Source organism: Oncorhynchus keta, chromosome 9, assembly GCF_023373465.1.
Source record: "Oncorhynchus keta strain PuntledgeMale-10-30-2019 chromosome 9, Oket_V2, whole genome shotgun sequence".
Taxonomy (NCBI): Eukaryota; Metazoa; Chordata; class Actinopteri; order Salmoniformes; family Salmonidae; genus Oncorhynchus; species Oncorhynchus keta.
In genome coordinates this window covers 30,012,314-30,156,492 of record NC_068429.1, presented here as the reverse complement: position 1 = coordinate 30,156,492, position 144,179 = coordinate 30,012,314, and the positions used below count along the sequence as shown (strand labels likewise).

At 45.3% G+C, this 144,179-nt stretch overlaps 1 protein-coding gene and 1 long non-coding RNA gene across 2 annotated transcripts; one reads left to right on the top strand and one right to left on the bottom strand.

The window, feature by feature from the left end:
* Positions 1-31,918: 31,918 nt before the first annotated feature.
* On the top strand, positions 31,919-136,301 carry LOC118387482 (matrix metalloproteinase-17). Its single transcript, XM_035775885.1, has 10 exons — positions 31,919-32,517; positions 91,312-91,444; positions 98,794-98,929; positions 112,793-113,079; positions 117,578-117,754; positions 121,776-121,878; positions 123,703-123,785; positions 126,859-127,011; positions 130,878-131,135; positions 134,632-136,301. Exons 1-10 carry the CDS (start codon positions 32,281-32,283, stop codon positions 134,958-134,960), a joined length of 1,896 nt encoding a protein of 631 aa, XP_035631778.1. The 5' UTR covers positions 31,919-32,280; the 3' UTR covers positions 134,961-136,301.
* LOC127931832 (uncharacterized) lies at positions 54,376-61,932 on the bottom strand. Its single transcript, XR_008143222.1, has 4 exons — positions 61,487-61,932; positions 60,114-60,461; positions 58,562-58,706; positions 54,376-56,895 (listed from the first exon to the last, which is right to left on the bottom strand). It is a non-coding gene; the product is annotated as an uncharacterized LOC127931832 (long non-coding RNA).
* Positions 136,302-144,179: the final 7,878 nt, after the last annotated feature.

The following is a 144,179-nucleotide window of genomic DNA, read 5'->3' as shown; positions in this document are numbered from 1 at the left end:
AGGTTTTTAATGCTTTCAGTATCGCCACGGTTAACTACCCTCTGTAGCCCTTGAGATGTTTACTGTATTTGTATTTGGCCATGGTGAAAAAGCCTGCCACCATTTGAAAGCTTTTAAATACAGAGAAGGCTTTTAACCTTGTGGCTCGGCGGGGCTGCTAGGAATGCATCAGTATGTTGTACATTGTGCAGAGCCTTGAGAGTGTTCAATGGAAGGGCTAAATTAAGGACTACAGGGACGGTAACAGGGGACTGGTCACGCACACAGACGTAGGAACGTTTCATGGCTGTATTACCAGTAGGGGCTAGACCCTTCTTTGTGCGATGGTAATAGTTGTGTTATTTCTGGTCCAGTCTCTAAATCGTGTGTGTGGGCATGATTTTAAAAAGTGTGTCTGATTTGTAGTGCCTTATTTATCACTCCCTAAGTGAGGAAGGGAAGGGAAGGGAGGAGAGGATGGATGCTAAAAGCCAGGGTTTGGGTCTGCCATGAATCTGCCCCATGCACTCCTGTTCCTACTTAGCCTGGGACATCATTCCCATTATAAAAATGAATGGACAGGCGATACCATAATCTTAGGAGGAATAGTGTGGGCTTCTTAACAACCCCAAACCCAGATAAATGACTTGGGCAGCCACATGACTTTGAGACACTGCTCGGCTCCTGTGGCTCCTTACAGTAGAGAGGAGAGCATCCAGCACAGTATGTGAGGGGGAAGGTTTCAACGAAACTCCACTCTAGACAGGTTCCCTGATATCTCTCCACAATGTGTGTGTTTTATGTGGATTGGAAGGATCAAACGTATGGATATTATACTGAACTTATATGGGATGACAACCCTCCACGAGATTATCCCGTACCGAATATGTTTGAAGACTGGCATTTAGAAAATCTGGCCCCTTTAAAAGAGTCAATTTTTGTTTAAGGCAGGACTGAGTCCATTCTTTCAACTCAGACGTCCTCTCAGACCTCTTATTAATATGCCGTGTATGCAAATGGAAACTTTTATAGCATTTTGCTTTTAGGTGATTTTCAATCAGACATTTGATATGTAATATTGGAGGCGGTCCTTATGGTTATGTAAGAAGCTATAATGCAATACCTTCCGTTTCCAAGTAGCCGTGTGACAAAGATGGCTTCTCATTACTATTCATATGAGTAGAATCTATAGATCATAGATAACCAGGCTGATATCTCTACCATCAGTGTAAAGGGTTCACTAGTAATACTACAGTAATGGCCACCTGGAGGATTTCATCACCAGTCACATAGGTCTATTACAGTACATGGATCTCAGATAACCAGGCAGATATCTTTACAGGGCGGCAGGTGTTTAGAGCATTCGGCCAGTAACTGAAAGGTTGCTAGTTCCAATCCCGGAGTCGACAAGGTGAAAAATCTGTCTGTGCCCTTGAGCAAGGAACTTTACCCTAATTACTCCATGGTTGCCTCCCCGAGGGTGTCTCAGGAAGATAAGTTTAAAAAACACATTTCCAATTCACACATGCATATTACTACATACTTGTATGTGTGAAATAGGACAAATATAAGAATCCACCAAATGATTATTAAACATTTGTGACTGGATAGAAAGTCTTTCATCACCAGTCACATGGGTACCCTCCACACTGTACATCTCCATACCTCAGGCCCAGCCATACATCACCAGTCACATGGGTACCCTCCACACTGTACATCTCCATACCTCAGGCCCAGCCATACATCACCAGTCACATGGGTACCCTCCACACTGTACATCTCCATACCTCAGGCCCAGCCATACATCACCAGTCACATGGGTACCCTCCACACTGTACATCTCCATACCTCAGGCCCAGCCATACATCACCAGTCACATGGGTACCCTCCACACTGTACATCTCCATACCTCAGGCCCAGCCATACATCACCAGTCACATGGGTACCCTCCACACTGTACATCTCCATACCTCAGGCCCAGCCATACATCACCAGTCACATGGGTACCCTCCACACTGTACATCTCCATACCTCAGGCCCAGCCATACATCACCAATCACATGGGTACCCTCCACACTGTACATCTCCATACCTCAGGCCCAGCCATACATCACCAGTCACATGGGTACCCTCCACACTGTACATCTCCATACCTCAGGCCCAGCCATACATCACCAGTCACATGGGTACCCTCCACACTGTACATCTCCATACCTCAGGCCCAGCCATACATCACCAGTCACATGGGTACCCTCCACACTGTACATCTCCATACCTCAGGCCCAGCCATACATCACCAGTCACATGGGTACCCTCCACACTGTACATCTCCATACCTCAGGCCCAGCCATACATCACCAGTCACATGGGTACCCTCCACACTGTACATCTCCATACCTCAGGCCCAGCCATACATCACCAGTCACATGGGTACCCTCCACACTGTACATCTCCATACCTCAGGCCCAGCCATACATCACCAGTCACATGGGTACCTCCACACTGTACATCTCCATACCTCAGGCCCAGCCATACATCACCAGTCACATGGGTACCCTCCACACTGTACATCTCCATACCTCAGGCCCAGCCATACATCACCAGTCACATGGGTACCCTCCACACTGTACATCTCCATACCTCAGGCCCAGCCATACATCACCAGTCACATGGGTACCCTCCACACTGTACATCTCCATACCTCAGGCCCAGCCATACATCACCAGTCACATGGGTACCCTCCACACTGTACATCTCCATACCTCAGGCCCAGCCATACATCACCAGTCACATGGGTACCCTCCACACTGTACATCCCCATACCTCAGGCCCAGCCATACATCACCAGTCACATGGGTACCCTCCACACTGTACATCCCCATACCTCAGGCCCAGCCATACATCACCAGTCACATGGGTACCCTCCACACTGTACATCCCCATACCTCAGGCCCAGCCATACATCACCAGTCACATGGGTACCCTCCACACTGTACATCCCCATACCTCAGGCCCAGCCATACATCACCAGTCACATGGGTACCCTCCACACTGTACATCCCCATACCTCAGGCCCAGCCATACATCACCAGTCACATGGGTACCCTCCACACTGTACATCTCCATACCTCAGGCCCAGCCATACATCACCAGTCACATGGGTACCCTCCACACTGTACATCTCCATACCTCAGGCCCAGCCATACATCACCAGTCACATGGGTACCCTCCACACTGTACATCCCCATACCTCAGGCCCAGCCATACATCACCAGTCACATGGGTACCTCCACACTGTACATCCCCATACCTCAGGCCCAGCCATACATCACCAGTCACATGGGTACCCTCCACACTGTACATCCCCATACCTCAGGCCCAGCCATACATCACCAGTCACATGGGTACCCTCCACACATCCTCAGGCCCAGCCATACATCACCAGTCACATGGGTACCTCCACACTGTACATCTCCATACCTCAGGCCCAGCCATACATCACCAGTCACATGGGTACCCTCCACACTGTACATCTCCATACCTCAGGCCCAGCCATACATCACCAGTCACATGGGTACCCTCCACACTGTACACTGTAGTCACATGGGTACCCTCCACACTGTACCCATACCTCAGGCCCAGCCATACATCACCAGTCACATGGGTACCCTCCACACTGTACATCCCCATACCTCAGGCCCAGCCATACATCACCAGTCACATGGGTTCCCTCCACACTGTACATCCCCATACTTCAGGCCCAGCCATACATCACCAGTCACATGGGTACCCTCCACACTGTACATCTCCATACCTCAGGCCCAGCCATACATCACCAGTCACATGGGTACCCTCCACACTGTACATCTCCATACCTCAGGCCCAGCCATACATCACCAGTCACATGGGTACCCTCCACACTGTACATCTCCATACCTCAGGCCCAGCCATACATCACCAGTCACATGGGTACCCTCCACACTGTACATCCCCATACCTCAGGCCCAGCCATACATCACCAGTCACATGGGTACCCTCCACACTGTACATCCCCATACCTCAGGCCCAGCCATACATCACCAGTCACATGGGTACCCTCCACACTGTACATCCCCATACCTCAGGCCCAGCCATACATCACCAGTCACATGGGTACCCTCCACACTGTACATCCCCATACCTCAGGCCCAGCCATACATCACCAGTCACATGGGTATCCCCCCTCAGGCCCAGCCACTGTCACATCCCCATACCTCAGGCCCAGCCATACATCACCAGTCACATGGGTACCCTCCACACTGTACATCCCCATACTTCAGGCCCAGCCATACATCACCAGTCACATGGGTACCCTCCACACTGTACATCCCCATACCTCAGGCCCAGCCATACATCACCAGTCACATGGGTACCCTCCACACTGTACATCTCCATACCTCAGGCCCAGCCATACATCACCAGTCACATGGGTACCCTCCACACTGTACATCTCCATACCTCAGGCCCAGCCATACATCACCAGTCACATGGGTACCTCCACACTGTACATCCCCATACCTCAGGCCCAGCCATACATCACCAGTCACATGGGTACCCTCCACACTGTACATCCCCACTAGGCCCAGGCCCAGCCCAGCCATACATCACCAGTCACATGGGTTCCCTCCACACTGTACATCCCCATACTTCAGGCCCAGCCATACATCACCAGTCACATGGGTACCCTCCACACTGTACATCTCCATACCTCAGGCCCAGCCATACATCACCAGTCACATGGGTACCCTCCACACTGTACATCTCCATACCTCAGGCCCAGCCATACATCACCAGTCACATGGGTACCCTCCACACTGTACATCCCCATACCTCAGGCCCAGTCATACATCAGGCCCAGCCATACATCACCAGTCACATGGGTACCCTCCACACTGTACATCTCCATACCTCAGGCCCAGCCACACATCACCAGTCACATGGGTACCCTCCACACTGTACATCCCCATACCTCAGGCCCAGCCATACATCACCAGTCACATGGGTACCCTCCACACTGTACATCCCCATACCTCAGGCCCAGCCATACATCACCAGTCACATGGGTACCCTCCACACTGTACATCTCCATACCTCAGGCCCAGCCATACATCACCAGTCACATGGGTACCCTCCACACTGTACATCTCCATACCTCAGGCCCAGCCATACATCACCAGTCACATGGGTACCCTCCACACTGTACATCCCCATACCTCAGGCCCAGCCATACATCACCAGTCACATGGGTACCCTCCACACTGTACATCCCCATACCTCAGGCCCAGCCATACATCACCAGTCACATGGGTACCCTCCACACTGTACATCTCCATACCTCAGGCCCAGCCATACATCACCAGTCACATGGGTACCCTCCACACTGTACATCTCCATACCTCAGGCCCAGCCATACATCACCAGTCACATGGGTACCCTCCACACTGTACATCCCCATACCTCAGGCCCAGCCATACATCACCAGTCACATGGGTACCCTCCACACTGTACATCCCCATACCTCAGGCCCAGTCATACATCAGGCCCAGCCATACATCACCAGTCACATGGGTACCCTCCACACTGTACATCCCATACCTCAGGCCCAGTCATACATCAGGCCCAGCCATACATCACCAGTCACATGGGTACCCTCCACACTGTACATCCCCATACCTCAGGCCCAGCCATACATCACCAGTTACATGGGTACCTCCACACTGTACATCCCCATACCTCAGGCCCAGCCATACATCACCAGTCACATGGGTACCCTCCACACTGTACATCCCCATACCTCAGGCCCAGCCATACATCACCAGTCACATGGGTACCCTCCACACTGTACATCTCCATACCTCAGGCCCAGCCATACATCACCAGTCACATGGGTACCCTCCACACTGTACATCTCCATACCTCAGGCCCAGCCATACATCACCAGTCACATGGGTACCCTCCACACTGTACATCCCCATACCTCAGGCCCAGCCATACATCACCAGTCACATGGGTACCCTCCACACTGTACATCCCCATACCTCAGGCCCAGCCATACATCACCAGTCACATGGGTACCCTCCACACTGTACATCCCCATACTTCAGGCCCAGCCATACATCACCAGTCACATGGGTACCCTCCACACTGTACATCTCCATACCTCAGGCCCAGCCATACATCACCAGTCACATGGGTACCCTCCACACTGTACATCTCCATACCTCAGGCCCAGCCATACATCAGGCCCAGCCATACATCACCAGTCACATGGGTACCCTCCACACTGTACATCCCCATACCTCAGGCCCAGTCATACATCAGGCCCAGCCATACATCACCAGTCACATGGGTACCCTCCACACTGTACATCTCCATACCTCAGGCCCAGCCATACATCACCAGTCACATGGGTACCCTCCACACTGTACATCCCCATACCTCAGGCCCAGTCATACATCAGGCCCAGCCATACATCACCAGTCACATGGGTACCCTCCACACTGTACATCCCCATACCTCAGGCCCAGCCATACATCACCAGTCACATGGGTACCCTCCACACTGTACATCCCCATACCTCAGGCCCAGCCATACATCACCAGTCACATGGGTACCCTCCACACTGTACATCCCCATACCTCAGGCCCAGCCATACATCACCAGTCACATGGGTACCCTCCACACTGTACATCTCCATACCTCAGGCCCAGCCATACATCACCAGTCACATGGGTACCCTCCACACTGTACATCTCCATACCTCAGGCCCAGCCATACATCACCAGTCACATGGGTACCCTCCACACTGTACATCCCCATACCTCAGGCCCAGCCATACATCACCAGTCACATGGGTACCCTCCACACTGTACATCCCCATACCTCAGGCCCAGCCATACATCACCAGTCACATGGGTACCCTCCACACTGTACATCCTCCATACCTCAGGCCCAGCCATACATCACCAGTCACATGGGTACCCTCCACACTGTACATCTCCATACCTCAGGCCCAGCCATACATCACCAGTCACATGGGTACCCTCCCACTACATCTCCATACCTCAGGCCCAGCCATACATCACCAGTCACATGGGTACCCTCCACACTGTACATCCCCATACCTCAGGCCCAGTCATACATCAGGCCCAGCCATACATCACCAGTCACATGGGTACCCTCCACACTGTACATCTCCATACCTCAGGCCCAGCCATACATCACCAGTCACATGGGTACCCTCCACACTGTACATCCCCATCACCTCAGGCCCAGTACATCCCATACATCAGGCCCAGCCATACATCACCAGTCACATGGGTACCCTCCACACTGTACATCTCCATACCTCAGGCCCAGCCACACATCACCAGTCACATGGGTACCCTCCACACTGTACATCTCCATACCTCAGGCCCAGCCATACATCACCAGTCACATGGTACCCTCCACACTGTACATCCCCATACCTCAGGCCCAGCCATACATCACCAGTCACATGGGTACCCTTCACACTGTACATCCCCATACCTCAGGCCCAGCCATACATCACCAGTCACATGGGTACCCTTCACACTGTACATCCCCATACCTCAGGCCCAGCCATACATCACCAGTCACATGGGTACCCTTCACACTGTACATCCCCATACCTCAGGCCCAGCCATACATCACCAGTCACATGGGTACCCTTCACACTGTACATCCCCATACCTCAGGCCCAGCCATACATCACCAGTCACATGGGTACCCTTCACACTGTACATCCCCATACCTCAGGCCCAGCCATACATCACCAGTTACATGGGTACCCTCCACACTGTACATCTCCATACCTCAGGCCCAGCCATACATCACCAGTCACATGGGTACCCTCCACACTGTACATCCCCATACCTCAGGCCCAGCCATACATCAGGCCCAGCCATACATCACCAGTCACATGGGTACCCTCCACACTGTACATCTCCATACCTCAGGCCCAGCCATACATCACCAGTCACATGGGTACCCTCCACACTGTACATCCCCATACCTCAGGCCCAGCCATACATCACCAGTTACATGGGTACCCTCCACACTGTACATCCCCATACCTCAGGCCCAGCCATACATCACCAGTCACATGGGTACCCTCCACACTGTACATCTCCATACCTCAGGCCCAGCCATACATCACCAGTCACATGGGTACCCTCCACACTGTACATCTCCATACCTCAGGCCCAGCCATACATCAGGCCCAGCCATACATCACCAGTCACATGGGTACCCTCCACACTGTACATCCCCATACCTCAGGCCCAGCCATACATCACCAGTCACATGGGTACCCTCCACACTGTACATCCCCATACCTCAGGCCCAGCCATACATCACCAGTCACATGGGTACCCTCCACACTGTACATCCCCATACCTTAGGCCCAGCCATACATCACCAGTCACATGGGTACCCTCCACACTGTACATCTCCATACCTCAGGCCCAGCCATACATCACCAGTCACATGGGTACCCTCCACACTGTACATCCCCATACCTCAGGCCCAGCCATACATCACCAATCACATGGGTACCCTCCACACTGTACATCCCCATACCTCAGGCCCAGCCATACATCACCAGTCACATGGGTACCCTCCACACTGTACATCTCCATACCTCAGGCCCAGCCATACATCACCAGTCACATGGGTACCCTCCACACTGTACATCCCCATACCTCAGGCCCAGCCATACATCACCAATCACATGGGTACCCTCCACACTGTACATCCCCATACCTCAGGCCCAGCCATACATCACCAGTCACATGGGTACCCTCCACACTGTACATCCCCATACCTCAGGCCCAGCCATACATCACCAGTCACATGGGTACCCTCCACACTGTACATCCCCATACCTCAGGCCCAGTCATACATCACCAGTCACATGGGTTCCCTCCACACTGTACATCCCCATACCTCAGGCCCAGTCATACATCACCAGTCACATGGGTACCCTCCACACTGTACATCCCCATACCTCAGGCCCAGCCATACATCACCAGTCACATGGGTACCCTTCACACTGTACATCCCCATACCTCAGGCCCAGCCATACATCACCAGTCACATGGGTACCCTCCACACTGTACATCCCCATACCTCAGGCCCAGCCATACATCACCAGTTACATGGGTACCCTCCACACTGTACATCTCCATACCTCAGGCCCAGCCATACATCACCAGTCACATGGGTACCCTCCACACTGTACATCCCCATACCTCAGGCCCAGCCATGGGTACCATCAGGCCCAGCCATACATCACCAGTCACATGGGTACCCTCCACACTGTACATCTCCATACCTCAGGCCCAGCCATACATCACCAGTCACATGGGTACCCTCCACACTGTACATCCCCATACCTCAGGCCCAGCCATACATCACCAGTCACATGGGTACCCTCCACACTGTACATCCCCATACCTCAGGCCCAGCCATACATCACCAGTCACATGGGTACCCTCCACACTGTACATCTCCATACCTCAGGCCCAGCCATACATCACCAGTCACATGGGTACCCTCCACACTGTACATCTCCATACCTCAGGCCCAGCCATACATCAGGCCCAGCCATACATCACCAGTCACATGGGTACCCTCCACACTGTACATCCCCATACCTCAGGCCCAGCCATACATCACCAGTCACATGGGTACCCTCCACACTGTACATCCCCATACCTCAGGCCCAGCCATACATCACCAGTCACATGGGTACCCTCCACACTGTACATCCCCATACCTCAGGCCCAGCCATACATCACCAGTCACATGGGTACCCTCCACACTGTACATCTCCATACCTCAGGCCCAGCCATACATCACCAGTCACATGGGTACCCTCCACACTGTACATCCCCATACCTCAGGCCCAGCCATACATCACCAATCACATGGGTACCCTCCACACTGTACATCCCCATACCTCAGGCCCAGCCATACATCACCAGTCACATGGGTACCCTCCACACTGTACATCTCCATACCTCAGGCCCAGCCATACATCACCAGTCACATGGGTACCCTCCACACTGTACATCCCCATACCTCAGGCCCAGCCATACATCACCAATCACATGGGTACCCTCCACACTGTACATCCCCATACCTCAGGCCCAGCCATACATCACCAATCACATGGGTACCCTCCACACTGTACATCCCCATACCTCAGGCCCAGCCATACATCACCAGTCACATGGGTACCCTCCACACTGTACATCCCCATACCTCAGGCCCAGCCATACATCACCAGTCACATGGGTACCCTCCACACTGTACATCTCCATACCTCAGGCCCAGCCATACATCACCAGTCACATGGGTACCCTCCACACTGTACATCCCCATACCTCAGGCCCAGTCATACATCAGGCCCAGCCATACATCACCAGTCACATGGGTACCCTCCACACTGTACATCCCCATACCTCAGGCCCAGCCATACATCACCAGTCACATGGGTACCCTCCACACTGTACATCCCCATACCTCAGGCCCAGCCATACATCACCAGTCACATGGGTCCACACCCTCCACACTGTACATCCCCATACCTCAGGCCCAGTCATACATCACCAGTCACATGGGTACCCTCCACACTGTACATCTCCATACCTCAGGCCCAGCCATACATCACCAGTCACATGGGTACCCTCCACACTGTACATCCCCATACCTCAGGCCCAGCCATACATCACCAGTCACATGGGTACCCTCCACACTGTACATCCCCATACCTCAGGCCCAGCCATACATCACCAGTCACATGGGTACCCTCCACACTGTACATCCCCATACCTCAGGCCCAGCCATACATCACCAGTCACATGGGTACCCTCCACACTGTACATCCCCATACTTCAGGCCCAGCCATACATCACCAGTCACATGGGTACCCTCCACACTGTACATCTCCATACCTCAGGCCCAGCCATACATCACCAGTCACATGGGTACCTCCACACTGTACATCCCCATACCTCAGGCCCAGCCATCCATCAGGCCCACACTGTACATCCCCATACATCACCAGTCACATGGGTACCCTCCACACTGTACATCTCCATACCTCAGGCCCAGCCATACATCACCAGTCACATGGGTACCCTCCACACTGTACATCCCCATACCTCAGGCCCAGTCATACATCAGGCCCATCTCCATACCTCAGGCCATACATCACCAGTCACATGGGTACCCTCCACACTGTACATCTCCATACCTCAGGCCCAGCCACACATCACCAGTCACATGGGTACCCTCCACACTGTACATCTCCATACCTCAGGCCCAGCCATACATCACCAGTCACATGATTACCCTCCACACTGTACATCCCCATACCTCAGGCCCAGCCATACATCACCAGTCACATGGGTACCCTTCACACTGTACATCCCCATACCTCAGGCCCAGCCATACATCACCAGTCACATGGGTACCCTTCACACTGTACATCCCCATACCTCAGGCCCAGCCATACATCACCAGTCACATGGGTACCCTCCACACTGTACATCCCCATACCTCAGGCCCAGCCATACATCACCAGTCACATGGGTACCCTCCACACTGTACATCCCCATACCTCAGGCCCAGCCATACATCACCAGTCACATGGGTACCCTTCACACTGTACATCCCCATACCTCAGGCCCAGCCATACATCACCAGTTACATGGGTACCCTCCACACTGTACATCTCCATACCTCAGGCCCAGCCATACATCACCAGTCACATGGGTACCCTCCACACTGTACATCCCCATATCCCATACATACCTCAGGCCCAGCCCATCAGGCCCAGCCATACATCACCAGTCACATGGGTACCCTCCACACTGTACATCTCCATACCTCAGGCCCAGCCATACATCACCAGTCACATGGGTACCCTCCACACTGTACATCCCCATACCTCAGGCCCAGCCATACATCACCAGTTACATGGTTACCCTCCACACTGTACATCCCCATACCTCAGGCCCAGCCATACATCACCAGTCACATGGGTACCCTCCACACTGTACATCTCCATACCTCAGGCCCAGCCATACATCACCAGTCACATGGGTACCCTCCACACTGTACATCTCCATACCTCAGGCCCAGCCATACATCAGGCCCAGCCATACATCACCAGTCACATGGGTACCCTCCACACTGTACATCCCCATACCTCAGGCCCCCATCACCTCACAGGCCCAGCCATACATCACCAGTCACATGGGTACCCTCCACACTGTACATCCCCATACCTCAGGCCCAGCCATACATCACCAGTCACATGGGTACCCTCCACACTGTACATCCCCATACCTCAGGCCCAGCCATACATCACCAGTCACATGGGTACCCTCCACACTGTACATCTCCATACCTCAGGCCCAGCCATACATCACCAGTCACATGGTACCCTCCACACTGTACATCCCCATACCTCAGGCCCAGCCATACATCACCAATCACATGGGTACCCTCCACACTGTACATCCCCATACCTCAGGCCCAGCCATACATCACCAGTCACATGGGTACCCTCCACACTGTACATCTCCATACCTCAGGCCCAGCCATACATCACCAGTCACATGGGTACCCTCCACACTGTACATCCCCATACCTCAGGCCCAGCCATACATCACCAATCACATGGGTACCCTCCACACTGTACATCCCCATACCTCAGGCCCAGCCACACATCACCAGTCACATGGGTACCCTCCACACTGTACATCCCCATACCTCAGGCCCAGCCATACATCACCAGTCACATGGGTACCCTCCACACTGTACATCCCCATACCTCAGGCCCAGCCATACATCACCAGTCACATGGGTACCCTCCACACTGTACATCCCCATACCTCAGGCCCAGCCATACATCACCAGTCACATGGGTACCCTCCACACTGTACATCCCCATACCTCAGGCCCAGCCATACATCACCAGTCACATGGGTACCCTTCACACTGTACATCCCCATACCTCAGGCCCAGCCATACATCACCAGTCACATGGGTACCCTTCACACTGTACATCCCCATACCTCAGGCCCAGCCATACATCACCAGTTACATGGGTACCCTCCACACTGTACATCTCCATACCTCAGGCCCAGCCATACATCACCAGTCACATGGGTACCCTCCACACTGTACATCCCCATACCTCAGGCCCAGCCATACAGGCCCAGCCATACATCACCAGTCACATGGGTACCCTCCACACTGTACATCTCCATACCTCAGGCCCAGCCATACATCACCAGTCACATGGGTACCCTCCACACTGTACATCCCCATACCTCAGGCCCAGCCATACATCACCAGTTACATGGGTACCCTCCACACTGTACATCCCCATACCTCAGGCCCAGCCATACATCACCAGTCACATGGGTACCCTCCACACTGTACATCTCCATACCTCAGGCCCAGCCATACATCACCAGTCACATGGGTACCCTCCACACTGTACATCCCCATACCTCAGGCCCAGCCATACATCAGGCCCAGCCATACATCACCAGTCACATGGGTACCCTCCACACTGTACATCCCCATACCTCAGGCCCAGCCATACATCACCAGTCACATGGGTACCCTCCACACTGTACATCCCCATACCTCAGGCCCAGCCATACATCACCAGTCACATGGGTACCCTCCACACTGTACATCCCCATACCTCAGGCCCAGCCATACATCACCAGTCACATGGGTACCCTCCACACTGTACATCTCCATACCTCAGGCCCAGCCATACATCACCAGTCACATGGGTACCCTCCACACTGTACATCCCCATACCTCAGGCCCAGCCATACATCACCAATCACATGGGTACCCTCCACACTGTACATCCCCATACCTCAGGCCCAGCCATACATCACCAGTCACATGGGTACCCTCCACACTGTACATCCCCATACCTCAGGCCCAGCCATACATCACCAGTCACATGGGTACCCTCCACACTGTACATCCCCATACCTCAGGCCCAGCCATACATCACCAGTCACATGGGTACCCTCCACACTGTACATCCCCATACCTCAGGCCCAGCCATACATCACCAGTCACATGGGTACCCTCCACACTGTACATCCCCATACCTCAGGCCCAGTCATACATCACCAGTCACATGGGTTCCCTCCACACTGTACATCCCCATACCTCAGGCCCAGTCATACATCACCAGTCACATGGGTACCCTCCACACTGTACATCCCCATACCTCAGGCCCAGCCATACATCACCAGTCACATGGGTACCCTCCACACTGTACATCCCCATACCTCAGGCCCAGTCATACATCACCAGTCACATGGGTACCCTCCACACTGTACATCCCCATACCTCAGGCCCAGCCATACATCACTGATAACCAGTCAGCTTCAGAGGCTCTGTACAAAGGGTTAACTGGTAATACTATGGCTCATGGTCATCTGGAGATTCTCATCAGTCTTGTGGGTAACATTGTACATTCTTATCGTATATATCACACAGTTATCCCAGGTGACCAAGAATCTGTAGCGCTTGAGGAAAGAGTTAACTGGTAATACCACGGCTCATGGCCACCACGAGATTGCCTGCTACTTTCAAATGCAGTCATTTTAGGCTCAGGAAGGATTCCTCACGCTCTGGTTGAGTTAAACCATCAATCAATTTATTTCTCTCTGCTTTGTCCATTTCCCCTTATCGATATTCCCCCTCCGCTTCACATACACATGCACAGTCTCATATATACACTACATCACCAAAAGAATGTGGAGACCTGCTTGTATGTGGACACCACTCCAAAATCATGGGTATTAATATGGAGTTGGTTCCCCCTTTGCTGCAATAACAGCCTCCACTCTTCTGGGAAGGCTTTCCACTAGATGATGAAACATTGCTGCGGAGACGCGCTTCCATTCAGCCACAAGAGCATTAGTGAGGTCTGGCATGTTGGGCAATTAGGCCTGGCTCGCAGTCAGCGTTCCAATTCATCCCAAAGGTGTTTGATAGGGTTGAGGTCAGGGCTCTGTGCAGGCTATTCAAGTTCTTCCACAAGGATCGTGACAGACTATTTATGTATGGACCTCGCTCTGTGCATGGGGGCATTGTCATGCTGAAATAGGAAAGAGCCTTCCCCAATCTGTTGCCACAAAGTTGGTAGCACAGAATCGTCTAGAACTGGAACTAAGGGGCCTAGTCCGAACCATGAAAAACAGCCCCAGACCATCGTTCCTTCTCCACCAAACTTTACAATTTGCACCATGCATTTGGGAAGGTAGTGTTCTCCTGGCATCCGCCAAACCCAGATTTGTCCGTCGGACTGTCAGATGGTGAAGCGTGATTCACACCAGCGTAACACCACTTCAGCTGACGCTTGGCATTGCGCATGGTGATCTTAGGCTTGTGAGACGGCCAATGGGGCGCCACTTAGGGCCTTCTCACACTTCCATGGTATGTAGGTTTCTAACCTAAAGCCTTGCAGGATACTCTGGGCTGAAGGACCTGAGGCGGTAGACAGGCCCTGAATGAGGGATGTGTCAGCACAGGCACGGGCAGTACTTAAAATACTGTAGTAAAATGCTGTTTACTCTTACACTTAAGCATCTATTAAATATTACCTTCCTTGAAGGGGGCTCCCGAGTGGCGCAGCCGTCTAAGGCACTGCATCTCAGTGTTAGAGGTGTCACTACAGACCCTAGTTCGATTCCAGGCTGTATCACAGCCGTCCATCAGTGGGAGTCCCATAGTGCGGGGCACAATTGGCCCAGTGTCGTTTGGCTTTGGCCGAGGTAGGCCATCATTGTAAATAAGAATTTGTTCTTAACTGACTTGCCTAGTTAAATAAAAATAAATAAAGGTCACTTCAAGGGAGACTAAGCAGGTAATAATGGAATAGTTAGGGTACAGACCGGACAATAACTTTATGTTCATGTATAAATTAGCAGGAAGAAGGTGAAAACAGCACATGATAAGATATGCCACGTATCTGAAGTCTGGATTGACAAGACTTTGTTATGACCATCTTAAATGCTGTCTAATGACTTGTGCATTGACTGATGTTTTGATATAGTTTCTTACTAGGGCACTGCTGGGATAACATACTGTATCTAATTTTGTAGTTACATCGTGAATGGAGAGAGATGTCCTTAATTTGTTGTTTATTTCACTCTCTGGGGCCTTGTATTTGTATTATTAAGGATCCCAATTAGCCAAGGCAGCAGCTACTCTTCCTGGTGTCTAGCAAAATTAAGGCAGTTACATACAATAAAAAAACATGACATTACATTTAACAGATTTCACGACACATTAAGTGTGTTCCCTCAGGTCACTACTCTACAACCACATATCCACAACACAAAATCCATGTGTACCTGTGTGTATAGTGCTTATGTTTTCATGTGTGTGTGTATGCGTGTGTCTGTGCCTGTGTGTGTGCCTTTGATCATCTGTGGTATCTTGCCATCAAAGCTCTTGTCTGGCGGAACCTGTCACTGCTGGAGGAAGTCTCTGACTACATCCCAAATGGCACCCGGTTCCCTACAAAGTGCACTGCTTCTGACCAGAGCCCATCAAAGTAGTGCACTATATAGGGAATAGGGTCCTATTTTCGGGCTGAGCCTCTGTCTTATTATCCCTGTATAGCCCAGCGTTGTCAGAGCCTCCAACTACCATTCATACAGTAGCTCGATAGTATTCACATAGAGAGAGGGAGAGGTAACCACACAAAGTATTAGTAATCAGATGTCAATAATCAGATATAATTTACTTCATGTTACTGAATGTTCTCCTTGTAATTATAGCAATAAGATAAATGGTTTCTTCATGCAGTTTGGTAACGGAGCTAAAATTGTTAGATTAATGTATTTATCAATTACATGGATTTCATCTAACTTTCCTTGATCAATAGCTACATCCATTGGCAGGAAGAGTGGAAGGTGTATCTCACAATGTTACCTGTCAAAGTAAATAGGTTTTTCTGTGTGGTGTAAAAAACCAGCAACAGAGCCAGGCTTGATTGTTTGCTTTTTTAAATTAACACTCCAGACTATTGACTATGATTATTCTGAACCCATCAATTAAAAGAGAAACAGCACACTCTCCCCTGTTTCTATACACATAGCGTCATAATGTTATGGCATAGCTATACACGACTGGCGCCAATTAACACTGGGCTTTAGAGAAAGGCAGTGATGTAAAAGTGATGGCCAGTTCATTACAGGGAGTGTTTGTGTCCCTGAAAGGCAGCCCAGGCCAACGCAGACCTCGATTACCGTGACAGCACCAGCTACAGGCCTGCCACAGGGAAAACCAAACCAGGGCAGTGCCAAGGGAGGGCCAGTGCAACAATGGGCACGGCACCACACAGTCAGCAAATCACCAAGGCTTTCTCTCTCTCTGCCCTAGCCAGAGCCAGCTCTGCTAACGGCCAGCATACAAGCCAGGCCTTTTATGCAGCCAACAAAGCTGTCAAACTCAACACCTCCGGCAGAGTAAACTCTTCTTTAAGTAACTGAGGAGCTACTGTCTGCATTTTATGAGCCCTTTTAAGCACCGGCATTTCCCCCCAAAAAAGAGTTGATGGCAGAGGTATAAAAACTGCAAATGGATGTAGGTAAAACAAATTATCATAATAACAATTCCATGGGTTTTAGGCAAACCTGTCCCCAGTCTGTGCCAAAGCTGCAGTGTTGACACAATTAGGGTTCTTTTTTTTACACAGCACCATCCTCTGTGGGGCTTTGAGGAAGCTGTGGGCTGGTAATTAGTTGGAGAACTAAAAGCTATTAACCCCACTGTTTTTCACTGTTAGCGGCTAATATTAGCCTGCCTAATTGGCACTCTTCGTGCTTTCCATGGCCTAATTCCACAACGTTACCAGGAATGTGAGTAAGTATTTTGGAGTGTAACCATGCCCTAAAAACACCTCACTGAAATATAAGTAGGAGCTACTGGACAAACTGCACACATAACTCTGCAGGTCTACTGGTAAACACTGCGTGTAGAGAGAAGGCTGTGGATTCTTCTTTAACCCTAAATGTGCTGGGCTAGGGTCTATAGATGTGTTTTTTGCCTTAGCTGGGCTGTCCTGTGTTGCAACCGGCCAGGTACACAGAGCCCATCTTGTTTGGAGGGGAATAGCTTGGAGAACCAAGCTCCCCATACAGCTCTGCTCCTGGCTCCCACAGAGCATGTGAATGAGGGAAGATTGATCTCCTCTTTGAATTGCTCTGTGTGCAAAGAAAACACTGGTTGTTGATGTTTTTCATTGTCTTTGTGAAATGCAGCCGGACTTATTCAAAGGCTGCTTACATTGATAAATACTGATAATGATGAGGACTTTGGCAATGGGATGGCAGGGAATTGTTGGGAATGGAAGGGAGGTTGGGAAGGTGGACGATTGACTGGCGCATCAATTCCCAAGATGCATCTGTCAGAGCCAGAGCACCATGTTACTGCTGGAGAACTAGGGCAATGTTCACTAACTCACCCTACACATTACTCACCTTACACATGCACAAACGCAGACACTCCCCTCAATCGCAATGTAATCATACGACAATCTATGCTGTGCACGTTCTTATTTGTTTTATTTTGTGTCTGTGCTCCCACTGCAAATGGCAAGTGGGGTAAGCAATGAGATTACCTCTCTGCTGATACAGACGATCCTCTGTCACAGGCGGCAGAGCACCGGGTCCAAACTAGAAAACATCGCAGAGAGATACAACCCAGGGATTAACATCTGATTAACATGATGAGATGAAAGGTGCATATCTATGGTCCACATATCTACGTCCTCTGACCTGTCTGATTTCAATTTCACAATTTCACAATGATGCTCTTCTTCAATTAGACATCAGGGAGGAAGGTGGTGGGGAGAGATTGAAGGAGGGGGGACATGTGTATATCCACCGGCTCTAAAGCATGTATGTTTGTTATCCGCTGTCTCAAGCCATCTCTCACTGAGAATGTCAGATTTCACTATGCAGTGTCGGCTATGGGTTAAGGCTGGGGTTTTAATTGAACGATTGACTAATCATCCATTTGCCACTAATGAGGAGTCACAGAGCGTTCGGCGATCGTTTTGCATGTCACAAAGGCAAAACTGCTAACACAAAGCACTTGGTGCATAGCGTAGTGTATCTGGTATGAAATCAAAAGACAAATATCCATGGATTAAATATGGTCTCTAGTGAGTGGTACTGCTTTCCCAAAGGAGGAGAGTCAAATCTGCCACCCCCTGCTTCTATTCATCACACCTAATCCATAAACATATCTTAAACAGCTTTGGAGCTTAATTAAATTAATTAGCTAATTAATTAAAGGCAAAATGATTGAGGGAATTCCTGGGAAGTGCGTAGCGTCTGTTCCGTAGGATGCGAGCACATGGTTTTAAGACTCCCATAAATTCATCAATTTATATTTAGATACAAGATAAAGATTTTGCAGGGCACTGCTCAGGGCACAGCACAGCAATATAGGTGGAACAGATGATTGATGAAAATGGTTAGGAAGAAAAACAGAAGGAAGGGGGGTGACGTTATAAGACAGGAGGAAAGGGGTCCGTTTCCACTGTGTGATTAAAGGGTACTGTTGCTAACATTGACAGGGGGGGCTTTCTGAATAATTTAGCTACATTGAATGCATGTTGAGAATATTGTGACACCAGGTGTGACTGATTGAAGGGAGGAGAAAAGGAAGAGGAGGGCCGTCTGAACTGCCAATGTGGAAAAGCAGGGTTGATCATTTTTCAGTGATGTGTGAGAGCACGAGCTCACTAACCCACCTATGGCTCCTGTAGAGGCAGGAGGAGAAGAGAATAGTGGGCTTCTGGAGTTGATCTAAATCATTGATGGCTCACGCTGAGGACCTGCAGATCAGAGGAACAAGCTCCTAACATAGAGCGCCGTTTCACATTAAAGGAGTCGCCATAACGAGGGCAGCGCAGGTGGAGGGCTCGCTGAACTACTGCTGCTGCTGCTAAACACTATATTAACTGACACCAATGGATGTGAGAGGCCAAGGCGATAAATCTACTAGGTTCAATGGCTATATCTAAAAAAGAGACTGCAGAGAGAGTGACGAGGGTAGTTGAAATTCAGAGACTAAGAACAGGAATGGTTATTAAGTCTCTAAGGTTTTTTATGGGAATCAGTTTGAGAGGATACTTCATGGATCACAAGAAACATGAGAGACATTTCCTCCTGGGATTACAGATGACAAACATCTGAGATGGGTTACAATCACTGCATGTCGGTATGGCAATAGGTCTCTTATTAATGTTTAATGTGGATGTAGCTGAGGTGCTGCCGGATTTCTCCAAGGGTGTATTCACCTGGGAATCTCAACCTGGAACCTCTCCTCCTCCTCCTCCTCCTCCTCCTCCTCCTCCTCCACCACCTCTTCTCCCTCCTCCTCCGCCTCCCACACCTCCTCTCCCCGTCCCGCTCCCCGTCCCATTAAATTAAGACAACTAAGGTAAGGAGCACTGTACTCACAAGGTTGGGCAAATATTGATGTGGTGGTTTTCTTTTGTCTCTCAGCCTGTCACGACTTCCGCCGAAGTTGGCTCTCCTGCCTGTTCAGGCGGTGCTCGGCGGTCGTCGTCACCGTCATACTAGCCACTACCGATCCCTTTTTCATTTGTCTATTGGTTTTGTCTTATTAGTTTCACCTGTATGTATTTTAGTTTTAATTAACGTCCTTATATGTAGTAGGTTGTCCCGCCCTTGTTTTGTGCGGGATTGTTTTTGTATTCATGTCATTTGGTGTAGTGCTTGTGTTTTATTCTCCGGTCTATTTTGATCCTGTGTTGGATTATTCACCCTGTGTGTTGGGTTGACCGTGTTTTTTGTGCGCCGGAGAATAAACTGTCAAATATCTGAAACCTGCTCTCTGCGCCTGATTCCACCCACCTTGATAAAACGTGACACAGCCTTTCTCTGCATGTCAGCAATAATTTCTTGTGGGTTTCTTTGATATATGTTCATCACACATACTGCATGCTCAAACAAAAAGGAAAACAGTGATTTTATAGGTCTTGAATGACTGACAGTCTCCAAGGATCTACAACATCTCATCAGTGAAACATGTAACAGCCATCAGTGGCCTGGACCAATAGTTGTCTTTGCCATGTTTTTCCTGTTGCCCACCATATCCCTATGGAATACTGACTCTATTGATCATATTCATCAATCACTTTTCCCACGATAATTCAATGAAGATGTGTGTATGTTGACCCAATGTCTCTAAAAGAATAGCAAGGCCCTGGGCCATTATCTCATGATATGGGTAATCCATGAACAGTAGAACCTCTGTGGATTTTGTCACATAAAAAAAAAACATTCAGGTCACAGGGACAGAGGATGTGGGTGTGTGTAACAAAAGGACACTTGACAGGTTGATAACAGCACTTACTTTCTTTTAAAGTCTGGTGCTTCCATAGAGGAGAAAGAAAAAACTGCATTGAAAATACCAAAGCCAAACTCTCTCTCAGATAAGGTATCTTTCTGTTTTTTTTACAGCTGCACTGGACTGAATGTGAATGGAAGGAGAAGGCATGATCTGAATGAAAAAAGAAGACCCAGAGGTACGTTCTCAGGGGGATACAAAGAAAGAAAACAGAATAGATATGGCTTAGCATCATCTGTATGTGCCTCTTAACATTGCCAGATGGCCTTCTTATTTTCTCACAGATAGGTCTGGGGTCTTGGTCAAATCTGTCTATGAATAACATTATAGCCTGCAAAAGAGAAGACAACACAGGAATCAGATGTGATGTGAATATTCCTCATTAACCGTGAAAGCTTTACTTGTTGTGTGTATAGATCCATTTTTCATGTTCTACAGTACGCTATTGTCCTTGAGCTCTTTTGGTTACACTTCAGTACCTACACACACAAGAGTCCAGAGAGTACAAAAGCAAAGAGATTAATTAATGCCCAGTTGACATTTCTGTCTGTTTGTTTGTGAGTGTTTAAAGACTGTAGTCTTAACCTGTCCAATGGGAATGCCCATTAGGCAGAGCTGGCAGTGGAGATGCAGAATGCACCAGGTTGAGATACACAGTGTGATAAACACAATTACAGGCAGACAGAAACCGTCTCAATGCTGGCTCTCAAATAAACAACCCCCCCACCCGTTTGTATTTTTATTTTATTATTATTTATTTGTATTATTTATTTTTATTTCACCTTTATTTAACCAGGTAAGCTAGTTGAGAACAAGTTATCATTTACAACTGCGACCTGACCAAGATAAAGCATAGCAGTGTGAACAGACAACACAGAGTTACACATGCAGTAAACAATAAACAAGTCAATAACACAGTAGAAAAAAAGAAGAAAAAAATCGATATACATTGTGTGCAAGAGGCATGAGGAGGTAGGCAAATGATTACAATTTAGCAGATTAACACTGGAGTGATAAATGATCAGATGGTCATGTGCAGGAAAATATACTGGTGTGCAAAAGAGCAAAAAAGTAAATAAATAAAAACAGTATGGGGATGAGGTAGGTAAATTGGCTGGGCTATATACAGATGGACTATGTACAGCTGCAGCGATCGGTTAGCTGCTCAGATAGCAGATGTTTAATGTTTGTGAGGGAGATAAAAGTCTCCAACTTCAGCGATATTTGCAGTTCATTCCAGTCACAGGCAGCAGAGAACTGGAAGGAAATGCGGCCAAATGAGGTGTTGGCTTTAGGGATGATCAGTGAGAAACACCTGCTGGAGCGTGTGCTACGGGTGGGTGTTGCCATCGTGACCAGTGAACTGAGATAAGGCGGAGCTTTACATAGCATGGACTTGTAGATGACCTGGAGCCAGTGGGCGACGAATATGTAGCGAGGACCAGCCGACGAGAGCATACAGTTGCAGTGGTGGGTGGTATAAGGTGCTTTAGTAACAAAACAGATGGCACTGTGATAAACTGCATCCAGTTTGCTGAGTAGAGTATTGGAAGCTATTTTGTAGATGACATCGCCGAAGTCGAGCTTCGGTAGGATAGTCAGTTTTACTAGGGTAAGTTTGGCGGCGTGAGTGAAGGAGGCTTTGTTGCGGAATAGAAAGGCGACTCTAGATTTAATTTTAGATTGGAGATGTTTGATATGAGTCTGGAAGGAGAGTTTACAGTCTAGCCAGACACCTAGGTACTTATAGATGTCCACATATTCTAGGTCGGAACCATCCAGGATGGTGATGTTAGTCGGGCGTGCGGGTGCAGCCAGCGAATGGTTGAAAAGCATGCATTTGGTTTTACTAGCGTTTAAGAGCAGTTGGAGGCCACGTGTTACGAATCCCTTTTGGCCCGACGGTCTAGGGGGGATGGTAATGAGACCCGTAACATAACTCATGCAAATTATTATTGTGACAAAGTAAAAGTGTGAACGAAATAACCACGACAACAGAAATCTACCGTCAAACTCTAGGTTTATTTACACGGTAATGGGGGGGAGCAGGAAAAGGGGCTGAGCTGGACCCAAGGAAAGAAACAATAAGTATACAAAAACACACCCCTAAGCTAGACTAGCCTACTTTAACAACAGCTAACTAACTAACCAAAAATACAGTGGGTGGTCCGCCCAGTTCTAACTAGTGTATTTAACAAAGTTCACCTACGGGTAGTGTATGCCCATGGGCGACTTGTCTTGGTTTCCCCCTTTTCCCACCAGCAACAAACAAACACCATAACCAAAAACAATACTCACAGGTGATGACAAAGTGCTATGAAGTGCTTTAAACAAAAGAGAGGTTAAGACACAAAGCGAGAGTGAAACACAGAGACCTACAGACATGGCATTACAGAGAGATTGAGCTGAGCTGAGCTGAGCTCTAGAACAAACAAATGATGGGGTTTTTAAACCATGGGGAAGGAACTGTGATAGGTCAGGAAATAGGAGGAGGTGTGTCTTCTGATTGATGATTGATTGGGGAGTGAAGATTTTCACCTGTGAGGGGAGAAGGAGAGAAAAGAAACACACACACAGGATACACACAGACACAGGATAACGGTATCCGTAACACCACGGAAGGAGTGTTGTATGGCATTGAAGCTCGTTTGGAGGTTAGATAGCACAGTGTCCAAGGAAGAGCCAGAAGTATACAGAATGGTGTCGTCTGCGTAGAGGTGAATCAGGGGAATCGCCCGCAGCAAGAGCAACATCGTTGATATATACAGAGAAAAGAGTCGGCCCGAGAATTTAACCCTGTGGCACCCCCATAGACTGCCAGAGGACCGGACAACATGCCCTCCGATTTGACACACTGAACTCTGTCTGCAAAGTAGTTGGTGAACCAGGCAAGACAGTCATTAGAAAAACCGAGGCTACTGAGTCTGCCGATAAGAATATGGTGATTGACAGAGTCGAAAGCCTTGGCCAGGTCGATGAAGACGGCTGCACAGTACTGTCTTTTATCGATGGCGGTTATGATATCGTTTAGTACCTTGAGCGTGGCTGAGGTGCACCCGTGACCGGCTCGGAAACCAAATTGCACAGCGGAGAAGGTACGGTGGGATTCCAGATGGTCAGTGACCTGTTTGTTGACTTGGCTTTCGAAGACCTTAGATAGGCAGGGCAGGATGGATATAGGTCTGTAACAGTTTGGGTCCAGGGTGTCTCCCCCTTTGAAGAGGGGGATGACTGCGGCAGATTTCCAATCCTTGGGGATCTCAGACGATATGAAAGAGAGGTTGAACAGGCTGGTAATAGGGGTTGCGACAATGGCGGCAGATAGTTACAGAAATAGAGGGTCCAGATTGTCAAGACCAGCTGATTTGTACGAGTCCAGGTTTTGCAGCTCTTTCAGAACATCTGCTATCTGGATTTGGGTAAAGGAGAAGCTGGGGAGGCTTGGGCGAGTAGCTGCGGGGGGGCGGAGCTGTTGGCCGAGGTTGGAGTAGCCAGGAGGAAGGCATGGCCAGCCGTTGAGAAATGGTTGTTGAAGTTTTCGATTATCATGGATTTATCAGTGGTGACCATGTTATCTAGCCTCAGTGCAGTGAGCAGCTGGGAGGAGGTGCTCTTGTTCTCCAAGGACTTTACAGTGTCCCAGAACATTTTGGAGCTACAGGATGCAAATTTCTGCTTGAAAAAGCTAGCCTTTGCTTTCCTGACTGACTGCGTGTATTGGTTCCTGACTTCCCTGAACAGTTGCATATCGCGGGGACTATTTGATGTTAATGCAGTCCGCAACAGGATGTTTTTGTGCTGGTCAAGGGCAGTCAGGTCTGGAGTGAACCAAGGGCTATATCTGTTCTTAGTTCTGCATTTTTTGAAAGGAGCATGCTTATCTAAGATGGTGAGGAAGTTACTTTTAAAGAATGACCAGGCATCCTCAACTGACGGGATGAGGTCAATATCCTTCCAGGATACCCGGGCCAGGTCGATTAGAAAGGACTGCTCGCAGAAGTGTTTTAGGAAGCGTTTGACAGTGATGAGGGGTGGTCGTTTGATCGCTGAGATCCTGATTGAAGACAGCGGAGGTGTATTTGGAGGGCCAGTTGGTCAGGATAACGTCTATGAGGGTGCCCTTGTTTACAGATTTAGGGCTGTACCTGGTGGGTTCCTTGATGATTTGTGTGAGATTGAAGGCATCTCGCTTAGATTGTAGGACTGCCGGGGTGTTAAGCATATCCCAGTTTAGGTCACCTAACAGAACAAACTCTGAAGCTTGATGGGGGGCGATCAATTCACAAATGGTGTCCAGGGCACAGCTGGGAGCTGAGAGGGGTCGGTAGCAGGCGGCAACAGTGAGAGACTTATTTCTGGAGAGATTAATCTTTAAAATGAGTAGTTCGAACTGTTTGGGTATGGACCTGGAAAGTATGACATTACTTTGCAGGCTATCTCTGCAGTAGACTGCAACTCCGCCCCCTTTGGCAGTTCTATCTTGACGGAAAATGTTATAGTTGGGTATGGAGATCTGAGAAGTTTTGGTGGCCTTCCTAAGCCAGGATTTAGACACGGCAAGGACATCAGGGTTGGCAGAGTGTGCTAAAGCAGTGAGTAAAACAAACTTAGGGAGGAGGCTTCTGATGTTGACGTGCATGAAACCAAGGCTGTTTCAATCACAGAAGTCAACAAATGAGAGTGCCTGGGGACATGCAGGGCCTGGGTTTACCTCCACATCACCCGCAGAACAAAGGAGGAGTAGTATGAGGGTGCGGCTAAAGGCTTTCAAAACTGGTCGCCTAGAGCGTTGGGGACAAAGAATAAAAGGAGCAGATTTCTGGGCATGGTAGAATATATTTAGGCCATAATGCGCAGACAGGGGTATGGTGGGGTGCGGGTACGAGAGAGGTTGTATCTCTGGGTGAGGTCACCGCATGTGTGGAAGGTGGTACAAAGGAGGTATCAGAGGTATGAAGAGTGGAACTAGGGGCTCCATTGTAAACTAAGACAATGATAACTGACCTGAACAACAGTATACAAGGCATATTGATATTTGAGAGAGACATACAGCAAGGCATAAAGTAATCGCAGGTGTTGATTGGGAGAGCTAGCTAAAACAACAGGTGAGACAACAACAGCTAATCAGCTAACACAACAACAGCAGGTAAAATGGCGATGACTAGGCAGAGAGGGTCGGATTAACTACACACAGAGCCTCAGTTCGCGGCTGGGGCCGACAGATAAAAAAAATAATAAACAGAATGGAGTACCGTGATTAATGGACAGTCTAGCAGGCATCAGCTATGTAGACAAGTGCTCATAGAATCCAGAGGGCAGCAGTAGATGGAACAGGGGAGCTGCCACTACGCTAGCGACACGGCGTTTAAAGTTAGTAGCCCTCCGACGGAGGCCGGTTGAAGGCACAGCGGATGGAGTATTCGTCGGCAGACCAGTCGTGGTGGTGCAGCGGGGGGCCGTGTCAACAGAGAATCCAAGCCAGATGGCGAAAGAGGTATTGTAGAATTTAGTTTGCTAGCCGGGAGATGCGCCTGGCTCACGGCTAATTGGTGCTAGCTTCGTGGCAGTGGCGTTAGCCACTATAGCCAATCGGTAGCAGCGGTGAACCGGTGCCAAGGTCCAGAGTTTACAGCAAGGATCTGGTGGAGTATTGGGCTCTAGCCGTGTATGAGTGGGGTTCGGGTGAACAGCTGAGTAGGCCGGGAGGTGGGCCTCAGGGATAGCTTCGGTACTGGGTGCCACGGTGAGTGTAAGCTAGCTGTGAGCTAGCTAGCTGCAAGCTAGCTGTGAAGATCAGAAGTAGTGATCCAGGGATTACGGACAGGAATCCAGCGTTGTTGTGGAGAGACAGTCCGATACTGGTAGACGGTAGGCAAGTATTATCCAGGCTAAGAACAGGGCTGGTATCTGTGCAGAAGGTAAAAGCCGCTAGCAGTGGCTAACAATGATTAAGTAGCTTGTAGCCAATTAGCTGGTTAGCTTCTGGAGGTTCTTGAATGTGTTCTAAAGTTTAAAAATAAGAATAAATAGCGATACCGTATCAAACCCTGCTCCAAAAACCTTTAGATTGTTATCAATAGACTGGTATAACATCTCTGAAACATCCAACACCTAAGACATTACATTGCTTTAGGTCATGTTTTAGGTCATGTTAATGTTATGATGAGTGACAGAGGTGTCATGCCCACAGGGGCACATGCCCCCTCAGATTTGTCATGTTTAAAAAAAAAAAAAATTATAATAATATATATTTTGTAAATCTGTAATACTACTAGCCACTTTTATGATGTTGGTTTTAGCTAGCCCAGATTCCCAATCTCCCAAGCTCCGAAATAGCTACCAAGAAGCCATTTCAGGCTATCAGTCAAATTAGAGTAGCTAGCTTGTCTAACGATCTTAGCTGGCATGCGGCTGGCAAGGTTGGTAGGCTTTAGAAAACCAAGCAATAACTAAATGTATTAACTCACATTCCTTTCAATCTTTTGCCCAGATTTTAGCAGAGATGCAGAGAAGCATATTTCATTTCTAGAAAAAAAGAACCACCAGTCAGGAGGATACAGACAGCTCAAGAGTGAGGCTTAGATATGCAGAAAAATATACATATTTTTTTACATAGAATTGAGCATAGTGATTATGGCTTTAGATTGCAGCAAAAAGCTGTTTCAAGTGTTTGAAAAATGCAAATTTTCCAACCTATGGACGGGGGGCCTAGCCCCCCTCTGGACCACCCCTCTAGCAGTCCTCACTAACTTTGTGCCCCCTCAGATTTTGGGGGTGAATTGACGCCCTGAGTGACATCATATGACATGGAAGCCAGTGTCAAGTCGTTGGTTGTAATTGTCATTCATTATTTTTGATTGTTTATATAAACTGTCACAGGGGCTTTAACTTAATATTCTAGCTTTACTATTGTACAACTAAATATCCAATTAGAAACAACAATTTAAAAACATTAACATAATGTTACTACTAGGTCTGCGACTTGAGATTGTAATGCAGGGATATTACCCCTTGGCTCTGATAACTTCATACTGCTTTTGTCGGGAACAAAGAAAACATGACTTATTTTTTGATAACTGTCTTGGTCCTCAAGGCATTAGATGAATGACAGTCAGAGACTGTTGTACCTAATGTGAATAGACAATGGGAGAGGGGAAGGTGTTTGTGTGTGTTGGCTATGCATCTCTGGATAGCTTTAGGCCTCTTTTCGCTTGTATGAACGTTCCATGAAATTGTGTTGATAATGAAGTCAAGGTTCAAACAGTGGTAGGAATTTTAACAACATCATACAGATCGCTTAACCTCTCATGTTTTCTGTTTTTCATTGAAAGGCTGTATTTGTGCATATGTTTCTGAAACATTTCTGAAACGTTTCAACAGACTATAGTTTAAGCACACATAAAATCGAATCAAATGTTATTTGTCGCAAGTTTCGTAAACAACAGGTGTAGACAAACAGCGACATGCTTATTTACGGGCCCTTCCGAAACATGGAGAGAGAAAATAGAGAAAGAGTTATGGCAGGAGGAGTAAATACACAATGAGTAACGATAACTTGCCTATACAGTGCATTTGGAAAGTATTCAGACTCCGTGTCTAACGATCGTCTGAATGAATGGACCAAGGCGCAGCGTACTTAGAGTTCCACGTGTTTAATCAATATTAAACTCACCAAAAACAATATAGAAGCAAACGAAACGTGATATACTGGACTGCTCACAGGCAGCTACACAAAAACAAGATCCCACAAACAACAGGTGGGAAAAGGCTGTCTAAATATGATCCCCAATCAGAGACAATGATAGACAGCTGCCACTGATTGGGAACCATACCAGGCCAACAAAGAAATAGAAAACATAGATTGCCCGCCCTAGTCACACCCTGACCTAACCAAATAGAGAAATAAAAGGATCTCTAAGGTCAGGGAGTGACACGGTGACCTTTTCCACATTTTGTTACAGCCATATTCTAAAATTAATCAAATGTGGAAAACGTCAAGGGGTCTGAATGAACACTTTCCGAATGCGCTGTATAGCCAAGTTATTGTTACTCATTGTGTATACACAGGGTACCAGTACTGAGTCGATGTTCAGGGATACAAGATAATTGAGGTAGATATGTACATATAGGTAGGGGTAAAGTGACTAGACAACAGGATCGATAATAAACAGTAGCAGCAGTGTATGTGATGACTCAAAAGAGAGAACAGTCTGTGGCTAGAGTCTTCAATGATCTTTAGGGCCTTCCTGTGACACCGCCTGGTATAGAGGTCCTGGATGGCAGGAAGCTCGGCCCCAGTGATATACTGGGCTGTACACATTACTCTCTGTATTGCCTTGCGGTTGGATGCCAAGCAGTTGCCATACCAAGTGGTGATGCAGCCAGTCAAGATGCTGTCAATAGCGCAGCTGTATAACTTTTTGAGGATACAGACACCCATTTACATACAAAGCCTTGTATCATAGGGCTATCACTGGATATTAATTCAACTTGTTACAGTCTCTCTCCTTACTTATGACTGAACGCCACAACACAAAGATGAAATAATTTATATCCACAACAACAAAGTGTAACTCATCTGCTAAAGAAGAATGTGGATGATGTGATTGTCTGTTTTCCATTGTGAACCCCTCTGTTTTTGTGTAATTGTGATGATCTCTACTTTTTTCCAAATTGGTTTGTGGTTTTCTATGATGTCTTTTGAAATGCCAGAGTAATGAGGGGGAGAAAATATAACCGCTTCTGTATTTCAGAGGCATACGCATTATTTTCAGTCCAAGGAGTTTGCTGCTGGCGATATATGTATATTTAATTGGGTGTCAGTTGGCTCCCTGAACACTCACTTGTACATTCTGGGGGCTCCTGGTCTCTAACAACTACAGAAAGCCGTAACATGTATCCCTGGTTTGCTAAACACCCCAACTAGTTAACAAATTATGATATATCTATTTATGGTTTTATACAGGAACCGTGTTTGAAATGCAGATCCATAGGTTCAGGAGGAATGGATACTTAACTATTCCTTAAACATTATCATAGATTCAGCCTATGGATTCCTATAGGCTACAGTTAGGTCAGGTGGGGCAGAGAATGATGGATAAATGGGGATCATTAGTGAGGCAGAAATCTGCTTTAGAGGGAAGTATATGTAGTATTCAAATAGATTGAAAACTTCTGGTGTGTGTGTGTGTGTGTGTGTGTGTGTGTGTGTGTGTGTGTGTGTGTGTGTGTGTGTGTGTGTGTGTGTGTGTGTGTGTGTGTGTGTGTGTGTGTGTGTGTGTGTGTGTGTGTGTGTGTGTGTGTGTTTGCCAGACAAAAATAGTAAATTACATCAGTTATTTGGCTCTAGAAATAATTGCAGGCCGGTGGGCCCTTATTGCGTATCATAATTTTCTAGATACTGCAAGGCCCCATTTGTCAATCATTTCACCCTGAAAACAAATGTCTGGAGAACATCTTACAAATGTCCTAACATGGTCCTCAATTATGCCCTTTTAACTTGCAGGGAACTAGACAAAGATCCAACAGAGAACGTTCCCTTGGGACCATCACGTGATGTCCTGAAGACTAGTCAAATGAAAGTCCTGAGAACATGTAAAGGTTTTCCAAAAAGCTATTGACATGGTCCTCAGTGATATCCTGGTAACTTAATATAATAATAATAATAATAATAATATATGCCATTTAGCTGACGCTTTTATCCAAAGCGACTTACAGTCCATGTGTGCATACATTCTACGTACAGGGAACTAGGCAAAGGTCCCCCAAAGAACATTTCCCAAGGTCCATCAAACCACGTCCTGAAGAGTAGTAAAATGAAAGTCCTGAGAACGTCCTAAAAAGGTCCTAACATGGTGCTCAGTGACTGACATCCTGGTAACTTACAGGGAACTAGACAACAGTCCCCCAGAGAACGTTCTCCCCATACACTTAAACTAGCACCGCCCATGCTAAGCTTAAAGCCTACCTAACCCTCTACACATCCTTGTTTCCACATCAGCTACTGTAGGCTTGCTTCATGCATAGGCCTAGGTAACTTTGCAACATCACCAGGTACTATAGACTATGGGTATGCCTATATAAAATCTCTGTGTTAGGCATGGCCATTTAACTATGGATTTCATCTCTATAATTTTATTTTGGCTAATGATATAGGCCTACATTTTAACCTGTGGACTAACATTGTTTTCATTCGAACAAATCTATTCAGAGATGCCATCTCCAAACTGTGCATGTCTTTCTGATGCACACTGTTGCACCTGTCACTCTGAAACCGAGGTCACAAAATTAAAAGGGCGTCATAGATTCAATACTATGCCCATTCTATGTGGACTGAATTAGGCGCCTTTATTCTCTCCTCCCATCCCTGGCTAAAATCCTCTCCACTCTCTCACCGTGCGTCAGTCTCAGTTTCCAATGCTCCGCGCAGGGAGCGCAAGCCTACCTCCGCTTGTCGGTGATGCAGTGTTGCAGAGGGAATATTAATTGAACGGATTCATTTTCTTTGCCCCGTGGGTATCTTGCACATTCTGAGATAAATAGCCTACATACTCCTATGCCGGGAAATATAAGTTATATGTATTTGTAAATAATTGTCGGCGTAATGTGGTCCACTGAGGAACAGCAATAGCCTATGACTGAAATGTTTTTTCAGGACGCGGATCTTGGTGGAAACTAACTGCAAAATTCCTCAATGTTTTTATTGGCATCTTCGGCTCTGTGTGATATGTGTTTCATGTGTTTACGCGCAACAGTGAGGTAGACTTCTCTTCCATTCCGGTTTGGAAACGGATGCGAGGGATCCGGACCTGGGTGATTTATTTGGTGGTGCGGGGGCAGGGACCCGTGTCTGAGCGCTGCATGAGCAGCGAGTGGCAGGGCATGATGTGTCAATTTTTTCGTAAGTGGAAGTCCGTGCGGCGCGTTTGGATTATTTCTCCAGAGATGCTCCTGCTGCCTATGTTTTGGTTTTTATCTCAGGCTCGAGCGGCACCCTCTCTGACGGCTGAGCAGATGGACATGGGGGTGGTAAGAGCCTATAGTCTTTCGACACTTTTACAATGAATCTTTGAACCTAGGCAACTGCAGTGGACACACATTTTTATGGGTTAAATACGTAGCCTACGCAGTTTTTGGAATAATATAGCTGAACTTTTATCCACATAGGCCTACATGTAGGGCTGTTGAAATAAACTACCTCATAGTTCATCATCAGCATATCAGCATGATGCCATCTCTGGTGTGTTGTAATTGTAAGCTAACTCCTGCGCATTCAGTGAACATTGAGAAATCAAATAGGTTGCTTTATAGTCCATGGCATGGCAGTGATGGAGAAACGTCGCATTTAGTTGTAACCTAGTTATTGGCTTCAATCATTTAGAAACAGAAGTAGGGAAGATAATGCATAATTGGGAGTGAGTAGACTATCGTGTGTCCTGTAGTTTCTCCGGTGCGTTTGCCTAATATATACAAAATAAATGTTCTGTGAAACCAGTCTCACTTTGGGTAAATATTTTAATGGTAGGCTTATGATAAATATTTGGGCATATTTCATGGGCTATTCTATGTGAGCGATTGCTCCCTTAATGTCTGTCAGTGGTCAATGTATAGGCTAGATGCCAAGCTCGTTTGAGAGAAAATAGCTCTGCATGGTTCTCTATAGCACTGTACAGTTTGTAATACATCTTAAAGTAAGGATAAATACAGGAATTACATATACATCCATCCCTGTATTTATCCGTGTTCACTTGCACAATGTGATGTATCCTACAATTCCTGTGTCATAATTATATGTAACCTGGTCTCAGAGCATTTCGTTTCATTCTGTATGTAATTTCGAGTATGATATGTACCTTTGTATGGGGTTTTTTCATTTGTGTATGTTCATCATCCATTTCGTATCGTATGTGAAGAATAAGAATTCGTATGATATGGTACGAATTTGCAAAACATACAATATGTTCCTATTTACAAAACATATGATATGTTACGAATTCCCATTTGTTGTGGCTAACGTTAGCTAGGTGGCTAAAGCTAAAGTTTGCTAGCTGGCTAAAGTTAGCTAGGTTAGGGGTTAGGGTTAAGGTTAGGCATTAGGATAAAGGGGAAGGGTTAGCTAAAAGGGTTAAGGTTAGGGTTAGGGAAGCTTTTCCCAAACTCATTCCTTGGGACCCCAAGGGGTGCATGTTTTGGTTTTTGCCCTAACACTACACAGCTGATTCAAATGATCAAAGCTTGATGATTAGTTGATTATTTTAATCAGCTGTATAGTGCTAGGGCAAAAACCAAATCGTGCACCGAGTTTGGGAAACCCTGGGTTAGGGGAAGGGTTAGCTAAAATGCTAAGTAGTTGCAAAGTCCCTAAAAAGTAGTAAGTTGTTGAAAAGTTGCTAAAATGCTAAAGCGGCACCCTCCTTGAGGATATTCAAACATGCAACCTTTGGGTTGCTAGACGTTCGCATTATACGCCCACACATCTATCTGTCTTATGTAACTATACCAAGCATAGCATATCATACTAATTTGAGTGTCCCGGATGTACTTTTATATGTTACGTCTAGTCTATGAGACCCTGCTGTGTGGCCACATTTATGCACATGCCACATAACCTTGTATGAATGCTTTGAAGATTTAAAGACACAAATCAGAATCATGACTGTCACATCGCCTTAGGGTGGAGAGGTGAGAGAAGAATTTGCTACCAAAATGTTAGCAGATTTCAAACACAATATCGCCCAAGTGTGTAATCATGGAACCATAGGCTTTTGGGGCTCATGGAGAAGTGACCCCTGAAGACATGTCTTACTGTGTGAAATTGCATTTTACTGAGTGGTTCAATATTTCTGCTCGCCAGAGGAGCCACGGGTGATGGTGAAACGATGGCGAGGATGCTCATGCCTCTCAGGTAGTTGACAAAAAATCACCACTAAAATAATCTGTTTATAGCTCATTAAGACGAATAATCAAAACATTGAATTAGTTGAGAAATTCTCTAAATGGCCCTCATTTACCCATTAAAGAAGTTGCCCAAAGCTATTTGATTTAGACTGTATTATCAGAGTAAAATCTATATTTTCTCATTCAGGCTTGTATTCAATAAGCACTATCCAAAAGCTTTATAATGATTTCCCATTCTATTGAGAGGATTATTATCATCCCCAAAATACTTTTGTACAGCATTACAGTCATCTGTCCTGCTCCTACCCTACCCTACCCTACCCACCCCACCCCAAACACCTCTCTCTCTCTCTCAATTAAATTCAAGGGCTTTATTGGCATGGGAAACGTGTTAACATTGCCAAAGCAAGTGAAATAGATAATAGACAAAAGTGAAATAAACAATAAAAATGAACAGTAATCTCTTTCTCTCTCTCTCTCTCTGTCTCTATCACTCTCTCCACCTCATGTAAACTCACAACACACAATATGTAGCTGTTCCTCCCTAGTTTTCAAAGTTAATTCTCTAATATGGAGACTGTAGGGGCAGCATATGATATTTTCTCAGCCCATAAACAAGGGTCACACAAAGGTTTTTTTTCTTGTGCTGACCTCCACATGACCCTCTTGGAGCCCAGTGAGTGGTGTAGGTGCTGTAAGATCGCACATTTAGCAAAGCTGCTCCATGTCTCTGTGTAGCTGACACATTAAACACAGTGGAAACTCTAATTGCTCAGGTGTTACTGTGTGGACCAGGGCCTGCTGGCACCATTGCTGGGATGTGTCAGTGCAGAAGTTGACCAGCTCAGTGGGTAATAGGTTGGCAAATGACTGAACCTTATCAGTGTGGCACAGCAAGGAAGAAGAGGGCTTAGCGAGGGGATCAATCTGCACAACCAGTCCATCCACAACACATGCTTTACAGCAGAGATGTGATCAGGTGATTACACAAACGATTTAACGTACAATACGTAGAAGTTCCCACTGCAGGAGGATGTTGGTCAATACCCTGACAGACAGTTTGAAAGACTTCTGTCCCCTGGATTGCCACCCCATCTCGCCTCCTTCATGCGGCCGGCTGGGTTTAAAGTAAGGTTTGCATGGGGCAGGTGGGTGTGTTGCTCACTGAGAGGCCTTTTCCCCTGCTCAGCAGAACCATGTCTGAGACTACAATGCACCAGGGGCTTGGGGTGAGCCCCCCTTCAGACAGCCCACCAGAGACACAGTGTCTCGATGTCGGGATTATTGTAATTGTACGTCACATGCACAGTCCAATATGCAATTTCACAACATACTTCAAATGGACACATAAAAGGTCTAAACAGCACTATATGCTTTCTGCCCATCATAACATTTTTCCAATATGGTTTTCAGTCTGCTGGTACTGAGAGCCCTAGCTCCCCAGGAGACAACTCTCACAGCTTCCAGACTTCTCTTTAGATGTCATATAGGCCAGTTGAGGAAGCACTGCATTTCTAATCAGCCATCAAATCACTATTGTATAGGACATGTATTCACAATGAATTGCAGTAGAGAGAAAACAACCTCTTTTGCAAAACTGGAGTTGTTATCACACCCTAAATTTAGTCACAGCTCTTATGAGAAACAGTGTGAAATGGTTCTGGCTGAAATGAGTGAAATGTGTGAAGATATGAAGTGATACTGTTTGACTCTTTCATCCTGTTTGGAGATAGGCAGGATGGTAACGACCATACCTCACCAGCCTGTCTCTGTCCTAAAGTGGAGAATCTCATGTTACTGAAATTTCTTTAATATGACAGCACCATCTGGTCCCATCTTCAATGGAGTGGAGAGGATAGGAGGATACCACTCCCAGAAATATCTCACACAGCCCCGCCAGGCACACCAGCACAGCCACCCTCATTAGGACACTCCCCCCTTGAGCACCACACAGTCCAGCCGTGTCACTTTCTCTCTGCTCACTCTGTCCCACCTATAGTGCTTCTCCTCTGGAACTCTATAGATAGGATGCATTCCTTCCCCAACACCTGGCTGTTCCAATTACCCAGAGATGCGTCGTCAAGAGAGGGATGGAAAATAGGGATTGATTGACGGGTAAAGGAAAATGGGTAGGAGTTAGTGTGGCTCTGAAAGGAGCAATCAAACAGAGGCACAACAAAGTGCACACCAAACAAAAAAATCTGTCTCATCACTTAGACAAGGAGCCCACATGAAATCCAAATTGTCTCTACATCTGGGAAGGAACTGTCTCTGGACTAATGCTTTGGGGAGAGATTTGCACCTGTGGAGAGGAGAGAGAAGTTTTTATTTAATTGTCCTCGTCAGCTGTAGTCGTGACCAACATCAAATCAAACTATTTGCCACCGAATACAACAAGTGTAGACTTTACCGTGAAATGCTTACTTACAAGCCCTTAACCAACAGTGCAGTTCAAGGAGAAGAAAGTATTTACCAAGTAGACTAAAATAAAAAAGTAATAATAAGAATAAACAAAATAACAATAACGAGGCTATATACAGGGGTTCGCCGGTACCAAGTCAGTGTGCGGGGGTACAGGCTAGTTGATGTAATCTGTACATGTAGGTGAGGGTGAAGTGACTATGCATAGGTAACAAACAAACAGCGAGTAGCAGCAGTGTACAAGGGGGGGGGGGTGTTGATGTAAATTGTCCGGAGGCGATTTTTATGAATTGTTCAGCTGTCTAATGGCTTGGGGGTAGAAGCTGTTGAGGAGCCTTTTGGTCTTAGACTTGGTTCTCCGGTACCGCTTGCCGTGCTGTATCAGAGAAAACAGTCATTAACTTGGGTGACTGGAGTCTCTGACAATTTTATGGGCTTTCCTATGACACCGCCTATTATATAGGTCCTGGATGGCAGGAAGCTTGGCCTCAGTGATGTACTGGGCCGTTCGCACTACCCTCTGTAACGCAGTTGTCATGCCAGGTGGTGATGCAACCGGTCAGGATGCTCTCGATGGTGCAGCTGTAGAACCTTTTGAGGATCTGGGTGCCCATGCCAAATCTTTTCAGGCTCCTGAGGGGGAAACGTTTTTGTCGTGCCCTCTTCACAACTGTCTTGGTATGTTTGGACCATGATAGTTCGTTGGTGATGTGGACACCAAGGAACTTGAAACTCTCAACCCACTCTGCTACAGCCCCATTGATGTTAATGGGGGCATGTTTGGCCCAACTTTTCCTGTAGTCCACGTACAGCACCTTTGTCTTGCTCACATTGAGGGAGAGGTTGTTGTCCTGGCACTACACTGCCAGTTCTCTGACTGTATACACAACATGTAATTAATGGGATTGGAACCAGGTGTGATGGAAGACAAGACAAAACCAATGGAAAATGAAAAATGGATCAGCGATGGCTAGAAGGTCGGTGACATCGACCGCCGAACACCGCCCGAACAAGGAGAGGGAACAACTTCGGCGGAAGTCATGACATTAACACTATTAACGTTTCCCTTTACTGTGGGAATTGTGATCAAATCAACGCAAAATTAGCCACCGAAACAAAACAAACAATGCAAGAGATTTTGTTGTATGCAGAACGCATCAGAGTAGGATTCTGTTGCATTGACACACAGTTGTCCGTGTCAATGCAATAGAATACTACTCCGATGCGTTCAGCCCATACTCTACAGACCGGTGCGGCATAACAAATCAGAGCTGCAGTAGGCCTACAGTATTTGGAAATAGACCATTGCCCAGTGTTGGAAAAATAACCTAATTGTCAAACTTGAGTAAAAGTAAAGATACCTTAATAGAAAATGACTCAAGCAAAAGTGAAAATCACCCAATACAAGTAATTGGTTTTAAATATACCTAAGTATCAAAAGTAAAAGTTTGAATAATAAAAAAATCCTTATATTAAGAAAACCAGATGGCACAATTTTCTTGTTTTTTAAATTATGGATAGCCAGGGGCACACTCCAACAATCAGACATAATTTACAAACAAAACATTTGTGTTTAGTGAGTCTGCCAGATCAGGGGCAGTGGGGATTTTTTATTTTTTTATTTTACCTTTATTTTACTATGCAAATCAGTTAAGAACAAATTCTTATTTTCAATGACGGCCTAGGAACAGAGGGTTAACTGCCTGTTCAGGGGCAGAACGACAAATTTGTACCTTGTCAGCTCGGGGATTTTAACTTGCAACCTTTCGGTTACTCGTCCAACGCTCTAACCACTAGGCTACCCTGCCGCTCCGGGTCAGGGAAAATGTATGGACTAAACATTATTTTCTTTAGGAATGTAGTGAAGTAAAAGTAAAAGTTAAAAAATATATAAATAATAAAGTAAAGTACAGACACCACCAAAACATACTTAAGTAGTACTTTAAAGTATTTTTATTTAAGTACTTTACACTACTGCCATTGTCATATATACATCTGTGCCATTCACAGTGCCATCTGGGCAAGAGAGGTCGTGAGTAGATGCACTTGTTTTGAGATAAAAGCGAGAGCTGCATGTAGCCATGTGTGCACATTTTATTCATATCCTTTACTAGTTAGTGAGTTATTAGCCCAGTTATAAATCATTTGTAGTCAGCAATGGGGGAGTGATTGTTTCATACAAGAGCACAAACATCTACGTTTGTAGACATCTTTGAAAAGTGAGTCGGGTAAAGAGCTTTTTTTCATCTTAAAGGGGCAGTGTTGTATTTTTAGACAGGCTTGAATAAGCTAAGTAGCCAATAGGCAGAGGGTAGCATAATTTGTCTGATTCTCTGTTATAATGGTATGGGAATAATAATACATTTTATTTTGCAAAGTGGTTTCTTGCATCAAACAACACAACATTTTCAGTCACCTCCTAGTCTGAAGGACAAGTGGATAAACAGGTTAATGTCAAGCCCTGCATGCTTTTTCAGAAGTCTCATGGAATGTAGGCCTACATTAAATAACACACCTTGACTACTACTGTAGGCTGAATGATAGAACAGCTATTTCCATGTTGAAATGTTATGGGATGCATTTTCTCCATCGTTTTTGATGGTAGGCCACTCTGGTAGGCCTACATTATGATCAAATAGCCACAATAGCCTACTTGGCCACTGTTAAAACTGTAACTTAAGCAGGTACAGCCTCCGTGTTCACAGTAAACTCATGCCAGAAGTTACAAAGGAATTTTCACAAGTTTGCGCTCAGCAAACCTGAAATTTGCTGTGTCAATCAGAATTTGAGGGAACATTGGTCTTGACTAAAGTGTGTTGAGTTATGTGACTAGGTCAAAATTGTGTGGCATTTTAATAATAATAGTCTGGTCTGCCTTTTCTTTCTCACAATCCTCTGGTTCCAATGCAGTCCACTTTTAGCACCTCTGTCCTACTTTCAGGAGGCACTGTGGACGCCTGTGACCTCACATTCATTGCACGGTAACGTGGAGGCTCAGATTTGGGGCAAGGAGATTATTTCAGGAACAATGTCTAGGGGGAGGAGGCCACAGTACAAGAGAGAATATTACGGTACGGAGAAAGAGGGAAAGAAAGAGAGAGAGGCACTCAGATGTGTGATATAGTATAGCCATACCCACTCAGAAAGAAAGTGAGATCTAAGACAGCCCTCCAATCCCTCCATATCCAACCTGTCATCCCTTCCTTGTTCAAGTGTATTACGGTGCCGACTGTAGGTTCTTGAGGAGATTGTCAGATTTGCTGAAGGGTTTAGGACAGCATCAAAGGCCCTATCCGTGAGGGTTTGCAGATCCTGACACCTCATTGGCAGGAATCCCAGCTCTGCCTTCTGGGATTCCTGCTTGGCAGCTGTGCTGACCTCATCCTGACCCAGTCAATCTACATGAAGACAGACATATCCAGACCCTCACACTTTGCAGTATAAGATAACAAAATCAAGAAGTTTGTTCTTGTGAAGTGACCACACGCCGAACAGCCACATAAGCATACATAAATTTACACACACCAAATTGGATTACCTCATAATATTCCGAGCAACATTGACTATGATCAGAGAAACAATACTTCACTGGACAGAAAGCTGTCCTTGCAATCTTGAATGCATCAAAAAAAGAGATGTTCAAGGAAATTACAAATTCCAGAAAGGATGGCAGACAGTAGTATTGGATCACATTGTGTGGGTGATGGAACGGGAATGACTTTTCTCTGCAACAGAGCTGCACACAATCTCCCTTTTCTCCATTCACTCACAAGGATTTTTGAAACTGAGGTTTACGAACAATGCTGCTCCACTCCAAGGCAACCATATTGAAAACCCAAAATCACCTCCATATGCTCCCCTGTCTTATGTTATCCAAAGGGGTCCCCCTCTCCCTGTCCAATCTCAGATCAAAGGAATAGTCACCATCACCATCCAAAGGACTACGGAGCTCTTGTAATTACTGTGGTTTCTGGTGTTGTGCTGGCTTGCCTGTCGCAGCTCAAAATAACCCAGAGGCCAGCCAGCCATTCTGGCAATGCAGGAAACGCCAAAGCAACAACATAGGTCCTCTTAGATTGCTTGCAGAAATGAGCAGAATAAAGAAACTGTGTGTATTTGGAGTATATGCACATGTCTGCATGTGATCGGGTGTGTATATGTGTGGTATGCATGCATAATGCTTTCATGTGAAGTGAAAACAGTCAGTAAAGCAGTCACTTCCCACTCTGAGGAAGCAGGCCAAATGAATGTAAAAGACAACCAGTTGCGGATGTGGTTGACAGCCCCCTTTGGCTTTTTTAATAAGTTTGTTCATTTTCCATGTTGTTCTGAGCCACGCAGCAGGTTATCCTGCCGTTTGGCTCTCATTAGCATTTGTCAGTTATTAACAAGATGAAGGAGAGCAGACGAGATTTTAAAAAATGGAAGCGAAAAAGCTTCTTCAGATGCAAGGAACGTCAGAGAAATCATTTTGGTGAGTGGAGGCGTTTGATGTGCAGCGTAGGATCAGCTTCAAGTCTGCCGTGTAATGTTCTCATGACGAGACCCCATTCCTCTGCTGGTCCTTACGGAAGAAGGAAGGAAGGACCAGGCTGGGTTAGCTAGCAGCTTGTTTTCAGAGGTCTGCTAGTGCTAATGGAATTATGTTTAATTTACAAACGCGAGAGGCTGATGGGATCAGGGAATGGAATTGTATTGAGTTATTAGGTGAGAGTAATCAGTCTGTGATGAAAATCATCTTAACCACACTTACAGTATTGGAGAGTAATTGTTACATTCAAGGTTGCATCTATAGGTCCTCATTAGTGCAACAATTAGTTATTGACAGGATTTTCTCTCAGCAGAGCCCGTGGGAGACAAAGAGAGGTGAGAGTCTATTCTCTGTATGAATGTCTTAATGAAAATGTAATGAATTAAAGTGCTGTGTAAAAGAAGTTCAGAAGAAAATAAGTTACTCCTTGATTGACACTGCTTCTCTAGATTTCTCACAGCCCATACAAAGTGCGAAACCACCACGTTACAAACCTGTATCAGTCTATGAGAAATGTTCTAGGAGAAGGCAGGCAGGATCCCTGTGTGGACTGGGTTGGCTCAGTAGGGAGCCAACTAAAGGTAATGCCCCTCGCTGTGTCCTTGATATGGACTCCTCACCTCACTGGCTTCAGTCAAAATGGATTTTCAATAAATGGATTACTGCCTCTGAGTAAGACAACAACATTGTAAGTCACACTGGAAAATATAATCTGCTCAGAGAATAGTGTATATCAGCAGGGATAGAAATGGGCTTATGCTTTAACCTCTTCGCTGCTTGTGGCTTTTAGGTATTCCTGTACTCACATACATTTCACTGGCTTTGTAGAAAAGAGCTCTTCCCTTCAGACGGGATGGTTAGTCCCCAAAAGCCAGAGCCGAAGCTGAAGATGAGCTTCTTCACAGCGGCAGAAGCGGCAGGATTTTTGTTTCCTGATTGGTTCATTCTCTGATCTTTATAACAGTGTTGCAGTAGATTCTAGCCCTATACAGGGGGTCGGTATAAAATGTTTGATGTAGACACTATGTTATGTTGTGATACAAGAGGTGCTCAATATCTTACTCTCATTCTCTCTTTGCCATCTCGCTCTTCTCCTACTCTTTCTCAACTCCCCATGACTTTCATTTAAATAACCTGCACCTCCCTTTTTCTTCTCTCTCCCATTTTCCCCACCCTCTTTCTCTCAATCCCCTCTATGGCTTTGGCACAGAAACTCATCCCAGGGAAGATGCATAGTGATGCAACTGGAAGCCGGTTGGCATTTAATAACCCAACAAGTCAATATGACCTCTATGGTTGGCCGCTCATTAAGTTATGTGCCGCGTCATCAGTTCCATAATTTTTTTGCGCCATTATTAATTTGATTTCAGCCTGGCGCTGATCTGAGGGGCCGTTATTGGCACATCGACCAGGAGTAATGGGCCGAGCCCAGCTAGAATGAAGCTGGTGCACTTTATAGCAGGGTCACAGTAGGGTGTCTTCTATGTTTATGTACAGCCGTGGTTCCCAAACTTTTTATAGTCCCGTACCCCTTCAAGCATTCAATCTCCAGGTGCGTACCCCCTCTAGCACCAGGGGCAGCACACTCTCTAATGTTTGTTTTTTTGCCACACGCACACTATACAATACATTTATTAAACATAAGAATGAGTGTGTTTTTGTCACAACCCGGCTCGTGGGAAGTGACAAAGAGGTCTTATAGGACCAGGACACAAATAATAATATAATAATAATCAATCATTTTGCTCTTTATTTAGCCATCTTACATATTAAACCTTATTTGTTCATAAAACAAATGGAATAACTCACCACAGGTAAATGAGAAGGGTGTGCTTGAAAGGATGCACATAACCCATAATGGGTTGTATTGGAGAGGCTCAGTCTTAAATCATTTCCCACACACAGTCTGTGCCTGTATTTATTTTTCATGCTAGTGAGGGCTGAGAATCCAATCTCACATAGGTACGTAGTTGCAAAGGGCATCAGTGTCTAAACAGTGCGATTTGCCAAGGCAGGATACTCTGAGCGCAGCCCTATCCAGAAATCTGGCAGTGGCTTCTGATGATATTACATTTTCACAGAACCGCTTGTTGCAATTTCGATGAGGTTCTCTTGTTCAGATATCGGTAAGTGAACTGGAGGCAGGGCAGGAAAGGGATAACGAATCCAGTTGTTTGTGTCGTCCATTTCGGGAAAGTACCTGCGTAATTGCGCACCCAACTCACTCAGGTGCTTCACTATATCCCATTTGACATTGTCCGTAAGCTTGAGTTGATTTGCACACAAGAAATCATACAATGATGGAAAAACCTGTGTGTTGTCCTTGTTAATGCAGATAGAGAAGAGCTCCAACTTCTATTATTATTATATTATTAACTTCTGATTCATAGCCTCAATTATGTCCCACACATTGAATATAGTTGCGGAGAGTCCCTGTAATCCTAATTTCAGATCATTCATGAAAGACAAAACATCACCCAGATAGGCCAGTCGTGTGAGAAACTCGTCATCGTGCAAACGGTCAGGCAATTGAAAATTATGGTCAGTAAAGAAAACTTTAAGCTCGTCTCTCAATTAAAAAAAACGTGTCAATACTTTGTAAAAGCGTTATGGTTGCTGCCCATATTGCATAATACAGAAAATACACGAGAGTTCAGGGGCCTTGCTTTAACAAAGATAACCATTTTCACTGTAGTGTGAAAATGTGAATGACATTTTTATTTGGCGTACCCCAGTTTGGGAATAGACCATGTACAGTATAGAAACAGAAACGTGAGCAGTACAATAATGCCCTTAAAGTGACCAAGAGTCCTTACTTACACAAAGACACCTTAAGAGCATGTTTTTATTTAGCGAGGAAAGTCAGTTCAGAACAAATTCTTATTTTTATTGATGAACTAGGAACAGTGGGTTAACTGCCTTGTCAGATTTTAGTACTTCCAACCGGCCTCACAACCACAGATCACTTGTAACCATGCCAGCTCCGGACCTCCACATCCGGCTTCTTGACCTGTGGGATCATCTGAGACCAGCCACCCGGACAGCTGATGAAACTGAGGAGTATTTCTGTCTGTAATAAAGCCCTTTCATGGGGGAAAACTGATTCTGATTGGCTGGGCCTGGGCCTGGCTTCCAAGTGGGTGGGGCTATGCCCTCCCAAGCCCACCCATGGCTGCGCTCCTGCTCAGTCGTGTAAAATTATTTCATTAAGTCTTAAGGAATTTACTTCAATTGACTTATTTCCTTATATGAACGGTAACTCAGTAAAATCATTGAAATTGTTGCATGTTGCGTTTTTGTTCAGTATAATTACCTCTGCATCTAAAAAGAAGAGTTCGGAGAAAGAGAGAGAGGTTCTGTTCTTCCGAGTCTTTTGTGGCATGACTGTTCCTTTTCCTTCCCCAGTCCAAGAATATGGGGACCCAGATGAATCCTCTACTTTTGTGTGCTTTCTCTCATTGTTCAGTAGAATCTTATGATGGACTAAGTCAGGATTTTCAGCGTAAGGTGAAGACAATAGAGAACAGGCTTACTGTGCTCTGCGTCGTGTTATTATCAATTTCTCCAGATCAATTGTCTCCTCCATGCCTGTGGTTTGCATCCCGCAGCCCTAACCACCTTTTCCACTTTACCAATACACTGCTTTAATTAAATGGTTCTGTTTCACCATGTGCCTATATGTCTGACTATAAATACATTTGACCGGGAGACAGTCCCACAAATACAATCCTCCTGATTCACACGAAAATAAACACTCAAGATTTTCCCTGTTTTTGTGGAACGATCTGAAGTCGATGAATATGGTTTGCGATAACTTATGGAAGTGTGTAAACAGGCCGTGTGAAGTGTTAAATTATATATTTATAATTTAACACATAAGCAGGCATTCTATTAATTTGCTAGTCGCATTTGTCTTAGAGCCCCGTAGCCCACTGCTGCTGCCTGGCTGCCAGACTGCCAGACTGTCACACTGCCAGACTGCCATTCATGAATGTTACATTCATGTTTCTGTCCTCTTAGATCTCCTTGCTCTGCCTAGGGGTAAGTGTCTGGGGCTGGGGTTTGACAGCAGGCCCTGCAATAAGGCGAGCCCCATGGTCCCAGTGTGGCGTCACAGACTCATATACGTGAAGACGGGATTTAGGGAGAGAGGAGACTGAATAGCTAATTAACAGTCATTAGTCTCATTAGTACTGTGATCAGTGGGTGCTGCTGTGTGGGGTGGTATCACTACCCACCCTTCCTACCATGCCAGCTAAGCTCTATATGGGCACTCCTCCTCACCATCCAGCATGGCAAATGAGATCTAATTTAGCATGAGCCAAGCAAGAGGAACTCACAGGCCACTGCATACATTGGATCACTGACGCACGCACACATACACACACGCACACATACCCACACTCACACATACACACATGCACACAGAGCTGTAATGCCACAGTATGTGGGTTATTTGAGTCCAGACCATTTTATTAATGGGAGTGTTGGTGGAGTTTGAACTTTGGCACAATTTCTAAGAACAATCCTGTCTAGGGGTGCCAGGTAGCAGCTAGTGTCCCCTCAGTCTCCAACCAAAACACAATCTCCTGCCTCACCTTATTTCTTCAGAATTGGTTGTCCATTTTCAATTTAACAGTTTTTTGCTTCAGCAGTACTTGTTTTAACTTTGTTCATTCAAAAGTCTTTGCCTCTGAAAATAGCCTTTTCTCCATCACTGGTTGACGGTGATTCACAGTGGGACATTGTTGTGCTGTTTCATGGCCATAGGTGTTGTGTTCTCTCCATTTCTCTCCATGAACAAGACACACAATATCTAGACTATGTAGACTGTCTTCGGCCCTGCCATTCTAGTGGCCCCTGGCATTCCACCCACTCTGAAAGCTGCTGGCACAGTCCCCGTACTCAGGTAACACAGGAAAACTTTATGTCACAGTAAGTCCTCGTCACCCAACACTGTGATGCACTTTTCACCACCCGGGGCAATTCTGAAATGTTGTTTTCATTGTGTTATTGTGATGTTCCACTTCCTACCTTTTCTGGGGAAACTGCTAGTGTGTCGAATGCAGTTTGTTGCAGCTAGGGGTTGTAACATCCTTGCGTGTGAAAATGGCAGTAGAAACTTTCACACTGTCTGCCTTGCAGGATGAAAAGTTTGTTTATCCTGTGGCATGATGGGGCTTGTAATATCCATTGTCAGGATTTTTTTGTATGTGGTTTAGGTGTGTGTGGGTTCAAGGCCAGTTGGTGTTGTTACTTAATGTGTTGTCAAGGAGGCTCACGGCTTAAACTAGGAGGGCAAATCTGTCTCTATGCCACTAGTCTTTACCTTCCTGGCCATGAATTATATACAGACACATACATACATACTCACACACATAGTTGTACATAGACATACACAACAAAATATAAGCACAACATGTAAAGTGTTGGTACCATGTCTCATGAGCTGAAATAAAAGATTACACAAATGTTCCATATGCACAAAAAGCTTATTTCTCTCAAATTTTGTGCACAAATTTGATTACATCCCTGTTAGTGAGCATTTCTCCTTTACCAAGATAACCCATCCACCTGACAGGTGTGACATATCAAGAAGCTGATTAAACAGCATGATTATTACACAGGTGCACCTTGTGCTGTGGAAAATAAAAGGCCACTTTAAAATGTGCAGTTTTGTCACACAACACAATGCCATAGATGTCTCAAGTTTTGAGGGAGCGTGCAATTGGTATTCTAATTGCACGAATGTCCACCAGAGCTGTTGCCAGATAATTGAATATTCATTTCTCTACCATAAGCCCCCTCCACATCCGGCTTCTTCACCTGCGGGATCATCTGAGAACCAGCCACCCGGACAGCTGATGAAACTGAGGAGTTTTTCTGTCTGTAATAAACCCCTTTTGTGGGGAAAAACTCATTCTGATTGGATGTGGGTGGGCCTATGCCCTCCCAGGCCCATCCATGGCTGCGCCCCTGCTCAGTAATGTGAAATCCATACATTAGGTCTTAAGGAATTTATTTCAATTGACTAATTTCCTTATATGAACTGTAACACAGTAAAATCATTGAAATTGTTGCATGTTGCATTTATTTTTTTGTTCAGTATATATACACATACTGACACTCAACCACATTCATTTAAATAGTACAATAACACTTAGACCTACACAAATAAATGCATATGCATACAGTCACACTAACGCACCCTGGCTAGTACACACAGTAATAACTCACAGACAAACACAAACCACTCACCTATTCAACCAGCCTGAGGATTTGCATTCTCCCCGGCACGCACACACAATTTCATAGTGTCCACACACACACACACACACACACACACTTAGGGATTCTCCATAACACTGGATGGCGTTTCACAGTTATGCAGGTGTTCCTTGGCAGGTCTGGTGGATGGCAGTCAGTCTATGTGTGTGACTGTGCATGTCTTTCTCTTCCTTCTGTGACATATGGAATAAATATCACAGTAGGGCACCAGGCCAGCTTTATTCAATCCTTTAGTGTGTGGCGTTTGGCACGGCACCATGTCAAATTGGTACCCAAAAGAGATCCAACATCAAATGGTTCTAGAGGTTTGGACCCACTTTGGCAGTTAAATAAAACTACTGTTTTAGGGGGTCTCCAAATTGGCTCCGACATCACAGTTTGTTTACTTTCTAACTTGAGCTGACTTATTTACCGTGTGTGTTCTCCCTGGTGGGGTCTAATTCAGAAGCACACATATAAACCGCTGACTAACTGAGAGCCTCTGATGTGGGATTTGGTCTTTATTTTCACTGTAAATACTTGCCAAGGGGTGATGGGGCCAGAAATGGGTACTTCCTCCACCACAGTGAAAAGGTGCCAATGATGGGATGGATAACATCTGTTATCAGAAGCTGTATTTAGGTGCGCCTTCGCCTCCATCACTGTCACGTTACCACTGTGAATCAGTCTACAGCTAGGCCTCCTTCGAAAACATAGCACGCCGGAGGAACAGCTGCCCTCCGGAACAGCTCCATCGCTCCCCCTTCACACGCAGACACACACTTGACCGGTCCAATGCAGATCGCTCTCATCGAGCTGACAACAGTTACCATTAACCGGTCGAGGTAAGCCCCACACAGAGGGCCAGTGTGAAGGATCTGCCATATTGATCCCCCCCTTCTCTCTCTCTATCCATCCCGGTAGGTTTGAATGAATCACCTGTCCTGTGTCTATGAGGGGTGACTTGCCTGTTCAATAGAGTCTGATACCCATTAGCCTTGTGTCACTGATGTGCCTGCTGGGACCATGCTGACTGTCTCTTGATTTCCCTCGGTCTCTCTCTCCCTCTCTGTGTCTTTGTCTCTCCATTTCTCTTTTTCTATCTCATTTTCTGTCTCTCCCCCTCTATTTCCTCCCTCTCCCTTCCAGCCCCCCTCTCTCTCCACCCAAACCCTCTCGCTCTCCTTCCTCCCTTTCGCCATCTCTGTCAGCAGCCAGTCCCTCATCATCAATTTAAATTAAATCAGATTATATCTGTCACGTTACCTTACAATGAAATGTTTACTTACTTACAACAATGCAATTTAAGAGTTAAGAAAATATTTACTAAATAGACTAAAGTAAATAATATAACACAATAAAATTACATAACAATTACAAGGCTATACAGGGGATACCGGTACCGAGTCAATGTGAGGGGGTACAGGTTAGTCGAGGTCATTTGTAGGTAGGGGTAAAGTGACTTTGATTGGATAATAAACATTGAGTAGCAGCAGTGTAAAAACAAAGGCTGAGTGTCAATGTAAATAGTCTGCTGAACAATTAATAAAATGGTCACCCAATCTTATAGCTTTCTAGCAGGTCAGTTCATCAAATTTCTGCCCTGCTAGAGCTGCCCCGGTCAACTGTAAGTGCTGTTATTGTGAAGTGGAAACGTCGATGAGCAACAATGGCTCAGCCTCGAAGTGGTAGGCCACACAAGCTCTCAGAATGGGGACCGCCGAATGCTGAAGAGCGTAGCATATAAAAATCGGCTATCCTCAAGTTGCAACACTCACTACCGAGTTCCAAACTGTGTCTGCAAGCAATGTCAGCACAATAACTGTTAGTTGGGAGCTTCATGAAATTAGTTCCCTTGTGGCTGAGTGGAAGCAAGAAGAGTGGAGGTTGTTATAACAGCAAAGGGGGGTCCAACTCCATATTAATTCCAATGATTTTACAATCAGATGTTCGACGAGTAGGTGTCCACATACTTTTGGTAACTTAGTGTATACTGTGAGGTACCCTGTCCTTTGTGCACTTCTACAGTAGTACTCTAATGAAGATGGCATGGATGAAGACACAAGCTACTGCAGCAGAAACATTGTATTGAAGTAGTGAGATATAGTGAAGCACTTGGGAGAAACATTATACAGTGTTTTCTTTCCTTCTTGACTCCCTGTGTAGAGAAACCCCTAGTCATATGAAAGTAGTCATTTATCATCAGGTCTCTCGCTCTCTCTCTCTCTCTCGTAGTGTGGTAGATGATATATAGTGAGGAAGCAGTGGGCTTTAATCCTCTCATTATCTACAAAGCCCATTGGAATGATTAAGTGTGTAAATATCCCCTGTACCTGTTTTTCCTCCATGTTAAAAGCTCATATAAAGAGGATGTCTCTGCTTCGTGTGCATATTACCGATGCGTCCCAAATGGCACCCTATTGCCTATATAGTGCACTACTTTTAACTAGGCACATCTCTGGTCAAAAGTAGTGCTCTAAATAGTGAATAGTGTGCCAATTGGGACGAAGCCTGTGTGTGTGCTGTGCATAAACATGCCGATGTAATGTAATGTAAGGCCTTCGTCTGGATGGGCACACATAATGGACATGTTATCGCAATTTATTATGCATCCTCTTCTAACATCCACATTATACGCACCTCCGAAGATGCATAAATTGTGTTCTCCATTATGCGCCATGCAGCAGCATACCTTTCAGTGGTGTTCTCCATTATGCACCGTGCAGCAGCATACCTTTCAGTGGTGTTCTCCATTATGCACCATGCAGCATCATACCTTTCAGTGGTGTTCTCCATTATGCACCATACAGCAGCATACCTTTCAGTGGTGTTCTCCATTATGCACCGTGCAGCAGCATACCTTTCAGTGGTGTTCTCCATTATGCGCTATACAGCATCATACCTTTCAGTGGTGTTCTCCATTATGCACCGTGCAGCAGCATACCTTTCAGTGGTGTTCTCCATTATGCGCTATACAGCATCATACCTTTCAGTGGTGTTCTCCATTATGCGCTATACAGCATCATACCTTTCAGTGGTGTTCTCCATTATGCGCCATACAGCATCATACCTTTCAGTGGTGTTCTCCATTATGCGCTATACAGCATCATACCTTTCAGTGGTGTTCTCCATTATGCACCGTGCAGCAGCATACCTTTCAGTGGTGTTCTCCATTATGCACAATGCAGCATCATACCTTTCAGTGGTGTTCTCCATTATGCGCCATGCAGCATCATACCTTTCAGTGGTGTTCTCCATTATGCACTATGCAGCATCATACCTTTCAGTGGTGTTCTCCATTATGCGCCATGCAGCATCATACCTTTCAGTGGTGTTCTCCATTATGCATCACCTTTCAGTGGTGCAGCAGCATACCTTTCAGTGGTGTTCTCCATTATGCACAATGCAGCATCATACCTTTCAGTGGTGTTCTCCATTATGCGCCATGCAGCATCATACCTTTCAGTGGTGTTCTCCATTATGCGCTATACAGCATCATACCTTTCAGTGGTGTTCTCCATTATGCACAATGCAGCATCATACCTTTCAGTGGTGTTCTCCATTATGCACAATGCAGCATCATACCTTTCAGTGGTGTTCTCCATTATGCACCATACAGCAGCATACCTTTCAGTGGTGTTCTCCATTATGCATCGTGCAGCAGCATACCTTTCAGTGGTGTTCTCCATTATGCGCTATACAGCATCATACCTTTCAGTGGTGTTCTCCATTATGCACAATGCAGCATCATACCTTTCAGTGGTGTTCTCCATTATGCACCGTGCAGCAGCATACCTTTCAGTGGTGTTCTCCATTATGCACAATGCAGCATCATACCTTTCAGTGGTGTTCTCCATTATGCGCCATGCAGCATCATACCTTTCAGTGGTGTTCTCCATTATGCGCCATACAGCATTATACCTTTCAGTGGTGTTCCCCATTATGCACCATACAGCAGCATACCTTTCAGTGGTGTTCTCCATTATGCGCCATGCAGCATCATACCTTTCAGTGGTGTTCTCCATTATGCGCCATACAGCATCATACCTTTCAGTGGTGTTCTCCATTATGCACCATACAGCATCATACCTTTCAGTGGTGTTCTCCATTATGCACAATGCAGCATCATACCTTTCAGTGGTGTTCTCCATTATGCACCATACAGCATCATACCTTTCAGTGGTGTTCTCCATTATGCACAATGCAGCATCATACCTTTCAGTGGTGTTCTCCATTATGCACCATACAGCATCATACCTTTCAGTGGTGTTCTCCATTATGCACCATACAGCATCATACCTTTCAGTGGTGTTCTCCATTATGCACAATGCAGCAGCATACCTTTCAGTGGTGTTCTCCATTATGCGCCATGCAGCATCATACCTTTCAGTGGTGTTCTCCATTATGCACCGTGCAGCAGCATACCTTTCAGTGGTGTTCTCCATTATGCACAATGCAGCAGCATACCTTTCAGTGGTGTTCTCCATTATGCACCGTGCAGCAGCATACCTTTCAGTGGTGTTCTCCATTATGCACAATGCAGCAGCATACCTTTCAGTGGTGTTCTCCATTATGCACCGTGCAGCAGCATACCTTTCAGTGGTGTTCTCCATTATGCACAATGCAGCAGCATACCTTTCAGTGGTGTTCTCCATAATGCACCTTGCAGCAGCATACCTTTCAGTGGTGTTCTCCACTATGCACCGTGCAGCAGCATACCTTTCAGTGGTGTTCTCCATTATGCACAATGCAGCAGCATACCTTTCAGTGGTGTTCTCCATAATGCACCATGCAGCAGCATACCTTTCACTGGTGTTCTCCATTATGCACCGTGCAGCAGCATACCTTTCAGTGGTGTTCTCCATTATGCACCGTGCAGCAGCATACCTTTCAGTGGTGTTCTCCATTATGCACCGTGCAGCAGCATACCTTTCAGTGGTGTTCTCCATTATGCACAATGCAGCAGCATACCTTTCAGTGGTGTTCTCCATAATGCACCATGCAGCAGCATACCTTTCAGTGGTGTTCTCCATAATGCACCATGCAGCAGCATACCTTTCAGTGGTGTTCTCCATAATGCACCATGCAGCAGCATACATTTCAGTGGTGTTCTCCATAATGCACCATGCAGCAGCATGCCTTTCAGTGGTGTTCTCCAAGTGACTGTGTTGTCTATGTGCTTGTTGTTCTACTGCATTATTAATAGATAAAAGAAAAAAGTGTGGTGGTGTAATGATTTCTATATAATCTGACTGTTTGAACATCTAAAAGCAATGTTCTTGTTCATAGCAGACAACCTTTGACTAAGCTGCCTCCCAGTGCAGAAAGTGTCCTCTGGTAATACCACATTTTGGGAGAAGTTTGACTGGGATGCCTTGGAGATCTGTTTGAACAGACATGGAAGGCAGGAGGATAAGAAAAGGTCAAAGTATTTTCACAAAGAGTTTGCATGTGGGCATGCATATGTTGAAATGCATTTGTATTTGATAAAGTGTGTGTGTGTGTGTGTGTGTGTGTGTGTGTGTGTGTGTGTGTGTGTGTGTGTGTGTGTGTGTGTGTGTGTGTGTGTGTGTGTGTGTGTGTGTGTGTGTGTGTGTGTGTGTGTGTGTGTGTGTGTGTGTGTGTGTGTGTGTGTGTGAGCGCGTGCGTACGTACGTGTGTGTGAGCGCGTGCGTACGTACGTGTCTGTGTACTCTCCAGTAGTGGATGGCTTTCGTCTGCTTGATGATCGATCCCCCTCCTGCGGTGTGTATTAATGTAATTCTGTGTTGAATGCTAAGAGGTGCCATTGTATTGATCGACCTAGACCTGTTTGTTTGTGCTGCCACCAGCTTCCTGAATATGGATGTACTGGAACAATGGAACTGTCAGCAAGGAACACCCGCTCTTCTCTTGTTCTTCCGCTCTTTCTCTCTCCCTCTGTCTTTCGGTCTCTCTCTCTTTCTGTCTCTCTCAATCTCTTCATGCGGTTTATTGTTTTCTCAGTTGAATGTTTTATGGTTAAGTTTGATAGGAACATAAAGCATAATCCTGCATCTATCTTGGCTTGTGGTCCCCTGGAGAACTTTGCTACTTTGATGGAAGTTACATATAAAGCACATCTACTTTAAGTACCCCCTCTTTATTTTAAGTACACCTATTTTATGTCACTTCTCTATCTGTCACTTTCCTCCACCCTTCACTAGTCAGTACTTTGTCCATCCTATGGTGTTAGATGGAGTTGAGCGTTTGGACTGCTCGCTAGCTGGGTTTCCATTCCCTGCTTCACTTGTTTTGGTGGTTAAATCCCCTCTTTCCCTTTATCTCCTGTGTGTGTGTGTGTGTGTGTGTGTGTGTGTGTGTGTGTGTGTGTGTGTGTGTGTGTGTGTGTGTGTGTGTGTGTGTGTGTGTGTGTGTGTGTGTGTGTGTGTGGGTGTGTGTGGGTGGGTGGGTGGGTGGGTGGGTGGGTGGGTGGGTGGGGGGTGCGTCAGTCTCGCTGGTGATTGTTATGGCCCAGGTCCAAAGTATGCCCTCCACAGACTGCACACAGCACAATATGGGAATGAACCAGCTGTCAGTCAGTTGATGTCTAGCATGCAGTGTATACGCTCCATAGCCTTAGTTAAAGCTGCAGGGTCATGTTTGGTCCTTTATTATTTATTCAGAACTTGACAGGACATGCATTTTTTTACATTAAAGCTGATCTTAGATGTGTTTTTACTGGCAACTTTTAGCCAGAGCCGACAGCTGCAGTCAGCATTTTATAAGTGTTTACTGTTTTTTCCAGTTATCAGCCTAAGAGACAATTACATCTTTCCTGGGAATTTGTGAGTTCAACTGAGCGAGTTGTGTTTGATAAGGAAACTTTTGATTAACGCCAGGATGATATGGGAACAGAGACTGTTGGAGACCTAATCTCCCCCTAACAACCCCCAGTCCCCAGAAACACAACTCCTTCTGTATTTTGAGAGAAGAGAATATAGAAAAAAGCATCAAAGACACAAGATAGGATCAAGACAGGGATTCATTTAGCTCACTCATAATCCACAGCACATCTGGTGTTGGATAAAGTGTCTGTAAGGTTCTGAAACCCTCCAAGCGTCGCCTGCACCTCTCTCCATCTACTTCTCTTATTCTCCTCCCTTGCTCCACTCGTCTATTTCCACAGGTGAGCTCATCCCTCACTAAACTCTGTTTACTCTCAAAGACAAACAGTGTTTTGCTTCTCGACTCCTCTCCTCAGCCAAGCTCAGAGGACATGAGTGTTCAGAATCCCCCCGTCGATATATCACAGACACAAAGAAAGCCACATAAATCGTTTCTCTGAGATTATAGGGCTTTTGATCGGAAATGGGGAGATCTAACTGCTTTGGCAAACGATAAGAAGTTTTTGGCTGTAATGTAAAAGGATCTTGACAGTTTTTGAAACTACCCGGCTTCATTCTTTAAAAAAAAAAGTTGATGCTGTGATGTAATCTCTCAATCAGGAACAAAGAGCTTCTGAATATTCTGAACCGGAACAGTTGTGACTATGTGTGTAAGTGTGTGTGTGTCTCCGTAGGAGAGTTTTTTGTTGTTGGCCTTTTCACAAAATATGCAAAGTAAAATCAGCCTTTCTTCGATATCAGATGTGCTACTTTTCTGTTTACACTATCCTTTAATTAGCCTTGGATGTGGTGTGGCCAAAGCCACGTTCACACTTCATTAGACTTCATATCGTGGAGGAGCATGGTATCAGCTCATCTGATCTAATCTGACCTGGCCCTGCCATGAAATAGTTGTGTAAACACTATTTGGCCAACCCGGGTACTGAGGGCTAGGAAGTACTATGAGAGACAGAGGGGTCAGGGGTTGAGTCTGGATTGATGATTCACTTCCTGTCAATAAGGCAGATGAGGGAGCCAAGGTCTGCAGCTGGTCCTGAGGGCCCCACAGAGAGGAGCATTGTGGGATGGAGAAGGTCATCAGAGGGGGACACAACAGGTCCCGCTGTTCGTGGCGGGTGTGGTGGCATGGTGAGTAGGACCAGCTGACTAGTTACAGTGGGGTGGCAGGACGGAGGAGGAAGGGGCAGGGTTGTGCACTTTGACCTCTCGGAGCTCAATGTGAGAGTCCTCCCTTGTTGTCCAATGGAATCCCCCTGCTTCATCTGACAACATGTGTTAAATGTGATCCTGTCAGTGTCCGAATCCACACCAGGAGGGACTGGAACTAAATACAAGGCTCTGTTTAAGACTTGGGTTTCTTTCTCTCTTCTCCTCCTCCCCCTTTCTATATATCTCTCTGTCTTTCCCTCTGTCTCTGTCTCTCTTTATTTATCTCTCTATTGCCTCTACCTCTCTCCCTCTTCTCTATTTACTCTCATTTCTTCTAAATGTTCCCTTCCCTCTCTCATGGGGAGCTTCACTAATTATGACATCACTCTTGTTTATCAGAGCATGCCAATATACATGAGACATCCAGCAGATGTGCAGCTGGATAGAGGGATAAAGAGGAAGAAACAAGCACTTTTCCTTTTCCTACGTCTGTTTCGGGTCCCTACTGTATCATGCTCCGCTGCATGTTTTTAGACGATTAGGATTACTGTTGGTGACTGGTGAGATTAGGGATTACACAGAGAAAAGAGGGAAAGTAGTTTTATTTTACTCTCACAGCGGAATAAAGGAAAAACCTATAACTCCAAATATTACATTCTGTGGATACTAATCTGGTGACTGAAACTCCACATGGGAGTGTGTGCGGGGATGTGTGTGTGTGTGTGTGTGTGTGTGTGTGTGTGTGTGTGTGTGTGTGTGTGTGTGTGTGTGTGTGTGTGTGTGTGTGTGTGTGTGTGTGTGTGTGTGTGTGTGTGTGTGTGTGTGTGTGTGTGTGTGTGTGTGTGTGTGTGTGTGTGTGTGTGTGTGTGTGTGTGTGTGTGAGTGTTCTCACAGCCAGGTGCTAGTCTGTGTCCCCTGCCTGCTCTGAAGCCCACTCTGACTCTGTGGTCTAAAGCATGTCCAAGGTCTCAGAACAACCCGGGGTAGCACAGTATCCACCAGTATCCTCTACAGACCTTCTTGGTGTCCCTTTAAGCCATATGCTCCCCTAATCTGACCCTGAAAGTGAAAGGGTCCAGCAGTGTCAAGCCTAGCTGGCTCTCGGGGGGATTGGGAGTTTAGAGGGAACAGGGAAGTGTTTCCTCTCCAGTGTGTGACTGGAAGTCTGAGACGTGATCAGAGAGCTAGGACAGCAAGACATGCTCTACCAGCCATGCCTCTGCCTCACTATACTGCTTCTAACCATCTGTTTTATACATACTCTACCAGTACTACCTCTTCCTCACTATACTGCTTCTCACCATCTGTTTTATACATACTCTACCAGTACTACCTCTTCCTCACTATACTGCTTCTAACCATCTGTTTTATACATACTCTACCAGTACTACCTCTTCCTCACTATACTGCTTCTCACCATCTGTTTTATACATACTCTACCAGTACTACCTCTGCCTCACTATACTGCTTCTCACCACCTGTTTTATACATACTCTACCAGTACTGCCTCTGCCTCACTATACTGCTTCTCACCATCTGTTTTATACATACTCTACCAGCACTACCTCTGCCTCACTATACTGCTTCTCACCATCTGTTTTATACATACTCTACCAGCACTGCCTCTGCCTCACTATACTGCTTCTCACCATCTGTTTTATACATACTCTACCAGTACTGCCTCTGCCTCACTATACTGCTTCTCACCATCTGTTTTATACATACTCTACCAGTACTACCTCTGCCTCACTATACTGCTTCTCACCATCTGTTTTATACATACTCTACCAGTACTGCCTCTGCCTCACTATACTACCAGCCATGCCTCTGCCTCACTATACTGCTTCTCACCATCTGTTTTATACATACTCTACCAGCACTGCCTCACTATACTGCTTCTCACCATCTGTTTTATACATACTCTACCAGCCATGCCTCTGCCTCACTATACTGCTTCTCACCATCTGTTTTATACATACTCTACCAGTACTGCCTCTGCCTCACTATACTGCTTCTCACCATCTGTTTTATACATACTCTACCAGCACTGCCTCTGCCTCACTATACTGCTTCTCACCATCTGTTTTATACATACTCTACCAGTACTGCCTCTGCCTCACTATACTGCTTCTCACCATCTGTTTTATACATACTCTACCAGCACTGCCTCTGCCTCACTATACTGCTTCTCACCATCTGTTTTATACATACTCTACCAGTACTGCCTCTGCCTCACTATACTGCTTCTCACCATCTGTTTTATACATACTCTACCAGCACTGCCTCTGCCTCACTATACTGCTTCTCACCATCTGTTTTATACATACTCTACCAGCACTGCCTCTGCCTCACTATACTGCTTCTCACCACCTGTTTTATACATACTCTACCAGCACTGCCTCTGCCTCACTATACTGCTTCTCACCATCTGTTTTATACATACTCTACCAGCACTGCCTCTGCCTCACTATACTGCTTCTCACCATCTGTTTTATACATACTCTACCAGTACTACCTCTGCCTCACTATACTGCTTCTCACCACCTGTTTTATACATACTCTACCAGCACTGCCTCTGCCTCACTATACTGCTTCTCACCATCTGTTTTATACATACTCTACCAGCACTGCCTCTGCCTCACTATACTGCTTCTCACCACCTGTTTTATACATACTCTACCAGTACTGCCTCTGCCTCACTATACTGCTTCTCACCATCTGTTTTATACATACTCTACCAGTACTGCCTCTGCCTCACTATACTGCTTCTCACCACCTGTTTTATACATACTCTACCAGTACTGCCTCTGCCTCACTATACTGCTTCTCACCATCTGTTTTATACATACTCTACCAGTACTGCCTCTGCCTCACTGTTTTATACTGCTTCTCACCATACTGCTTCTCACCATCTGTTTTATACATACTCTACCAGTACTACCTCTGCCTCACTATACTGCTTCTCACCATCTGTTTTATACATACTCTACCAGTACTGCCTCTGCCTCACTATACTGCTTCTCACCACCTGTTTTATACATACTCTACCAGCACTGCCTCTGCCTCACTATACTGCTTCTCACCACCTGTTTTATACATACTCTACCAGTACTGCCTCTGCCTCACTATACTGCTTCTCACCATCTGTTTTATACATACTCTACCAGTACTACCTCTGCCTCACTATACTGCTTCTCACCACCTGTTTTATACATACTCTACCAGTACTGCCTCTGCCTCACTATACTGCTTCTCACCAGCTGTTTTATACATACTCTACCAGTACTGCCTCTGCCTCACTATACTGCTTCTCACTATACTGCTTCTCACCACCTGTTTTATACATACTCTACCAGTACTGCCTCTGCCTCACTATACTGCTTCTCACCACCTGTTTTATACATACTCTACCAGTACTGCCTCTGCCTCACTATACTGCTTCTCACCACCTGTTTTATACATACTCTACCAGTACTGCCTCTGCCTCACTATACTGCTTCTCACCACCTGTTTTATACATACTCTACCAGTACTGCCTCTGCCTCACTATACTGCTTCTCACCACCTGTTTTATACATACTCTACCAGTACTGCCTCTGCCTCACTATACTGCTTCTCACCACCTGTTTTATACATACTCTACCAGTACTGCCTCTGCCTCACTATACTGCTTCTCACCATCTGTTTTATACATACTCTACCAGTACTGCCTCTGCCTCACTATACTGCTTCTCACCACCTGTTTTATACATACTCTACCAGTACTGCCTCTGCCTCACTATACTGCTTCTCACCATCTGTTTTATACATACTCTACCAGTACTGCCTCTGCCTCACTATACTGCTTCTCACCATCTGTTTTATACATACTCTACCAGCACTGCCTCTGCCTCACTATACTGCTTCTCACCATCTGTTTTATACATACTCTACCAGTACTGCCTCTGCCTCACTATACTGCTTCTCACCACCTGTTTTATACATACTCTACCAGCACTGCCTCTGCCTCACTATACTGCTTCTCACCATCTGTTTTATACATACTCTACCAGCACTGCCTCTGCCTCACTATACTGCTTCTCACCATCTGTTTTATACATACTCTACCAGTACTGCCTCTGCCTCACTATACTGCTTCTCACCATCTGTTTTATACATACTCTACCAGTACTGCCTCTGCCTCACTATACTGCTTCTCACCACCTGTTTTATACATACTCTACCAGTACTGCCTCTGCCTCACTATACTGCTTCTCACCACCTGTTTTATACATACTCTACCAGTACTGCCTCTGCCTCACTATACTGCTTCTCACCATCTGTTTTATACATACTCTACCAGCACTGCCTCTGCCTCACTATACTGCTTCTCACCATCTGTTTTATACATACTCTACCAGCACTACCTCTGCCTCACTATACTGCTTCTCACCATCTGTTTTATACATACTCTACCAGCACTGCCTCTGCCTCACTATACTGCTTCTCACCACCTGTTTTATACATACTCTACCAGCACTACCTCTGCCTCACTATACTGCTTCTCACCATCTGTTTTATACATACTCTACCAGTACTGCCTCTGCCTCACTATACTGCTTCTCACCACCTGTTTTATACATACTCTACCAGTACTGCCTCTGCCTCACTATACTGCTTCTCACCATCTGTTTTATACATACTCTACCAGCACTGCCTCTGCCTCACTATACTGCTTCTCACCATCTGTTTTATACATACTCTACCAGCACTACCTCTGCCTCACTATACTGCTTCTCACCATCTGTTTTATACATACTCTACCAGTACTGCCTCTGCCTCACTATACTGCTTCTCACCACCTGTTTTATACATACTCTACCAGCCACTGCCTCTGCCTCACTATACTGCTTCTCACCATCTGTTTTATACATACTTCTCACCACCTGTTTTATACATACTCTACCAGTACTGCCTCTGCCTCACTATACTGCTTCTCACCATCTGTTTTATACATACTCTACCAGCACTGCCTCTGCCTCACTATACTGCTTCTCACCACCTGTTTTATACATACTCTACCAGTACTGCCTCTGCCTCACTATACTGCTTCTCACCATCTGTTTTATACATACTCTACCAGTACTGCCTCTGCCTCACTATACTGCTTCTCACCATCTGTTTTATACATACTCTACCAGTACTGCCTCTGCCTCACTATACTGCTTCTCACCATCTGTTTTATACATACTCTACCAGTACTGCCTCTGCCTCACTATACTGCTTCTCACCATCTGTTTTATACATACTCTACCAGTACTGCCTCTGCCTCACTATACTGCTTCTCACCACCTGTTTTATACATACTCTACCAGTACTGCCTCTGCCTCACTATACTGCTTCTCACCATCTGTTTTATACATACTCTACCAGTACTACCTCTGCCTCACTATACTGCTTCTCACCATCTGTTTTATACATACTCTACCAGTACTGCCTCTGCCTCACTATACTGCTTCTCACCATCTGTTTTATACATACTCTACCAGCACTGCCTCTGCCTCACTATACTGCTTCTCACCATCTGTTTTATACATACTCTACCAGTACTGCCTCTGCCTCACTATACTGCTTCTCACCATCTGTTTTATACATACTCTACCAGCACTGCCTCTGCCTCACTATACTGCTTCTCACCATCTGTTTTATACATACTCTACCAGCACTACCTCTGCCTCACTATACTGCTTCTCACCATCTGTTTTATACATACTCTACCAGTACTACCTCTGCCTCACTATACTGCCTCACTATACTGCTTCTCACCATCTGTTTTATACATACTCTACCAGCACTGCCTCTGCCTCACTATACTGCTTCTCACCACCTGTTTTATACATACTCTACCAGCACTGCCTCTGCCTCACTATACTGCTTCTCACCATCTGTTTTATACATACTCTACCAGTACTGCCTCTGCCTCACTATACTGCTTCTCACCATCTGTTTTATACATACTCTACCAGTACTGCCTCTGCCTCACTATACTGCTTCTCACCATCTGTTTTATACATACTCTACCAGTACTGCCTCTGCCTCACTATACTGCTTCTCACCACCTGTTTTATACATACTCTACCAGCACTGCCTCTGCCTCACTATACTGCTTCTCACCATCTGTTTTATACATACTCTACCAGTACTGCCTCTGCCTCACTATACTGCTTCTCACCATCTGTTTTATACATACTCTACCAGCACTGCCTCTGCCTCACTATACTGCTTCTCACCACCTGTTTTATACATACTCTACCAGCACTGCCTCTGCCTCACTATACTGCTTCTCACCACCTGTTTTATACATACTCTACCAGTACTGCCTCTGCCTCACTATATACTGCTTCTCACCATCTGTTTTATACATACTCTACCAGTACTGCCTCTGCCTCACTATACTGCTTCTCACCACCTGTTTTATACATACTCTACCAGTACTGCCTCTGCCTCACTATACTGCTTCTCACCATCTGTTTTATACATACTCTACCAGCACTGCCTCTGCCTCACTATACTGCTTCTCACCACCTGTTTTATACATACTCTACCAGTACTGCCTCTGCCTCACTATACTGCTTCTCACCACCTGTTTTATACATACTCTACCAGTACTGCCTCTGCCTCACTATACTGCTTCTCACCACCTGTTTTATACATACTCTACCAGTACTGCCTCTGCCTCACTATACTGCTTCTCACCACCTGTTTTATACATACTCTACCAGTACTGCCTCTGCCTCACTATACTGCTTCTCACCACCTGTTTTATACATACTCTACCAGTACTGCCTCTGCCTCACTATACTGCTTCTCACCATCTGTTTTATACATACTCTACCAGTACTGCCTCTGCCTCACTATACTGCTTCTCACCACCTGTTTTATACATACTCTACCAGTACTGCCTCTGCCTCACTATACTGCTTCTCACCACCTGTTTTATACATACTCTACCAGTACTGCCTCTGCCTCACTATACTGCTTCTCACCATCTGTTTTATACATACTCTACCAGTACTGCCTCTGCCTCACTATACTGCTTCTCACCACCTGTTTTATACATACTCTACCAGTACTGCCTCTGCCTCACTATACTGCTTCTCACCACCTGTTTTATACATACTCTACCAGTACTGCCTCTGCCTCACTATACTGCTTCTCACCACCTGTTTTATACATACTCTACCAGTACTGCCTCTGCCTCACTATACTGCTTCTCACCACCTGTTTTATACATACTCTACCAGTACTGCCTCTGCCTCACTATACTGCTTCTCACCACCTGTTTTATACATACTCTACCAGTACTGCCTCTGCCTCACTATACTGCTTCTCACCACCTGTTTTATACATACTCTACCAGTACTGCCTCTGCCTCACTATACTGCTTCTCACCACCTGTTTTATACATACTCTACCAGTACTGCCTCTGCCTCACTATACTGCTTCTCACCATCTGTTTTATACATACTCTACCAGTACTACCTCTGCCTCACTATACTGCTTCTCACCACCTGTTTTATACATACTCTACCAGCACTGCCTCTGCCTCACTATACTGCTTCTCACCACCTGTTTTATACATACTCTACCAGCACTGCCTCTGCCTCACTATACTGCTTCTCACCATCTGTTTTATACATACTCTACCAGTACTGCCTCTGCCTCACTATACTGCTTCTCACCATCTGTTTTATACATACTCTACCAGTACTGCCTCTGCCTCACTATACTGCTTCTCACCATCTGTTTTATACATACTCTACCAGTACTGCCTCACTATACTGCTTCTCACCACCTGTTTTATACATACTCTACCAGTACTGCCTCTGCCTCACTATACTGCTTCTCACCACCTGTTTTATACATACTCTACCAGTACTGCCTCTGCCTCACTATACTGCTTCTCACCATCTGTTTTATACATACTCTACCAGTACTGCCTCTGCCTCACTATACTGCTTCTCACCACCTGTTTTATACATACTCTACCAGCACTGCCTCTGCCTCACTATACTGCTTCTCACCATCTGTTTTATACATACTCTACCAGTACTGCCTCTGCCTCACTATACTGCTTCTCACCATCTGTTTTATACATACTCTACCAGTACTGCCTCACTATACTGCTTCTCACCATCTGTTTTATACATACTCTACCAGTACTGCCTCTGCCTCACTATACTGCTTCTCACCATCTGTTTTATACATACTCTACCAGTACTGCCTCTGCCTCACTATACTGCTTCTCACCATCTGTTTTATACATACTCTACCAGTACTGCCTCTGCCTCACTATACTGCTTCTCACCACCTGTTTTATACATACTCTACCAGTACTGCCTCTGCCTCACTATACTGCTTCTCACCACCTGTTTTATACATACTCTACCAGTACTGCCTCTGCCTCACTATACTGCTTCTCACCATCTGTTTTATACATACTCTACCAGTACTGCCTCTGCCTCACTATACTGCTTCTCACCACCTGTTTTATACATACTCTACCAGCACTGCCTCTGCCTCACTATACTGCTTCTCACCATCTGTTTTATACATACTCTACCAGTACTGCCTCTGCCTCACTATACTGCTTCTCACCATCTGTTTTATACATACTCTACCAGTACTGCCTCTGCCTCACTATACTGCTTCTCACCACCTGTTTTATACATACTCTACCAGTACTGCCTCTGCCTCACTATACTGCTTCTCACCACCTGTTTTATACATACTCTACCAGTACTGCCTCTGCCTCACTATACTGCTTCTCACCATCTGTTTTATACATACTCTACCAGTACTGCCTCTGCCTCACTATACTGCTTCTCACCACCTGTTTTATACATACTCTACCAGCACTGCCTCTGCCTCACTATACTGCTTCTCACCATCTGTTTTATACATACTCTACCAGCACTGCCTCTGCCTCACTATACTGCTTCTCACCACCTGTTTTATACATACTCTACCAGTACTGCCTCTGCCTCACTATACTGCTTCTCACCATCTGTTTTATACATACTCTACCAGTACTGCCTCTGCCTCACTATACTGCTTCTCACCATCTGTTTTATACATACTCTACCAGCACTGCCTCTGCCTCACTATACTGCTTCTCACCATCTGTTTTATACATACTCTACCAGCACTGCCTCTGCCTCACTATACTGCTTCTCACCATCTGTTTTATACATACTCTACCAGTACTGCCTCTGCCTCACTATACTGCTTCTCACCATCTGTTTTATACATACTCTACCAGTACTGCCTCTGCCTCACTATACTGCTTCTCACCACCTGTTTTATACATACTCTACCAGTACTGCCTCTGCCTCACCTCACTATACTGCTTCTCACCACCTGTTTTATACATACTCTACCAGTACTGCCTCTGCCTCACTATACTGCTTCTCACCATCTGTTTTATACATACTCTACCAGCACTGCCTCTGCCTCACTATACTGCATTCTAACCATCTGTTTTATACATACTCTACCAGTACTACCTCTGCCTCACTATACTGCTTCTCACCACCTGTTTTATACATACTCTACCAGTACTGCCTCTGCCTCACTATACTGCTTCTCACCATCTGTTTTATACATACTCTACCAGTACTGCCTCTGCCTCACTATACTGCTTCTCACCACCTGTTTTATATATGCTCTACATTATCTGGTCTTGTATGACAAATAACATGTACAAATAGTGTGTAAAAACACACACATGTTGCCAAGGGGCTGGTAAAAGACAAACAAATAGGCAGTAGGCAGGTCCTGTACAGTTACAGTACAGCATCAGATATCTAATAATAATATATATAATAATATATGCCATTTAGCTGACGCTTTTATCCAAAGCGACTTACAGTCATGTGTGCATACATTCTACGTATGGGTGGTCCCTGGGAATCGAACCCACTACCCTGGCGTTTTATATATACATTATCTGGTCTTGTATGACCATGCTCTACCAACTGAGCCACAGAAGGACCACACTATACTATATCTCCATAGACATGGAAGACATGGACAGGTTCCCCCAGAGGGCTCAGAAAACTTCCCCATCTCACTCTCCTTTTCCCCTTCCCTCCTTTGCTCCCCATGGCTGCTAGGCATCTCTGCCAGGGAAGATGGGGGCCATCGAAGGAGGTTTCAGAGGCCATCTTTCACTGGCCATCTTTCAGTGTTTTGCCACTGGAGCTCATCACCGGGATCGGCTGAGATGCTGAGATGGGATTTTTGGAATTCTGGCCAGCGTCTCCCCTCTCTCTCTGGGTTCTTTACATTAGTGAATCATACAGACCTGAAAAAAGGAAGACTCATTGATTTTACTGCATCTTTCAGAGGTGTGTTTCTGCAGCCAGGACTTATTACTCTGAGACTGTAGCAGGGTTTGGTGTTGTTAGCACCTCTTCGCTTGCCCATCTCCTTACAGTGTCAAACCTCAGGGGTGCTCTTTCACTCCACATGCAGTAGGCTGATGGATGGATCATGCTCCCTGTGTCTCTCCCCCATATCCAATCTGCATATTAACCTTTTTCTGCATCAGGTGGCACAGACATCATGCCAGGTACAAGTGGCAGACAGAGAAGACAGTGGGAAGGGAGATATTGTAGGATAGAGAGAGAGAGAGAGAGAGAGAGAGAGAGAGAGAGAGAGAGAGAAAGGAGAGAGAAGAGAGAGAGACAAGAGATAGAGAGAAGAGAGAGAGATAGAGAAGAGAGAGAGAGAAAGAAGAGAAAGAGAAGAGAGAGAGAGAGAGAGAGAGAGAGAGAGAGAGAGAGAGAGAGAGAGAGAGAGAGAGAGAGAGAGAGAGAGAGAGAGAAAGGGAGAGAGAAGAGAGAGAGACAAGAGATAGAGAGATAGAGAAGAGAGAGAGAGAAAGAAGAGAAAGAGAAGAGAGAGAGAAGAGAGAGAGAGGAGAGAGAGGAGAGAGAGAGAGAGATGTAAGGGAATGGTAAGATAGTGGAAGACAGATGCAGAAGGTAGGATAGATCCAGGAGGATCGATTTGTCTGCTTTGTTTTGTCAATAGAGAGCCCAGAGGTCAAATGAGATTCCATAAGGCAACAGCAACAGCCAGGTCTGAATAAAATACTGTACACACTAATCACACAAGGACAAAGACACACACACATCTTTTTGTTTTGGCCTACAGCTAAACACTTTTTAAGTCCAATCAATTATAAACAACCATCAAAATTGCTGTTGGTTTTTGATGCGTTGTCTACAAGGTTGTCTGGGGGTCAGGCTCCCTCTCTCTCCACCTCTGATCTGGCTTTTGTGCCTATTAGTGAAGACATACCCATCACTTTCCTGAGATTTTGCACGCACACACACACACACACACACACACACACACACACACACACACACACACACACACACGGGTAATCACAGTCACCCATACGCCTCACTACCACCTGACAGTTAGATAGATTACATCGTTCAGGATTCCTGACACTGCACAACACTGACCTTCCTCTCTGCCCATACACACCCACACACACACACACACACACACACACACACACACACAAACACTTGGACTGCTGGTATCTTACTGTAAGTAACCCAAGGAGAGTGGTTCTTGGGCAAAGTGCCTGTCTGTCCCTTACACTGATTTGTTGGAAGATGGTTTTCTCATTGCTTGACTGATGGACTGATGATATAAGGTGAAATCATCTGTGCTGTGATTGAGTCAAATCCCATATCCAGACAGGCATTATATTCGTATTCCCTTTATCAGTCCAGTGGTGTATAACTCTGATTCTCAAGGCTGTATGCTGGTGTTTGTCCTAGCCTTTCAATCATAGGCTTTTTTAGAGCTGGATAAGCAGGTGTGAGGACTGTTGCAGGGTAGGTGGTGTGGTGTGGTGTGGTGTGGTGTGGTGTGTGTGTGTGTGTGTGTGTGTGTGTGTGTGTGTGTGTGTGTGTGTGTGTGTGTGTGTGTGTGTGTGTGTGTGTGTGTGTGTGTGTGTGTGTATGTGTGTGTATGTGTAGCTGTATTGTGTTGTAGCTGGTGAGAAGGATCTCATCTTCCACTTCTTAAAGAGCCACACTGGAGTTGATAACTGTGCCAGGGCAATGCCACGGACTGTGCTATAACTCGCCATGCATTGATTTCCAAGCCAGCGGGAGGTGGAGAGCTCACATGTACACAAGCACACACACACACGCGCAAACACATGCACCAGATTCTGCAGGTGTAAAACAGTACAGTGAAATGCTTATCTTGCGAGCTCTTTCCAAACAATGCACAATAGCAGGTAGTAATACAGATAAAAACACATTAAATAAAATGTGTGAAATAAGACATGTTAAATGCGAGAGTAGAAAATATGAAATAAAAATAAACAGGAGAATGCAGTTACTGTATGTACAGGTCTCATATGCAGTGCACTGCCAGATCCATTACTTCAATGTGCTACTGGAGTGATTGAGGAAGGAATGTACATGTCAACAGGGGTTGAAGTGGCTTGACCAGGATAAATACTTATGGTGATAATAATCGTAATAAAAATATAGCATCATCGAATGGTAATATTAATCACTATAATCAATCTAGAGTGAATTAGAATATAATCAATTACTCACATAGAAACACGAACATATGTGCACACACACAAAGAGAGTGAGCTCTCCATACAGAGACACAGCTGGAAGCTCAGTTAACACACAAACAGTGTAAGCGGAGAGTGGAGCCCAGAACAGTCAACATGAGACTGGGATGAGAGAAGAGGAGAGGAGAGTTGTCAATCTATCAGTCCTGCTGGTTTGTTAATATGTCAACATAACCAGGAAAAGTGACCTGCCATGGAAAACATCTTGACCCTAACGTGACATCCGTCCTGATATCAGTATGTCTCCACAGATGGTAACATATGTCCAGTCGTTGTTCCATCCGAGGGTCAGAACAGTGTGGTTTAACTGTTGTATGATCATGTCCTCCTCTGAGACTGTTGTGTTGATGGTCAGTGATTAAAGAGTCGTGCCTCCACTATCTATACCAGGCCTGGGCAACTCCCGTCCTCGAGGGCCTGATTGGTGTCACACTTTTCCCTCATCCCTAGCAAACACCTGATTTAAACTAATTGCATTTAACTGAAGATGTTTATTATTGGAGTCAGGTGTGTTAGCTGGGGCTGGGGCAAAAGTGTGACACCAATCAGGCCTCCGAGGACTGGAGTTGCCCAGGCCTGATCTATACTGTCCTCCTGCTGCGTCATCAAAAATGTATACACAGTGTTCTCACACACACACACACAAACCCCTGTCACGAAATCGGATACCTCCTGCACCTCAACCTGTTGCTTCCTAAGTTTTATTTTGTTCATAAGTTTTTGTGTCAAAACCTGTTGCTAGCTAGGTTGCAGTAGAGCCCATTTTGCCTGCAATAGCTCACAAAAGTTTCCAGCGCTGTATAATCTGTGTTTATTACTCTCTTGTCCGTGACAATATTGACAATCTGTAGTTCCAGTGCAGCAATTGTTTGCTTGCGTGGGATTACAGGAATGAGGTGGCTATCCTTAGCAAGCAATTTCTTTGTTCTCAACTCCTGTGGCTGGACAGCACTCGGGCTTGATGGATCTATCCCGCCCTATCATCTGTCCCTATCCGAATGGCCTGTGCTACCTGGAACTTGCCTGCCAAGGAAGTCGTCTCCATCTGCTTCTCCTCCTCCATCACGTAGTGGAGCAAGATGATTCTCTAACCAGGGCTGGTCCCATGTCACAAGTTGTGGAAACCGAAGGCAGTGGTATGTTGCTAAGTGGACTGAAGTGTCTGCGAAAGGTCCGGAGCAGATTGACATGAGGAATAGCTTTGCCACCCTGGTGGCTGATGTACCTGTGCCTTCATTGCTGGGACTGCCTCCAACTACGCTGACTCCAGCAGCGGCTTCGTCTATTTTCGGCTCCTTTCCCTCTCTCTGGATCTGACAGGGCTCTGACTGCTGTGGGAGGACTGGACCTATTGTCAGGAGCTACATGTGCACGCTATCCTGCTTCTCGTGGGCCCGTGAAAGGTTCCACAAACTGTGTGAGGGGTAGGAATGGGCGGATTTCTCCATCCCCTTCTCCGGCCATTGTATTGAGCAGATCAATGGTGAGAAATGTCTCAGTCCCTGGAGCAAAAACGTATCCAAGAGCATGAGTACAGGTCATCAATAAGCTGCTCCCAAACATTTTAAACCTTCATCAGGAAAGTGAGTCTGTCATAGTTCATGTGGTATTCAATGACATTATGAAGGTCAACTCAGAACAGTTGAAGATGGATTTTAATGAACTGATTGGGTCTCTGCTTGACACCAACAAAGGCCCATAATATCTGGCCCTGTGCCATCTCTAAATCGTGGCATTGAACGTTTCAGCAGACTTTTATCCCTCCATAACAGGCTGCGTGACTATTGCAGCTCTGTTGAGGTAACATTTGTTGACCATTTTGATACCTTCTGGAAACAAAGCTTGTATTATAAGGAGGATGGGATCCACCCAAATTATTTGAGTTCCTGGATCCTTTCACAGCATTATAAGGCTGCATTGAGACAATGACTTATCAATGACCCAAGCCCAGCTCAGTTAATCCCAACCATTGGGTTGCTGAGTTGTCATAATACTTCAGCAAATGTACATTATCACAGGGGCATTGTAAGACACAATGTAAGTAACCAAATATATGTCCCTCTAAATGCCCTAAATGCCTCTGCTGATCCTACAGCTATTGAATGCAGTAATCATGTGTATGAACCAGAGTTATGCTGTTAGCACTGAGGTGGTGTGCCCTAGTAGGAAGTCCACTGTGTGCAGCTCACCCTGCACTATCAGCTCAAACGTAAATAACACGAGAACATCTACTTCTGCTAAGCTTCCAAGTAAAGTAATGAAAACAATCAAGCATCCCAGAAAAGTGCTAAAAATAACCCACATTAACATATGTAGCAAGGTTCATGAAATCAATCATTTGCTAGTAACAGATCACATTCATATTCTGACCATCTCTGAAACTCACTTAGATAATACCTTTAAGGACACAGTGGTAGCAATACATGGTTGTAACATCTATAGAAAAGACAGAAGTGCCAATGGTGGAGGTCTTCTAGTTTATATTCCGAACCACATTCCTGTAAAATGACTACAGGTTCATCTGCCTCACCTTAAGCCCATTATTGTGTGAAGCTGCTATACACCACCAAGTGCTAACAGTATCTGGATAACGTGTGAAATGCTTGATAATGTATGTGACATCAACAGAGATCTATGTTTTCTGGGTGATGTAAATATTGACTGGCTTTCATCAAGCTTCACACTCAAGTAAACGCTTCAAACTGTCAGGTCAACCTATACGGGTAGTAATAAACAGTTATAAACAGAACCACGTCACGGACACCGACATCTTGCTTCCAGACAAACAAAACACCTTCTTTGCCCACTTTGAGGATAACACAGTGCTATCGAACCGGCCCGCTACCAAGGTCTGTGGGCTCTCCTTCTCCGTGGCCGACACGAGTAAGACATTTAAACGTGTTAACCTTCGCAAGGCTGCCAGCCCAGACTGCATCCCTAGCCGCGTCCTCGGAGCATGCACAGACCAGCTGGCTGGTGTGTTTACGGACATATTCAATCTCTACCTATCCCAGTCTGCTGTCCCCATATGCTTCAAGATGGCCACCATTGTTCCTGTACCCAAGAAGGCAAAGGTAGCTGAACTGAAAAACTATCACCCCGTAGCACTCACTTCTGTCATCATGAAGTGCTTTGAAAAACTAGTCAAGGATCATATCATCTCCACCTTACCTGTCACCTTAGACCTCAACCCCGCCCTGTGCGATTGGGTCCTGGACTTCCTGACGGGCCACCCCCAGGTGGTGAAGGTAAGAAACAACATCTCCACTTCGCTGATCCTCATCACTGGGGCCCCATAAGGGTGCGTGCTCAGCCCCCTCCTGTACTCCCTGTTCACCCATGACTGTGTGGCGACGCACGCCTCTAACTCAATCATCAGGTTTGCAGATGACACAACAGCAGTAGGCTTGATCACCAACGAAGATGAGACAGCCTATAGGGAGGAGATGAGGGCACTCGGAGTGTGGTGTCAGGAAAACAACCTCTCACTCAACGTCAACAAAACAAAGGAGATGATCATGGACTTCAGGAAACAGCAGAGGGAGTACCCCCCTATCCACATTGACGGGACACCAGTGGAGAAGGTGGAAAGTTTCAAGTTCCTCGGCATACACATCACGAACAAACTGAAATGGTCCATCCACACAGACAGTGTGGTGAAGAAGGTGCAACAGCGCCTCTTTAACCTCAGGAGGTGAAAGAAATATGGCTTGTCACCTAAAACCCTGACAAACCTCTACAGATGCACAATTGAGAGCATCCGGTCGGGCTGTATCATCGCCTGGTACGGCAACTGCACCGCCTACAACTGCAGGGCTCGCCAGAGGGTGGTGCGATCTGCAAAACACATTACCTGGGGAGACTACCTGTCCTCCAGGACACCTACAGTACCCAATGTCACAGGAAGGCCAAAAAGATCATCAAGGACAACAACCACCTGAGCCACTGCCTGTTCACCCCACAATCATCCAGAAGGTGAGGTCAGTACAGGTGCATCAAAGCTGGGACTGAGAGGCTGAAAAATATCTTCTACCTCATGGACTCTGTCTGCAAAGTAATTGGTGAACCAGGCAAGGCAGTCATCTGAAAAACCGAGGCTACTGCGTCTGCCGATAAGAATATGGTGATTGACCGAGTCGAAAGCCATGGCAAGGTCGATGAAGACGGCTGCACAGTACTGTCTTTTATCGATGGCGGTTATGATATCGTTTAGTACCTTGAGCGTGGCTGAGGTGCACCCGTGACTGGCTCGGAAACCAGTTTGCACAGCGGAGAAGGTACGGTGGGATTCGAGATGGTCAGTGACCTGTTTGTTGACTTGGCTTTCGAAGACCTTAGATAGGCAGGGCAGGATGGATATAGGTCTGTAACAGTTTGGGTCCAGGTTGTCTCCCCCTTTGAAGAGGGGGATGACTGCGGCAGCTTTCCAATCCTTGGGGATCTCAGACGATATGAAAGAGAGGTTGAACAGGCTGGTAATAGGGGTTGCGACAATGGCGGCGGATAGTTTCAGAAATAGAGGGTCCAGATTGTCAAGCCCAGCTGATTTGTACGGGTCCAGGTTTTGCAGCTCTTTCAGAACATCTGCTATCTGGATTTGGGTAAAGGGGAACCTGGAGAGGCTTGGGCGAGTAGCTGCGGGGGGGACGGAGCTGTTGGCTGAGGTTGGAGTAGCCAGGCAGAAGGCATGGCCAGCCGTTGAGAAATGCTTGTTGAAGTTTTCGATAATCATGGATTTATCGGTGGTGACCGTGTTACCTAGCCTCAGTGCAGCGGGCAGCTGGGAGGAGGTGCTCTTGTTCTCCATGGACTTCACAGTGTCCCAGAACATTTTGGAGTTGGAGCTACAGGATGCAAACTTCTGGCTGAAGAAGCTGGCCTTAGCTTTCCTGACTGACTGCGTGTATTGGTTCCTGACTTCCCTGAACAGTTGCATATCGCGGGGACTATTCGATGCTATTGCAGTCCGCCACAGGATGTTTTTGTGCTGGTCGAGGGCAGTCAGGTCTGGAGTGAACCAAGGGCTATATCTGTTCTTAGTTCTGCATTTTTTGAATGGGGCATACTTATCTAAGATGGTGAGGAAGTTACTTTTAAAGAATGACCAGGCATCCTCAACTGACGGGATGAGGTCAATGTCCTTCCAGGATACCCGGGCCAGGTCGATGAGAAAGGCCTGCTCACAGAAGTGTTTTAGGGAGCGTTTGACAGTGATGAGGGGTGGTCGTTTGACTGCGGCTCCGTAGCGGATACAGGCAATGAGGCAGTGATCGCTGAGATCCTGGTTGAAGACAGCGGAGGTGTATTTGGAGGGCCAGTTGGTCAGGATGACGTCTATGAGGGTGCCCTTGTTTACAGATTTAGGGTTGTACCTGGTGGGTTCCTTGATGATTTGTGTGAGATTGAGGGCATCTAGCTTAGATTGTAGGACTGCTGGGGTGTTAAGCATATCCCAGTTTAGGTCACCTAACAGAACAAACTCTGAAGCTAGATGGGGGGGCGATCAATTCACAAATGGTGTCCAGGACACAGCTGGGGGTGCTGAGGGGGGTCGGTAGCAGGCGGCAACAGTGAGAGACTTATTTCTGGAGAGAGTAATTTTCAAAATTAGTAGTTCTAACTGTTTGGGTATGGACCTGGAAAGTATGACATTACTTTGCAGGCTATCTCTGCAGTAGACTGCAACTCCTCCCCCTTTGGCAGTTCTATCTTGACGGGAGATGTTATAGTTGGGTATGGAAATCTCAGAATTTTTGGTGGCCTTCCTGAGCCAGGATTCAGACACGGCAAGGACATCGGGGTTAGCAGAGTGTGCTAAAGCAGTGAGTAAAACAAACTTAGGGAGGAGGCTGTTGACATGCATGCATGAAACCAAGGCTTTTTCGATCACAGAAGTCAACAAATGAGGGTGCCTGGGGACATGCAGGGCCTGGGTTTACCTCCACATCACCCGCGGAACAGAGGAGGAGTAGTTTGAGGGTGCGGCTAAAGGCTATCAAAACTGGTCGCCTAGAGCGTTGGGGACAGAGAATAAAAGGAGCAGATTTCTGGGCATGGTAGAATATATTCAGGGCATAATGCGTAGACAGGGGTATGGTGGGGTGCGGGTACAGCGGAGGTAAGCCGGGTGATGATGAGAGAGGTTGTATCTCTGGACATGCTGGTTGTAATGGGTGAGGTCACCGCATGTGTGGGAGGTGGGACAAATGAGGTATCAGGGGTATGAAGAGTGGAACTAGGGGCTCCATAGTAAACTAAAACAATGATAACTAACCTGAACAACAGTATACAAGGCATATTGACATTTGAGAGAGACATACAGCGAGGCATACAGTAATCACAGGTGTTGAATTGGGAGAGCTAGCTAAAACAGTAGCTAAAACAGTAGGTGAGACAACAACAGCTAATCAGCTAGCACAACAACAGCAGGTAAAATGGCGTTGACTAGGCAGGGAGGGTCGGATTAACTACACACAGAGCCTGAGTGCGGCTGGGGCCGACAGATAAAACATAAACAAGCAGAATGGAGTACCGTGATTAATGGACAGTCCAGCATGCATCAGCTATGTAGCCAAGTGATCAGTGTCCAGGGGGGCAGCGGTGGATTGGGCAGGGAAGCTGGACTGGCGAGTGTTATCCAGGTTTTAAAAAACTGTCTGGCTGTGCAAAAGGTAAAAGCCGCTAGCAGTGGCTAACAATGACTAAATAGCTTGTAGCTAGTTTGCTGGTTAGCTTCTGGAGGTTCTTGAGTGTGTTCTAAAAATGTAAAATAATAGTGATTCCGTATCACATTGGGTGAGGCAGGTTACCGGAAGGTATAAACAAATTAAAAATCGAAAAGAGATAGAAAGTAAATATGGGTCCAGGGAGTGTTTGGGACGCGGCGATTCGGACGGTTAGCAGGCCTGTGCTAACAAGCTAACAGTTAGTAGGCCAGGGCTAAACAAGGTAGCAGTTAGCGGACCGGGGCTAAACAAGCTAGCAGTTTGCAGGCCGAATTAGCAAGCAAGGAGATAGCAAGGGCTAGAAAGTTGGCCTTTGGGGGACGTCGCGATGGGGTGAGTCTGTTTATTCCTCTTCATGCGGTGACATCGATAGACCGGTCGTGGGTCCGGATATTGTAGCCCAGGAGTATGCTTCGGTGGTAGCACAGGAGCTCTGGCCGGGCTAGCTTCAAGTTAAGTGGGTGGAAACGCTAGCCAGGAGTAATCATCCGGGGTTGCGGTTAGCTAGATAGCTAGTTGTGAAGAATCCAGCTGAAAATGTTCCGTTTGCGGTGGGAATCCGGTGGGAATCCGGGCATAAAAAATAATAGGTCTGTTAGAGTCGCGTTGTTCGAACTGGCGAGAGCTTTCCGAGCTAAAGGTTAGCTGATGACCGGTTAGCTGAAGACCGCTAGCAATGGTTTGCTGACTGATAGCTGGTAGCTAGCTGGCTAGCTTCAGTTGAGGGGTTCTGGATCCAAAGTAGATATAAATACTTTAGAAAAAAATAGCTACATTGGGTGAGGTGGGTTGCAGGAGAGTATTTAGAAGTTGAGGTTTAGCTAAATGTTTTAAAAGATATGCGAAGAAAAATATGTAAAAAGAAAAATTAAACGATATATACAAGGGACACGACACGACAAGACGTCCGACTGCTACGCCATCTTGGAATGAGGGAGATATGAGTCTCCAGCTTCAGAGATTTTTGCAGTTCGTTCCAGTCATTGGCAGCAGAAAACTGGAAGGAAAGACAACCAAAGGAAGAATTGGCTTTGGGGGTGACCAGTGAGATATACCTGCTGGAGCGCGTGCTATGTGTGGGTGCTGCTATGGTGACCAGTGATCTGAGATAAGGCGGGGCTTTACCTAGCAAAGACTTGTAGATAACCTGTAGGCAGTGGGTTTGGCGACGGGTATGAAGCGAGGGCAAACCAACAAGAGTATACAGGTCGCAATGGTGGGTAGTGTATGGGGCTTTGGTGACAAAACGGATGGCACTGTGATAGACTGCATCCAGAGTGTTGGAGGCAATTTTATAGATGACATCACCGAAGTCGAGGATCGGTAGGATGGTCAGTTTTGTTAGGGTATGTTTGGCAGCATGAGTGAAGGATCCTTTGTTGCGATATAGGTAGCCAATTCTAGATTTATTTTTTTTATTGGAGATGCTTAAGGGTCTGGAAGGAGAGTTTACAGTCTAACCAGACACCTAGATATTTGTAGTTGTCCACGTATTCCACGTAGTCAGAGCCGTCCAGAGTAGTGATGCTGGACGGGCGAGCAGACGATACGAAAGAGAGGTTCAACGGGCTAGTAATAGGGGTGCAACAATTTCAGCAGATAATTTTAGAAAGAGAGGGTCCAGATTGTCTATCCCGGCTGATTTGTAGGGTCCCAGATTTTGTAGCTCTTTCAGAACATCAGCTATCTGGATTTGCGTAAAGGAGACATGGTGGGGGCTTTGGCGGGTGGCTGTGGAGGGTGCCGGGAAGTTGACCGGGGTAGGGGTAGCCAGGTGGAAAGCATGGCCAGCCGTCGAGAAATGCTTATTGAAATTCTCAGTTATAGTGGATTTATCGGTGGTGACAGTGTTTCTTAGCCTCAGAGCAGTGGGCAGCTGGGAGGAGGTGATCTTATTATCCATGGACTTTACAGTGTCCCAGAACTTTTTTGAGTTAGTACTCCTCAGGATGCAAATTTCTGTTTGAAAAAGCTAGCCTTAGCTTTCCTAAATGTGTCATGACGTTGGCCTGGGGGTAGGTTTATGACAGTCATAAATACCTCTTCCCCTCTTTTTCCTCTCTCTATCCTACTGATGTTACATTTGCAAACGCTTGGTTAACATAGAGATTCTGGGAACATCAGAAGGTGGGGGAAATGAACTATATTCTGGTAATGCGACCAATTGAACATATGCAGTGATACTTAATGAAAATGATATCAGTTCGGTTGTCATCTGAGACATTCTCATCAATGATAAGAGGACATAAACTCTACAGTGGAAAGTCTACACATCAGAGTTATCGGATTCACATGGAATTGTTGTTCAATTTAAATGTTTGAATATGAAATTATTCGTGATGGGATGAAATGTGATTTTAGCTTCTAAAATGTAAGATTTGGGTTTTCAGAAGATAGGACTTGGCTCAATCAGTGTTCCGCCCTGTGAAGGGACATGGGTTATAAAACTTTTCAGACACGCCCTCCTCTCCCTTCCTATATAAAGCCTTGACAACAATGTAACCTCCTGTTCCGAGGACGTGAGGACGAATGGTTTAGATAATAACTACAGAACGAAGCCAACATCATGTGAGCTTTGGTTGGCAAATGGTATGAACTTTGAACTCTTATTCACTACAGAAGTGATACCTCATAGCCGTTGAGTTAGCAACAGCCACTGCAAATGAGGGTTAGGAAGGAACAGACAGAGTATCCCGTCTACCACACAACGATGTTACTACAACGTATTCAATTTACCAGCAGAGACATTCTTCAAAGGACGAAGAACTTGTTTGGGCAACACGGCCTTCCATCTACCACAAACCTACCGAAGCGCAGCTCAGAGTAAATATTTATTGCATTTTCCTTTTCCAAATGGGTGGTAATTTAGAATGCATAAGATACTGTATTTACGATAGCACAGCTTCGCCCTTTGTTCCTCAGTCTTCCCGCTCTTTCACTCAAACCCAGCCCCTTTTCTTTTGTGTAACAAGCTGTCATATCTGTTCCGCCCGCTAGTGACGTTTTCCTTTATGACGTAATTTGTAATCAAGTTATGATTTAATTATGTGTATGTGTAATTCTGTGTGATTATTTAGGTATTTAGTAAATAAATAATTAAACCCAATTTTGTATTGCTGATTCAACTTGTTAGCCAAGGTTCGTGCAGATAACCAAGAATTTACAACTTTCAGATGAGACTGAATTAAGATGACGGTTAATATTGACTGCTATTGATGTCAAATATTACTCGTTCTTTAAGAGTTCATTCGGGAGATAACAGCTCTATAAATATTATTTTGTGGTGCCCGACTCTCTAGTTAATTACATTTACATGATTAGCTCAATCAGGTAATATTGATGACGGATAAATTATTTTATAGAATAGCATGTCATATCACTTAATCCGGCATAGCCAAAGACACGACAACTGCCTGTGTATATTTGTTCCTAACTTCCCTGAAAAGTTGCATATCACGGGGGCTATTCGATGCTAATGCAGAACGCCACATGATGTTTTTGTGCTGGTCAAGGGCAGACAGGTCTGCGAACTCAGAAGATAGTTGGGGGGCAATCAATTCACATATGGTACCGAGGGCACAGCTGGGGGCAGAGGGAGGTCTATAGCAAGTGGAAACTTGTTTCTGAAATGTGCATTTTTAGAAGTAGAAGCTTGAATTGTTTGGATACAGACTTGGATAGTAATACAGAACTCCACAGGCTATCTTTGCAGTAGATTGCAACCCCCCCCAATGAGTACATTGGAGGTAAACCTAGGCATTGAGTAATGATGAGAGAGATATAGTCTCTAGAGACGTTTAAAACAGGTGATGTCATCGCACATGTAGGAGGTGGAACAACATGGTTGATTAAGGCATATTTAGCAGGGCTAGAGGCTCTACAGAAATAAGACAGTAATCACTAACCAGGACAGTAATGGACGAGGCATATTGATATTAGAGAGAGACATGCGTAGCCAAGTGAACATATGGGTCCAGTTAGTGGTTGGGCTGACTGGGGACACGGCGATTCAGACAGTTAGCAGGCCGATGCTAACACGCTAACAGTTAGTTGGCCCGGGGCTAAACGAGCTAGCAGTTAGCAGACCGGGTTAGCAAGCAAGCAGTTAGTAGGGGCTAGCAATTAGCAGACCGGGGCAGGCAAGCTAGCAGTTAGCAGATCGAGGCAGGCAAGCTAGCAGTTAGCAGACCGGGGCAGGCTAGCCAGCAGTTAGCAGACCGGGGCAGGCAAGCTAGCAGTTAGCAGATCGAGGCAGGCAAGCTAGCAGTTAGCAGACCGGGGCAGGCTAGCCAGCAGTTAGCAGACCGGGGCTAGCAAGTTAGCCTATGGGGGACGTCGCGAAGGGGGGTAAGTGTTTTTTTGCCTCTTCGTGCGGTGACGTCGACAGACCAGTCGTGGAGTTAGTAGGGTTCCAAGTAGCTCTAAGTAGCCGGCCTAGCAGGTTAGCAGAGTGGGACGTCAAGCGGGCATCACGCCTGAGGGGCCTGTTGGAATCCTTGGGCAGATTATGTTGGTATTCCAGTCGTAGAGGATTGGTGGGGTTTCGTGCCTCGTACCGACAGTAGAAGGGGTTAAACTTGACACATTTATGAAATTGCTTATTGCAGTTACTAATAAGCATGCACCCATTAAGATGATGACTGTAAAAATGGATAAATCCCTGTGGATTGATGAGGAATTGAACAATTGTATGGTTGAGAGGGATGAGGCAAACGTAATGGCTGCACATCTGATTGGCAAACATATTGCAAATTGACAAATCATGTGACTAAAATGAATGAAAAGAATAAGAAACTTTACTTTTAAACGAAGAAAAATGGTGTAAAGTATGATAGTAATAATCTTTGGAGCACCTTAAATGATATTTTGTGCAAAAAGGCAAACTCAGCTCCATCATTAATTTAATAAGATGGCTCATTCATCACAAAGCCCACTGATATTGACAATTATGATTTTTTTTATTGGGAAGATTAGCAAACTTAGGCATGACATGCCACTAACAAGCACTGACACTACACATCCAAGTATAACTGATCTCATTATGAAATATTTTGAATTCTGTAAAGTGAGTGTGGATCAGGTGAAAAAATTATTGTTGTCTATCTAAGCCTTCTAGAAAGTGTGTGCCTTCTGGCCTGGAGTGAAGCAAAAGTAATTCCGCTACCCAAGAATAGTAAAGAGCTTCCCATGTCTGGAATACACACATAACTGCACCACATATCACACTTTCACAAAATGCTTGAAGACATGGCTAAAGGTCAATCAGATTTGTGAACATGGTCCCTAGCTGTGTGTTGCCGCTTTCCATGTTGTCTGTAGCTTGTGAGGTATGGAAACACTTTGTTGCTTTTATGAATTTTGTCTTGCTGCTTTTTGTTCTATGTTGCTCTGTCTGTATGCTATGTCTTGCTTGTCCTATGTTGCTATGTTGCTATGTCTATGGTGCTATTGTCTATATTGTAATTGTTTTTAATAAACCTGCCCAGGGACTGCGGTTGAAAATTAGCCGGCTGGCTAAAACCGGCACTTTTACTGAAACGTTGATTAATGTGCACTGTCCCTGTAAAAATAGACTAAACTAAACTAAACTAAAAACTAAACTAAAGCCCCTTTTATTGGCTCAAATAGCCGACCAATCAGCCTGGTACCAACCCTTAGTTAACTTTTGGGGAAAAAAATTTTTTTGATCTGATACAATGCTATTTTACTGTAAACAAATTGACAACAGACCTTCAGCACACTTATAGGGAAGGCCATTCAACAAGCACAGCACTTACACAAATGACTGAGAGAAATTGATGATAAAAAGGAGCTGTTTTGTTAGACTTCAGTGCTGCTTTTGTCATTATTGATCATAGTCTGCCGATGGAAAAACATATGTGTTATGGCTTTACACCCCCTGCTATATTGTAGATAAAGAGTTACCTGTCTAACAGAACACAGAGGGTGTTATTTAATGGAAACCTCTCCAACATCATCCAGGTAGAATCAGGAAGTCCCCAGGGCAGTGACATGCCATTGGCTTTGAGTAAAATAAGTGTGTCTATGTATGCAGGTGACTCAACACTATACACATAAGCTACTACAGCGATTGAAATCACTGAAACACTTAACAAAGAGCTGCAGTTAGTATTTAGGATAAAATCATTCACTAAACCATAAACCTCAACATAATCTTGTAAATAATTATGTAGAAATTGAGCAAGTTGAGGTGACTAAACTACTTGAGTAACCCTGGATTGTAAACTGTCATGGTCAAAACATATTGATGCAACAGTCGCTAAAATGGAGAGAAGTCTGTCCATAATAAAGCCCTCCTGTACCTTCTTAACAGCACTATCAAGAAGGCAGTTCCTACAAGCTCTAGTTTTCTCGCACCTGGACTACTGTTCAGTCATGTGGTCAGGTGCCACAAAGAAGAACTTTGGAAAATTACAATTGGCTCAGAACAGGGCAGCACGACTGGCCCTTAAATGTACACCGAGAGCTAACATTACTTATATGCATGTAAACCTTTCATGGCTCATCACTGCTTGTGTTGAAATGGGTGAATGCACCATTTCACCAAGGTCTACAGCAGTACTGTATCATTTTAATCATTTTATTCAATAAGATTCTTGCTACGTAAGCTTAACTTTCTGAACATTCGAGACCTGTAGTCCACTTGTCATTCCAATCTCCTTGCATTAGCGTAGCCTCTTCTGTAGCCTGTCAACTATGTGTCTGTCTATCCCTGTTCTCTCCTCTCTGCACAGACCATACAAACGCTCCACACCGCGTGGCCGCGGCCACCCTAGTCTGGTGGTCCCAGCGCGCACGACCCACGTGGAGTTCCAGGTCTCCGGTAGCCTCTGGAACTGCCGATCTGCGGCCAACAAGGCAGAGTTCATCTCAGCCTATGCCTCCCTCCAGTCCCTCGACTTCTTGGCACTGACGGAAACATGGATCACCACAGATAACACTGCTACTCCTACTGCTCTCTCTTCGTCACCCACGTGTTCTCGCACCCCCCGAGAGCTTCTGGTCAGCGGGGTGGTGGCACCGGGATCCTCATCTCTCCCAAGTGGTCATTCTCTCTTTCTCCCCTTACCCATCTGTCTATCGCCTCCTTTGAATTCCATGCTGTCACAGTTACCAGCCCTTTCAAGCTTAACATCCTTATCATTTATCGCCCTCCAGGTTCCCTCGGAGAGTTCATCAATGAGCTTAATGCCTTGATAAGCTCCTTTCCTGAGGACGGCTCACCTCTCACAGTTCTGGGCGACTTTAACCTCCCCACGTCTACCTTTGACTCATTCCTCTCTGCCTCCTTCTTTCCACTCCTCTCCTCTTTTGACCTCACCCTCTCACCTTCCCCCTACTCACAAGGCAGGCAATACGCTCAACCTCATCTTTACTAGATGCTGTTCTTCCACTAACCTCATTGCAACTCCCCTCCAAGTCTCCGACCACTACCTTGTATGCTTTTCCCTCTCGCTCTCATCCAACACTTCCCACACTGCCCCTACTCGGATGGTATCGCGCCGTCCCAACCTTCGCTCTCTCTCCCCGCTACTCTCTCCTCTTCCATCCTATCATCTCTTCCCTCTGCTCAAACCTTCTCCAACCTATCTCCTGATTCTGCCTCCTCAACCCTCCTCTCCTCCCTTTCTGCATCCTTTGACTCTCTATGTCCCCTATCCTCCAGGCCGGCTCGGTCCTCCCCTCCCGCTCCGTGGCTCGACGACTCATTGCGAGCTCACAGAACAGGGCTCCGGGCAGCCGAGCGGAAATGGAGGAAAACTCGCCTCCCTGCGGACCTGGCATCGTTTCACTCCCTCCTCTCTACATTTTCCTCCTCTGTCTCTGCTGCTAAAGCCACTTTCTACCACTCTAAATTCCAAGCATCTGCCTCTAACCCTAGGAAGCTCTTTGCCACCTTCTCCTCCCTCCTGAATCCTCCTCCCCTCCCCCTCCTCCCTCTCTGCAGATGACTTCGTCAACCATTTTGAAAACAAGGTCGACGACATCCGATCCTCGTTTGCTAAGTCAAACGACACCGCTGGTTCTGCTCACACTGCCCTACCCTGTGCTCTGACCTCTTTCTCCCCTCTCTCTCCAGATGAAATCTCGCGTCTTGTGACGGCCGGCCGCCCAACAACCTGCCCGCTTGACCCTATCCCCTCCTCTCTTCTCCAGACCATTTCCGGAGACCTTCTCCCTTACCTCACCTCGCTCATCAACTCATCCCTGACCGCTGGCTACGTCCCTTCCGTCTTCAAGAGAGCGAGAGTTGCACCCCTTCTGAAAAAACCTACACTCGATCCCTCCGATGTCAACAACTACAGACCAGTATCCCTTCTTTCTTTTCTCTCCAAAACTCTTGAACGTGCCGTCCTTGGCCAGCTCTCCCGCTATCTCTCTCAGAATGACCTTCTTGATCCAAATCAGTCAGGTTTCAAGACTAGTCATTCAATTGAGACTGCTCTTCTCTGTATCACGGAGGCGCTCCGCACTGCTAAAGCTAACTCTCTCTCCTCTGCTCTCATCCTTCTAGACCTATCGTCTGCCTTCGATACTGTGAACCATCAGATCCTCCTCTCCACCCTCTCCGAGTTGGGCATCTCCGGCGCGGCCCACGCTTGGATTGCGTCCTACCTGACAGGTCGCTCCTACCAGGTGGCGTGGCGAGAATCTGTCTCCTCACCACGCGCTCTCACCACTGGTGTCCCCAGGGCTCTGTTCTAGGCCCTCTCCTATTCTCGCTATACACCAAGTCACTTGGCTCTGTCATAACCTCACATGGTCTCTCCTATCATTGCTATGCAGACGACACACAATTAATCTTCTCCTTTCCCCCTTCTGATGACCAGGTGGCGAATCGCATCTCTGCATGTCTGGCAGACATATCAGTGTGGATGACGGATCACCACCTCAAGCTGAACCTCGGCAAGACGGAGCTGCTCTTCCTCCCGGGGAAGGACTGCCCGTTCCATGATCTCGCCATCACGGTTGACAACTCCATTGTGTCCTCCTCCCAGAGCGCTAAGAACCTTGGCGTGATCCTGGACAACACCCTGTCGTTCTCAACTAACATCAAGGCGGTGGCCCGTTCCTGTAGGTTCATGCTCTACAACATCCGCAGAGTACGACCCTGCCTCACACAGAAGCGGCGCAGGTCCTAATCCAGGCACTTGTCATCTCCCGTCTGGACTACTGCAACTCGCTGTTGGCTGGGCTCCCTGCCTGTGCCATTAAACCCCTACAACTCATCCAGAACGCCGCAGCCCGTCTGGTGTTCAACCTTCCCAAGTTCTCTCACGTCACCCCGCTCCTCCGCTCTCTCCACTGGCTTCCAGTTGAAGCTCGCATCCGCTACATGACCATGGTGCTTGCCTACGGAGCTGTGAGGGGAACGGCACCTCAGTACCTCTAGGCTCTGATCAGGCCCTACACCCAAACAAGGGCACTGCGTTCATCCACCTCTGGCCCGCTCGCCTCCCTACCACTGAGGAAGTACAGTTCCCGCTCAGCCCAGTCAAAACTGTTCGCTGCTCTGGCCCCCCATTGGTGGAACAAACTCCCTCACGACGCCAGGACAGCGGAGTCAATCACCACCTTCCGGAGACACCTGAAACCCCACCTCTTTAAGGAATACCTAGGATAGGATAAAGTAATCCTTCTCACCCCCCTTAAAAGATTTAGATGCACTATTGTAAAGTGGCCGTTCTACTGGATGTCATAAGGTGAATGCACCAATTTGTAAGTCGCTCTGGATAAGAGCGTCTGCTAAATGACTTAAATGTAATGTAATGTGTCTGTTTAAACTACTAGCACACAGCTCAGACACCCATGCATACCCCACAATACATGCCAGTCTACTGATAAAAGCAGTAGGATCAGATTTTAAAAAACAGATACAAATACACCTTATGGAACAGCGGTGACTGTGAAGAGACACACAAGTACAGACACATGTACACCTGATAAGACACACAGTCTACACACTTACACATGGATATTGTATTGTAGATATGTGATAGTAGAGCAGTGACCTGAGGGAACACACTTAGTGTTGTGAAAGTTTTATGAAATGTGATATTTTAAATTGTATATACAGTTGAAGTCGGAAGTTTACATACACTTACATTGGAGTCATTAAAACTCGTTTTTCAACCACTCCACAAATTTCTTGTTAACAAACTATAGTTCTGACTAGTCGGTTAGGACATCTACTTTGTGCATGACACAAGTCATTTTTCCAACAATTGTTAACAGACAGATTATTTCACTTATAATTCACTGTATTACAATTCCAGTGGGTCAGAAGTTTACATACACTAAGTTGACTGTGCCTTTAAACAGCTTGGAAAATTCCAGAAAATTATGTCATGGCTTTAGAAGCTTCTGATAGGCTAATTGACATAATTTGAGTCAATAGAAGGTGTAAGGAATACCTAGGATAGGATAGGAATACCTAGGATAGGATAAGTAATCCTTCTCACCCCCCCCCCTTTAAGATTTAGATGCACTATTGTAAAGTGACTGTTCTACTGGATGTCATAAGGTGAATGCACCAATTTGTAAGTCGCTCTGGATAAGAGCGTCTGCTAAATGACTTAAATGTAAATGTACCTGTGGATGTATTTCAAGGCCTACCTTCAAACTCATTACCTCTTTGCTTGACATCATGGGAAAATCAAAAGAAACCTCAGACCTCAGAAAAACAATTGTAGACCTCCACAAGTCTGGTTCATCCTTGGGAGCAATTTCCAAATGACTGAAGGTACCACGTTTATCTGTACAAACAATAGTACGCAAGTATAAACACCATGGGACCACGCAGCCGTCAAACCTGTTCAGGAAGACGCATTCTGTCTCCTAGAGATGTGAAAGGTCAAATCAATCCCAGAACAACAGCAAAGGACCTTGTGAAGATGCTGGAGGAAACAGGGACAAAAGTACCCATATCCACAGTAAAACGAGTCCTATATCGACATAACTTGAAATGCCGCTCAGCAAGGAAGAAGCCACTGCTCCAAACCTGCCACAAAAAATCCAGACTACGGTTTGCAACTGCACATGGGGACAAAGATCGTACTTTTTGGAGAAATGTCATCTGGTCTGATGAAACAAAAATAGAACTGTTTTACCATAATGACCATCGTTATGTTTGGAGGAAAAAGGGGGAGGCTTGCAAGCCGAAGAACAGCATCTCAACCGTAAAGCATGGGGGTGGCAGCATCATGTTATGGGGGTGCTTTGCTGCAGGAGGGGCTGGTGCACTTCACAAAATAGATGGCATCATGAGGTCGGAAAATTATGTGGATATATTGAAGCAACATCTCAAGACATCAGTCAGGCAGGAAGTTAAAGCTTAGTTGCAAATGGGTCTTCCAAATGGACAATGACCCCAAGCAAACTTCCAAAGTTGTAGCAAAATTGTCACGTTCTGACCTTTATTTCCTGTGTTTTGTATTTAGTTAGTATGGTCAGGGCGTGAGTTGGGTGGGCAGTCTATGTTTGTTTTTCTAGGTTTTGGGAATTTCTATGTTTCGGCCTAGTATGGTTCTCAATCAGAGGCAGGTGTCATTGGTTGTCTCTGATTGAGAATCATACTTAGGTAGCCTGGGTTTCACTGTGTGTTTGTGGGTGATTGTTCCTGTCTCTGTCTTTGCACCAGATAGGACTGTTTTGAGTTTTCACATTTTCTTGTTTTTGTTAGTTTGTTCATGTGAAGTGATTTATTAAAGCATGAATCAAAACAACCACGCTGCGCTTTGGTCCGCCTCTCGTTCAGATGAGGAAAACCATTACAAAAATGGCTTAAAGACAACAAAGTCAAGATATTGGAGTGGCCATCACAAAGCCCTGACCGTAATCCTACAGAATATTTGTGGGCAGAACTGAAAAAGCGTCTGCGTGAAAGGAGGCCTACAAACCTGACTCAATTACACCAGCTGTGTCTGGAGGAATGGGCCAAAATTCACCCAACCTATTGTGGGAAGCTTGTGGAAGTCTACCCGAAACGTTTGACCCAAGTTTAACAATTTAAACAAATACTAATTGAGTGTATGTACACTTCTGACCCATTGGGAATGTGATGAAAGAAATAAAATCTGAAATAAATAATTCTCTCTACTATTATTCTGACATTTCACATTCAGAAAATAAAGTGGTAATCCTAACTGAACTATGATAGTAAAGGTGCAGAGGAGTCAGGCGCAGGACAGCAGAGATGAGTAACGAGAGTAACTTTACTCAAATATTACAATAACATGTCGTAATACCGACCCCACAATAACGGACCGGACATACATAAAACAATCACACACAAAAACCATGGGGAAAACAGAGGGTTAAATAATAAACATGTAATTGGGGAATTGAAACCAGGTGTGTAAAACAAAGACAAAACAAATGGAAAATGAAAAGTGGATCGCCATGGCTAGAAGGCCGGTGACGTCGAACGCCGCCCGAACAAGGAGAGGGACCGACTTCAGCGGAAGTTGTGACAGGTTAAATGTCAGGATTTGTGAAAAACTGAGTTTAAATGTATTTAGCTAAGGTGCATGTAAACTTCCGACTTCAACTGTAACTGCCTTAATATTTCTGGACCTCAGCAAGAGTAGCTGCTGCCTTGGGAATCCTTAATAAATACACATTGTTGCATCTCTCTCTCACTATGCTTTCACTTTCCTTTTTCTCTCGCCCCCTCACTCTGTCTTTCCCTTTCTCTTATTACCTCTTTTCTTAATCCCTCACTCTGTTTTCTCTCTGATGACGTGTTGTCCTCCTTTAGGGTCTGTTCTCTCAGTACTGAGCACTGTCCTCTCTCCATCTCTCTCTCACCATCTCTCTCTCTGGGTATTAGGAGTCTCTTAGAGGCAGAATGATGAATGCCCAAGCCAGTGTACAGTATGAAAAGGCTTAGACTTATATAACAGGCACTCATAGTTCACCGATTGCGTTATTCTACTGAATCCAATCCATTAAAAAACTGGGGTGTGTGGTGGCAGTTGGACTATTGGGCGACACAGGACCTACCAGCTCAGCAGAACCACCCCGAATCATAGCAAAACCCCTCGGCCCACAATCTTCCATTCTCTGCACTCTCCAGTCAGCAGACGACTGAAATGCTGATGTCTTCATTTTTCTAAATCAGCTGCTATAGATGTCAAATTTCCCCATTTCAGTTCTTTCTGTAGTAGGTTTTGCAGCTATCAGATGTGTTAGATTGGCTTCCATAAATCAGACAGTAAACAGAGTCTCTGGGCCAGTGGCTGTGTGTGAATGTCCACATGTGGTAAGAGTGATGAGTTTTCCGCTAGCTGCTGAGTTAAACAAGCAGGAAGTCAGAGTGCTTTGGTTTGGTTTGACAGAACTGTTAAGGTGCAAACACACTGCTTACAGCTGCCTCCTTTGCAGAATCAATGCTTTCAGAAGTGTCACTTTTGTCTTTCACACTCCAGGATTTGAGATGTTAAACATACACTTACGCACGTGCACACACAGACACACACACACACTCACAGACACACTGATTAGTGTAGTCCAGGTGACTCACTTTATAATTTTGTTAATTCGGGGTAGTTGGTTTGAATCTGATTAATTTTGTTATTTTACGAGGTAGGAGGAGTTGTACATTTTGATTTAAAAAAACGTAACTTGATGTGTTTCTAGTGCAAGTTAGAGGCCCTAAAACTTAGCCAGAAAGTTTTTGCAGTTTGGAGCACTGAACTCTAATAATTCCATGGATGGGGAGGCACATATCATCGGTAGAATTGTGGTGTCAGCACAAAGCAATTTGACTAATGGAATATGTGGAGTGTTGTCAATAGAAGGGGGGGTTCCTGGCTATCGATCCAAGTAATTTATCAGTCAACGCTGATCAAAAGCCCATTTAAACCCAAACCAGCTCTGACTGCATGCTCAGAGATGAAGGAGAAAAGGCTTGAGTGGATATGACTGTTTAAGAGAGGAGGTCAGAACTCTCATTAGAGCCAGACATTATTAACTCTCTGGAGATGTATCTCTCTAGTCATCAGTGTTAGGTGCGAGTAATGTGCATTTACTGGAAACACACACACACACACACACATATGCAAGCTCAAACACAGGGACGCACAAACACACACACTCATTGTGGGCCGCAGATACGTTTATACTTTTATACTTTGGTTATCTGTTCATAGCCACCTTTTCCACACATACACGTACACACCAGGGTTAGCTGGCAATAAATAAAAGACTATCAATAAAACTGTTACCGGCCAAAATGCCCGGGAGGAAAGAAATCCCATTGCAAAATAATGCTTTTTATTCATTTATTGAAATACATTTGATCGTCATGCTTATCGGTCTATAGGTTAATTAGTGTAATTAAATTGGCCTATGTGTATTTTTGTTAGTCATCATGTAGCCTATCTTATTTATCCAAAAAAACTATCACATGTGCACAGCATACAGAACCTATGTTGAGTGAGATTTCTCCTGCAACTCCTCAGCTGGTTGATGCTGGAGTAAAACATGTGCTTGTATAAGCCCATCCCAATTCTAAATGCAATCACATGTTAAAACCTGTTTTGGTGCACGATTAAAAAGAGCTATGCCTACTATTTTGATTTCTCAACTGGCAATTGAAGCACGCCTCCCATTCACCATTCAAGTGCAGGCAACAGGCTATCAATGCGTCACCACCACTTTACAATGTGAGCTGAAGGCAGTATGCATTTTGAAAACATAGCCCTACTTAATTGTTTGAAACCTGAATGTTTTACTTCATATTATGAGACATATCTTACCTTGCTTCAAAGTAGCTCATAGGCAAATCCGACCATAGAAACATGGGGACAATTATTTTATAAAGACTTCATAGGCAGTGAGTGAATTTGGAGAAGTTTGGGGAAGCTTACAATTTATCCTAACATTACTACCAATCTACATGCCAGTTATGATTTTCATATGCACATTTTCGTGGAACATTTTGATTTCAATAAAAATAATGTTTTAGTTTCTCAAAATCATTATCACGTGATTAATCATAAAAATCTGAATGAAAATGGTAAAAATGGTAAAGTTCAAATTCAACTAATGCGAGAGCACCAGGTTCCGCCGTATGGACACATTGATACACTGTGATCCATTGGCTATTAAAGAAAGGAGTGCATGGAACTCAGCCTGTAGACCGATAACATCCATTGTCATCTAAGTCAAAATACATAAAGCAGACAAATAAAAACAGTAGAAAATATCATAGATTCACGTTCTTTAAATTGCATTAATCTCTCTACTCAGCCTTTCTATATATCTTGACTTGAGCTACTCTTTATTTCAATTCCCCATTACATATATTTACCACTTGTGATATATGTCATGGGGAGTTGATCAAAAATAAACGATCAAAGGGCAAACCATTCACACAATGAAACAGTGAATGTGCAAGAATTAGCGGTAGACAGCTGAGCCATTCTGGAGAGAGACTTGCCTATGTCTTCGCCACACACCCCTCCCCTTCGTTTGACTAAATTTTGAATTATACTCAAGATACTATCTTCACACTTATTTGAAATGCTTTTAACTAACAGACGCAACTTAATAATCAGCTAGGCCTATTGCCACGTGTTCTGTCCAAATTTCAGGCTTCCCAAATAGACATACAGTAGGCCTACAAGCTGGTGATTTGAAACAATCGATAGCTCTAAAAGAAAATTGATCCTCGATTCCTCTGTGGCTAAGTCATGCTTTCTGGTGAAGTATTTTAAAGTATTTTTTTTCCTGTATAGGCCGGAGTAATTATATTATTTTGGCAAATGTATTTAAATTGACTTCCCTAGCCTATTCGAAGTGCCACCTACGAAAGACTTCCTAGTATGCCATTTCTCTCCTGTGCTTTTGGTTTTCATATCAACTTTCCTTCGTTGTCCAGAAGCCAAAGGCATAATCCTAGTCATATTAGCAAACGATCCTAGTTTTAGCATCTCTTGTTCCCCCTCTTTCTAAGTTTCTAACAGAGATTTTCATTTCGGTCAAATGTGAAACTGCTCTCATCAGTTTTCCCGCGAATTGCATTCTGGCAAATGTTTGAAAATGATGTTTTATTGTCTGCTTCATTACAGGAGTGGAATGTCCTGTTAAGATGAATTACCATAATTGAAATGTGATTTCTGTCATTCTGAGCACCGTGGGTGGACGGCACCACAACAGAAACCCTGCAACACACATAAACACATTCTAACAAACATCAACTGCATTCATTCAAACATTCACACATTCACAGGAATGATTGGAATGGCTTTTAACACTTCCTGTTGTCTCTTCCAGGATTGGCTGAGTAAGTATGGGTACCTCCCGCCCCCTGACCCAGTGACTGGACAGCTCCAGACCAAGGAGGCCCTGACCAAAGCCATCAAAGCCATGCAGAAGTTTGGAGGACTGGAGGAGACTGGGGTGCTAGGTGTGTGTGTGTGTGTGTGTGTGTGTGTGTGTGTGTGTGTGTGTGTGTGTGTGTGTGTGTGTGTGTGTGTGTGTGTGTGTGTGTGTGTGTGTGTGTGTGTGTGTGTGTGTGTGTGTGTGTGTGTGTGTGTGTGTGTGTGTTTGCGTGCGTGCGTGCGCGTGCTAGGCTTGGGCGATGTACCATATACCGGGGTATTGGGGGGCTGCGTGCTATGCAACTGCTTATAAGTTAAGTATAACTATAAGAAATCTAAGATGTGTCAAATAAGTTATATCCTGCTCAGAGCTCCAGCTCTGCATTTGGTTTCCTAACTTGCTAGATAAGTGGCTAGGTGTCAAGATCAACCTTCTTGGTTACAGCAGTGACATTCAATCCCCTTCGGGATCAAGATCACTGTTGCCTAAATAGATTCATTTTTTTAATAGTGCCCCTTGTGTGCACATTCAGAAATACAGTATATCCCAGAATGGTACAGAAACGGTATGACGGATATCACCAAACCAATGTTCTCTCAAATAAAATTTGCCACTGAGCAAATTGCAGGTTTGCTGAGCCCAAACTTGAACATTGTGAAATTTCTGTTCAACTTCCTGCGCACTTTACTGTGAACACTGAGGCTGTACTCGCTTTCAGTTACAGTTAACAGTGGCCATGTAGGCTATTGTGGCTATTTGATCATAATGTAGGCCTACCAGAGTGGCCTACCATCAAAAACAATGGAGAAAATGCATCCCATCATTTTTTATTATGTAAATTGCTGTTCATTCATCATTCAGCCTACAGTAGCAGCCAATGTGTGGTGTTCAATGTAGGCCTACATTCCATGAATCCTTTGGAAAAAAAAACATGCAGGTCTTGACATTAACCTGTTTATCCACTTGTCCTTCAGACTAGGAGGTGACTGAAAATGTTGTTGCGTTGTTTGATGCAAGAAACCACTTTACAAAATAAAATGCATTATTATTCCCATACCATTATTACAGAGAATCAGACAAATTATGCTACCCTCTGCCTATTGCTACTTAGCTTATTCAAGCCTGATTCAAAATACAACATTTCCCCTTGAAGACACAAAAAGCTCTTTATCTGACTAGTTTTTCAAAGGTGTCTACAAATGTATAGGTTTTGTGCTCTTGTAGGAAGCAATCACTACCTAATTGCTGACTACAAATTATCTATAACTGGGATACTCACTAACTAGTAAAGGATATAAACAAAATGTGCACAAGTGGCTACATGCAGCTCTCGCTTTGATCTCAAAACAAGGGCATCTATTCACGACCGCTCATGCTGTAAACACAGTCCAGTTCAAAGTAAATGGCACAGATCCATATATGGAAATGGTCTATTTGCATAAAGCCCTACTGCAGCTATGATTGTTTATGCCACACCAGTCTGTGTAGAGTATGGGCTGAGTAGTGCATGTCTCCGATGCGTTCTGCCGACAATAAAAATCTCTTGCATAGTTCATTTTGTTTTGGTATGTTGCATTGAAAGTGGCTAATATTGTACAGATTCAATCACAATTGTCACAGTAAAGGGAAACGTTAATAGTGCTAACAGGGAAAGCTCTAGGACAGTGGGCACCAACCTTTTCTGAGTCAAAATCACTTTGAGTCAAAATGCAAGCCGAGACCTGCCAATTTTTTTTTACATGGCTTAAAAAGCATAAGCCAGCCTCCCGGGTTGGACAGTGGTCTAGGGCACTGCATCGCAGTGCTAGCTGTGCCACCAGATACTCTGGGTTCGCGCCCAGGCTCTGTCGCAGCCGTCTGCGACCGGGAGGTCCGTGGGTCAACGCACAATTGGCTTAGCGTCGTCCGGGATAGGGAGGGTTTGGCCATTAGGGATATCCTTGTCTCATCGCGCACTAGCGACTCCTGTGGCGGGCCAGGCGCAGTGCACGCTAACCAGGTCGCCAGGTGCACAGTGTTTCCTCCGACACATTGGTGCGGCTGGCTTCCGGGTTGGATGCGCGCTGTGTTAAGAAGCAGTGCGGCTTGGTTGGGTTGTGTTTTGGAGGACGCATGGCTTTTGACCTTCGTCTCTCCCGAGCCCGTACGGGATATGTAGCGATGAGACAAGATAGTAACTACTAACAATTGGATACCACGAAATTCTGGAGAAAAGGGGGTAAAAATAAAGAAATAAAAAAATTAAAAAAGCGTAAGGCTATGCAACATTAACCAATTAAAAACAGTACTGTAACAATGAGGTTTGTGCAGTAAGCTATAGGCCCAATACATGATCACTGCATGTTGGCTTTACTTGAATTTCCCAATGCACTGTAGTTCGGGAGATTTAAAAAATATATATATTTAAACATTTGAGGTAGGCTATATGATCACACCGATAGTATATCATTTGTAGCATTACTTGTGAAGCACAGCTGAGTGAGCATACATTTAAATAATTAGCTTTTCATTTTTATTTTACTGGGCTGATGGTGCCTGCATCTGATGGTCAGTCTCAGAGGAAGGAGACAGCAGCAGACTGAGGGTCCGCCTCTCAACATCCCTCTGCTCTCCTTTTCCTCCACTGACAATGATCAAAAAAGAACACTGTCTTCCAGATGATGACGAAACTCAAGTCGCACTGCATTACATTTTCCGATGACACAACAGTGGTAGGCCTGATCACCGACAACAACGAGACAGCCTATAGGGAGAAGGTCAGAGACCTGGCCGTGTGGTGCCAGGACAACAACCTCTCCCTCAATGTGATCAAGACAAAGGAGATGATTGTGGACTACAGGAAAAAGAGGACCGAGCGCACCCCTATTCTCATCGACAGGGCTGCAGTGGAGCAGGTTGAGAGCTTCAAGTTCCTTGGTGTCCACATCACCAACAAACTAACATGGTCCAAGCACACCATGACAGTCGTGAAACGGACACGACAAAACCTATTCCCACTCAGGAGACTGAAAAAATTTGGCATGAGTTCCTCAGATCTTCAAAAGGTTCTACAGCTGCCACATCGAGAGCATCCTGAGTGGTTGCGTCACTGCCTGGTATGGCCTCCGACAGCAAGGCACTACAGAGGGTAGTGCGAACGGCCCAGTACATCACTGGGGCCAAGCTTCCTGCCATCCAGGACCTCTATAACAGGGGGTGTCAGAGGAAGGTCCTAAAAATTGTCTGTTCTCTCTGCTACCACACGGCAAGCAGTTCCAGGGAGGAGTTGCAGTCTACTGCAGAGATAGCCTGTAAAGTAATGTCATACTTTCCAGGTCCATACCCAAACAGTTCGAACTACTAATTTTGAAAATTACTCTCTCCAGAAATAAGTCTCTCACTGTTGCCGCCTGCTACCGACCCCCCTCAGCTCCCAGCTGTGCCCTGGACACCATTTGTGAATTGATCGCCCCCCATCTAGCTTCAGAGTTTGTTCTGTTAGGTGACCTAAACTGGGATATGCTTAATACCTCGGCAGTCCTACAATCTAAGCTAGATGCCCTCAATCTCACACAAATCATCAAGGAACCCACCAGGTACAACCCCAACTCTGTAAGCAAGGGCACCCTCATAGACGTCATCCTGACCAACTGGCCCTCCAAATACACCTCCGCTGTCTTCAACCAGGATCTCAGCGATCACTGCCTCATTGCCTGTATCCGCTACGGATCCGCAGTCAAACGACCACCCCTCATCACTGTCAAACGCTCCCTAAAACACTTCTGTGAGCAGGCCTTTCTAATCGACCTGGCACGGGTATCCTGGGAGGACATTGACCTCATCCCGTCAGTTGAGGATGCCTGGTCATTCTTTAAAAGTAACTTCCTCACCATTTTAGATAAGCATGCTCCGTTCAAAAAATGCAGAACTAAGAACAGATATAGCCCTTGGTTCACTCCAGACCTGACTGCCCTCGACCAGCACAAAAACATCCTGTGGCGGACTGCAATAGCATCGACTAGTCCCCGCGATATGCAACTGTTCAGGGAAGTCAGGAACCAATACACGCAGTCAGTCAGGAAAGCTAAGGCCAGCTTCTTCAGGCAGAAGTTTGCATCCTGTAGCTCCAACTACAAAAAGTTCTGAGACACTGTGAAGTCCATGGAGAACAAGAGCACCTCCTCCCAGCTGCCCACTGCACTGAGGCTAGGTAACACAGTCACCACCGATAAATCCATGATTATCGAAAACTTCAACAAGCATTTCTCGACGGCTGGCAAAGCCTTCCGCCTGGCTACTCCAACCTCGGCCAACAGCTCCGCTCCCCCCGCAGCTCCTCGCCCAAGCCTCTCCAGGTTCTCCTTTACCCAAATCCAGATAGCAGATGTTCTGAAAGAGCTGCAAAACCTGGACCCGTATAAATCAGCTGGGCTTGACAATCTGGGCCCTCTATTTCTGAAACTATCCGCCGCCATTGTCGCAACCCCTATTACCAGCCTGTTCAACCTCTCTTTCATATCGTTTGAGATCCCCAAGGATTGGAAAGCTGCCGCAGTCATCCCCCTCTTCAAAGGGGGAGACACCCTGGACCCAAACTGTTACAGACCTATATCCATCCTGCCCTGCCTATCTAAGGACTTCGAAAGCAAAGTCAACAAACAGGTCACTGACCATCTCGAATCCCACCGTACCTTCTCCGCTGTGCAATCTGGTTTCCGAGCCGGTTACGGGTGCACCTCAGCCACACTCAAGGTACTAAACGATATCATAACCGCCATCGATAAAAGACAGTACTGTGCAGCCGTCTTCATCCACCTTGCCAAGGCTTTCGACTCTGTCAATCACCATATTCTTATCGGCAGTCTCAGTAGCCTCGGTTTTTCGGATGACTGCCTTGCCTGGTTCACCAATTACTTTGCAGACAGAGTTCAGTGTGTCAAATCGGAGGGCATGCTGTCCGGTCCTCTGGCAGTCTCTATGGGGGTGCCACAGGGTTCAATTCTCGGGCCGACTCTTTTCTCTGTGTATATCAATGATGTTGCTCTTGCTGCGGGCGATTCCCTGATCCACCTCTACGCAGACGACACCATTCTATATACTTTCGGCCCGTCATTGGACACTGTGCTATCTAACCTCCAAACGAGCTTCAATGCCATACAACACTCCTTCCGTGGCCTCCAACTGCTCTTAAACGCTAGTAAAACCAAATGCATGCTTTTCAACCGATCGCTGCCTGCACCCGCATGCCCGACTAGCATCACCACCCTGGATGGTTCCGACCTTGAATATGTGGACATCTATAAGTACCTAGGTGTCTGGCTAGACTGCAAACTCTCCTTCCAGACTCATATCAAACATCTCCAATAGAAAATCAAATCAAGAGTCAGCTTTCTATTCCGCAACAAAGCCTCCTTCACTCACGCCGCCAAGCTTACCCTAGTAAAACTGACTATCCTACCGATCCTCGACTTTGGCAATGTCATCTACAAAATTGCTTCCAACACTCTACTCAGCAAACTGGATGCAGTTTATCACAGTGCCATCCGTTTTGTCACTAAAGCACCTTATACCACCCACCACTGTGACTTGTATGCTCTAGTCGGCTGGCCCTCGCTACATATTCGTCGCCAGACCCACTGGCTCCAGGTTATCTACAAGTCCATGCTAGGTAAAGCTCCGCCTTATCTCAGTTCACTGGTCACGATGGCAACACCCATCCGTAGCACGCGCTCCAGCAGGTGTATCTCACTGATCATCCCTAAAGCCTACACCTCATGTGGCCGCCTTTCGTTCCAGTACTCTGCTGCCTGTGACTGGAACGAATTGCAAAAATCGCTGAAGTTGGAGACTTTCATCTCCCTCACCAACTTCAAACATCAGCTATCTGAGCAGCTAACCGATCGCTGCAGCTGTACATAGTCTATTGGTAAATAGCCCACCCATTTTCACCTAACTCATCCCCACACTGTTTTTATTTATTTACTTTTCTGCTCTTTTGCACACCAATAGCTCTACCTGTACATGACCATCTGATCATTTATCACTCCAGTATTAATCTGCAAAATTGTAATTATTCGCCTACCTTCTCATGCCTTTTGCACACATTGTATATAGACTCCCCTTTTGTCTACTGTGTTATTGACTTGTTAATTGATTACTCCATGTGTAACTTTTTATTTATTTATTTTTATTTTTTATTTCACCTTTATTTAACCAGGTAGGCTAGTTGAGAACAAGTTCTCATTTGCAACTGCGACCTGGCCAAGATAAAGCATAGCAGTGTGAACAGACAACACAGAGTTACACATGGAGTAAACAATTAGCAAGACTCTGTGTTGTCTGTTCACACTGCTATGCTTTATCTTGGCCAGGTCGCAGTTGCAAATGAGAACTTGTTCTCAACTAGCCTACCTGGTTAAATAAAGGTGAAATAAAAATAAATAAGTAAGCATTTCACTGTAATTTGTATTTGTTGTATTTGGCGCATGTGACTAATGAAATTTGATTAGATTATTTCTGCCTCATGGACAAATTCATGTTGTTACTCTATTAACAGAGATGAATGAAATATGAAATATTGAAATATTCCTCGGTATTAAAAAAGACCCAAGACACTAATAATAACACCAACGCATGCCTGTAGACACACGTTCCTACTCATTCATTACTGCTGCTGTGTTTGTTGTAGCACTGAGTGGAAATAGGAAGAACGCACATTTTATGGCTCATAAAAGTGTTGAATACAAAGTGTTGACAGTGCCGAGTAAGAACTTAAACATGAACTCACATCTCTTTGCTGTATTCGTTGACAGTCTCTCTCTAGTCAAGGGTTCTTAACGTTTTGAAATCTCACAGTATTAACTTTGCTGTAGCTTTCTTTTATGCCTGCTATGTTACTGCAGACACAGTCATCTGAGCCATCCGATTGGCCAACGGTAAGCCTATAGTGCACCTGATTTACTCTCTGGGCCCGCCGGGAAGGCAGAGTTTGTACCTTCAGACACATGAAATGGTTCAAAATGGAAACTGTTCACCTGTTCACAGGGCAACTGAATCGGGTGCACCTACGGCCAAAAACCTGATTCAGTTGTTTCAAATTCAAATGTTTGGCGATCGACTAGGAATTCATTACATTTACATTACATTTAAGTCATTTAGCAGACGCTCTTATCCAGAGCGACTTACAAATTGGTGCATTCACCTTAATTCCTTGGAGATCGACCAGTCGATCACGATCGACAGGTTGGTGACCACTGCTCTAGAATCTCGTACTTCTGTCTGTGGGCTGATATTTCTGCCAACCCTAGTGTGTGTGTGTGTGTGTGTTGAACACATTGTCTTTGCCTTTATTGTTTTCGTTCTGCTAAAACAATATAAGAAATGTAATGGATGGACATGCTCACTAGTTTATGACTCTATATGAATGTGTACATCTGTTTCGGTTCCCCTGATCAGACCAAGCTACCCTGGGCCTGATGAAGACCCCGAGGTGTTCTCTCCCAGACCTGTCTGAGACGGAGGTGATGGTGGGCCGCAGGAGACGAGCTCTGGTCGCCCAGAACAAGTGGAGCAAGAGACACCTCTCCTGGAGGTATAGTCCCTGTCACAGTTTGTTATTTGATTGTTGTTTCCTTAGGTTACCGCTGGAGGGCACCCTTACCCTGTTTTCTAGTTTCCAGGATACCCTGATTATTACTTTTTAGATTCACCTGTGTTTAATTACCTTCTCTGTTCACCTGGTTGCCTTGTTTCTGTTAAGACTCTAAGTAAAAGGTCTGGATTACCCTTACCTCTGCTTGCTGTGTTTCTCTGCGCCTGGGTTCGAGTTCGTACTAGCATTATTGTTACAGTAGACCTAAGCCTACAATGGACCCATCAGAGATTCCTCAGTCGTCCGAGGAACATTCCGAACTCTATTTATGGTTGGCTCTCACACACAATGGAACTGTGAGGCGCGGCTGCAGACATTGTAGGAGGATTTAAGAACTCTTGTGTCTGCTCTGCAGACAGGAAAGGCGGAAGCAACTGCTGCTGCACTGTGGCTGTTTCTAATCCTCCACTCCCTACCAGCTCAGCATCTTCCTACCTTTGGGAGACTCATCTCCCGGCACCGGAGAGCTATGAGGGGCATCCTGGGAGGTTTCGTGGGTTCCTGCTCCAATGCTCGCTGGCCTTCGAGCTGCAGGCATCAACGTTTCCGACCGAGCGTTCCAGAGTGGCATATGTTATCTCCTTGCTCTCAGGACGGGGTCTGGCCTGGGCCCCAGCCATATGGGAGCAGCAATCAGACATTTGTTTTAATTGGCAAAGCTTAACCCAGGAGATCAAGAGTGGCAGGAACACTGCTCAAAGACTCATTGCGCTTTGGCAGGGCAGCCGGAGCGTAGCTGATTACACCATTGACTTTCAGACGCTCACCACTGAGAGTGGTTGGAATACAGAGGCACTTCACTCAGCCTTTCTGAACGGACTCAGCGAGGTTCTCATGGATGAACTGGCTTCCCGGGACAACCCTGAAACTCTGGATGAGCTTATCGTTCTGGCCATCGGGATTGACAACCGGCTTCGGAAACGTCGTCGTGAGAGGCCGGAGGGGCTCCGAGTTGTTTCCAATGTATCAGGTTCCGCTGAGGGAGTCAGAGTTCTCAATTCGGCTATGGGTTTCCTTCATATCCTTCAGAGGAGCTGATGCAATTGGGATGCACCAGACTTTCCGCTCTGGAGAGAAGGCGCAGGATTAACAAGCAACGTTGTCTTTACTGTGGACAGTCTGGAGATTTCCGTGCCTCCTGTCCTGAGCTGACTGGAAACAGGATGACTCGTCAGTAGACGGGAGAATACTGGCGAGTCAGATACAGTCTCCAGCTGCCGACACGGTATGCACCTTGCTTCCAGCCAACCTGCGGTGGGACAATGGGCAGTTGGACATTCCTGCATTCATAGACTCTGGGGCTACCGGATGTTTTCTGGATCGCATATTAGCTCGCCAACAGGGGCTGCCTCTCACTAAGCTGGACATTCTGTTGTCGGCCACTGTGCAGGATGGTCAACCCTTAGGGTCTGGGAAGGTGAAGCAGCTCACCATGCCTATTCAGCTACGAGTTCTGGATTATCATGTGGAGTTTATCCAGTTAAATTTGGTGACTCTCCTGAACTTCCCCTGGTTCTTGGACATCCGTGGCTTTCTATCCATAATCCTCAAATTGACTGGCCCTCGGGAAGAGTTATGGGATGGAATCCTGCATGCCAGTCCACCTGCCAGCAACTCTCTCCACATCTTTCCATCCCTGCTCGTCTGGAGGCTTCCGATTCTCATGTTTCCCTGACTGAAATGACAGGTTTCTCAGATATCCTTCCTGGGGTACATCGTGTCTCAGGGCTGTGTACGGACGGACTCCCAGAAGGTAGAAGCAGTGGTCAACTGGCCGCGACCCAGCACAGTCAAGCAAGTCCAGCGTTTTTGGGGTTTTGCTAATTAGGTGGAGATTTGTGAGAGACTTTAGTTCGGTGGCTGTGCCATTGACAGCTCTCACAAAGGGCTCGGCTGGGCATGTCAGCTGGACCCCTGCTGCTGAGAAGGCGTTCCAGGGCCTGAAACTTACATTTTCTTCTGCACCCCATTCTAGTTCATGCATATCCTTCTCTTCTCTGGGTGGAGTACGCACACAGCACTCTCCAGTGTTCCTCCAACGGCCTGTCACCATTCCAGGTTTTGTACGGATACCATCCTTATCTGTTTCCACATCAGGAGATTGAAGTGGAGATTCCATCCTCTCAACATCTCTCGTTGCTGTCGGACCTGGAAGAAGGCTCGGTCAGTGTTCCTAAGGTCTTCAACTCGGGTTCAACGTCAGGCCAACCGTCATTGCCGTTCGAGTCCTCTCCTGCATCTACTAGGGATCTGCCTCTGCACGTGGAATCAAGGAAGCACCCAGGTACGTCGGGCCATTCAAGGTTCTACGGCGTATTAATCCAGTGGCCTATCGTCTTCATCTTCCCCGGTCCATGAGGGTTCATCCCATCTTCCACATCTCCAGACTCAAGCCTGTGGTGTTCAGTCTTCTGGTTCTGGCCACTCGGCCTCCACCTACACCACACATGATAGCGGGACAACAAGCCTACACTGTGCGACGCATCCTCTCCAGTCGCCAGTTCCGGCGTGGGACTCAGTATCTCGTGGACTGGGAAGGTTCCGGTCCTGAGGAGCGATCCTGGGTTCCGGCTTGGGACATTCTGGACCCCGGACTCATTCGGGACCCCGGACTCATTCGACGTTCAACTACCCCTGGTGGATCGTCAGGAGCCGTTCCTTGTGGGAGGAGTCCTGTCACAGTTTCTGTGTCATTTGATAATTATTTCCTTAGGTTACCGCTGGGGGGCATCCTTAACCTGTTTTCTATTTTCCAGCTTACCCTGATTATTACTTTTTGGATTCACCTGTGTTTAATTACCTTCTCTGTTCACCTGGTTGGCCTGTATCTTTGCTTAGGTCTCATGCTTTATTACTGTGTGGTTGCCTTGTTTCTGTTAAGACTCTAAATAAAAGTTCTGGATTTACCCTTACCTCTGCTTGCTGTGTATCTCTGTGCCTGGGTTCGAGTTCGTACTAGCATTATTGTTACAGTACCTCTACGATAGACGAAACACACGAGACAATATCAGTCTGTTCTATCAATGTGAAGCTGACTGGGGATGGAGATGTAGGGTGGACATGGTATGGTAGAGGGTACGTTACTAGGATGGTATAGAACATGTACATACCTGCTTTGCATACAGATGTAGGATCTTAGTTTGTTCACTTGTTTGTTACTGAGAATTTTCCTGCACTACAAGAAATGCAAACTTGTAGTTTATTCAAGGTTTAAAAAGGCGTCTAAAGTCTGTAATTTGCACTTTAAAATGTCAGAATAATCTATTAATTATGATCTACATAATAATTCACATTTCCTGTTGCTGCAGGGTTTATTTTCCTGCTGTAGCAAACTGGCTCAAGATCCTACATCTGTAATACAGTCTAGTCCATGGCTGATGATGCACATGATTTTGAGAAATGTGTATTGGATAGCAGGGAGGATGCGGGTTGGATGTGTGGGGTTACTTTCAAAATGGGTGAAACATTGAATGAACACCTGCATGTGGACCTCTGTGCTGTTGGATGTGTGTGCAGGCCAGGTTCATGGGGAGGGGAGGATGATACCATAACTAGATTGCATGGTAATGGACAATTGGACAGTTAATTGGCCAATGAGTTGAGTCATAGGGTCATGAAAGGGGTCATCAATGGGTTAATAATGGGTTGACAGCAGCTCGTAACATCTGTCCAATATGTACCTCAACCCAGACATAGGGTTAGTAAAGAGAAGGGGAGTAGGTCTGCCATTATGGTGATATAAGCATGCTCTGAAGCTTAACCAGCAAGAGCAGGAGGTAGATTGGATACTGAGCTGAAGTAAGCCGGTGTGTCTCTGTGTGTGTGTGTGTGTGTGTGTGTGTGTGTGTGTGTGTGTGTGTGTGTGTGTGTGTGTGTGTGTGTGTGTGTGTGTGTGTGTGTGTGTGTGTGTGTGTGTGTGTGTGTGTGTGTGTGTGTGTGTGTGTGTGTGTGTGTGTGTGTGTGTGTGTGTGTGTGTGTGTGTGTGTGTGCGCGTGTGCGTGCGCGTGTGCGCGTGCGTATGCATGCGCACGTGTGCATTAGAGAGCTGAGAGAGATGGATGGTAATGTTGCTGACAGCTACATGCCTTTATCCTCTCTCACGCGCACACATACTCACTCACACACACACACTCTCTCTCTTGCTCTCTCGCCTGCGTTTTAGTGCCAATCATATGCCTTGCTCCTGTCTGCTTGCTCCTGCTCTCCTCTCACCTCTACTGTCTGTCTGTCGAGACCAGGGAGAATGTGTTTTTATACACACTTGTACTGATCTGCACTGTACAAGAGTCCTGTGCTCACTGGTTGGAGAGCTGGAGTTTTCCTTCCCACGTTTGTTGGTTTGGGCTGTAGAGCTCAGAGAAGAAGTATATATTTTCTATGCTTCTTTACCTGAGGGGGGGTTGCATTGTAAAGTAGCACCCATTGATTATCTATTGACTTATATCCAGTCTGACCTCGCTGCATGGTGCAAATGAAAGCATCCCAGAAAATATATTGAATTCATGTACCCTTCAATCATCTATAGTCAAAAGGATTTGTTTAAACAGTTCTCTCACAGGCAGTTCTTCTCTCCTCTCTCAGTCACTGACTGGCCTCAGGGTCTACTAGCTCCAGTGAGAGTAAGGTCAGGAGTCAAATACTTTAACAAGGTTCCTTAATGGTTTGTTTGAGAGCGCTGGAGATAAGAGTCTGGAGTAGAGCAGAAGGTCATGGGGCAGAGGATTGGCTGGGAGTGTAGTGGGCAGAAATATTTGATATGTGTATGATATATATTATATACACATCACATGCAACTCGTAATTAGACTAAGCAATTAGCCTACTAAATGTTTATCTGACTATAAAGATAATTAAAATAAACAAGCAAGCATTTAGGCAATGAGTTGATGTTCACTAGCAAGAATTGGTCTGAGAATTGTCTATATCATAGGCTAGATATTAATTTAATATTGTACAATGAATGGTTTCACATACAAGGTATAGAGCTTAAATTACAAGGAATTAACAAGCATTACAAGGCATATACAGTACAAGTCAAAAGTTTGGACACACCTACTAATTCAATAATTCTACGCACCCCCCTGTGGCCGTAGCCGTAGCCGTGGCCGTAGCCGTGGCCGTAGCCGTGGCCGTGGCCGTAGCCGTGGCTGTGTGAGAAGCTCACCTGTATCTCTCAAAGAACTAGAATGAGACTTTCTTTCTATGATCTCTCTGCTGTGATAGACAGCAACTCGCATCTCTCCAGCGTTGCACTTCATCATTTATTACCTTATAGAATAATAGACACTGGAGTACCTCAATTTGCCAACATTATAGAATTACTGCTGTCTGTTCAGAAAGAAATTAAATAATTCAGAATATCCTATTACATTATGAGAAGGCCCATAATTTAGCCACAGAGGATCAATAGCTTTTTTCTTTAATAGCCTAGCTGTGGATTGTGTGTAGCCCAATAACAAGGCATAGCCTACAGTCGGGAACGTGCAGCAAATCTGTCAGTGAACAAACAGCATGCAGACAAAACAGGCCTTTGGCAATATTTAAAATCCAATTGCACAGGTTGGAGAACAAATGGCTCCTGCTGAAAAGAGAAGACTTTAATCTGTCTGCTGTAGGCTACCAAAATATTTTATCTACTTCCAAATATTGTTTTAGGCTTTTGACACAAACGCATAGGCAATAACCAGTGAGTGAGCTGCGCATCATTGGGTGAGTCAGTGAAACTGGAAAGCATTCTTAGGACTCTTATTTCCTCGTCAGACTGCAGCCTACAATATTTGTCTCCACACACCTAGGCCTAGGCTATTGATGGATTCAAGACGATGTAGTTTTTATTGATTTCAGATTCTCAGTTTGTCCGTGTCCAAGTAGCCTGTCATTTTGATAATTTGTGCGGTATTAAAAAAGATTCTGCCAAAGTCTCCAGTCATGTAAAATTACATAGAATTGCATGAAATGCATTTATAAAAGGCCACATTTTCCTGTACCCTAGGCTATGAAAAAATGTCCAAAGCTGAAAAACATACGCACATCCAGGTACTTTACGCAGGTGCTGGAGTTGTAGGAAAACTCATGGAAAACAGAAAGGAAAACGCTGCACACTGCTGCTCATACTCCCAAGTGAAATTTATTCATAACAATGTTTCGACCCTTAGGTCTTCACCAGGCATCCAAATCCCAGGAGTGGGTGAAAGGTTTTATATATAGTGGCACTACTCAGTGACATCACTTCCTGAAACAGCCTTATTAACCCATAATGACAAAGCGAACAGAAATACCTTATTCAGACCCTTTGCTATAAGACTTGAAATTGAGCTCAGGTGCATCCTGTTTCCATTGATCATAATATATAATAATAATATATGCCATTTAGCTGACGCTTTTATCCAAAGCGACTTACATCATCCTTGAGATGTTTCTACAACTTGATTGGAGTCCACCTGTGGTTAATTCAATTAGAGAAAAAACCAAGCCATGAGGTTGAAGGAATTGTCCGTAGAGCTCCGAGACAGGATTGCATCGAGGCACAGATCTGTGGAAGGGTACCAAAAAATGTCTGCAGCATTGAAGGTCCCCAAGAACACAGTGGCCCCAATCATTCTTAAATGGAAGACGTTTGGAACCACCAAACTTCTTCCAACTGGCCACCCGGCCAAACTGAGCAATCGGGGGGAAAGGGCCTTGGTCAGGGAGGTGACCAAGAACCCAATGGGGTTCCACAGGGTTCCCCTGTGGAGATGGGAGAACCTTCCAGAAGGACAACCATCTCTGCAGCACTCCACCTATTAGGCTTTTATGGTAGAGTGGCCAGACGGAAGCCACTCCTCAGTGAAAGGCACATGACAGCCCACTTGGAGTTTGCCAAAAGGCACCTTAACAAGATTCTCAGGTCTAATGAAACCAAGATTGAACTCTTTGGCCTGAAAGCCAAGCATCACGTATGGCGGAAACCTGGCACCATCCCTACGGTGAAGAATGGTGGTGGCAGCATCATGCTGTGGGGATGTTTTTCAGCGGCAGGGACTGGGAGACTAGTCAGGATCGAGGGAAAGATGAATGGAGCAAAGTACAGAGAGATCCTTGATGAAAACCTGCTCCAGAGCGCTCAGGACCTCAGACTGGGGAGAAGGTTCATCTTTCAACTGGACAACGACCATAAGCACACAGCCAAGACAAAGCAGGAGTGGCTTCGGGACATGTCTCTGAATGTCCTTGAGTGGCCCAGCCAGAGCCCGGACTTGAAACTGATCGAACATCTCTGGAGAGACCTGAAAATAGCTATGCAGCAACGCTCCCCATCCAACCTGACAGAGCTTGAGAGGATCTGCAGAAAGGAATGGCGTCATACCCAAGAAGACTTAAGGCTGTAATTGCTGCCAAAGCGGCTTCAGCAAAGTACTGAGAAAAGGGTCTGAATACTCGTGTGAATTTGATATTAAAGTTTTTAATTTTTAACAAATTTGCAACATTTTCTAAAAACCCATTGTTGCTTTGTCATTATTGGGTATTGTGAGTAGATTGATGAGGGGGAAAACGATTTACTCTATTTTATAATAATAGGCCATTTGATAGGCCAATTTCAGACCTGAATGGTGTAAGGATAAAGATTGATTGGCTGGTGAGAGCAGGGGTTGGTGGACCCAGCTGTTGAGACATGTACCCGTAACAGCCCCAGCATTAGTCAGACAGATGACACAGCCTCCTAATCACACTGTTAGCCCAGTTCATCACCCAGAAGACTGCCTCCTGCTCGTTAGCGGCTAGATTAATCACCTAAACAGATAGGTGGGGAAAGCAGCGCAGCCTCCCTCCCTCCTTGTCTGTCTGTCTACTGCTCTAATTCACTTCCCAAAGGATCCTTCTGGTTGGCTGGCTGTCTGGCTGGCTAGCTGTCTAGCTAACTGGCTGGCTGGGTTAACATGCTGCAGTGGAAGAAGGAGACACTCATGATAAGCATCAGTAACTCTGTCAACATGACCTTACTGTACCCTCTGATTCCTATCTGAACCGACTTTCAATAAAATGAGTACAATAGAGCTGAGAATAAGCATGGATAAGAGTGATAGGTTAGACACGGTATAGGTTGTCCACAAGTGTCCAGCCAAGATAGGTGTTAGGGATACAGTATAGGAGAGGAGAGAGTCGGGTGTATGTGAACCAAAGGACAGACCAAAATAACCTAAGGAAGCCCCATCACATTAGCATTATACCATAGCTGGGTGATCCAATGATGAGGCTGTCTCCATAAAGAGATACCTATAAAAAGGGGACACCACATCAATCCCTCCCCTCTCCCTTTGCTGCCATCATTAGAGCTGTGATTGACAGCTGAGAGAGAGGAAGAGGGACCTCACTCCTGACAAATGATGGAATATTATCCTACTGAAGGACACTGTGTCTTTAAATTCACAGATATGTAACTTTGCATTTAGCTTTTTTACCTCTCAGTTGTTACTCAGCCCAGTGTGTCAAAGTTGAAGAATAAAGGCACTGTTAAGTTCCTGTGTCAGCGGTCACTGAGGTGTGAGGATAATTCTTAGAATTTTCTCTTCATCCTAGACAGTTTAGCAAATCAAATCAAATCACATTTTATTGGTCATGTACACGTGATTAGCAGATGTTATTGTGGGTGTAGCGAAATACTTGTGCGTCTAGCTCCGACAGTGCAGTAATAGCTAACAAGTAATATATAACAAATTACACATCATATACCCAATACGCACAAATCTAAGTAGGAATTAATTAAGACTATATATATATATATGGACGGGCGATGTCAGAGCGGAACGGACTAAGATACCGTAGAATAGTATAGAATACATTATATACATATGAGATGAGTAATGCCAGATATGTAAACCTTATTAAGTGACTAAGATACCGTAGAATAGTATAGAATACAGTATATACATATGAGATGAGTAATGCCAGATATGTAAACATTATTAAAGTGACTAGTGTTCCATTCCTTAAAGTAGCCAGTGATGTCAAGTCTATACCTATAAGCAGCAGCCTCTAATGTGCTAGTGATGGCTGTTTAACAGTCTGATGGCCTTGAGATAGAAGCTGTTTTTCAGTCTCTCGGTCCCAGCTTTGATGCACCTGTACTGACCTTGCCTTCTGGATGATAACGGGGTGAACAGGCAATGGCTCGGGTGGTTGATGGCCTTGATGATCTTTTTGGCCTACCTGTGACATCGGATGCTGTAGGTGTCCTGGAGGGCTGGTAGATTGCCCCCTGTAATGCGTTGAGCAGACTGCACCACACTCTGGAGAGCCTTGCGGTTGCGGGCGATGCAGTTGCCGTACCAGGCGGTGACACAGCCCGACAGGATGCTCTCAATTGTGCATCTGTAAAAGTTTGTGAGGGTTTTAAGTGACAAGCCACATTTCTTCAGCCTCCTGAGGTTGAAGAGGCGCTGTTGCGCCTTCTTCACCACATTGTCTGTGTGAGTGGTCCATTTCAGTTTGTCAGTGATGTGTACGCTGAGGAACTTGAAGCTTTCCACATTCTCCACTGCGGTCCTTCGGTGTAGATAGGGGGGTGCCTCCTCTGCTGTTTCCTGAAGTCCACAATCATCTCCTTTGTTTTGTTGACATTGAGTGAGAGCTTGTTTTCCAGGCAATACACTCCCAGAGCCCTCACCTCCTCCCTGTAGGCTCTCGTCATTGTTGATAATCAAAGTACATTTTTATAGTTTACTTCGCCACTTAGTCATCGCTCTCTGCTCTCTCTTCATGCCTCGTTCCACACAGACCTAGCCCCGCCCCCTGTCACTCAAGGAGCGCATTTGTTGTTCTTCGACCACGAGACACAAGCGTTCAGTCTGCATGGTCAATGCGGCACATGCAACAATGTTGATGACAACGATGCTGTTTTCACTGCTTCTTAATATCAATTCACTAACGTTATATAATTACACTATGCGTTTGTGTTTCTTATATCTGCAAACAGCTAGTTTGTCTTTTCTTAGCAAGTTGGGCCTAAATCTTGTTAGCCGCTAATGCGAATCGCTAGTTAGCTGGCTAGCTAGCTATTAAATGTACTGAACCATAGCAAACGTGATTAGCTATACAGCCTAATAATGCCAGTGATGGTGTAGACCTAAATCAGCATGTTGTTTGTGCAACAGTATCTTCTAAATCAAAGAGGAATACGTGAAGCATGGATATGTTAGCTACATGAAGTAGCTAAGAGAAAACGTTCAATGTAGCCAAAGATTATATGGTCCCCTAGGAAACACTTTGGTTCCTACCCTGTCATAATAACTCCTCCCTGGCATTTTAATTTGTTGTCATGTCGAACAACACTATTCTATTATAGAATTAGAATAAGAATGATATTTCCATGATTCCTACAGTTCACCCAAGTCTTTGCTCTAAATTGCAAGTAAATTGCAACATTTGGTTAAAAATAAGACCTAGGTTGTTTGCCAATATCATGCAACCCAGTGTTGAAATGATCTCAAATTAGTGCAGGCAATTGAGAAATTTAAAATACTATAAAAATGATAAAACTATCAGAATGGAGAAAGACTCACTTAGAATGTATGTGTTGCAACTCTTAAGGTCACTCACTACTCATGAAGCTTTTATTACTTTTATTATTAAAGAATAAAAAATAGCATCAAATATCGTCATTACATACCGTGATGATATGATATTTCGGCCATATCACCCAGCCCTAGTGTGCTTTAGCATTTAGATTTTGTTCTGGAGAATAATGCGTGTGTCTTGCGTGCATGTGGGTGGAGTGTGTGCATGCCTGCATGCGGGTGAGGTGCGTGTGTGCATGCGGGTGGAGTACGTGCATGCATGCGGGTGGAGTGTGTGCATGCGGGTGAGTGGAGTGTGTGCTTGCGGGTGGATTGCTAGTGTCGTACACCCTCTTCCAAAATTATACTACTGTAAAGTCCCTCAAACAACAGCTCAGGGTCAATTATCGCTTTGTGTGTCACAACCTTATGTCTCCACAAGGATTTACAGTGCTCACACACACACACACAAACACGGATAGCCTCCAGTTGCCATGCCCTGTCAGCACAGCCAATGATAATGACACCATAATGGTTCCAGACTCGTCCAGGCTGGTGAAAGTATCAGAGTCAGAGCCAGAGTCAGGGCCTGTGGTCGAAACAGCAGTCTGTCACACACAGAAAGGTTACCTCAAGTTTCTAAAGCATAGAAATAAAAGTCATTGTAATTCTATGGTCTAAAGGTTCTATCGGTTCTCAAGGTTCTATCGTCTATTACTCACCTCCAAGAATTGGAATATGTTTTGTTTGTGCTGTTTGCTCTTGCTTTGTGCACTTACATTGTGAATGTCAAATAAAGGTTTCACAATATTACTAAAGTATTTATTCATTAAAAGGTTTTTATCACACACACACATTATGTTGGACTTCGCCAGCGGGTATAGAAATTCTCAGCGTAGCAATCATATTTCCTACTTAATGCTATTCCTAGACCGGCTCCAGGGCCATGATGGTCAATGTATTTTTAATGTACTTGCTCAGATAGCGGGTGTGAACACAGCCAATGTCATGGGATTCTAGAGCTCATCTGTGATGCAGGGGAGGCTGCCTCTGACCTTGGCTAGCAGGCTGCTATTACCCACCCCTCCACTACTCCCCCACTCCCTGACTTCACTGCCCTCCCCATCCGTGCATCAAAAGCTATTGAGCATGTGAACTATCTATGGGTTCCTTTAGCCATATACACTGAAGAAAAATATAAACGTAATATGTCAAATGTTGGTCCCATGTTTCATGAGCTGAAATAGAAAATCAGATGTTTTCCATATGCACAAAAAGCTTATTTCTCTCAAATTTAGTGGACAAATTTGTTCACATCCCTGTCAGTGATCATTTCACGTTTACCAAGAGAATCCATCCAACTGACAGGTGAGGCATATCAAGAACCTGATTAAACAGCATGATCATTACACAGGTGCACATTGTGCTGGGGTCAATAAAAGGCCACTCTCAAATTTGCAGTATTGTCACACAACACAATGCAACAGATTTGTTACGTTTTGAGGGAGCATGTAATTGGCATGCTGACTGCAGGAATGTCCACCACAGCTGTTGCCTGAGAATTGAACGCTCATTTCTCTACCATAAGCTGCCTTCAATGTCATTTTAGAGAATTTGGCAGTATGTCCAACCTGCCCCACAACCGCAGACCACATGTAAACATGCCAGCCCAGGACCTCCACATCCGGCTTCTTCACCTGCGGGATCGTCTAAGACCAACAACCCGGACAGCTGATGAAACTGTGCGTTTGCACAACCAAAGAATTTCTGCACAAACTGTCAGAAACCGTCTCAGGGAAGCTCATCTGTGTGCTTGTCGACCTCACCAGGGTCTTGACCTGAATGCAGTTTATGCAGTTTGGCGTCGTAACTGACTTCATTGGGCAAACGCTCATCTCCGATGGCCACTGGCACACTGAAGAAGTGTGCTTTTCACAGATGTATCCCGGTTTCAACTGTACCAGACAGATGGCAGACAGCGTGTATGGCGTTGTGTGGGCAATGGTGGTGCCCCAATGGTGGTGGGGTTATAGTATGGGCAGGCATAATCTACAAACAACAAACACAATTACATTTTATCAATGGCAATTTGAATGCACAGAGATACCGCGACGAGATCCTGAGGCCCATTGTCGTGCCATTCATCCACCGTCATCAGCTCATGTTTCAGCATGATAATGCACAGTCCCATGGCCTGCATACTCACCAGACATGTCACCCATTGAGCATGTTTGGGATGCTCTAGATCGACTTGTATGACAGCGTGTTCTAGTTCCCACCAATATCCAGCAACTTCGCACAGCCATTGACGAGTAGTGGGACAACATTCCACAGACCACAATCAACAGCCTGATCAACTCTATGCGAAGGAGATCAATCTGCATGAAGCAAATGGTGGTCACACCAGATACTGACTGGATTTCTGATCCACGCCACTACCTTTTTTATGTATCTGTGACCAACAGATGCATATCTGTATTCTCAGTGAAATCATGTGAAATCCGTAGTTTAGGGCCTAATGAATTTATTTAAGTTGACTGATTACTCATTCATTCAGTAAAATCTTTGAAATAGTTGCATGTTGCGTTGATATTTTTGTTCATTGCACATATTGAGTAGCCAGCAACCTTGGCTAATGGTAGTTATATGACTCTGGTTGCTAGGAAATAGAAAGAGAAGAATGGAAGAGAGAGGGTGAGAGTATGACTGCCCCACTGTTTATTCAAATCCTATTACTGCTGTAGCAGAGGGAGAGACAGAGATACGAGGGAGAGAGGGAGAAAGAGAGTGAGAGAGAGAAGGGAGGATAGTGCCTCGAAAGCTATTCCTGAAAGCTCATTTTGTGTCTTTCTCCTCTCTCTCATCTCTCCGCAACTCAGTTCAAAGATGTTGATGCATTTGAACGCTATGGTCAATCTGTTTTCCACTGCGAGGACTCACCAAGCCATGAAATGGAAAAGGAGATACAATCAGTGTGTATCTGCAAACAAGCCCTATACTCATTCATGAACTGACAACCTGTTGAAATTTGTTGACCAGTGAATGCAGCTCTGCCAGTGTACTTGTACAGTATTCTAATTTTGACCTTTCCTCTCCCCCTCTCCTCCTCTTATCTTTTTTCTCCTCTCTCCCCCTCTTTTCCTCTTCTCCTGTTCCTACTTTCATCTGCTTCCACTCTACTTGTCTCATCCTCTCCTTCTTCCCCTCTCCTCTTCTCCCACTTGGTCTTTTCCTCTCCCTCTTCTCCTCTCATTCCTCTGCACCTCCAGGATACGTACCTTTCCTAAGGAGTCTCCTCTGTTGGGTCGAGATACGGTACGGGCTCTCATGTACTATGCTCTCAAGGTCTGGAGTGACATCTCCCCCCTCAACTTCCATGAAGTGGCGGGCAACGACGCAGACATCCAGATCGACTTCACAAAGGCTGACCACAACGACGGGTACCCCTTTGACGGGCCGGGGGGCACTGTGGCACACGCTTTCTTCCCCGGAGAGAGGTTCACGGCAGGGGACACCCACTTTGATGATGATGAGGCCTGGACCTTCAGATCACCAGGTGAGTGGTTGGTAGTTTACTGTGTCTTCAGTGACTAGTGTGTATTGTACATGGATTGTATATGTGCTATACTGTTCATTTATTTGTATGAAGTACATTTCCAGAAGTTTGTGTGTGTGTGCGTGTGCGTGCGTGTGTGCATGAGTGCGTGCGTGCGTGCAATGCCCAGTGACACCTCACGGCTCTAGCAGTTGGTTGGTCAGCCATGGGTCACTCAGTCTGACTAGCCACTCCCAGACTCACAGATGCTCTCATTAATCATTAAGTCCGCCTGCTGCTGCTAGGCTGATCGACTGCCCACCACTTCCCCCTCTCCCATCTCCCATTCTCATCAGTCTGAGTGAACTCAAGGTGCCCCCCTCCATCTCTCCCATCCTGTCCATCTCTGTCCAACTAATGCATTTTCTGTTATGTCCTGCCTGAGACAGAAGGAGGAAGAGGATATCAGGTGAGCATAGACAGTGTTGGTTAATGTCTCTTTTTCTCAAGTTGGGTAAAAGATAACGAGCTCCCCCTTCGTCTCCCCACCTATGCTGAGACTAGAACTATTGAGAGCACCCAGAGTCATATTCCACTCTAGCCAAGCCCAATACCTCCACATCGCTTGCCTTGATAAAGATAGCAAGACAACCAAACACATCTGGAGAGGTGAAGTGATGTAATGTGTGATGTATGCTGACCCCATGACCTCTCTGACAGGACAGATACATTACATCACTCTCCCAAAGATACACCAAACCAGACCTCAGTGTGGGGAGAAGGAGAGGAGCAGGGCTGCGTGATGCAGACTGACCCAGCTGGTGTGCCATGTTGATGGGGCCAGGCCGCCAGGCCGTGCCCTGGTCTCCCCCTGTACTGCAGGAGGCCTCCTGGACAGCGGCTCAGTCTGCTCCAATTAGGGCTCCCAACCGGCCAGACCAGGCAGGCAGCAGATGCTTACACGGCGCCTGGAAGGTGGAGTACAGGGGGAGGGAGGGGAGAGACGTTGGTGGTCAGGGGAATACACTTAGAAGATGGGCGGATAGACCGGTAGATTCACTGATGTGGGAGAAAATGGAGGAAGATTATTGAAAAATCCATCTTTTCTCCAAGAATCTCACATCATTGGCACATTGCATGAATAAATTATGATGATGAGGAGGAAGTGAAGGATAATGGCAATGATGAAAATTATGATTTACCCTTCTCAACCCACACAAAGAATGAGATCGCTCCAGTATTTGCTTATGATATGAATCCTTTAACTGAAACTATTGAATGCTCCACACCACCATCTAGATTCCTAGTATAATTTCATTGCTTGGATTGAACAAGGAATTTAGTCCTCTATTTATTTGTGTTTGTTTGCCTTGACTCTCTGGCGGCAGATGTGAGTCGTCGAGGCAGAGGAGCCAGTTAATTAAACAGCTCTTAATTTCTTCTCAGCTTCACAGTCCGTCGGGTGGACACCACGGCTCAGTAGGCTGTGCTAACCACGAAGCTCTCTCTTTTTTATATGTTGTATGGTTAATGTTGTGTTTACCACACTGAAGGATTGTGTTCTTTGACATGTGTACCAAAAATGTTGTTGGTGCTTTGGGTTAGATAAGAGAGTTAAACGTTAACTAGTTGTCCCTAGTTTTCTGTCATAATAGCGAGCCATACAGGTGATTCTTTCATCAAGGTGCTTTTTAGTCAGTCTGCAACAGGATTCAAGGCCTGGCCTTGGATCTCTTCCTTATCCCCTTTTAGATATTGGAGTGGGTTGTTGTTCCTGCAACTTTCGAACAAGAAGAGAAGAACTTGTAAGGTCAGGAGCTAGAAGTGAAACACGGCAGTTCAGCAGATTTCTGGGGCCCTAATCTTCTTAAGAAGGATGGACCTTATCAGAGGAATAAGGATTCCAGTAATTGCTTTCCCTCTCTCCCTTCTTTTCTCTCTCTCCCCTTGCCTATTTTCTGAAAACTTATCCCAGTGTGTTGTTCTTGGCAGAGCATTAGAACATTCCCCCCTATGAGGGCCATCTGCTAATGTGTTGTAATTAGCAATGAATTGAAACGGGGCGTTTGGAGAACAGCGTAGCTAGCAGAATGCTAAATGCTCCATTTAAGTTTGCTAGCGCTCTGCTCTCCACTGGTTGATTGACAGGGGAGACATCCAATGGGGTGGCCTGGGCAGACTCTCGGGGACCGGGTCACATAAGTGGAGCCAGGGAAAGGCTGTTTTTGTTTTGACAGCAGGCAGATTGCTTTAATTAATTATCTCTCCGCTGGTTGCTCGCTAATGCGGAATGATTATGCTGGCCGAAACAAAAGGCTCATTAAGCAGGTGTGTTTTGATGACATTCGCAATTTGGCTTTGGTCCGCAACGCGTGTGCACACGTCAGTGTGTTCATGTTTGTGTTAGAGAGAGAGAGAGAGAGAGAGAGAGAGAGAGAGAGAGAGAGAGAGAGAGAGAGAGAGAGAGAGAGAGAGAGAGAGAGAGAGAGAGAGAGAGAGAGAGACAGACAGAGAGAGAGAGAGACAGAGAGAGAGACAGACAGACAGACAGACAGACAGACAGACAGACAGACAGACAGACAGACAGACAGACAGACAGACAGACAGACAGACAGACAGACAGACAGACAGACAGACAGACAGACAGACAGACAGACAGACAGACAGACAGACAGACAGACAGACAGACAGACAGACAGACAGACAGACAGACAGACAGACAGACAGACAGACAGACAGACAGACAGACAGACAGACAGACAGACAGACAGACAGACAGACAGACAGACAGACAGACAGACAGACAGACAGACAGACAGACAGACAGACAGACAGACAGAGAGAGAAATTATAGTGTAGAGGGGAGAAATTGCGCCACACTGCTCATCCACAATATCAAGCTGTCAGTCAGTCACTTAGTCTCCCTGCTCTGGCTGACTGGCTCCTCAGCTCCTCAGGGACGAGGCTGCACACCATGGCCAAACAGGCTGTACTCCATCACCACCACCACCACAGAGGAACAGCAACCCTCTCTTGAGGAATGAAGAGAGACATCAGAATGGAGCGCTATTCATATTTGGAGATGGAGTAACAGGGCATGGAGTCAGAGTGAACTAAAGCGTCCCTCTCTCTCCCCCGATTATCTCAGGTTCCACAAAGCTGATAGCATTTTGGCTGAGTAAACAATCACAGGGCTGAACCAGATGTAGTCTTAAGGGAATATGGTATGTTCCTCTCATCACACACACAGCCTTTACTATCATCCTCCACAGACCTCCTAAAGCCTACCAAGCAGGACCCTGGCCAGCTGTGGCTTGCTTATAGAGGGTCCCCATCCCCAAATCTGATGGGACAGACAGACTCCATCTGGCCTGCACTCTTTCTCTCCCTCTCTCTGCACCTCTTGCTGCTAACCATCCCAGACCAGACACCTCTTTTACCAACAGGGTCCAACTGAATGAATACAGCATTTAATTGAATCTAGAACATCAGCCAAATCTCTGTGTGGCAAGGTTGGACACAGGCAGTCAGTCTGTTGTGTAGTCACAGGGATGAACACCACAGTGACTCTGTGTAAAATAAATGACGCCGTAGATACCATGACCTCCCTGCTTCCCTCCCCCTCTCTCCCATCCTCTCTTTCTCTCATCCTCCCTTCGTCCTCCACCCTGCATACTCCTTAAATTAAATGGTATCATAACCTCCCTCCCTCCCTTCCTCTCATACATACTCCATTTCTCCACTCCATTTCTGCACAATGTGCTCCTGTAGATTAGGACATGTATTGGGCTTTCAATCACCCTAGTGACTAACCAGGAGGGAATATACCAGCACCTCGCTCCATTGTCTGTGTTTGAGTATGACATTGAGGCGCAGCCAAGCCTGTGCTAATCTAAGGCTAGCCATGCACACAGAGACAGGGAACCTAGCTAGCTGTGGCATGCTGACACACACACCACACCAACAAGTTTGGTGGATGGTGGAGCCGCAATCTAAATCTCTTAGACGCAGGTTTGAACTCTTAGTCTCGCTTAGCAGAGCCAGACCAGCAGGTTTTCTCTCTTTTTTTTGTGCAAATTCCGCCGAGGAGGAGGAAGAGGTGTTTTTAGCCTGCTGTAGTCGCTCCAGGTGTCACTACATGCACTGTGGATGACAGCTTGCAGCTCAGACTGTATTTCCATAGCTATCTCTCAATGCGTTGTGCCTAAAAGCATTAAAAGCGTTTGTGCCTGTCTGCTTCTCTTCTTAACTCTGACAATATGGAGATGTGTTCAGACGTAAGAGAAACACACTCTGCAATCCACACACTTGATAGTAGAGGTGCAGTAGGTCAGTTCAGTCCAACACTCAAAATGGAGAGTTGAGATAGTAGTAATAGCATTCTTCTGTCTGTCAGTGAGGTGTGTTTTCATGATATGACAGCCATATCAAAGCTTTTCTCTGCTCCGATGGATGGAGAAATCTCATTGTTAACTTTCTCACGTCGGTCCTCCCTCTCTTTCTCTCTCTCTCCCCTCAGACTCTCACGGGATGGATCTGTTTGCGGTAGCAGTGCATGAGTTTGGTCATGCTATTGGCCTGGCCCACACTTCAGCCATAGAGTCCATCATGAGGCCGTACTACCAGGGCCCTGTGGGGGACCCACTCAAGTACAACCTCCCCTATGAGGACAAGGTCCGTGTCTGGCAGCTCTACGGTACGTGCCTCATCATCATGGGGAAAAGGCTGCTAAGTGGTATAGAGTACATAGCGACATAACACTGCTGCTTCTTACCCCGCAAAGTTTCCCAACACTGTGAGTAATACATACAGTGCATTCGGAAAGTATCCAGACCCCGTAGACTTTTTCCACATTTTGTTATGTTACAGCCTTATTCCTAAATTGATTAAATGGTTTTTTTCCCTCCTCAATCTACACACAATACCCCATAATGAAAACGCAAAAACAAGTTTTTAGATTTTTTTTTGTACATTTATTACAAAAATCTAAACTGAAATAGCACATTTACATAAGTATTCTGACCATTTACTCAGTACTTTGTTGAAGAACCTTTGACAACAATTACAGCCTTGAGTCTTCTTAGGTATGACACTACAAGCTTGGCACACCTATATTTGGGGAGTTTCTCCGATTCTTCTCTGCAGATCCTCTCAGGCTCAGTCAGGTTGGATGGGGAGCGTCGCTGCACAGCTATTTTCAGGTCTCTCTACCCTACTGATGTGACATTTGAAAATCCCTTGGTTAACATAGAGATTCTGGGAACATCAGAAGGTGGCAGGAAATTAACTATAATCCGACCAATTGAACATATGCGGTGGTACTTAATGAATATGATGTCAGTTCGGTTGTCATCTGAGACATTCTCATCGATGATAGGATGACATAAACTCTACAGTGGAAAGTCTACACATCAGAGTAATCAGATGCACATGGAATTGTTGTTCAATTTAAATGTTTGAATATAAAATTATTGGTGAAAAGATTCAAAGTAATTTTAGCATCCAAATGAGAGATTTGGATTTTCATAAGGTTAGGGCTCTGCTCAATCAGTGGCCCAGTCCTGTGAAGAGACATGGGTTATACAACTTTTCAAACACACCCTTCTCGCTCCACTATATAAAGCCTTGACGAAAATGTAACCTCCTGTTCCAAGTACGTGTTGTCTGCAGCCTCTGCGTTAAAAGGACTTGTCAACTAGAACATGTCAACTACAGAACTAAGCCAACCTCAGCGTGAGCTTTGGTTGCGAATGATATGAACTTTGAACTATTATTCACTACAGAAGTGATACCTCCTAGCCGTTGAGTTAGCCACAGCAGCTGCTAACGCAGGGCTAGGAAAGAACAGACAGAGTATCCTGTCTACCACACAATGACATTACTACAACGTATCCATTTGACCACCAGAGACATTCTTCAAAGGACTCGGTTTGGCAACACGGCCTTCCATCTACCACCAACCTACCGAAGCGCAGCTCAGAGTAAATATTTATTGCATTTTCCTTTTCTAAATGGGCGGTAACTTAGAATGCATGAAATACTGTATTTACGATAGCACAGCTTCTCCCCTTGTCCCTCAGTCTTCCCGCTCTTTCACTCAAACCCAGCCCCTTTTCTTTTGTGTAATCAGCTGTCATATCTGTTCCGCCCGCTAGGGACATTTTCCTTTAAGACGTAATTTGTAATCAAGGTATGATTCATTCTTTGTATCTGTAATTCTCTGTGATTATTTAGTAAATAAATAATTAAACCCAATTTTGTATTGCTGATTCAACTTGTTAGCCAGGGTTCGTGAAGATAACCAAGAATTTACAACTTTCAGATGAGACTGAATTAAGGTGACGATTAATATTGACTGCTATTGATTTAAAATATTACTATGTCGTTAAGAGTTTATTCGGAAGATAACTCTTAGAACTCCCCATCCCGGATCCGGGATCGTGACTACAGCTCAAGCTCATTACCATAACGCACAATGCAAAAAAAGAATCTTAGAAATATTTAACCTCCACACATTAACAAGTCCAATAGCTCAAATGAAAGATAAACACCTTGTTCATCTACCCAGCAAGTCAGATTTCTAAAATGTTTTACGGCGAAAACATAGCACATATTTATATTAGATCACCACCGAAACAAAAGGCATTTTGTCCCAGAAAAAATAAAATTTAAAAGTAGGATTAAAAAATAAATAATTCACTAATTCACTTCATCAGATGACAGTAATATTACATGTTACACAGTACATTAATTTTTTTTCAATAATATGCCATTTATATCCATAAATCTCTGTTTACAATGACGACATTTCAAAGAATGCTACTCAAATGTCAGGAGAAATGATGATAGCTCCGACAGATAACGTCAGATAACAAGCAATAAACATGACTAAATATACATGTTCTACATATATTTACAAAGATACACTTCTTCTTAATGCAACCGCTGTATTACATTTATTTTTAACGTTACAGACATCGTTCACTGGGCTATACTATGAGTCGGCGCTCAGATATTAGCAGTATGTCTCCTCTACGTTTGGAGTCCACAGAAACACCAAATAACCACATAAATATTCCCTTACCTTTGATGTTCTTCCATCCGAAGACGTAGAAGGAGTCATACTTACCCAATACATCGTTTGGTTTCACGTTGTGTGTCTCTGTATTAGCACATGTTAACAGCTTCGGCTGAAATGCATCCAAAATGACTTCTGGTCCAGCACTCTTGCACATCAAAACTTCCAATTTACATATTATATGTCCACTAAACTGGTCAAACAATGTGAAAAATCGAGCTTTATGATGTTTTTAGCATGTAGAACAAAGATCAGCGCGAACAGACAATCCGGCTTCAAATGCTGGATCATGGAAAAAGACGTACTCCAAATCGGCCGCGCGCAATAGAGTGCCTGTTTTTCAGAGGGACACGAGCAATTTCGCCCGCCAAACGTGCAGGGCTCGTGGGATTCTCACAATGAACGTGCCATTTGAAAGCTGACATCGCGCTGAACAGATAGAGACTGTTCCTGGATCGGTAGCTGCCTGGGAAGGGTGGGGGCCATGACGTCAAAGTTGACCCAACTTTTCTCTTCACAAGAGAGAGTTTGGGAGAAAGGCTGCCCTGAGAGTTCTGCTTTACATACAGACATAATTTCAATGGTTTTAGAAACTTTAGAGTGTTTTCTATTCAATAATAATTTTTATATGCATATATTAGCAATTTTGGGAAAAATATTTTCAGTTTACTATGGGTACGCACTTTCTCCAACGGGAGCAGTATAGAGGGGGAGCTCTAAGAGGATAACAGCTCTATAAATATTATTTTGTGGTGCCCCAACTCTAGTTAATTACATTTACATGATTAGCTCAATCAGGTAATATTAATTACGGAGAAAGGATTTTATAGAATAGCATGTCATATCACTTAATCTGGCACAAATCAGATCACCTCTTGCCTCGCTACTCCTCTATGATTATTTTATACCCGTCCCTCCACACGCCTACCTCACTTATACTAGACATACATCAATGGACTGGCATTCTGCCATCCCTTCTATGTGCATATACTGTGCAGAAAATCCTAGTGGTACTGTATACATTAACTGTCTAATCTACAGGCGCAGACCTCCCCAACACCACCCCTCAAACCTCTCAATGCAAATGTCTCCTAGAATTACCCATGATTCCTAATGGGACGTGTCCGCCCATCCCTTAATGCAACATGGCGGTGTAGAGCAGGAAACCCAAGGCCTCGGCACAGGAAGCAGAATTGATTAGTTTGTATGCAGTGATAATTGATTTAATTAATTATTAGTGGAGAGATTGCTTTAATTGGTCATCCCTGTGGCACAGACCCTGCTTATCACTGTGTGCCATGCTACTGAGAGAGGGAGGAGACGAAGACGGATAGGTGAGGGGTGATGAGAAGAGAGGGAGGAAAGGAAGACTGATAGGCGAGAGGGGATAAGTAGCTGGGGGAGAAGGGGAGAGACTGGAGAGGTAAACAGGCAAGAGAGGTGAAATAGAGGGAAAGGAAGGGATGGAGAGAGAGGTAAGATATAGACAGGGAAAGGAAGGGAGAGAGAGAGAGAAAACATGTTGAATCATGCTGCCGCTGTAGAGTGGGGCTGTATGCTTGGAATGTGTGTATGTGAATGTGGGGTTGGGTGTCTCTAAGTACAGTTGAATTGACCCTTGACCTCTCGTCCTTCCCAGGGGTGAGCGATTCAGTGTCACATACGGCCCAGCCAGATGACCCCTCCCAGACCGCTGACCCACCTGTACTACTGGACCTCCCTGAGAACAGATCTACTGTCCCGTGAGTCACACCCACACAAACACACACACACACATACACCTTAGCACTCCATATAATATATCTGCTGACACACATACACTCACCCACTCATATACACTCACCCATTCACATACACTCACCCACTCACAAAAACTCACCCACTCACATACACTCAGAGGCCAGTTTATTAGGTACTTCACCCCTTTCACGAAAATGGTTCACCCCTACAGACAGTGAGTCAGGTGGCTGTGGCTTGCTATATAAAGCAGGCAGACGAGCATCATTGAGGCAGTTACTGTTTGATTGAACTATAGAATGGGAAAAACGAGTGACCTAAGCGACTTTGAGCGTGGTATGATCGTCAGTGCCAGACGCGCCGGTTCCGGTATCTCGGAAACAGATGGCCTCCTAGGCTTTCACGCACGACAGACAGTCTCTAGAGTTTACAGAAAATGGTGTGACAAGCTAAAAACATCCAGTCAGCATCAGTCCTGTTGGCAAAAACAGCTCGTTGATGAGAGGTCAAAGGAGAATGGCAAGAATTGTGCAAGCTAACAGACGGGCCACAAGCAGGAAAATAACTACGCAGATCAACAGTTGTGTGCAGAACAACATCTCGGAATGCACAACTCATCTATTCTTGTCACGGATGGGATATTGCAGCAGACGACCACACCGGGTTCAGCTAAGAACAAAAATAAGTAGCTCCAGTGGGCACGCTATCACCAACACTGGACAATTGAGGAGTGGAAAAATATTGCCTGGTCCGACAAATCACGGTTCCTGACGGAAGAGTTAAGATTTGGAGCAAGCAGCATGAGTCCATGCCCCCATCCCGCCTGGTGTCAACTGTACAGGCTGGTGGTGTTGGTGCAGTGGGGAATGTTTTCCTGGCAGACGTTAGGACCCTTAGTACTGTACCAATTGAGTAATGTTTCCATTCCCCAAAGAATTCAGGCTGTTCTGGAAGCAAATGGGGCCTGACCCAGTACTAGATGGGTGTACCTAATAAACTATTCTCCCTCCCTCTGTTTCCAGACTGTTCTGCAGTTCAGCGAGTTTGGACATTGTCACAATGCCGCAGAGAGAGATAACAGTCCTTGTTTCCAAGTGTGCTCGGTATTACATTTGTATGTTTATACCACACCACGTCGCCAGTGTTCACACACCAGACTACACAGCACTCAACAGCAAATGTCAGAACAGAAGCCCTGAGAAAATAATAGATTTTCATACTTGACTGGTAGCAAGTGGATACTTTGTCCTCGTTTTTGTTCTTTTTCCCCACTCCTCTCTGTAGCTTTCCCTTATAATTTCTCGTCCACTCCATCTTGCAGGATGATGTGTGTGTGGACAAGGTGGATTTAGCCTGACAAAGGTCACTAATATAGTCCTCTCTGCGCTCCTCTGTTAATACTCCCTGAATAGAGATCTTTGTTAATAAGGAGCTAGGCGAGTAGCGTCTCACAAAAGCAGCCCTGTTGTGGTAATTGCCTCGTCATTTGCAGCCCGGACACGTCAGGCGCTTAAAGTCAGTCATTAGCACTGGGATAATGCATGTGAGGACCTCGGTCTCCTGCGTCAGGACGATAACATCTCCCTGGATGTTTGGCCTGTTTTTTTAAGTGGCACACACACATACACTCAGTAGATAAACACACAAGCATAGTGTGCATGAGCGCTCTGCACACATAAACACAAACAGAGACACACACACAATGGTTTAAGATGGGAAGACACTGATTTAGACTGGTATAGTGACTGGGGATAGAGAAGTGGTTTGGTGTACATTCTGTTTTAGTTTCTTTAATTAATCCCCCCCCCCTCTCTCTCTTCCTGTCTTAGGCCAGCACGAGATTCCCCTGACAGGTGCACCAGTCACTTTGATGCAGTGGCCCAGATTCGCGGGGAGGCCTTCTTTTTTAAAGGTACAGAGATGGGCCAGAGGGAGAGAAAACAGTTTGTGGCATTGCCTGCAATCAATATAAAAGTCAGCCAAGCATCTCTCTCAGAGTTCCACACACACCTTCACACTCAACAGACGGAAAGATAGACAGACCCTGGAGGGGCCCATGGTCCTATGTTGACTGTAAAACTATATGGTTTGAATTGAGGAGATTCTTAATTAACATATGTTAACCTCAAGAGATCTCCATGGTAATATAAAACGTTTTATTTGGCCTGTATGTTATGGACGATGTTAATAGCTTGTAGAGCTGCAGATGAAAAAGTATTATACAACGGGTGGGTCTAATCCTGAATGGTGATTGGTTAAAACCGAATTCTAGCCGGTGTCTATTCCACAAGTTACAACTGGCTAAATCTATGACGCTGAAATGCCTATTTACCCCGTCCCATCTAACTGCACAGCCAGGCAATTTATGAACTTGATCTCCAGTATCTCCAGTATTTCTTTTAGACCAGCATTTAGATTTCAACAGCCGAGATTTGTTTAAACATTGCTGTCTGTCTCCGACATTTGCAACATTGTTTCAATATGCAAATTCAATCTCCAGCTGTCCCATAGTAATGAACTTGTCGGGAATCGGGATGAGACAGAAAGGCAGGCAACTTTTCTCAGCCATTTGAAATCATGAATCAGCATCATTTTTATGGATATACACAAAGAACTATCAATGGAAAACAGGCCAAACGAAACAAAGTGCAGCTAGTTTGCTGTCTTTCCAGCTTCAGTTTGAAGTGATTGTGTTAGCTTTATTGTTGACTAGCTCCTCTGAACAACTGTGTCCTGACGAGAGAGCACATTTTCTCCGCCAGGTGAAATCGTGCATCATTAGCTCATTGTTATGGATGTATCCAAATAAATGTCACTAGAAAACAGCTTAAACAAATGCAAATGTAGCTACTTTGCTGTTATTCTGGCTGCAATGTTTGACGTGACTGTAAGTTAGCTGTAGCTGGCTAGCTAGCAAGCAAGGGATAAGAACGTTGTCAGGCAGTATGGCAATGAAACATTTAGAACAACGACTGGGTCACGTCCAGAGATACAGAACAAAAAGACTGAACGACTGGGTCGCGTCTCTGGCAACCGAACCTATACAATGAATGACCAGCTGGCTTGGGTAGCAACCCTAGAATTGTGTCAGGACTATATCTTGTGGAAGGATGAAAGTATGAATACATTTATCAAAATAACATTTTTTTATGAAAATATGTCAATCACTATTTGAATATGTTGGTAACACGTTGTATAAAAGTGATAATGACATTGAAACCGGTGTTTGGAGGATATATCGGCACAGTTTGCCGGCCCTCAACTTTTTCTTGGGCCTAACAACACCCGTGCCAATAGATCCTCCAAACACTGGCTCCTCTGGCATTATCACTTAAATAATACAGAGGCTGTGACCCAACTCAGACAAACTTAGACTAAATTTGTCCAACACAGATACTGGAAGCCAGGCTGAATCTGCCTCTCTGTGTTCGCTTGGTTGGTTCAGCCAGTTGAGTGCCTAACCGGGTAAAATCTCCTCTGCGGCATCCACACATGTTTCTCCTGTGAACCATTTGAATATGGACAACAGCGTAAACATTGACACACGGGATGTATACAAACACACACTTTTCACTAGCATACACACATACAGTACACTCCCACACATACACAAGTTGTGTACACACATTCACACAAACACTTACACAAACGCTTAATCAGGCCGCGGGGCCAGACGGATTACCAGGACGTGTACTTAGAGCATGAGCGGACCAAGTGGCAAGTGTCTTCACTGACATTTTCAACCTCTCCCTGACTAGTCTGTAATACCTACGTTTCAAGCAGACCACCATAGTCCCTGTGCCCAAAAAAGCGAAGGTAACCTGCCTAAATGACTGCCGCCCCGTAGCACTCATTTCGGTAGCCATGAAGTGCTTTGAAAGGCTGGTCATGGCTCACATCAACAGCATCCTCCCAGAAACGCTAGACCCACACCAATTCGCAAACTGCCGCAACAGATCCACAGATGACACAATCTCAATCATCCTCCACACTGCCCTTTCCCACCTGGACAAAAGGAACACCTATGTGAGAATGCTGTTCATTGACTACAGCTCAGTGTTCAGCACCATAATGCCCACAAAGCTCATCACTAAGCTAAGGACCCTGGAACTAAACACCTCCCTCTGCATCTGGATCCTGGACTTCCTGACTGGCCGCCCCCAGGTGGTAAGGGTAGGCAACAACACATCTGCCACGCTGATCCTCAACACGGGGGCCCCTCAGATGTGTGTACTTAGTCCCCTCCTGTACTCACTGTTCACCCATGACTACATGGCCAAGCATGACTCCAACACCACCATTAAGTTTGCTGATGACACAACGGTGGTTGGCCTGATCACCGACAACCGATGAGATAGCCTATAGGGAGGAGGTCAGAGATCTGGCAGAGTGGTGCCAGGACAACAAGCTCTCCCTCAACGTGAGCAAGAAAAAATAGCTAATTGTGCACTACAGGAAAAGGAGGGCCGAACTTTTAGGGTGATTTTCCCCCCCGAAGTGTAGTGGGTTGAGAGTTTCAAGGTCCTTGGTGTCTACATCGCCAACAAATTATCATGGGCCAAACACACCAAGACAGTCAAGAAGAGGGCACGACATCGCCTTTTCCCCCCAGGAGACTGAAAATATATGGCATGGGTCCCCAGATCCTCAAAACGTTTTACGGCTACTCCATCGAGAGCATCCTGACTGGTTGCATCATGCTACTACCCCCTGTATAGCCTCGTTATTGTTATTTTATTATGTTACTTTTTTTCTTTTTTTTTCACTTTTAGTTTATTTAGTAAATATTTTCTTAATTAACTCTATTTTCTTAAAACGGAATTGTTGGTTAAGGGCTTGTTAGTAAGCATTTCACGGGCATTTCACCTGTTGTATTCGGCGCATGTGACAAATAAGATTTGATTTGAATAACTTTGTACCCTTCCTCCTTTACCTATTTACCTACATTTATTTTCTTCCTACTTTCTCTCTCTTCCTCCTCATAGGGAAGTATTTCTGGCGTCTGACGCGGGAGAAGCACCTGGTGTCTCTGCGTCCGGCTCAGATCCACAGGTTCTGGAGAGGCCTGCCTACCAACCTGGACAGTGTGGACGCTGTCTACGAGAGACCTGGGGACCACAAGATAGTCTTCTTCAAAGGTACCCGACCCAGAAACCCAACCATGGTTGTGGTGGTGGCAAGGAGTTCAAACATATACCAACTATGTTACATCAACTATGAAAGGGAGTGTTGTGATGTAATTTAAAGGTGTTTGATTTGTTGAGGAGACTGTTGTGACTATGTGACTAAGTGTCAAGGCTGTTCAAATAAATGTGAAGGTGTTCTGAGAAAGATATGAAAAGAGGTCCATCAAGTGATGTGTCATTATGGGCTTTGAACTTTATTAACGGTTTTATGGATGATAGAGGGCTTAAAAATGCAATCTACCTTACAAAATAACAAAAACAAGGACATCGCTCTTACACCTCTTGGTAAAAATATTTATTTCTCTGTCTGTATTTCAAGGTCAATTTAATATTTTCATCACAAAACACATGTATTTTTTATTTATTTTTTGAGCCTACGGCACCTGGTATTTCCAGGCGGTCTCCCGACCCAGTACTGACCAGGTCCTACCCTAAACAGGTGTGTTCAGGGTGGTATGGCCACAAGCGTATTTTTCTTTCTCCCTGAATTTGGTCCCTTGGCTCATCTCTGTAACTCTTCAATGGGCTCGGGGGAGGCCAAGGTGTTTTCTGAAACATGACTCCCCTGGCCACCTATTTCTTATCACATTGCTCTCCAACCCGGATGTCAGCCGCACCAATGTGTCAGAGGAAACACCTTTCGACTGATGACCGGAGTCAGTGTACAAACGCCCGGCCCAGTCACAACATAATCCAGCCTCTCCAACAGAATCCAGGTAGAATCAGGAATTCCCCAGGGCAGCTATCTAGGCCACTTACTTTTTTCAATCTTTGAGTAAAGCCAGTGTGTCTATGTATGCAGATGACTCAACACTTTACACGTTAGCTACTACAGCAACTGAAATGACTGCAACACTTAACAAAGAGCTGCAGTTAGTTTCAGAATGGGTGTCAAGGCATAATTAGTCCTACACATTTAATTTGGAAATGTATTTGGAACAAATCATTCACTAAACCATAAACCTCAATTAAATATTGTAATAAATAATGTGGAAATTGAGCAAGTTTAGGTGACTAAACTGCTTGGAGTAACCCTGGATTATAAACTGTCATGGTCAAAACATATTGATACAACAGTAGCTAAACGGGAGAGAAGTCTCTCCGTAATAAAGCCCTGCTCTACCTTCTTAACAGCACTATCAACAAGGTAGGTCCTACAGGCCCTAGTTTTGTCACACCTGGACTACTGTTTGGTCGTGTGGTCAGGTGCTACAAAGAGGGACTTAGGAAAATTGCAATTGGCTCAGTACAGGGCAGCACGGCTGGACCTTAAATGTACACCGAGAGCTAACATTAATAATATGCATATAAATCTCTCCTGGCTCAAAGTGGAGGAGAGATTGACTTCATCAATACTTGTATTTGTGAGAGGTGTTGACATGTTGAAAACACAGAGTTGTCTGTTTAAACGACTAGCACACAGCTCAGACACGCAGGCGCAGACTATGGGAGGCGCACAGTACTACATAGAGCCATGACTCCATGGAACTCTATTCTACATCAGGTAACTGATAAAAGCAGTAGAATCTGATTTTAAAAACAGATACAAATAAACCTTATGGAACAGCGGGGACTGTGAAGCAACACTAACATAGGCACAGAAACATGCACACACACACATGATAACCGACGCACTATACACACGTACACATGGATTTTATATGGTAGTGGAGTAGGGGCCTGAGAGCACACACTTAGTGTGTTGTGAAATCTGTTATGAATCCATTGTAATGTTTTTAAAATTGAGTAACTGCCTTAATTTTGTCAGACCCCAGGAAGAGTCAGCAGTTAATGGTGATCCATAATAAATACAAATAAATACAAGGAGTTTCTAGAGAACGATGAGCCAAGGAAAGCACCACCGTCAATCCCTCCCTTATCCCGGATGGCCAATTGTGCTCCGTTCTATGGGGCTCCCTATCATGTCCGATCTGCGCCACCCAGGACCCTCAAAACACATTTAATCACTTTCATTTGGTTGAGTTATCAAATTAGTTCTTTTTTTCTTCGGTTTGGTGCTATTTTCACAAGTATGTGGTGAATGCCCCCTATCTTATGTTCAGAACCGTTGATTGGGCATTCATTGGGGTTTCACACATCTTTCACCCCTGAGTCATTCATGCGAGTGTTTTCTGTTAATGAGAACATTTTGTTTAGTCACCAATACATAAGATAATGTTAAGCTCACCATTTAGTAATTTGAACTACCATTAAATCCAATAGCTAAAAATAAAAGATACACATTTCAAAACTGAATAGTAGATTTCCATATAGAATTTGGCTATAACTTGACATACACTATTTTTTTTATCATTTGTAACCAATGGCAGGCTGTGAACATGTGGAGAAATGTCAGGCCCTGTGATAGACTATAGCGCCCTGGTGAGATGGTGTACTTGTACATCAAACAGCCCAACAGAAACAGGAGACAGACTTCTGCTCCGATGAGTGTCGGCTCGCACAAGCCAAGGCTACTTTCATTATTCTTATGCAATACATACGTAGGAAAAACTATTACAAATAGGGGTATTGTAAAGCAGTTGGCAATTTTAAAAACATAGCACAGTGTTGTAGGCCATTTCTTCCCCATGCAACATTGTCAAGATCACCTTTTCTATGTGACAGGTCAACTGATACATAATCGCCTGTCTCTCTGCTTGAAATTCATCTGAGTGGAATACTGTACATGCAAATCAAATATTAATTGTATTAGTCACATGCATACAACAGGTGTACACCTTACAGTGAAATGCTTACTTACAAGCCCCTAACCAACAATGCAGTTTTAAAAAATAAGGATAATAATAAGAAATAAAAATAACAAGTAATTAAAGAGCAGCAGTAAAATAACAATAGCGAGACTATATACAGGGAGGTACCGGTACAGAGTCAATGTGCGGAGGCACCGGTTAGTTGAGATAATATGTACATATAGGTAGAGTTATTCAAGTGACTATGCATAGATGATAACAACAGAGAGTAGCAGCGGTGTAAAAGAGGGAATGAGGGGCAATGCAAATAGTCTGGGTAGCCATTTGATTAGATGTTCAGGAGTCTTGGGGGTAGAAGCTGTTTAGAAGCCTCTTGGACCTAGACTTGGCGCTCCGGTACAGCTTGCCATGTGGTAGCAGAGAGAACAGTCTATGACTAGTGAGACTGGAGTCGTTGACAATTTTTGGGCCTTCTACAACCCAGGTAAATCCGTGCATTGTATAATACACTATAATTCCAAATGGTAGCACATGGTGGCTATTTCCACTTTGTCCTACTGAAGCACCCTGGCTGATGGCATCGAATGGTTTTACCTTCCAACACAAATTCATGTCAAATTGATAAATTTATGAGGTGAAAATATATAATTTTACAGTGTTCAGTAGAATCAAACTATATACGTTAACTAGGCAATACATCATTGTGGTTCAGTAGTTATCAGTTTTGAGCAGTTTAATTACTGTAAGTGATATTGTATTGTTTATTGTATTGTTAACAAATTACAAGAATATCATATCAAAAGTAAGGTAAATATAGCATTTTGAAAAGCAGATACATGTACTTAGAAAGAGTGATTTGGTGCAGTGAACAAGTGGTGCAGTGAACAAGTGACTTTGCGAATGTATTTATTGTATTCAGTCTATTGAAAATGTGCTTCGGGTTTTGAAACATGAGTCATTTTGATGACCTGTTTAGATTTTTGTGATTAGAGTTGTGAAAATGTACCACATACTTCTGAAAATTGCACCAAAGTGATTGAAATCAAATGTAAACAACTTGTCCAGTTAACTCTTGTTGATTGACGTTCCTTTGTCCCGCCTCCTCAGGACTAAAGTATTGGATATTCAAGGACAACAACGTGGAGGAGGGTTATCCTCGGCCAATTAGTGACTTTGGCCTGCCCATGGAGGGCGTGGACGCAGCCTTTGTGTGGCTCCACAACGACAAGACCTACTTCTTCAAGGACAACCACTACTGGCGTTATGATGACCATCTACGGCGTATGGATCTGGGCTACCCCAAAGACAGCACACTGTGGAAGGGGGTCCCGCCCCAACTAGACGACGCCATGCGATGGTCGGATGGTGAGTATTAGAAAAATGCAGACACACACACAGTTCCTCTGCGTCCACATCACCGAGGACTTGACATTAACTAACAACACCACCACTCTTGTCAAGAGTGCGCAACAGCGTCTCTACTTCCTAAGGCGGATGAAGAAATTCGGTCCTGAGTCCTCTCCAAATACTACCGCTGCACCATCGAGAGCGTACTGACTGGTTGGAATTGCTCGGTCCACGACCGCAAGGCACTCCAGCGGGTGGTGAAGACGGCCCAGTACATCACTGGGAACATGCTCCCACCATCGGAACAGTGAGGAAAGGACCCACACACCCCAGTCATGAGCTTATAACTCCCTTACCATCGGGCAGACACTTGAACTGGACTGACCACCTGCACTGATTCTCCGCATCTTAGCACACATACACTCACTCATGCAGACAGACATATACACTCACTGGCCAGTTTATTAGGTACACCCATCTAGGACTGGGTCGGACCTTCCTTTACCTTCAGAACAGCCTGAATTCTTTGAGGCATTCTACCTATAATTTTCCACAAGGATGTTGGTCCATGCTGAAGCGATGGTATCACTCAGTTTCTGCAGATTGGACGGCGGTGCATTCATGCTGTGAACAGCCTGTTCTCTCATCCCAAAAATGCTCAATTAGGTTGATGTCTGAGGACTGCACGGGCCACACAAGTAAGCTGAGCTCGCTGTCATGTTCTAGGCAATATTTTTCCACTCCTGAATTGTCCAGTGTTGGTGACTGCATGCCCACTGGAGATGCTTCTTCTTGTTTTTAGCTGATGAGAGTGGAAACCAGTGTGATCGTCTTCTACAATAGCCCATCCATGACAAGGATCAACGAGTTGTGTGTTCAGAGATGCCGTTCTGCACACCACTGTTGTATTGCACTGTTTATTTGTCTGTTTGTGTCTCACCTTTTCACTTACACCATTCTTGCCATTCTCCTTTAACCTCTCTCATCAACGAGCTGTTTTCAGGCAACAGGACTTCAACTGAATGGATGTTTTTTGTTTCTCACACCATTCTTGGTAAACTGTCGTGAGTAAAAATCCCAGGAGGGCAGACGTTTCTGAGATACTGGCTCCGGCGCGCCTGGCACTGACGATCATACCACGCTCAAAGACGTTTAGGTCATTCGTTTTGCCCATTCTAACGTTCAATCGAACAGTAACTGAATGCCTCTGCCTGTCTGCCTGCTTTATATAGCAAGCCGTGGCCACGTGAATCACTGTCCGCAAGAGCGATCCATTTTCGTGAACAGGGTGCCTAATAAATGGTACCTAATAAATTGGTCGCTGATTTTACATTCATGCTACACTCGTCACAGCTGCTTCTACCAGACTTATTATAGTGCTCAGTTTTTACACTGCCCCAGTTCCCCCCTTCCCCAATACATGTGTAAATATTGGACTATGCATTGTGCCTTCCTGTACTATACTTATGATAAAACAATTATTTCATTCTACTACTTTTCTATTCTTATCTTTTATTATTTATTATTGTCGACAAGGAACCTGCAAGTAAGCATTTCATTGGATGATGTATACCGTACAAATCCCGTATGACTAATAAAACTGCTGAGGGGAGGACGGCTCATAATAATGGCCGGAACGGAGCAAATAGAATGGCATCAAACACATGGAAACCATGGAAACCATGCATTTGATCTATTTGATACCATTCCATTAATTCCACTCCAATCTTTACCACGAGCCTGTCCTCCCCAACAAAGGTGCCACCAACCTCTTGTGACACACACACACACCAACAAGCTAAACATTCACATACTGTATACTCTCACATACACACTCCATATACACACGACACTCACTTCTAAACACTCGCACAATACAAGCTATATACTTACACATACAGTACTGCACTAAAACAAAAATAGCAAGCGTTTGTCAAAAAGAATGCAAAAAGAATGGAGTACCTCACTGTGTTTTATTCATGCTTGCCCTTAGTGTGCTGACAGAAGGTTTAGTTCCATATCCACTATATTAGCCCACACTGGATACTTTTTCTCTCCACTCCCTCCTGCTTATAATATAATAATAATAAATGCTATTTAGCAGACGCTTTTATCCAGAGCGACTTACAGTCATGTGTGCATACATTTTATGTATGGGTGGATTTGAACCTTTTATCCCGGCATTGCAAACGCCATGCTCTACCAACTGAGCTACAAAAGACCAGGGCCCGTAGGGCTCTGCTCTGGTCAGAAGTAATGCATAATGGGGTGTCATTTGGGACAACCATAGTGTTTGGGTGAATGGGGCTGGCTGGTCCAGGAAGGAGAGCGAAAGTAGCTGAGCTGAGTCTGTGTTTTCATTGTTGGGTCGTCATGGCAGCGGGCGCCTGCAGCTGGGATGTGTGTGTGTGTGTGTGTGTGTGTGTGTGTGTGTGTGTGTGTGTGTGTGTGTGTGTGTGTGTGTGTGTGTGTGTGTGTGTGTGTGTGTGTGTGTGTGTGTGTGTGTGTGTGTGTGTGTGTGTGTGTGTGTGTGTGTGTGTGTGTGTGTGTGTGCAAGAGAGCAGGATGGTGCTAGGGCATCATGTCTCGGCTCATGCACAGAATTCCCAGCAGTGAGCTCCTTATTCATGCATATCTCAGAGTCAGACCCTTAATCATGGAGGGCCAGTCTACCTGCAATTAAAGTACACTCACCGCCTTAAACATTGGGAAATATTTACATAAATCATATCACACCAAAGCACACATGCATTATACTCACCTCTCCATCTGTTTCATACAAACTCAAGCCCACACACACACAAGCAAACAATCAAGCCTTCACTGTAGCTTCGTAGTACATACGCATATCAAATAGCTTATCAAAATTCTTCAGTAAAGGCATTACACACACACAAACATGGCACGATCCCAGTCTTCACATGAACGCTACCCTCATTCAGGGTCTGGGCTCTTTACCACTTCCAGCTCCAAGGTCCTGCTCAGAGCTGATTAATGTGTGTGTGTAAGCACAAGCCAAGTATAAAAGCAAGAGTCCCCACACAGCCGAAGCTACCAGAGTGGAAGCACAAACTCATACACACACACAGACCTGTGGGCCTGGGAACTGGAAGCAGGTCAGAGAGCTCTCTCTCCAGGCCTATTCCATCACCTCAGGAAGAGAGAGAGCTGTGGCGACAGGGATGGAGAGAGAGGGAGAGATAGTGCTAGGGAGAATGAGAGCGAGGGAGGGAGGGAGAGTGAGGGAGAGAAAGCGGCTGGGAAGGAGGAGACAGATAGACAGGAAGGGATGGCGAGAGGGGGAAAGACAGAGATAAGGGAGGGAAAAAATGACATGCGAGAGAGGGAGAGTTTATTTTGTGTAAAAAACGAACTGGTGGATAGAGAGAGCAGCCTGATAGGAAAACAGTGTGACAGAATCAAGCGACATTGATGTATTACCATAGCAATAGCAATCATCATCACAGTCCCCTTGCAATCCTCATGCAGCCTCTGTCTTCTTCCTCTCCTTCAGATTCCTCATACTTCTTCAAGGGGAAGGAGTACTGGCGCGTAGTTGGCAGTGATATGGAGGTGGAGGCTGGGTACCCACGGCCCATAGGAAAGGATTGGCTGGTGTGCACAGAGATGCAGTCGGACTCCCCCGCCACAGAGGCCAATAACACAGCTAACACGCGGCTACATGGGCAGCACCACACCGACCATGCCGAAAATGGCTACGAGGTATGCTCCTGCACTTCTGACTCTGCTTTACCCCTGGGAGCCCGGCCCTCGCCCTCCCCCCTCTGGCTGCTCACCCCTCTCTTGACTCTCTCAGTGGTACAATCCTGCGTCCCTCTATGATGTAAGTAGAGGTGAGCAGCCTCACTCTATGACATGAAGTACAGCAGCCAATCTGATGAGAGTGGGGAAGTGGCTTAAGGGGTACTGTCAGACCAGCCCCACCGTCCGACAAAACGATGACTGGAGGAATTAGCTGTTATTGTTATTATTATCTTAATTGGGATCCTCTGTGTTTATTTGTTTTTTTTGTGTTTTTGTTATTTATTATATTCAATGGATCAACTTGCTTTTAAACTATTTATGTTAAAATTATGATATTGGATTGAATTAGAAATGTGATAACATGACAAATGGAAATAGCTTGTCAATTTGATTATAGTTATGATAAGTTCACAGCAAATTAGTTCCTCTGTGACTAAGCAGTCTAGCAAGAGAGTGGTACTCTGGGATGCCGCACGCCCTGTCCCCTTGTTCCTGCAATCACTATAAGTGCTTTAAGAACCCTCGCACATACATAGACCACTCCATGTGCGGTTTCTATGGACTGAGCTAGCTGGGAAATAGCTAGCTGCTCACTCGCTCAAATGGTAATGTCTGGTCTGGCCGGATGGACACTACGCTCTCATTGGACAGCTTGCTCTCTCACTGAGTTTTTAATGTCAAGACTATCTGGATGGAATGGACACTACTTCCTGTAATGACACTGACTGTCCTTCCTTGACTGCACTCATGTGCCCTTTTGTGACCTTTGCACCTGTATCTTTCTTTTTTTTCTCAGCTCAGTAACAGTAGCACCTCTTGCCGTTATCAGAGAGGGTAACCTGTTAGTATTGATTATTAGGACGTATTTTTGTAATAAACACAGAGGGATTGTTGTTGAGCCCTACTCGGGGATGTGCATGATGTGGTTTTCATAATGCCTTGGTCTTGTCTGGTCTGGTCAGTGCTCTGGTCAGTGGTCACCACAGCGATCAGCGGTCAATATTAACCAACAGTCACCCAGGGACACCGTTCTCCTTCTCCAGTGGACATCTCTCCTAACATGAACTTTCTCTAAGGATAGGGGAGATGCCTGGGTACAGGGCAGTGACAGGACATGAATATTCACCAGAGACCTGCCTGCTTAGAGGAGTGCACCCACTCACTACACAACTGGATTTATTAATATTACTACGATATATTTAATTACAGTCTATATATATATATATATTGAATATAAATGGAACTTTTCAGCTCAAATATATCTGTATATATTTGTATATATTTGAAAATATATCTGTGTATATATATATATATACATATATATTTGAGCTGAAAAGTTCAATGGCAGTTGCCCAAAAACAACATGTACATTTTAAGCCATCTTTTCTAAGATTAAATATTTTTGTAGGAAAATAAAGAGGGGGTAATAGAGAGAGTGTGTGCTGGGTTGTGTAATGATTTTGTGTCACAGGGAGCCCAGGTGGAACAGGGAGAGGAGGACACGCAACAGCTGCAGTCACAGGCTGGCAGCTACTTTCTGGTTTGAGTTGTTGGGAGCCATGTTTCGCATGTACAGGCAGGTTATTGTTTCCTCACTCCAAAACCATGCTAATCAAGATGTGCTCTCCTGGTAATAAGACATCTTCTTCTACATGCATTCCTTGTTTCAGATCTGTTTATTCAGGATTATGTGTATACATAATATATTATGCGTATGTATGTTTTGTCATAGGAATCAGTGACTTTTGAGAGGAAGACTGAACAATGTTGACTTAGTAAATAGAGACCATAAAACTCCAGATATTATTGACTCAAGGAAAGAGAAATGTGAGGCAGACAGTCAGGAAGCAGACACTCAGGAAGCAGACACTCAGGAAGCAGACACTCAGGAAGCAGACACTCAGGAAGCAGACACTCAGGAAGCAGACACTCAGGAAGCAGACACTCAGGAAGCAGACAGTCAGGAAGCAGACAGTCAGGAAGCAGACACTCAGGAAGCAGACACGCACACAAACAATGCATGCCGTGAGTATTTTTCAGCATTAAAACCTGTTAGATGTAAAGTCCCCTGTTTTGGGGACCTGCTTGGTTCTGGTACCGGTTCCAACCAACATTTCTGCTTATAAATCTTTATGTGGACATCGTACTTTAGATTGAAAAGGCTTGCATTGAGCGGTAGCCTTAATTCTCAGGGACACGGGAGTATGTCTCTTCTGCCTGTGTGACGCAAGATGTAAAATCTGACACCATGTCCTTCCTACCATTTAATTCGCTCTTCCAACTGTCCATCAACTCCTGGCTGAACCCTATGTTACAGCCACTAACAGTTATGCCTGGCACCCTTACATCATAACACAAAGGAAGAAAGTGGTTTCGTCACTGTAGCACATTCAGAGATCGATTTACAACCAGTAATCTAAAATAATTCATAGATTTTAAACAAAAAAAAAACACTTTCTGTTTGTCATAGACTGACAATATTAATATGAGATGAAAGGCAAATTCCTAGCCAAGCTTGAGCTCTGTGAGACATTCACAGCGATGGAGGCAGACGTTATAATCAAGAGAGACATTTAGAAAATATGCAAATTTTCTCAAACACTAAATATATAACCTGAACAAAAATATAAACGCAACATGCAAGAATTGACCATTTCAAAGACTTTACTTAGCTACAGTTCTTACAAGAAAATCAGTCTATTAAAATAAATTCAATAGGCTATAATCTACGGATTTCACATGACTGGGATTACCGATATGTATCAGTTGGTCACAGATACGTTATAAACAAAAGTATCAGAAAACCCATCAGTATCTGGTGTGACCACCATTTGCCTCGTGTAGCATGGCACATCTTATTCGTATAGAGCTGATCAGGCTGTTGATTGTGGTCTGTGGAATGTTGTCCCACTCCTCTTCAATGGCTGTGCGAAGTTGCTGGATATTGGCGGGAACTGGAACACGCTGTCATACACGCCGATCCAGACCATCCCAAAAATGCTCAATGGGTGACATGTCTGGTGAGTAAGCAGGCCATGGAAGAACTGGGACATTCTTATCTTCCAGGAATTGTGTATAGATCCTTGCGACATGAGGATGGCATTATCATGCTGAAACAAGGTGATGGTGACAGATGAATGGATGACAATAGAGTCCCACAGTGGAGGTTTCATAAAACCCATAAAACCTAGCGGTCAAACAGGGAAATGGTTCCAATCGTTCTTCCACTATTTTAGAAACACTTAAATTAAGGGCTGTGTTTGATCTAGGCTTGTACAATGTACAAATATGTATTTTACATTTATAAGGAAGGTCAAATCTTATAGTTAGTTGTTTTATAAATTGAATATACAATTTATAAATATAATATAGAAGAAATATGTCATTTCAAGCCTGATTCATACAGGTTTGTTGAATAGGAAATACATCATATAAAATATTTCATTTTCTTTTTTTTTGTATCATATTTGTACTGTGTACATGAGCTTGTGTCCTGAAAACTGACCACACCTCAGCAATTTATAACAATTTCTACCAGAAAGGTGAGATTTTTTCATTTCTTGGATTATGTATTACTATTTATTGTTTATGGCCCTCTCATGATAAAGAATTACTTTTGGGGATGACATTAAGATACGTTTAAGAGGTTAAGAAATGAGCAGTCAGAGAAAAGCAGCAGTGGGTGTGGTGTGTGTTTATTGCACTCCAGGGTCTGGATTTATGCTGTTTTGTAGTTACATTTAGTTTTTTTTTAAAGCCACTTAATCCATTTATGCTTAGAGCAGAATTTTTTTCCCCTCCATGCCAAACTAGTGCTAATGAGTGCCCACAGGCCCAGGTAGGGAGATGGGCACGCTGCATTGGGTCTGACTCATTTCATGGGGAACATGAGCAGCACAATGCCACTTCAAAATAAAGGATCCACAGAGGAGGAAGGAATAGGGCTGTTGCGGTGACCATATTACCAGCAGTCATGAGTCATGACCGCGGTAAAATTCCATGTGACCATTGAGTCACTGTAATCTCCTTTTATGCACTCTGGACATACATGCTTTGGTAGTACCCAACTTGCCAACTACCATCAGGTCCTAATGGCCTGGTACTCAGGGCTCTATTGTCCCTCTTACCACTCTGACATCAATGCACATGGAATCAAAAATCACATCAAACACACATCAAAACAGTAGTCCTATAGTACTTTTAAAACTCACCTTTCTAAGGTGATGATTCATTGAAAAACACCCATACACATATTAGAGCTTATTCATAGGCTTATGAGCCAAAGCCCCCCCCCCCCAAAAAAAAAACGCAATTAAAATCATGATTGTGCAATTATACAATAGCCAACATAACATCTCATATTACACATAAGGATTTAGTGAGGTCGGGCACTGATGTTAGGCAATTAGACCTGGCTTGCAGTCAGCGTTCCAATTCATCCCAAAGGTGTTCGATGGGGTTGCAGTCAACGCTTTGTGCAGGGCACCAATCTCAACAAACCATTTCTGTACGGCCCTCGCTTTGTGAACGGGCGCATTGTCATGCTGAAACAGGAAAAGGCCTTCCCCAAACTGTTGCCACAAAGTTGGAAGCACAGAATTGTCTAGAATGTTATTGTATGCTGTAGTGTTAAGATTTTCCTTCACTAGAACTATGAAAATCAGCCCCAGACCATTATTCCTCCACCACACTTTACAATGGGCGCTATGCATTGGGGCAGGTAGCGTTCTCCTGGCCACCGCCAAAGCCAGATTCGTCTGTTGGACGACCAGATGGTGAAGTGTGATTCATCACTTCAAAGAACATGTTTCCACTGCTCCAGAGCGCAATGGAAGCAAGCTTACACCACTCCAGCCAATGCTTGGCATTGTGCATGGTGATCTTAGGCTTGTGTGCGGCTGCTCGGCCATGGAAGCTTAGCTTATTCATTCAAATCAGTCGAGAGGAGATTAAACATTAGCTAATGTTACATGTCAGTTACAGTACTAGCTAAGCACTGCGAATAAACACTAGTTTAGTTTTTTTCTGTTAAGTTAAACAGAAGTTACCTTGCCAGTTACATCAGCCAACTAAAGAGTAGCCAGTCTCTGCTCTGCTTGCTTTTACGACTTGGTGAAAGAGCGCAACACATACACATTGAACTATGCTCAACTCTCCCGTGCTGGTCCAGTCAGCCTTCCAGAATCTTTGCATTCACACAGCCTGTCAGCACGCTCTGTGTTGTCCGCGTGGTCCTAAATCCAGTCGGCTGACCACTCCACACAGCCTACCCAACCGAGTTTGGAACCAGCATGACTCTTCCTGGAGTTGGCCGTCCAGCCAAACTGAGCAATTTCGGGGAGAAGGGCCTTGGTCAGGGAAGTGACCAAGAACCCAATGTTTACTCTGACAGAGCTCCAGAGTTCCTCTGTGGAAATTGGAGAACCTTCCAGAAGGACAACCACCTCGGCAGGAGTCTACCAATTAGACCTTTATGGTAGAGTGACCAGATGGAAGCCACTCCTCAGAAATAGGCAAATGACAGCCCGCTTGGAGTTTGCCAAAAGGTACCTAAAGGACTCTCTGACCATGAGAAATAAGATTCTCTGGTCTGATGAAAGTGAGACTGAACTCTTTGGCCTGAATGCCAAGTGTCACGTCTGGAGTAAACCAGGCACCATCCCTACGGTGAAGCATGGTGGTGGCAGCATAATGCTGTGGGGATGTTTTTCAGCAGCAGGGACTGGGAGACTAGTCAGGATCGAGGGAAAGATGAACGGAGCTGCTCCAGAGCATTTAGGACCTCACACTAGGTGCGAAGGTTCACCTTCCAACAGTACAACAGCCCTAAGCACACAGCCAAGACAACGCAGGCGTGGCTTCATGGCAAGTCTCTGAATCACCTAGAGGGGCCCAGCCAGAGACCGGACTTGAACCCAACCAAACATCTCTGGAGAGAAGAATGGGAGAAACTCCCCAAAAACAGGAGTGCCAAGCTTGTAGTGTCATACCCAAGAGGACTTGAGGCTGTAATCACTGCCAAAGGTGCTTCAACAAAGTACTGAGTAAAGGGTCTGAAAGATTATGTAATTTTATGTAAATGTAAATCTGCTTTTGCCTTGTCATTATGGGGTATTGTGTGTAGATTGATGAGAAAAAAACAACAACAATTTAATCAATTTTAGAATAAGGCTGTAACGTAACAGAATTTGGGTCTGAATACTTTCCGAGTGCACTGTATGTTTTGATTTCTAAGACATTCTAAGGTTTGTATCATTCATAACTAATGTTGACACTTTTACACTCAACATAGCCACTTCAAATTGTGCATTCGCACCTGTAATGGGAAAAATATCCTTTCTATTTTATTCAGCTAAGTTAAATTATATTCTTCTTAGTATAAAATCATATAAAATAATGGCCCAAGACTTATAAGCATATCTTATCTACTAAATGAACAATCCTACAGCCTATGGCATGGAGCATAGCCAGATAACATACAGTAGGCCAACTCATATTCTGTCCTTCTGAAAATGATTTTTTCTCCTATCATAATGTTTCTTTAGACCTGACTAAAATAAATAATGGATTTATTTTGATGGTGTATATTAAACGTATATATTAAACTTTTAAAATGTAGATGTTCCAAATGTAACGGATGTGAAATGGCATATATTATATTATATTATTAAACTTTTTAAAATGTAGAGTTCCAAATGTGGTGCTAGCGCTAAATAGCATTTCAATCGGTTACGTCACTTGCTCTGAGACCTTGAAGTAGTAGTTCCACTTGCTCTGCAAGGGCCGCGGCTTTTGTGGAGCGATGGGTAACGATGCTTCGAGGGTGACTGTTGTCGATGTGTGCAGAGGGTCCGTGGTTCGCGCCCGGGTATGGGCGAGGGGACGGACGTAAAGTTATACTGTTACACAAAGGCACGCGGCAGCCTGGAGATGCTAAATGTATTTATGTTCATTAAAGGTCGAATACCGTGAGACTGGCAGTCTTTTGCATGACAATAACAAGCTGACAAAATGTCATGACCACCACAGCCCTAGGAAGGAACTTCATTATTGCCAATCAGCTGCATTTAAAGCACAAACTTGAAGTCTAGAAGGGTCTTCTTACAGGGCCAAATCTTATCAGGTTCAAAGAGAGGACAAATTCAGGGAAGATCATAGCAAGTTGTTTCAACCAGAAAATGATGATCACAACGGGCCTCATCTCAGTGGTTGGATTTGACCTCTGCACAACCCTGCTACACTACACACAATCCTTATCACCTCCATGCACAGCTTCGCTCTTACCTGCAGGAAACACTGGGATCTAAGCTCAGACACTGGCAGCAGTGCCAGGTGTGCACTGTAGAACAGGTGTGTACTGTAGGTCAGGTTTGCACTGTAGGACTGGTGAGCACTGTAGGACCGATATGACGTGTGTGTAGTGTATGAGGTTGTGTGTGCATGTATGTGTCTAACCTGAGTGTTTGAGCTAACCTCAGTCCTTACTCAGCCAGAAGACCGCAAGACTTTGGACCAAGCTGCAGACGGACCAGGTTTAACCAATACATCACCCCCAGGGGCTCACAATGCCGCCCACATCCAAGACCAGAGAAAACGCTTACAGTGTGCAGCATCTGCTGGTATTGATAGCAATGACAGGAGGTGGTGTTGTAATGCTTACGGCAGGTTACACCACCTGCACTGAGGGGAGATTGTGACATGAAAATACACACCGGATGTGAGAACCGAACAACCACTGAATCTTAGTATTGTCTACATTGTATGCAATGTTATATACATGAGCCATGTGCCACTGCCCGCACTCATGCTGCATTTGTCAGTCTGATTTTAGATGGATATTATGGCCTTGTTCCTCTGCTGATGGTATATTTGACACACAAGCACATCTTCTTTAATAACCCTTTCTGATGTGCCTCCTAAAGGCACTGTACAACAACTACATGTCACACATTCTACACATGACACATTGTTCACCACACTGACTATTGGAACAGTTAAAACCGTACACTGGCTGAAGTGCTCTGGCTCTCTAATCTCAATTTCTCAAGCCACCTGCTCCTCTACACCCAACCTGCCCTTTTTTTAACCTTTATTACACTAGGCAAGTCCGTTAAGATCAAATTCTTATTTTTAATGACACCCTAGGAACAGTGGGTTAACTGCCTTGTCCAGGGGCAGAACAACAGATTTTTACCTTGTCAGTTTAGGGATTTGATGTTGCAACCTTTCGGTTACAAGTCCAACACTCCAACCACTTGGCTACCTGTCACCCCAAGGCAGAGCCTGAAGAGGCTGCAGTGCTGCTGTCTGGGAGTTTATCGGGACAAGAATGGCATTAGCATGTATAGCAGTCGTTTTACGGGCTCCTAACCAATTATGCAAAAAAAGAATTACGCTGATCTTAGCTTTTTTTTGTACATAGTCTTTCCGCCATAATTTCCTATGACCGAAAATAGCTTCTGGACATCAGAATAGGGTTCACTAACCTCAATTTGGATGAAGAATTCTACTTCAATGATCCCAGACACTAGGAATATAGGAAAAGATGACAAAATAGAGCCCAGCGTGGGGCAATCTGATGAAACTACGAAATAGAGACCGATGTGGGGCAATCTGATGAAACTACGAAATAGAGACCGACGTGGGGCAATCTGATGAAACTACGAAATAGAGACCGACGTGGGGCAATCTGATGAAATGACAAAATAGAGACCGACGTGGGGCAATCTGATGAAACTACGAAATAGAGACCGACGTGGGGCAATCTGATGAAACTACAAAATAGAGACCGACGTGGGGAAATCTGATGAAACTACAGAATTATGAAAAGGAGACCGACGTGGGGCAATGTGATGAAACTACGAAATAGAGACCGACGTGGGGCAATCTGATGAAACTACGAAATAGAGACCGACGTGGGGCAATCTGATGAAACTACAAAATAGAGACCGACGTGGGGCAATCTGATAAAACTACGAAATAGAGACTGACGTGGGGCAATCTGATGAAACAACAGCAGCAAGTGAATAAACCGCCTCGATCCCTCCGACCCCCCCGTCTCAGCCTCCAGTATCAATGTTACAGTAGTCTATGTGCCGGGGGGCTTCTGTCTCATCTGGTGAAATTCTCGTGTCTTATCTGGTGTCCTGTGTGAACTTAAGTATGCTCCCGCTAATTCTCTCTCTCTCCCCCTCCTTTCCCGGAGGACCTGAGCCCTAGGACCATGCCTCAGGACAACCTAGACTGATGGCTCCTGGCTGTTCCCAGTCCACCTGGTCGTGCTGCTGCTCCAGTTTC

Coding starts and splice junctions, on each gene's coding strand:
- LOC118387482 (XM_035775885.1), top strand. CDS start 32,281: ATGCGAGGGATCCGGACCTGGGTGATTTATTTGGTGGTGCGGGGGCAG. Junction 121,879..123,702: donor GAGAACAGATCTACTGTCCC/GTGAGTCACACC, acceptor TTCCTGTCTTAG/GCCAGCACGAGATTCCCCTG. Junction 131,136..134,631: donor CGCCATGCGATGGTCGGATG/GTGAGTATTAGA, acceptor CCTCTCCTTCAG/ATTCCTCATACTTCTTCAAG.